This window comes from Amblyomma mixtum, chromosome 2 (genome assembly GCF_055824585.1).
Source record: "Amblyomma mixtum isolate Tamu chromosome 2, ASM5582458v1, whole genome shotgun sequence".
In the NCBI taxonomy this organism is placed as follows: Eukaryota; Metazoa; Arthropoda; class Arachnida; order Ixodida; family Ixodidae; genus Amblyomma; species Amblyomma mixtum.
The window spans coordinates 82,338,223-82,482,049 of NC_143013.1; the positions used below are offsets into that span (position 1 = coordinate 82,338,223).

The following is a 143,827-nucleotide window of genomic DNA, read 5'->3' on the forward strand; positions in this document are numbered from 1 at the left end:
TCCCTTAAGTATATTTTCTCTCAATATATTTTTCGATTTATTAAACGCAGTGTCACTGCCGCAGCTAGGTTTTTACAGCTCGGAGTTACAGCGTAGCAAATCCACAAATATCCGCCTATACTACGAAGAGTTAGAGTACTTGTTGCTAGAATAAAACTTCATACCTCCATGAACTCGAGGGTTCCTTTTCATTTTTGCATGCCGAGTTCTCTCGACATTAATGCGTCGTGTATCCTATAAGTGAACAAAATTTCCGCAGTAAAAATAATTCTTGACGAAGCCCAATTTTCGGAGCAGAACCAATTGATTCCAAACTAACGAACGCACGAATAGTCAAGGCACCTTGCGCCTGAAAAACACCTTGAAAAACATACAAATAGCAGATCCGCAGTGTCGGAAGACTGGAACCTGCGAAGAAGAGTTTAACAAAGGGGTCCAAGCAGAATCGGAAGTAGGACGTTGTAATTAACCCTTTGACCTTGTCAGTCATTTGCCGTCACGCACAAAGAGATAATCCTCAGTGCTGACAACACAATGGCAGCTGTAAGGCTGTATGGTACGAAGCGTGCTTCTCTAATCGTGAGAAAATGTCCGTGAGTGAACGTGCGTGTGTGCATGCGTGTGTGTATGCGCGTGTGCATGTATACGTGGGCACGCTAGTTGAGACAGAACTCGATCTCTCAAGGGATCAATTTGAGATAATTTCAAAATGCAAAGCCAACTGCTAAAATACACATTGGCGATCACGCCACATTATGTAACAATTCTGCGTCAGCAGTATTGAGTTACAAGTATTGACTCTTGAGAAGTTAGTGGCAGAAGTGAGTGGCGGGTTCTGTGCAGTGAAGTAGGACAAAGGTGGGCGGATAGTTGGCGGAGACATTCTGTACGGTGGAGGTGGGTGAATGAAGCTTCTGAAGGGTTGTGTTGGGTTGTTCTGTGGCGGGTGGAGGATTCTGGAGGGTTAAGATGGGTGCACGGCAAAGCTGGGGGTATAGTGGGCGAAAGCCTACTGGAGGGCGGCGGTATCACACCAGCAGACGTATAGATTTTGCGAAAGTAGGGTAATAATGTTGCAGCGTCAAAAGAAGGAAAAAAAACAGCCCATGAAGTTCTGGGTGCAAATTTTTTTAAGTAAGCCGGATTTTTTTTTTTTTTTTGTGGGGGGGGGGGGGGATTATAAACCTTGGACAGGGTGCTAATAGTTGAAGCAGAATATCCGAAAGTGTATAAACTCGCCTTAGTTTAAAAATGTTATTGAAATGAAGGAAGAATTTCGGGGTACCAGTTCAGCGAAAAAATGAAACCCTGCGGAGCAAGCTCCTCCGTAAAGCAAAGCTGCACCACTCTATCGGCTTCATGCTCTACAGAGAAGCTAGCTTGCGAGAGTTATGTCCAGTGACGCTGCTCTCAAAATTCCCTTGGCGCCATTCGAGAAGGGAGATGACGCATGCTCGATGGGCCGAGAATTCTTTCCCACTCGGCTGCCTGTTTACATCCTCGCCGCTCTCATCTCTGTATAGACAACAAAATGTACAGCGACGCGCACACAACGTTCCCAAGAGAAGAGATGAAAAGACAGGGATTGACCCAAAGCAAAAACAGAAGAAGCACAGCCCGTGAACCTATATTTGGGGCAGGCGGGCGAGGTCAGAGTAGATGGAAGGTGAGCCTGCATATATACATCTCTCACTCTCTCCCACCCAGACGGCGACTTTGTGATTCGCGTGAGGAGAAACCTGTGCCCTGCGCCCGCCTCGAAGAAACGAAAAGTTGAGCGCTTCCACGGATCCACTGGTGGCATAGCTCCTCTGACGTTTTTCTCTTTTTTTCTTTTTTCCTTCCTTTTTCTTCGACGAGGTGGAGGAGGAAAATCTCGACTAAAGAAAACGATAGCACCAAGATGCAACGCAGGGTATGTGTAGAGGGAGAGGAGGGGGGGGGGGGGGGGGGAAGGCGAGGTGGGACAGGGGGGCAGGGGGGGGGGGGGTGCAATATATACCGCCGGCCCTCTCAGCTTTCTTGTTTTGTCTGCCTCTCGTAACTTTCTCGAACGCCGCCGTCACCTGTTTTCTTCGTTCGCTCTCGCCGCGTACTTTCGCCGAACGCAGAACGCTGCAGCGTCGGTGGGCGTTCTGCGTTCACTCTCGCGAGCTTCGAGCATGCTGCGCGGAGGTCAGAAGACCTCGCCCCGTAGCTCCCTTTCCCTCTTTCTTGTTTAATCTTCTTCGGCGCGACATCGTTGGCCAGTCGTAAATAACAGGGAGGGGGTGCATATCTTCTTCCCCACCTCCGCTTCTTTGTTTCATCTTTCTCGGGTGGACCCACCTGAATCCCTCGCGTTGTCTTCCCTCGGTGACTTAGTTTTACTTTCTTCCCGTCGTATCCGGTCATCCAGAGCTCGCCGAGTTTGAAGAAGCACTTAGCAGACTTAATCTGCTTGTGTGAACTAGTTTTTCGCCTTACTATTTTTCTTTGCTTACGTTTCACGGGTCATAACACCGTTGCTTGGTTATGTTTTCTTTTTTTTTCTACGTGCTACTGCCCGCTCACTAATCTTAAGCCCGAGCGTTTTGTTACCTGTGTGTCTCACTGGCCTCCCTGCCGACGCAGGGCTTGCATTTTCTGGTACCGTGAACTGCTGGGTGGCAGTCGTGCTTTGCGGCTGGCAATTATACCTAGGCATTATATCATCCCTCCCAGCAGGTTTATTAAGGAAAATGTCACCGGTTCTCACGTAGTCAATTAGTATTCGACCGTGGTGTTCGGTTCTATTGGCTTTGGGACGAGGCTTTCAGATACGGCACGTATACGCGATGCTTTCGTATGCGTTTTTTTTTTTACATGACTGGGTTTCTATGTTATGAATCATTAGTCTCCTGAGGCCCTGCTAAAGACAACCGTTAAGAGAACGTGCGAGCTGACCAAGTCTGCCTGCAGTGCACAAGTTCTCGGTCGTCCTTTGTGATTACGAAAGTGAAGGCACTCTGAAATTAAGCCGCGCAGTTGAAGAAAGCTCTTGTTTTGAAGCGGTCCGCCGGCTGATTCGTGACGATTAAATGCTCAGACGAAAAGGTACGTTTTTTAAAGCGATACACACGGACCTAATCTATATTGGTATAAATTGCATGTACAGTCTCTGTAAAAGGTAATGAGTCTTTCCAATCCCTGTAGTGGGACTCTTGCAGCATCTCTGAAAGTCCTAATGTTTAGAGGGGAGAGGACCAGAGTTCATCTTACCTTAAAAATATTTAGAACACTGGGGATGCATAACGAGGCACATGGCATGGCACAGAAGCAAGCCCCCCTGGACTATAAACTTCTGAAAAAGGGTGTACAAACAGCTCGCATCAACCACTTGCTGCTACTTGTCTCGGCTTGGCTGTCACTGAAATAAAACAAGACATTGTTAGGCAATATTTACAAGAGATGCGTGGAGTGCTTTCTCTGCAAACACTTACTTTCTCTTCAGAAATATCAGGTATTCGCCCGACCTCTACTTTCATGGTGGGAAAATGAACACAGAGATTCCCATATTCCTATATTGCCCGAAACCTAATGAATCACCCGTGATTGAAGCGGATATTGATAGTTCGCCCTATGCTCGAGCGCTTGTTCGGAGGCACCGAACATCTCTTCATTGACAAATATTTCAGTCAAGCCTGTACTAGTGTTGAGTACGCGTTCAACTGGAGCGTTTGTCACTGAAGATTTGTTCCCGTGTTTCGCCAGTGCCCTCAAGCACTTGTTCAGTCACGATCATGGTTATAGGGCTAGACAGCACGGGGAGACAATTCGGAAAGTGCATAATACCATTTACACTCTACAAAGGGTCGCACTTTCATGTGAGTTACTCCTCCAAAATTGGGAATCGGTAATTTAAAGAGAAAAAATCCACAACGAGCAACTGCTTTTAACTTTTGTTCGCATCTTGCAAGGCACACTGCAAGAGGAGCTGCCAGACGACGGCAGGTGCCTGCTCCTGTCATTATGCTTCCCTTCTAGCATGCATCGTTATGCAGCTGTGTGCGAATTAAGCCAGGGTTCAGACGTCTGTGCTCGGAGCGAACGGCAACGGCCGACAACGAAGTAATGCCGACGGGACGGCTAAGTGGTCACTTCAACTCCTCTGCTGGTGGATTTTCAATTTTGATAAAGGAGTAATTACTCATTAGCATCCACCCTCGTGCAGCCGTACGACTACAAAGTAGTTGAAGAAAAATTCGGTCTTGTCCGGGGTTCGAACCCAGGACCACAGTCTCAACGTAGCAGACGTTCTGCCAAGTCAGTTAACCACGATGGCTAACCTATATATAGCAGGGCGAGGCGCGCAGTGTGCCGGTCATTGCTGCAAATGTTCTACTGTAAGCTACAGTAATTTGAATGACATGGCTAGGACGGAATAGGAGGTCATTTACGTGGGTAGGTACGGGTTCTCCACACTTTTATTTTTGCCTTTTCTTTTAATTTCGTGTTGGAGGGTCCCATACAAGGAAAACAAGGGTAACGAAGAGCCAGGCCCGAGCAGTGGGGATATCGATAGCGAGGAAGAACCTTAACGGTAACGGCCACCAGGGGCCAGATATTTCGCGAGACTCTATGCGACAAGAAGGTAATACCCCTGTCACACGGGCACTTTCGATCCTCATTGAACTCTATCTGCATCGAGATTTTCGAGCACGCTCGAAACCTCCGGTGCTACACGGGCATTTTCAATGCTCCTTGAGAAGTTTCCTTCATGTGTGTTAGGTGGCGCCAAATGTTCCTCCAATAGCCAGAACATGGTGATGTCCGGCAACACTGTGCAGTCGGGTCCAGCGGCAACCAAATCCGTAGCCAGACGTGTGGCGCACCTCTGCTGCTGTGCGATGGAACCCGAGGGTCTGCAACGCCTCCGCGATTTCTGCGCAGACTGCAGCGTTTCTCTTCTGGCGCCGCAAATCATGTAGGCGATCTTGCCAGCAGTCGATGAGAGCGGCTGTCTCACGCTCTCTCCACAGTTTGCGTGTCGACGAGCAGGAGGACGCCATCTTTGTTTACACTGACGGCGGAGCTTGGAGCGTGGATGGCGTGGTGTCGAGATTATTGATAAATATGTTTGCATATAACCCGCCGTAGTGCCTGAATGTTCTGTCTTGCATTTAAATTAATTACAACAATTGTGGTTTTGTTTTGATAACTAGTATTTATTTTTATAGCTTCGTGAGAGCGAGAGTGCTTTCGATTGTGCTTGGAACCTCAAGCACTCTTGAGGAGTCGGCATTGAGTGAAGCAAGATCGAGCTCGATTGCGCTTGAAAGTGGCCATGTAACAACCGTCTATCTGCATTGAGTTCGATCAGCATTGACTCAATGAGGATCGAAAGTGCCCGTGTGACAGGAGTGTAAGATTCTTCAGAATATAGCTCAAAAATTGAACTTAAAATGCCGCTTTCGTGCAAATGCCGCACCACTCCGAAGTCGCAAAAAAAAAGTGCTGCCCTTAGTCGACTGTTTACGGTAGTGCACAAATTATCCGCTCGAACTAAAAAATCAAGTTGATTTCCACACACCGTAATTTCAATGGCGTAGCGCAATTACTATAAACTCACGTACGAAGGAGAACAATTGCTTGTGAAAGTTGTTCCTTGCGGTATATATTGTACGGAGTGCAGAACGCCACAGTTCCTGGGGTAACCATTGGCGTGAATCAAATCAGAGATTTCTGCACACATTCATTTAAATAAAACCTACGGCAAGAATGCCAAGACACATGAACGAAGGCGTACAGACGGAGAGAATCTTTTTTCACGAGACGCTTTTTGCCAATATGCCGTGTTACCGCCGATCAGTGCATCTAATCGCGCCTTGCCGTTCGGCAACAATGAATTCGACGTACGACACACACGGCAAGAACAAGATACAAGCAACAAACCTCGGCCTTCAGGGTTACCACCCCAGCCGACCACCAGACATTCCAATCTGGACCCATGAGCCCCAATACCAGGCCTTGTTGGCATTTATAGCCGACACCTTCCTGCACATGTATCAACAACCCTTTTATGCCGAAGGTCATATTTGCCCCCCCCCCCTCCCCCCACCCTAAATATTTGACCAACACAGTTCCCACTTCGAGTTATTGATCAATTCGCTCTCGCCCTACCATACGCTTGCCGTCCCAGTTAGCTCAATTGGTACAGCGACTGCTCCGGTGAAGCGGTGGTCCCGGGTTCGAACCCCGGATTAGGACGAATTTTTCTTTAACTGCGAAGTTTCTGAGAAAGCTGTATAGCATTCCTTTGTAGCCGTATGGCTGCGCTTGGGTGGATGTCAATGAGTAATTACTCCCTTATTACAAAAGAACAAAAAAGGACATTAGAAAACTCCGAGGCGTTTAGCCTTCGTTCGGTCTGAATAAAGTACGAACGATAGTAATAGCCGATAGCCCTTTGTTGACATACTGCTCTGAGAACTTTCGAGTGGCTCCAGTTAACCTTTAATTTCGGATGCACGAAGCTGAGAAACAGTTCTCAGAGCCTTCAGCACTTCTGCTTCACTGGAGGACGTGTCCGACAGCGAATTGTCGAACTCGTACTCTAGCCTTCCGCGCCAAAGGCACCTAAAGCCTCATTCGCTGGTCGCGTTCAACGCATCCTATTCGGCCGGACAGAAGGTCAAGGTCATCCGAGGTGACGTCTCGTTCTCTGTTCCCTGCTTTTCCCGTCTTCGCCGCCGCAGCTCCGCCGTGCCGTACGTCACGCACACGGGCGACCGCAGACCAGCCTGTTTATGGCTGCTCGTAGATAACGAATCCGCTGCGGGTCTAATGGAATCCTCCGGCAAACAGAAGTAAAAACACAAAGACGAAAAAGAAAGTCCAGTCACTGAGGCTGCGAACTCCTGACGCTCTCGTGCTCGATGCGTTGTTCGCTGCGATGATTTCTCACGTATACATCGCCCATATCAAAAGCAAAGACTATATGACTGCTGCTGACATCACATTATAAGAGTGTAGCCGCTTCGCGAAGCTTCAGGAAAGATATACTGTCAATACTGTTGATTCGTTCGTGTTCATTGCACTTAATATTTACGACTACGCATTTTTTTTTAGTAAAACAGGAAGTTAACCTACTTGAGAAACTCGTCCCACGTCAGAGTGGTTGCTACGGCTCCTCGTGCAAGTGCAGTAAATTTCAAAAGCGGCTGCTCCGTCGACTGCCAGCCGCAACATCTCGTTAGGGGCCTCGCCAGTGGTTTGTTGCGAAGGGTCTTGCAACTGATCCATCGACAACTGATTGTCTGTGCTACATGATGAAAGTTGTTGAGTATCAACTCTTTCCGTTGGCCAGACGCCCTCTTACGCCTGCTCACAAATCCTGATAAAGCAGGGCACACGACTGCAACGCCACCAGCGGAAGCGAAACATTCACCCATGTCTACGCATTCCAAACCTGCCTCCACTATTGGCGAATGGCTGTAGTAGCTGCCAACGGATGCAAAACGCGTTACTTTGACCCACGGTGCTTCGACCTCACGGTATCTCACAGTAGCATCTTGAAAGTTAAAGCAGATGCGAAATGTTCGAGTGAGATCAATGAAACGTGATTCCGATGACAACTGATGACAACATCGTTGTCATCGCTGTTGTAATTTCGCCGATAGCGATCTGCATTCGTCTTTGTCCTTTCCGCTTCCTGCTCACCAGATATTTCGATTTTCCGAAAGTCTGTGATCGTCTGGTTGCCTATGATAGCCAGCGCCGATCGTGCACAAGCGCGCGCGCACGCCCAGATTCTTATCTGGCCTTCGATAGACACTCTCATCGAGGCTGCACTGCGAACGATAAGCTCCAAGGGAAGTTTCTAGGCTTGGCCTTCGGGGATTTAACAGAGTGTTTCTTTACAGAAGGGCTAAATGGAGAGAAGGGGGGGAGGGGGGGGGGGGGGTCTCTTCGATTACTGTTTCTCGGACGAACTTCTATTCACAAACATCGTTCTATTCACAAACAAAGTCGTCGCGCGTTATCATAATCCTTCCAGAACGAAATCTACTCTAATCGAAATCTAGCGACGGAAAACACGCCTTACTCGCGCATAAAACAAGCAGTGATGCACGAGTGAATAAATCACGAAAAGTACAAATGTGAAACAGAACATTGCGTAATCATTGTAATCTTGTACCCTGTTTGTAGAAATTCTAAAATATACCCTCGCGTTAAGCAATGCTTCTTCATACAGGTGGCGCAATTATACAGGTTCCAAGCAGTCGGTCACGGACGATCCGCATCGTGTATATCGTTCCGATCCCTCTAAAGGCACATCAAATGCTTTCTTACACACTGAGTGCAGCACAGCTTTGAAGCAGCGTCACCGCACTGATGCATTTGTATATTGGGAGAAGTAAAGGCGCAAAATTTTCGCACGCGCGAGGAACACCTCAACTGCATCATGAAAGGAGGTAGGGTGGAGTGGAGGAAGGAAGACAGAAGAGAAAAAGAGAGACAGAGAGATAGTGGAGGGCTCCGGATTCATTTCGACCACCTATGGGATTTTTTAACGTGCTCTGGCACTGCATACCACGAGAGCGCCTTTTGCAATTCGCCGCCGTCAAAATACGACCTCCGAGGCCGCCGGGATTCACACCCGCGACCAAGGTTGCTGGATTATTCCACGTAATACAGTAACGCTGCCCATGGCCTCTTCGTGCTCGGAAGTCGAATGTTACGACATGGCAGTGCGGCTGTATCGACTGGTATAGCGACTATGAGCTCCTGGCCGGACTGAATGACATGGTTGTCCGTGGTCATCTGGTGGCGCTGTGGTCGAGTGTTGTACCTGGTACGTTTTTTTTTTTAACAGCGTGCCCTAGCGGCTGTAGTTCTTTGAAGCAAGCAGCAGCTAACTTTGCAGGGGTCTTGTAACCTGCCTTCCGTCTTTGTGTTGCTCGCAATTTGCTTGCAGTGCTGCGTTCGTTACCGACCAACGGCAACTAAATACAGAACGTTTCGCACAGTGTGAAATGCGCAGTTGGCTCCTTGATGCGTCTGCAGATAAGAGCGGCGTGGTCGTAGATCTTGGGGCCGCTCGTGCAACGAGACAAGTGGCTGTCTTCCCACACCACTGACCGCGGAGCGCGAGCGCGGGTCATTACGTAAACGCGTCTTTCAAAAGAACGACGTCACGCTTTGACCGACTGACGGGGCGATCCGGTGACCCAAATTGCCTCCCGGCCGCTAACCGTGAGCTGGAACAATAATGGATTATTGTACCGGGGTAGTTTAGTAATGTTTTGGTGCTTTCTTTTTTGCGGCGTTGCTGTATAGTTAAGTCTGCGTGACATATAAGAAAAGAACAGTTATATCTATGAATACCTGACCGCGTCGCGCTCTCCTTGAACACATACGAGAAGTACGCCTTTGGAGTTCTATAAGCCACAGAACCAGCTAGATCTAAGGATTGTCACGTCTAAATTCACATAGCTTATTTTGTACACCTGACATACATGTTTAGCGTAAGCATATCGTGATATTAGGAGAAAATTTTTAGTTCTCAATTTAGTTGTCGTCCTATACGTGTAATGATTCTGAAGTGGCCGCTGCCTCAGATAATCGACTTTCAAATTTCAAGCAAACGAGTAAACGATACAATAGGCAAAAGGCGACCGCTACACGACGAGCCCTGCAAAACAATAACCGACGCCCGAACGCAAGCTTGGAAAACAAATGAGTTATTGATAGCCCGAAATATAAAAGCCGGATTCCATTTTTGTGCTCATTTCAATCCTAAAGAAATGAAAATATCACTCGTAGTCATAGAAAAACTAACCTAAAATACGACTTCGAACCGGTAGACTATTTTTTTTTATGATTCGCTCTCAGGCCAACTGGTTTTTGATGATAGTCTAATGATTTAGGCGCGTCATGAATCCGGCGGCTTAAATACGGCTGCGCTTTATAAAGCGGGATTAAATTATTGTAAGAAAGAATTTGGAATACACATGCGCAATTGTAGCAGAATCAGAACGAAAGCACAAAAGCACAATGTTTTTTTTTTTTTTTCATTGTGCAAAGCGAAATATATATGTGTAATCGCGAGCAAGACGTCGCCACGGTTCCGACGCATACGTCGATGACGTTTCACATCAGAAACTCACTTTTCGTGAGTCGTTCGCAAAGTTCGCTGATAACCGAATCATGTGTGATTTTACGATGCGTGATGAAAAGCGGCCATCTTATAAGTTGAAATTTAGAATTAAAAGCGGTATTAGAGCTATACCTTGCACATCCTAGACAACTTGAACATGAACAAGACGTGTTCGGGGATTTCCGTTCGACATCGATGGGCACAGGGTCCCGCTCATTGCGTGGCTCATCACCGCGCTAAAAACCATGCGCTTAAGCCACAAATCTTCCTACTTAGCTTTCAAGGTATACCTTGATGTGTACATGGATGGTGGCTGCGAGCTACGTAACTATCCATATTTCCGCTGTTTATGCATACATTTTTAAAACGCATGATTTGCGAGTGGCTTTTATGATATTCTGTGCATGGTTAGCACATAATTCAGTATTGTTGAACAATGTGCATAGCTGTGTTGCTGTTGTGTGTCTTACCACTGTTTTCTTTTTCTTGCAGTCGTCTGTTAAAGTGGTTCCGGTGCGATATAGTGCACTTGGCTTAAGGTCATGCAGACGGTCACCTCAACCTTTCTAATGGGTCCCGATGTCATCGAACAACATCGAGGGCCTCAATCTTGAAGGGTCAATGTTTTAATGTTTTAATCCTCATCATCATCATGATTACATAGTAATGTATTTTTCCCGGTGAACGGCCTCTTCGGTGTCCTTCCAAAAGGCGGACACTGCGCCGAGATGCGTCGGCGTAGAAGCGTCTTTTTTTTTTTTTCTCGAACGTTCTCGACGTCTGCTCCGTTGCTTTCCCCCTTGCAATAGCGTTTTGTTTTTTTTCCTTTTCCGGCTCACCGTCTTCTTCCCGCCACTGGCCGGTGACGTCACAGTACGGTCGGCGCAACTGAAGAAGCATCGAGGATGACCTCCCAGACGGCGCGAGGAGGGGGCGCCGAAAGTAGGTTAGGGCTGTTTTTGCGAAAGCACATTCCTGGCGTTGCGCAAGCAGCTCCTGTTCTTATAGTTATTTCTTCATTTGCTCCCGCGCCTCCTGCTTCCTCGCTGGCCGGAACCATATTTCCTCCACCCAGCCATTCCTCTCCTCTCTCGTGCCATCGTCCCTTTCCCCGAACATTCGCGAACACTTTCATGACGTCAGATCAAGGCGGGGGAAAGGGGGGTGGGGGGATTGCGCGAAGAAGAGCAAGTGGAAAGCCCCGAAACGTTGCTCTGCGGTTTCTTGTCCTGATAGCTGAGAGGCTTTACGTTCCGGGACAGCATTTATTCAGAGATCAGCCATGACTCCACTAGTCACCTATCAACAATTTTATCACTCCGGTTTGAGCTTAACCGAGAGAAGACCTGAATTGTGCAACACACGGGTAATGCGGTTGAACTGTCTGATGTTTCGGAGTCAGCCGTATGAACAGAGGCCTAGATCTAGTCTTCCTCAAAAAGAAAAGAAACAGTTGCTCCCTCGATGTCTGTGCCCATGTGTCTATTGCATATGGTGCGTCCCTCAGATCAGATGTGTACAGGCGCGGCCATAAGTAAACGGAGCACGCTATTGCGTTCGAAGTGCAATCACGCTTTCTCCATTGGTAATGAAGAAGCGTTGTTTGTCTACAAGAAAGCCCACCAACCTCCTCTACCAGCATGCGCGCACCACTGCTGGAAATTTCAATTAGGTGACGCGTGAAAAATATTCGAAGACAGTTGCGTGCTCCGTTTACTTTTGTCCGCGCCTGTACATTAGGTGTTGCGAGGGTTGTGCAATGATGGAAAATACAAATCCTGAATAAACTGTGTCCTGTCTATTCCTCAATATTACACCGCTGCAGTTTTCCCTTAATGTCTTGACTCTGATCCCAGGAACGACCCAGGGAAGATCTCGGCTATTTAGTTATCATCGACGGATGACGTACTGGTCAGACGGATTCAGCATATTGAAAATTATCTGCGCAATAAGCCGGAAACTGTTTGCACTTGTTGCCCTTGCACAAACCCAGCGTGAAAACAGGACGACTGGACCGGCCATAATTAAAGCACCAATTCAGATGCATTTCTTTTTGGACTCTTGTGTGCGCCTGTCTGCAAGCAAGAGGCAACCCAAGCAGCACAGGCCATTGGTCCAATATTGGAAACGTATTCTAATTAGCACTAATTAGCAAACTTAGATCAACTTTAGGTAACGGCCCTATTATCTACTGGATCGAGGACTACTTAACTAACCGATCTCAATATGTTGTAGTTAACAATGAAATTTCTTCTACTGCGCTCGTTACGTCGGAAGTACCCCAAGGGTGCGTCCTTGCTCCACTTTTATTTCTTATCTTCATTAATGATCTGCCCTCTAACATACAAGTTAAAATTAAACTTTTTGCCGATGATTGCATCCTTTACAACGAAATTAACTCTATAAATGACCACGATGATTTCAACAGCGCCCTTCATGAAGTGGTAATATGGTGTCACAAATGGCAAATGAAACTGAACATTAAAGAAACAGCTTTCTTATATGTAACCCGTAAAAAACAAAGGTCCGAATATGTGTACAGCATCAATAACATACCGCTCACCCGAGTTCACGAACACAAATACCTTGGATTAATCATTTCACATGATCTAAGATGGGAATCACATATTAACAGTATAGTATCATCTGCTTTAAAACGATTGTTCTTCCTTAGAAGACGGCTTCGAGAAGCGCCACCGGAGACCAAGCTGTTAGCATATAACACATTTATACGATCAGTTCTCGAATATGGAAACACGATTTGGTTTCCCTACACACAACAGCTCATTAACAAACTAGATGGAGTGCAGAGAAAGGCAATTAGATTTATCTTTAACAAATACAGGACCAGTGATTCACCATCCCAACTACTAAATCAAGCATATATTCTTACTTTACAGAAACGCGCCAGACTAGCACGACTAAAATTATTGTTCCAATTAGTTCATAACACGTTAAACATAGATACTTCGTTATATATATCTGTAGATGAATCCAGACCATCCCGGCATAAGCACCCATTAACCCTTAGAGAGTACGCATTCCGAACCGACTGTTTCAGATATTCATTTTTCCCGCTTGCCATAAAAGAATGAAATAGTTTGAACCCCTCTATCGCTACTAATACATCTTTGCAGAAATTTGTAACTCTGGTAGAAGAACAGTTGCGCGATAATTAAATAGATAATTAAATCATAATTATACAAGTACAACAGACCACTCGTAACACTACATATAACAGCATCTGTATGAACATATTACTTAAAATGTATAAAATTGCACCCTTTTATGTTAAAAATGCTCTTTAGTTATGTGTTTTATTTTCTGTTATCTGTGTTTTTTTGCCATATTCATGTAATTACTTGCAAATAACAGTGTTTTTAATGTATATCATTCCATTTGTATTCGATTTGTACCCTACTATGTGCCCATCCTGTAAAAATCATAATGGGATTGACAGTATCTGAAATAAATAAGTATTGGACCAGAAGGGACCCGAGTGAGGCTATTCATTGATGTGGTATATTGTATATTGTGCTATTTGGACTGTCAACAGTCCAAATAGCACAATATACACTCTAAAGAATGCGTGCTTTGGCTGTTCTGAGTAAACAACACAAGAAGCGGCGGCGCGCGTAATCGAACCTGGATGTCATTGCCGAAACATGTCTTGCACATTGTTGAGGGTTTGGCTAATGGAATGAGGCTGCTGGAGTGTGGCCAGCTTTAGCACATGTGACCGCAGTAACGAGGGCTCATGGACTTACCTTCAAGACGAGTCGCACACACCTACAGTGACTAACGGTCGTCCGTACCTCTTCCCGGATGCTGAACTATTTAATGGGACAACACTAGAAACAATCCCCGCACATTTGCATACCTCCCATGGCGGTCACTGCGGTCTGGTTGTTCTATCAAGTCTACATGAAGACACTAAAGGTCATTGATAGGGTATGCTTTTGTAACAGCCGCGTCTATTTGACATTCATGCCTGACACGCCAAGTTTTTATAACAAGCCAACTCAAGGTCGTCGCATTTGCGCCAATACTCCAAAGACCCTCACAGACGAAAGTTTAAACAACGCAGTATAAGCGAAATATCTTACCTTAATCCCCATCTATGCACTCAGCAGAGTCAACACGGGATAGATATGCGCAGTCTAATAGAGGATATTCAAAATTCCGCAAGTGCGCTTTCCCGCATAACTATGTTGCCAAAAACAAGATGGCCGATTTCGCTATAAAGAAACTACGTGGGCTACAGGACAGGCGTTAAAGGTGTGGGTAGAATGTAAGAAACGTATTTTGGAAGAATCGAACAATAAACTAGTCTTTCTTGCTTTGTTTCAGCTGGAAACGCATGGTCAGCCGTATTGTTTTGGGCAACATTGTTATGCGGGAAAGCGCACTTGCGGAATTTTGAACATCCCCTATTAAGCGTGTGCGAAAGCACCATCAAATACCAAGCAATGCGCCCTGCGTGGAATTAAACTTTCTCGTCAGAGTCACGTTCCACAAAACTTATGACGGCAGGCGTACAGTTTTAGCGGGCCGAACGGGGCTCCTGTGTTTAACGACAGTGGGGTTCGAGTGCAGCGGTAACGTATCCGGTGGCCGGCCAGGCGCTTAAAAGAAAGAGACGCTTATTTTATTTATTTTATATTTTGCCGCTACCGGTAGCGGAGAGAACGGGGAGTGGGAGAGAGGATAATGGAAGCCGGTGGACGTGTCGGGCGGTGTCCGCCGGCGAAATGCAGGGCAGAGCGTCGGGCACGCTTTTAATGGCCCCGGTGCCAGGCCGTTCCTCCTACGAGGAGTGTGCGTCTTTATTCTTGTGACGTCACAGCGGGCTTGTCTCTCCCTGCTCCCCACATTTTCTCTCTCCGCTAAGAGGGTGTGTGAGTACGTAACGTTAGGTACGCTTTGCGTAACGGTTTGTCGGGAGCAGGTTTGTACGGATTATCGCCGAGCACCAATCCCCCTCTTTTGGTTTTCTGTGCTACACCTCCCATGGTGCAATTCGACGAATGCCTACTGGAAGTCATTTTTAACTTCGTAGCGAAAGTTTTGGCTACTCGAATGGCGAATAGGTGGCCTTGAACTGAACTGGAGTATATTGTCGCATAGCGAGTTTTCGAGTTTTTCGAGCCTCGAGTTTTTCGAGCCAATTGCTGGAGCCGGGAGCCGACGAGAAGAGTGCCTTCTTGGTGCCATCGGTTTTCGTAGAGTTGCGGCCCTCTTGATGCAAGGAAGACACAGCTCCCCTGTGGAGCGGTCCCGCGTGCGTCCCCCACTTCCTTTCGCTAGGCGCGGTCGGATCACGTTACAGAGTCGGTGCTTTGCTGTGGATTCCCGACCGCTTTCTGGCGCCGTTACCCGGGTCTTGCCGCGGGGGGGCTCTCTGGCCCGCGCTCCGCGGTATGCATTTGGGCAGTTGTGTCCGTCGTCGCCTGGTTCGCTCGCAACACATATACACAAATGCGCGCGCATTCCGTCCCTACTCGTAAAAGGTTGCGAGCTGGCGCACACTGGGTGTTTTTGAGTATTTTAGTCTGAGCGATGGCTCTGTTGGCCTAATGCAAATTGCAAAGAAAGAACCGTCTTCATGCGCTTCCTGAACCGTGTTCCTGAACCGTGTTCTTGAACCGTGTTCCTGAACTGTAGTCGCGGGCGATTTCTCCGCCAGGGCACAAAGCATGAGCATACAGTGCCGTCGTTAAATAGGCAGATGAGAATTGGTATTAATCATGCTCTGTGGGAGCTAGTAGCGTAGTAATGCATGTCCTTGAAAAAAAAAATATAGGAGATTATAGAGCGGCCTGAAGAAAACCCGGTGAACAGACTACGCTACTAAATCAATTTGTCTCCTTTATACTGACTGAAAAACAACGAATCTCTATTAAAGCTGATCCGTGCTAAGCCTGAAGTTATGCCTAAAATAGTCAGAGTAAGGAAAAAGTTAATTTTAAACTTTGGGGTTTAACGTTTCGAAGCGACGTATAGGCTATATGAAGCAAGCCATAGTGGAGGGTTTCGGAAAAAAAATTAGACCACCTTGGGTTCTTTAACATGCACGCAGACATCACACATGTCACGATTTTTTTTTTGTCTATTTCGCCTCCATTGAAATACGGCCGCCGCGGCAGGCGGGGGGGGGGGGGGGGTCGATCCTGCGTACCTTGCGATTGGCAGCTGAACAGCAAAGCCACTGAGCCACCGCACCGAGCCGAAGAAAATGAAGCGAAACCGCGGAAATTTGCTCATGAGTTATCAGGACCACAGCTAATTGCCGTGGAACATAAGCAGAATAGAGAAGCAAGTTTCAAGACATGTAAATGGCGGCTGTATGCTTCCGCTGCATACACAGCGCCTGCGGTCTATCGCTTGGTGACGTAATTACAACGTCAGGACGTTCTGGTCCCATTTACGCGTCACCTCACTACTAGAAACAGTAAGGATATGAAGACCGGCTCACACATCAGCCTTATTTCCAGAATCACCGCAGTAATCATGTAGCCGTAATATTCACCTCTAGCTCACAGCATCTTCCAATACTACATGTCGCCCTAGGTTGAGAAAGGCACACACAAGAAAACACATCAATGCCTTCGCAATCTTCAAGCCTGCGGGGCCGTCGGCGCTACCACAACGAACCGAAAAAATGTGTACCACTTGAAGTCTTCCTTCTGCGGTCACCTTCCTTACACGTATTTATCACCAGTTTTGAACGGCTTCTATAAAGCAGCGATCACGATGCTTCTCTGTACCCTCCAGCGCAGGCAACCAATGCTGTTTACAGCCCTGCAAGGCGTCATTCAATCGTGAGGCGCTCACTGCCGGACACTAACCTTCCAGACACTCCGAACAGCGAATTCTGCTATTCGAGACCGCATTCTATGACGTCATTTCAGCGTTTTACGGGGTCGAAAAAAAAACACAAAACGCTTTCAGCAAGGCGTATGCGAAGCTGTCTCGTATAACACCACACTCGTGCTCTAAGCGTTTCAGCATTAAAAAAACGTGCCGAACTGGAAGATTTGTCATATCGCCGTAAACTTGCTCGCTTAACCCTTTTCCATAAGCTTTATCACCACCCATCCCTTCGCAGTGATTTGTTTCAGTCACCTGATGCTATCTTTCCCCGCCGTGATCATTCTTTCAAAGTTAAACTCGTAAACTGTCATTCATCGTCTTATGCCAATTCATTCATTCCCCGTACTATCACTGATTGGAATAGTTTGCCATCAGTCATCGCCACAGAAACTGACAATAAAAAATTTCAAGAGCTTCTTCGCTGTGACGGAAATGTGTAAAAGTTTGCTGTGTTTGTTAGTGTTCATTTTTTCTTTGTGTGATGCTTTATGTTTTAATTAACGTTTTTTGTTACACTTATTTGTTAAAATGTATCGCGATTACTTATGATTGTACCCCCCCCCCCCCCGTGTAATACCCTTTTCAGGAGGGCCTTTAGAGTTAACTTGAATAAATAAATAAATAAATAAATAAATAAATAAATAAATAAATAAATAAATAAATAAATAAATTAATAAATAAATAAATAAATAAGAAGTCCTGTGCAGTCAGCGGTTGCTTGTCTCTGCTCGGATGTGAGTGGACAACTTGTAAGTGGCAACAGAGGCTTCCGATCAGCGAGAAACGAGGGTTTCTGGTACCCGTTTGCATCTCTCGCTTAGGCTAATCTTTTGTTTGTATTTTTCCTCTTGTTGTATGGCCTTTCTAAAGACCATCCCACGGACCCTTGCTTTGTTTTCTCTTCTGCTTCAGTTTCATCAGATAGAGGCGGCCCACTTCGGGTTGAGCTGCTCTGCCGTCGCCCAAGCTCGAGGACTCATCGATGTTTCTCGAATCGTGGTCCGAACCGGTTCGACGTTTTCTTCCTCCTGGCCATTGTTCGTGATGCTCGCCCTCCCGGTCGTGTGTGCCAGCTCTACGTGAGCACGCGCCGTGGTCGGCCGGCTGCCAGACGAAGCGATCGCATTTCGCCGCGCAGGATGAAGATGATGATAATGATGATAAAATTTCAGAATGCTATCGGTACCGCGCCCACTCTTACGTCTCACTAAAACCGAGCAGCGCAGAGCCAGCTGAACGGTGTGCTGACGTGGTCACTAGAGTACAGAATCAGGAATTGTCGACTGTCAGGGGACGGAGAGTTTTGTTACCCTTACATCCTAGCAGCACCCTTCCTACCCTTACCCAGCTTTTTCAGCATCATTTCGTATCGTTTTTAATGCAATAGCGTTAACGGCCCCGCTGCCGAGAAAGTCAGGCGTCGGTGTTGTCGGCGTTGTGGGCGAAAAATCACGAGCATGCCTCTGGCAGGTGGTGCCCAGAGAGCAACCTATAGGAGGAAGGTGGGCCACCCAGGTCATGTGACCTTGCGGCGTCATCACAGCCTGCCCACCGGGTAGTGAGAAAACTGCCCACCGTGACAGGTGACAGTTAAATTAATGATTGGTCGCTCGGGAAGAGCAACCTACGCCGCACAAGGCCCACCGTTGGCAGCACCTGCCATCGCACGACAGTGGCGCATCGCTTAACCGCTGCACCACTGCGCCAGGAGGGGTGTGAGGACTCCCAGGAGGAATCGATGAATGTAAAATAGAGAACAACCTTCTACATGTATGGGAATTAACACATTACGCTATCGCGTCATGCCCTTAAAGGGACACTGAGGAGAGCTCTATTAATATTTTTTTTTATAGCAAAATCCGATAGTTCGGCATTTCATGGCTTTGTTGCCACTTGGCCGGCAGCGAAAGATGCCTTTATTTCTAAGAAATTTGGATTCGAAGTTGAAAAAGTTTTTCCCGCCGCTCTGATTCAAACTTGCGATTCTCCTATGATGACACAGGACTAAGTGACGTGAAACATGACGTGCACATGACGTAACGCAGACTCCGTGATTTCTGGCCGCCAACAGTGCGGCCCAGCAACAGCCGAAAAGAAAGCTACCGCCGCGGCCGCACGTTGAAGGCATCTATCGGCTATTGCGGCCGTCGCTTCGTTTACGTTTGCACCGGCGTTTTGCCAGAGTTACAATGGTTCCCGTTCTCGAAGTCGTCAACGAAGTTCTCGCAAATAGACACCTTTAGCATACCGTGTACCTTGTTACCGTTCGCGGAATACCGGGAGCCCGCATACCGCTGTGAGCAGGCGCTGATTGGTCCCAGCGCTGCAGGAGCGCGCGTAGCTGTCGGGTACGTGGCGCCATCTGGCGACGTCAAGAAGATTTGCGCATGCATTTGCTGCGCCTCAGTGATTCGTGGCTTCTCGTGTCCTAGTGTTGCTAGAACTATTGGTCCTAGCAACACTGTTTTGTCCTATGACGTCATGAAGCTTGTACTTGCGAGTTTGGCCTGTGGCGGCGATACCTGTATTTTGGTTCTTGCTCTTTTCTACGTTACAAGAGCTTTGTTGTCAGTATGAATGGCGTTTTTGTAATCAGGAGCTGGTATTCTGTCGATGCAAGCCAATTTCAATTTCTCCTCAGTGTCCCTTTAAGGCGGAACTTATGTGTATACCCTCCATTTTTTTCACCATTTTCTATACTACATCTTCCTTACTGTCGACTTCTATACGTCTTCTATACGTTTTTTGTAGTGGCTGCCCTTTCATACAGCCGAGACAGTTAGCGACGTCTCAGACCTGTGGCACATATTGGCTGCGTCACACAAAGGCACGCGTAGACCGCTTGCTTCGAAAGTGCTTGCAGAACTCTGGACTTAAAACCGAGCCCCCGCCAGATTCTAGCTTTTGGGACGAGGCCAATCTCTCCTTGTGCATGAGCCTGTAGGAGTCCGGGGCCTCCCGTTGACCGCACCATCGACTGTCCGTAGTCCATGCTCTTCATCTAGTCTACTAAGAATATAGAAATCACAGTCCGCTAATTAGAAGTAGCAAGTGTGCTTATCCCAAACTGCAGTATCCCCAAGCAGAACCAAAGAAACGTTTATAATGGACTTAAAGACGAGTTTTGAGGCAATGTGCTGACTGTTCTTGCGAGCAGAGTGGATGAGCTTGAGCGTGGACGCTGCTGTTGAACTCATTATACTTTTAGGCTCGCTCTTCTGATTGCCTGATGTCAGCTGCAGCTTCCCCGTCAGCACTGTACGTTTTTAGTAAGCCATCATACCCCCCCCCCCCCCCCCTCCACTATTCTGTTTGCCTCGCCTAGTTCGCTCACATCGAGATGAGTCCACGCCCCTACTGCACAATCTTTACGCGCCAGACGCAGGCGCTCTCCTCCCGTTTCCGTCACGCTTGGCAGCCTAACAGGTTTTGCTTCCTTCATTTTTTCTTTGTAGCGAAACAAGACAATTCTCTAGTACTGCCGTCAGCGGTGGGTATTCTATTGCTGATATCTGAGGCTGTATCGCGCTCCTTCGCTGATATTTTGATACAGCCAGGCCCGAACTATGCGGGAATGGGCCGCACCGAACAAGATACGTATAAGAAAGAAAGAAAGAAAGAAAAAAGCACAACTGCCATTCTCTGATGTTATCATCGATAGTCTATTCTTCAGACACCGTTATTATTTATTGCCTTACATCGCCTGTTGTTTATCTGTCCGGACCCTCCCTACCAGAATGGCATAGTTACAAGCAGACCGCATGCATACCGCATTTGATATATGAAACGCCTGAAAGCTATCAAGGTCTCTTACGGTACCATTGAATATCTAAAGGTGAGGTTAGGTGACACGTGACACCCATGTAGCAAAGTAACCTGCAAGAAAGAGAAACTAATGTCATACATAGATCTGTAGTTAACCTCGATAATAATGGATTCCCGATGCCTCCCCCCGCTCACTTCTTAAAGCATGAAAGTTCATGTTTTTCTAAATTAATATGGTTTAAAACCGACCAAGATACGAGCACCAAATGGAGGAAATGCATTCACAATTTTTTTTCAGTTCATTAACTTCAGACGGAAAAGTCTGTAACAATCATTTGAATTTCCTCTACCATCAATTTCTTTAATTCGTTCCCAGATGGTTTTATTATGCGAAAAATTCTTTGTCGTGCCATCTCTGAAGTTGCCGCACGTCACGGCATGCTGTCCTTTTTGGGCTCATACTTACAGCTTACGTGACGTCAAGTTGTCAACGTGTCCGCACAGTGAGTTGAGCTCTTCCGCGCAACTTCAGAGCTGCACAGAAAAGCTAGCTTCACAGCTTTGCTAGCCAATAATTTCAGAATAGCAAATACCTGAAATTCGGTTACAAATAATTACATTCCTCATCACTTGCATTTCTGCTTACTCACAGAATGGTTTCGAATAAACTTTAATGATCTGCAATGAGATCAATATGGCTTCCGTTTGGCCTTCACGACGGTGCTGTAGACGCAGTAATATATGCAAGCAGCTCGCAAAGTACTGCCTGTGTACAGAAATACAAGAGGGTGGTTCACCTCTCCATGTATTTTAGCTTTAAGATGACACTCCTCTTTCTACCCAACGCCTGTGGAAATCGCTGAACAACGCCTACAGTCACTCCCCTGTCTTGATTGGTAACTAATGAAAAAGCAGGATTTCATCGAGTCTTTCGTGGATGTCGGTCACGTAGAGAAGGCGGCGCCACAACGTTGTCATCCGAGGTTCGTACCACGGAATTAAAACTTGGAACTGACACGTTTCAATACTATCCACTTTCTCTCTCTTCATCACTGCACTAACTTCAACCGAACTCTGCTCGGACACGTTTTCCTTTCTTCTGTTTGGTCTTCTGTGCGTTTCACAGGTCTGTAAGGGGCCGCTTGAGAGTTCTAACTGCATCCTAACTTTTCGTTCCATGCACTGATACGATCTTTACACTGTTCGGTTAAGAATCTACCGAAGCACGCCTGGTTTTCCATACTCGTTCTATCGCCCTCATGCCTCTCTGCGGAGCTCACCCTGACCTCGTGAGCCGCTAGCGCCCTCTCGTGCGAGCGGCGCCACTACGTGCAGTAATCCACTTCCGCCTCCAGTCACGCTCGGCGCATTCGTAATGTTCGAATGCTCGCCTGCGCTTCATTTCGTAACACACCTTACCTCCTCCACTAATCATCTCTCCTGTTCCTCTGTGTATCCTAGTCCCCCTTCCCTATCCCGCCCGGCTGGCCTGAACAGTGCAAGCATCGGCCGACAAAAGCATCGTTCACTCAGCGTCGGCCACCATTGCGCTGACCAAGGGTAGGCTTCACCGCACACATTCTCTCACGCCGGGCCAGTCACGTGACTCAACGGCGGCCCCACCGACAGCGCCGCCGACAGCTTGCCGGAACCAGCTCGATTCCATTCCCTTCCCCCTCCATAACGGTCACTCGTCGGCCGGCGGCGTCGCTTCCTATATATCGGTGCGCCAGAAGTGCCGCTTTCATTGCTTTCTGTTTTACCTCGGGGCGGCCGTCTTGTTATTCGAGCGGGATGCGCGCTCTCTATAAACATGGTCAGAGGGAAGCGAGTTTGTCCGCTTCGCCGGTCGGCCGACTCCACGCCCCTGTCACAGTCGGCGAATCCCTCGCTAAGAAAGAGTAAAACAAGAGCAGGAAACGACGGGGAGGGAGAGAGGCTGGCAGGCAGCCGTAGTTGACCAAATGCCAGCCTTCATTAGCCGCTGCGAAGCGAGCTGCATGGCTTGGCGGTGGTGTTTGAAATGGCCCCTCACTGCCTTCAGTATTTCGGTCTGTCCATTCCCGTCTTGAGTTTCTACGGTGGGCCATGTGTTGTGCCGTTATGATCTGAAACCGAAGCGATGTGTTTTCGTTATTTCTGTGAGACCGGAGTCAAGATTGGATGTTCCGGTGGTGGATTCGCATACCTGCGCCGTTCTGCGACGAATGAAAAACTAAAGCCTTTCTTGCTTTGAGGCAGTAGATCAAGTGCAGCTGCAATAGAATTAGACGCGAAGGCAAACTGGCGACCAATTCGTTCCCGTTGAGAGTTAAGATTTCAAGCCAAGTTCCTTTCGGTGAAAGCACTCTTCGCTAGCATAGTTTTCGATGTAGATAGCAGACAAAATTATTTTATTTGGATTCACGTCATTTTATTCGGCGAAATCAACTAGTTTGACAGCGTGTTGAAGAACACAAGAGTGTATACAATGACACTATATGACAGAACATGCGGTTCAGTTACGGATTATATACAGTGCAAAAGGCATCCATGGTTCACACTTAAGAGGATGTTACAAGCTGCTTCTCGCGCATATATTACGGCTATATCAGCGTTGCGGCTGTTAAATTTGTAACTTTACCGGTATAGTTACTGCTCATCTTTTTCTTTATTACGCAGTTCGGCTTGGGTTAACGCTTTACATGAAAAATTAACTACATCTCGCGCCTTCTTTCGCTAGTACTTCTTTTTTTTTTTTTTGCAGTCGCATTAGTCAAAGCACAGGCGCGCGCGCTTCTGTCTTGAAACGCACCGCCGCCGCCATCGCCGCGGCAAGGCCGGCCCGAGGAGTTGCAGGGGCGGGCGAATGACCTCAGGTAACCGAGCTTGCCCTTGGCAGTGAATGGGACGCCTCCGCCGGAGGCACCGCTGGTCGGGCCGGCCGAGCAGGTGGAGAGGAGGGCTCACCCACCACCACAGCGCCTCTCCCCTCCGCGTGCCGCTTCCTCCTCGCCCTTTTCCCCCTTCCTGCTTCGCCTCGTTATTATGCCCACCGTTGAAAGGAAGTGCACGCGCTCTCTCGTCGGAACTGGGTTAGCTTACTACTGTGCCGACTGACGACGCCCGTTTCGCTCTTCCTCATCCTCCTCATCCTTATCTAGTGCGGTGGCGACCAACAGAGGGCGAGAGACGCGCAGTGGTTAACGAAAACGGTTAACGGCGCAGGCTTTATTCTAATTCCTCTTTATAGTTCCGGTCGTCGTTGCCTGCGCTGGCATCAGGACGAGCAATGGGTATACACTTCGCAGGAACTGGGTAGGTATCATGCGGCGGTTCTTATTCTTACATCCTCTGATATACTTATTGTAACACTAACACAAGGTGGCTGACCCGGCTACAGTGGTAGCTGAGGCACGACCTTGGCTGAATGAGTAACGAAGGACATGTTTACTGATTTACATCCGCCTTGCGGAATCAGCGGAGTGAACCGCTTGTGTTGCAACGAACTCGCTAGCCAACACTTCCTTACGAACACTGCGGCGTTTTCAAGAACTTCTGCGTACTTCAGTAGACTCAACATCTCTGTTGCGCGAAGGCGCATTTCAGTGTGTGACACCCGAGCTGTGATAAGTGAACCGGTTGGCAAAGGCAGCACAGTCGTGCTTCTTGTTGCTTTGTAGCTCCATATCTTGTGCGCGCTCTGCAACATACAGCTCTAGTATGAACGGCAGTTTCCTCACCATTCAGATCCTACGTCATAAAGGTAATATACCACGCCCGTATAGAATACTCGCTCGTTAATAACGGCTTAAATACTGCTCCTATTTCGCCAAATGGCGCTGCGAATTTGTTGTTCGAAGCGGTTAAGAACTCGGTGGGGTGGGGTTGCGTTGCAATGACACAGTTTCAGTCCGGCCTCTCTCTGCACTGTTCACTGGCGCAATGTGGGCGCAACGAGTGATGTCATCACGCGTTTCAGTCTGTGAGATCACGCGTAGTGGTGTTGCGCAATGCTCACGCCACTCGCAGACAACATGCTTCGGATGACATGACAGAAGCACGGCTTTATAGTCTGGGTCACTGTGTCATATGAAAGAGCTTAACATAAAAAAGTGAATTATAGGACAAGATGAACCCTATATATTTTTAGCGTACTAGAAGCCGCATCGGGAAATTCCCAAGGCTTTTCTTTTAAACGGCATCTTAAAGGTTCCGGGACCAGCCCGGGAGACCGGGGTGATCTCCCAGTGCCTAAAATAGAAACAGAAAAAGGTCAGATCGTCATCCCTGCTGTCAAACATCGACCCTGCGCATCATCGTCATCAATATCAAAGTGGCTTGTTTATAATAAGTGGTTGCTACAAAACAACTACGCTCATAAAATGTTGTTTAATAAAATGAAGAGACGAAACGTTCCAGCGCGGTGTCACTTATAGCCGAAACTCGTTATAACGAAACGGTTTATGAGGAGATAATGGATATAACGAAGGAATGACGACTCCCCTTTGAGGCTCGGCAAATACGGGCAATAACGAAGCTACGGCTACAACGAAGTAATCGTCAGGGCCCTTCAACTTTGTTATAACAAAGTTCAACTGCAGTCGATTTCTTTTTTCAGTTAGAAGTTAATGGTTTTAAGAAAAAAAATAACTGCTCTACCAAGGGTTTTGAGTGTTTCAGTCACTCGTAGATTAAGTAGTTACGAAGTACAGCCATCTCCTGCAATGTATGTGGGATTTGAATTACAATCAAGGTTTCATGCAGTACATGCGTTTTATGTGGAGTTTTATAATGGCTTCTCCCGCCAGACCCTTTCTCACACGCCCCAGCGTTGAAGATCAGCCCGGGATTGCATTCAGACGTACCTCATAAGCTAGGCGTAATATATTTATTGTTAATCGTCACCAAAGCCTTTTGATTATCAATTAACTACAATTCAGGCATTAAAAAAATATTCTGACAGAACAGACCGTACAGTTAACTACGGCAGCCACGCATACCTTTAAAGCGCGGAGAAGCAAACGGTATGAGAAGAAAGACTGCATTTTCATTCATTTGGCTCCTAATAAAATTATGGATTTGCTATGGCATATTTGATGCACACATCATCTGAGGGAACTTACACCATGCTGTCAGTTCCCGCAATGAGGCGAACATAATGTGCATATCGAATTCGTATTCGATGTGCAGGTTAGTTCATATTTAATTCATTTTGCTCTGAAGTTCATATCGAAAACGTAACTGGCGCACAGTTCGCAGGATGGACATATCAAACCTATACTGAATGCCATATCTGAGCACCCATGACTGCTTTACTCGAAAATTTTGCTGAAAAAAATAAACGAAAAGAAAAAAATAGAAATCACGAAAGCCTCAGAGGCCACCAGCCTGACCGGGTCACACACATTTCAAAGAGAGAGAGAGATAAGGTGCGGGCTTGGTCGGACAATGACCGCACACGTTATTCCTTTCTCCAGAGGTCGTTCGCTCTAAAAGCCCTTGAACAAAAGTGGTCAGGGGTTCTCCAAAGCGCACGCTTTCCAAAGAAGTCAACAGTGAATACCGCACAGTGCAGCACAAACTGGAAAACTCAGAGCCCAGGTGTAACATAAAACAAGAAAACACCAACGGGAGAACCGCAACCATATACAAATGATCGCGCTCACCGACGCTACACAGGGCAAAAGCGCCACTCCGCCTTCGCAGAACAAACAACACCTCAACCCTTCCCTCCCTGTACCTGACATCCGTGAAGAAACTTGGCACTTCTGCTGCCGTTTTGCTAAGCAGAACCTGCGGATGTAAGAGAGAAGGGGGGGGGGATGGGGGGAGGGGTCGTAGCCGTGGAGGCAAAGAAAGAAGTGGAGGGATTGGGGGGGGGGGACCGAGTTCTTTTCTTCACGACCTTTCACCCCAAGCTACACAATCGCGAATTTCGTTCCTAGCCGTCAACCCCGGACCCGAACATTGTGAAAGCCAGCCATGCTCGCGATCCGCGGAAGGGTTAAAATCCCGTACAGAAAGGGTTATCCTTTTTCTTTCAGTTCCCGTTCGTGTTTTACCCAAAGTTCTGTTCTCGACCTATGCCTGTGGTAGCACGCATGCGCAGTGGGCATGGTGGGTTCACGTAGAGCACCGAATGCAACAAATAAATAAAAGTGAGACGACTGCTCGGTCCCCGGAGAAAACATGTTCACCCCTTTTTTTACCTTTCACCATTGTACGGGAGCAGCGGTTGTTTTGGGAAGAAAGGAACGCATGACGGCTGGCTCCCCCCGAGGGAGAAAGAAAGGGGAAATGGAAAGGGGGGGGGGGGAGAGGGGGCAGGAGCAGTCGCGCGTTTCTGCGTGTGCCGAAAGGGTTTGCGGAGAGATCGTTGTCGCATTTTATTCGCTCACTGGCGCGCTCGTGCTCCAAGCGCTTCTCAACTCGGCCACGTCGCCGGGTTCCGGGGGCCACCGCTGAGTGGTGTTATTTCTGTAAACACCCCGCTTCACCCTTTCAACCCACGTTTTTTTTCGAGCCGCGGCTTGCCAGCGTAGTAGGAAAGGAAAAAGAAAAGAAACCGTGGGTAGTTGTGTAGCTTTGTAGAATGCCGTAAAAAATGGGATCCACTTTCAGCGAGGACAGAACCGCTCAGGGTAGCATCTGTTCGCTCCTGTCCTCGACTTTTCGAGGGAAAAAGAAGAATTCCGTGACTCAGTGAAGGAGTACCGCGCGCTTAACAGCTCTCCTACTCTTTCGACAATGGGGTCGCTATCGAAAGCGGAGCATATGGCCGGTAATTTGTTTCTGCGATAGTAGATGATAGCAGGAGACGAGAGCGCGAACCCTGTGAGAAGAGGCGACCGTTGTTGGGTGGCTTCGGTGTCAGTAGACCTGGTTCTCTTTTCTTAACAGGGGCGCCGCGCACATGAGGAATCGCAGAAAAGGAGCATCTCGATGAAATATGTCGACGGCGCGATAACAAGGATACGCCTACTCTACTCCCACCGTACTCCGTACACGGCGTACCTTTTCTCCACGAAAAAATCCTTTCGCGTTCTTTTATGGCGAGCCACCCACAACGTTTGAGCCCACCTTTGGGTGCGGCAGGTCGTGAGGAGCTGCAGCTGGCCACCTGTTGCCTGTACAGTAGAATTTGTCCTTCGGTATCCATGAAGCCTTAGTTTTTTGGGCAAAAAAAAGCACATTTTGAAATTTTTTTGAGTGCCATCAAATCATCGAAGACACTGACTCAGCGTGGATGTGGTTGATCTCTTGGGACTGAGGAAAAAGTAATCATTATCAAAATACCCTAACTACGAACGCTGCAGGACAAAGGCCTCATATTCCTCATATTCCAATTAACTCTGTCTAGTGCCAGTTGCGAACATCTTATCCCCGCAAAATTCTTAATCTCATCCGCCCACCTGATCCTATGGCACCTCTTGCTACGCTTGCCCTCGATTGGAATCCACTTCGTTACTTTAAGGGAATCACTGGTTATCTATGTTCTCCACAGTACATGCTCTCCTCATATCTGTTTCGTATTGTTGGTCTCAGCTAGGATATTATTCAATCACCTTTCTTCCCTGACCTATTCCGCTGCCATCCTGTCTCCTAACGTTAGCGCAAACATTTTCCTTTCAGTACCTCACTGCTCTGTCCTAGACTTGAAATTTAATGGGGAAATATAGAAAGCTACAAAGCTATGGCCTCGTTATTGTCTGTGCACTTCACATCCCCATCATCGCCATAAACCGAGCCAAGGGCGTCCGCAGAACTTTTTCCAGGGGGGTGCACCCGATGTCTGGGGATGAGGGAGGCGGTAGGTTTGTAGTTGTTTTCTGGTAGGGCATAAATAATATCCGTAATTCCAAGGGGGGGCAACCGCCCCCCCTTGCCCCCCCTTCCGGACGCCCATGAACCGAGCTTATTCCATGGTTGGTTCAGTTTAATTCATGAAAGCTCCGATTTTCGATTAAGTTTTCCTAGTGTCCACACTTACCAAGCAAGTATCCAAAGAAGGGCACAAGGCCCCCCCCCCCCCCCCCCTTTCCTCTCGAAATTAAACGCACCCCAAACTCCTTCCCTTCGGTGCAAGTAAGTACCTTCGGGACCTGTCGAAAAAAATTCCTGGATTCCTGGCTACGTGCCGGACTCTGACACATTAATATTGTCAGTGGACAACGAAGAAGAAGACAGTGCTGAGCTCGTGCACGGAGCGCGAAGAGGACGAAGTGTGATCTGTGCGCCGTTGGCCGGCAGTGATTCGATTGAGCTGCTGTGAGCTGCTGTCAGCATCCCTCAATGACTACTTCTTGTGTGCCTACATTTACGTAACATCTCTTGGTGGAGGTGCGGGGTAGAAAGAATCAGGATAGCGGCGGTAGGTAGATGACGGACGGCTTCGGCAGTGTCGGGAGATGTGACCAACTCGGGAGCAGTTAAAACAGATGGGCCTGTCGTCAGGTGTTCTCCACTCATCCGGGTTGCGGCTGCGGCGAGTGTGGTACGGATGTCGGGCACCGAGCACGGGAGACACATTGCGAGCATCTGGGCAACTAATGGAGCATACAGGTCGGATCCCGAGATTGGCGAATTCTTGTCGGACAACAGCCTGTATAAGGGATACTGCAGGGGCACTGTCCGCTACCGATAATTGGGAAATTGTGGGAGACACTGCCTCTAGTTCTCGGCGTACAAGTCGTGTCAGGCTGTCGGATGTTGGCAGGGAGCACGGTTGGGATGAGTCTACGCAGGACGACGTTGCCGCCGTGTTCGGCAACCGCGTGAACTGAGGGGAAATACGGCGGCTTTTCGCTTGTTCAAAGCGGCGGCATTCTTTTAAGATGGCGTCAACCGTTCCACAGTCCTTGTACACCAGCAAGTTAAAGGCGTCGTCTGCAATTCCTTTGAGAACGTGACCTACTTTGTCACTCTCTGACATGGCGGAATCAACTTTCATGCAGAGGGCTAAAATGTCCTGAATATAAGACACATATGACTCTGTTGAGGATTGTGCGCGGCATGCAAGCCCCTTCTTCGCAGCCAGCTGACGTCCGAATGGCTTACCGAACAATTCGGTGAGCTTCTGCTTGCACAGGTCCCAACTGGTCAGTTCTTCCTCGTGTGTCTCGAACCAGACCCTTGCAGTGCCCGTCAAGTAGAAAATGACGTTGGCCAACTTCATCGTGGGATCCCACCGGTTGTGTGTGCTCACACGCTCGTACAGCGAGAGCCAGTCTTCAACGTCCACGCCATCGGTACCGCAGAATTTGCCCGGGAGTTGTGTCAGTGGACAACGAAGAAGACAGTGCTGGGTTCGTGCACGGAGCGCGAAGAGGACGAAGTGTGATCTGTGCGCCGTTGGCCGGCAGTGGTTCGATTGAGCTGCTGTGAGCTGCTGTCAGCATCCCTCAGTGACTACTTCTTGTGTGCCTACATTTACGTAACAATATATTGAAGTGGCTGTTGTCATCTGTGTTTTTTAGCCTATCTTGTTCGCGTTTATTTCTTCCTCTCAGCAGCACCTAAAATATTCTATACTTGCGATTGCTTCGATATGATACTGTTGCTGCCAGCTACATAATAAACATTGTCCCACTAAAATAACCATGCAGTGTTTTGGATGCTCAGAAGTCATATGTGGCGCCAGCTGATCAAAGGTCGAATTCTTGCAACTGCACGTTCTTGAGGGCTATTCGCCACTGCCCAATGCCTTTGCTTTGGTGTAGATAGCGCTTATGAACAGTGAGAGTGCGAGTAAAAGCCGTATAAGAACAGCCATTAGCATGTGAACAAGTTCCTGCATTCAGTCCTTGATTGGGTACGAGGTGAGCAGTAGCTTTCGCAGCGTACGTTGTACACCTTCAATGAAACAGTGCTGACATCCAACTATACTACTCCTGCTGGACATACAAGTGACCCTTCTTTTCCTTGATTCCTTGACAGGGTCCCTCTCTGGACGACAGGTTGGACAACATGATTACAGATGGCATATCCTGATCGGTCGGCTATAGCAAACTCATTGATCAGGAGGGAACTGCGTAATCCTGGCGCTGTTAACGCATTTACTCTTCTGTTACGACTAACATACATTACAATTTCTACTATGACAGCCTTTCTGATACCACCGTTGTAGAAGAAAAGTTCAATAAGCGATGTATAAGGCTGACACAGAGCACCTGAAAACATCTCCCTGAGCAGAGCCACAACAATCGTGCCGCGCAGCAACAATAAATGAGAACGGTATAGGCCACCCAAATCAAAAATTTTTCTCCCTTCCCCAAAACAAAGTTATTTGTTTTGGGGAAGGGAGAAAAATTTCTAAGGTATTTGTTTGGGCTAGTCGGTACATTGTTAAAACTGAAGGCACAGCGCACGGAAGACAGGACTAAGGAAGGGACAAACACAGCGCTGTGTTTGTCCCTTCCTTAGTCCTGTCTTCCGTGCGCTGTGCCTTCAGTTTTAAAAATTTCTAAATACTTTCTACTTGGTCCTGTGCACCTTAGTCCACAACAGCTGCTACCAATTTCCTCACCGATTGTTTAACTTTAGACGCAGTGCTAAATTCCCTTCGTCTAAAATGTCTATACGCACACGGTTTTCGTGTTCTGCCCCTTGTTTCCTTCCGCCAAAATGAAACTTGATGGATCGCGCCTTAGAGGGCAGGGCTTCTTTGTGGAAGAGAAACTGCCTTTAGAGGAGGGTCCCCCGTAAAGCAGGCTTCGCAGCACGACACACAGGGGCACCGCACTCTCTCGGGCACGCGACAGTCGAACGCGAGACACGCGCAGTGACAGATTGGCCCGGCGGAGGCGACATAGTGCCCGCTCATACCGGCTTCTTGCTCCCTCATTCAAGGTCCCCGCGACCATTGTGATGCAAACGGTGTGACCTAATACCGCGCCACCGTCACCGCTCAGTGAACAGAAAAGCCAGACCACCTCTCCTCCCCCAATTCACGCTCCCCGCCCGGCAAATCTCCGTCCCACTCGCCAATTTTTCTCTTTCTTATTTTTTGTTGATCCCGCTTTTAAAATCCTGCCATGAATACAAAACGGTGCCCGAGTGACGGCGACTGCGTCGCTGAGATTCTCTGTCAGATTTCCAGCCCCCCCCCCCCCCCCCCCCCCCCCGTCTTCTTTGCATGTGTGAGGTGACGGTCGGGCGTGCGCCACTTTCGGAGCTTATGTAAGTTGGCGCGTCGTCTCCGCTGTGTGGGACCTATTTTCGAGTCTCAGGTCTCTAGCCCTCTTTCTTCTTTCGCGCGCGGTCCTATTCATTGAGTCACCAGCCTTGCATCCCATAGTTACCAGGGGCTTTACCGTTTCCTCCCCCCCCCCTCTCCCCCCAATCTTCCCCAAGGCTTCTTCCACCCAGCAAAGTGACAAGGAGGTGCGGAGAGGGGCACAAGGCCAGCCGTTACGTAAAGAGCACGTGCCAGCTCGGCACGCGCAAACACTCGGCCGACCAAAGGAGTTCTGCTCGCTCTGCCTTCTTCCGGTAGCTTCCGGGTCACGAGGAGCAGCTTTTGAGGCAACGCGCGCGCGCGCCAAAACATCCGGCGAAGAGGGAGAGGAGGAAGCAGAGAATGGGCGCGAAAGGCAGGCTGGCAGGGAGGAAGAAGAAGAAAGGCTGTTGCGTGGCTCCGTCGCCGTTGTGTGCGCAAGCGTGCGTTACTGGGCTGCCTGCCCTTGAAGGTAGAAAGAAGGAAAAGAACCGAACCGAACCGTGGTGCGCGCCCCACTTGCGCTCGGGGTTTCCTGTTCGCGCCGTCTTGAACTTCAAGACTGGCGCGCGCGCGCTCCGCGGAGGAGCAACGACCGGCATTGACCTCGTGTCCTGGCGCCGCGCTGCGGTAAAGCGCGCGCTCGTGCGTTTGTACGCAGCGAAGCCCGCCGCCGCGCTTACTTCTTTCTCGGCGAACCATCTGCCTCTTCGCCTTGTGTTTGCTGCTGCGTCGGCTCCGAAGACATCTTTTGGCACGAGAATAAGACGCGCACAAACATCCGCGAGTGCATACATACACACGAACTGTTCTTGCGGTCATGGTCCGAACTAAAAACACACAAAGACAAAAGAAAAAGCGCGTCAAATTTTGAAGGGAATCATTCTAAATAGAGAGGGCGCGCTCAGTTCGTGTAACGGGGCTTGTCAATCGAGTTGCTCTCCGCGACCTCCTCCGCGTCGTGTATTTATGCGTCGGTCGGTGCAGATTGCGGCTCGCATGCAAGCTGCTGCTGCTCCTGCTGCTGCCGACGCCTTCGCGACTGTCTTTTTCTCGGTTTGATGCGCCTGCCCCGCGGTTTTCTTTGACCTGCCTGTGGCCTCCATGCGTTCGTGCAAGAAAGAGGCCGGGACATGCGTGAAGGCGAGAGACGCGGAGCGAATGGTGGAGGTGGGCGGCCGCGCCCATGTGACAGTGAGGTGATTGATTTCTGTGGCTTCGAGGCACTGAGGGGAAGATGCATCGGCAATCTGTCGGAAGCGCGTCTGCCTGTTGAAGTACGGCGCTGGGCAGTCCAAATACATGTGGGGCTGTTTGTTTGGTCGCTGTCTTTTCTGGCGGCTGTTTCGTTTTGTTTTTCTTTGCAGTGGCACGATCAAGATTAATTACACATCTGGTTGCTACGCGGGCATCATCGTGTAAGGCTCTGTTTTTCTGTTCTTTTTATTATCTACGTGTCAAACACATATCGTGAGAGCAGGGGGTCAATACATGTTAAGCTATCATATGAAACTTCCTCCTCGCCAGAGTCTGAACGAAGCGTTTGACAGATATTTTCTTGGGCCCGGAAAATTTTCGGGACGGTAACCGCCACCCCTTGCCTCCCCTTGGCGCCGTCACTGCACAGCTTAGACGACTTCTACCGTACAGTCGTCAAAGTGAGCCGGTACTAGAACTCAAGCCGCGCCCTGACCTTTGCCTTCAAATTCTGCCCGTGATAAAGTGCAAAATGGTCGACGACGTTGATGACCTATAGCCTTCGCCCGGCAGTATTAGCAGGGAAAGCACCATCTCGTCGACATCCACCGGGGCACGCCGAAGAGTGGCCTGAGGAGTGGTACCACAAGCGTCGGATTTGCATGATGAGCAGAGAGGCTATTCGATATTTGATGGAATTTGGCGGCGGTAGTTGAGTCACCTTTGCGGTGTATATAGGTGGAAGCGTTTGTGACGGAGAGCGCCGAACTTTTGTTCTTGAAGGCGTTGTCTTACAGGCAGGAGCAGCAAAGGACGTCGATGCCGAACGCACATATCTTCCCTTCGGACAAGTCAGTGCGCAGAACCCCCAAGTGCGACTTTTTTCGTCACCGTGAGCACGTCGCTGGCGAACCAGAGCCGGTTTACTCAAGGTAATAGACTATAGTAATAGTGGTTTTTGAGGAATGGAAATGCTTCATTAAGTGTCTCTCTTCTCTATGGATACCTCAACTGCGCCGTGAGGGGAGGGAGAAAGGTCGCAGAGAAAGAAAGAAAGAAAGAAAGAAAGAAAGAAAGAAAGAAAGAAAGAAAGAAAGAAAGAAAGAAAGAAAGAAAGAAAGAAAGAGGTGTCGCAGCGGAGGATTCCAGAATAATTTTGATCACTTTAAGTTCCCTGACAGGCACACGCGTGCCTTTTCCGTTTCGACACCTGAACGGGGCCTTCAAGGAAGGGGTGAGGAGGTGTGATAAGGGGAGGAAAGTACAGGCACATACCACACATAATTCAAGGCAAGAGTCAACGCGCTTCAGCTCGGTGCGGCGGGACCTGTACGCATACAACTTCCCTAATTTAGCATGAGCAATACCTGCCAGGTGCGTTTGCACTCAGAGCTCCTAATTCATGCCCGTACATAGAGTACTTGACTTGCAACGTCCGCAGTAAACTACCGGGAGTTAATACTCGCATTGCAGTGTTGCGGTGGGAGCGAAGATGCTTAATATTTTGCGCTTCTCAAAGTCACAGGGTCTTCAAGGGTAGGTGGGAGAGATGGGCATCATGCACACTTCACAGAAGACCAAGCGCTGGTGTCATTACTGCCTGCGGATAAATAAACACAAGAGAAGCTTCAAACTGCGTCAATAAAAAAAAATACCTGAGCCAAAACCCAGCGATACGCTCGCAGTTTTTTTTTTTATGCAAAAAGCACGAGGAAAATTAACAAACCACTGTATGTACGACGCGCTCACGCAGAGTTCCTCTATAAAACATCAGACTTTGTATAAGTTCAGCTACTCTTCTATTAATAGACTCTTCTATATTACACCTCTATCTTATAAAACTGCAGCTAAACAGTCACTGTCAGCCAGTCGAGCGCTGTCCTGGGGTATCGGATCAATTTCGGTTGTCTAGGAGTTTCAGGAACTTTGGAATCAAAACGCACATCCTTTCTCTTCTTCTTTCTCTCTTAGTTCCTTGTAAAGCCGCGTACGTATAGCTTAAAAGCGGCTCAAAAACCGTCACCTTTGTTTAAGTTCGGGACCATAACGCCAATACGATGCAAGACAATAAGGCGTCACTTGCTTTAACATTCGTAAATTTCAAGACGACATGGTCCTCGGATTGCATAATGCGAAGGGTGGGGTCATGGACCTCAGGCATGTTTAACGTGAAAGCCAACGGCCAACGCCTCGCAAAGAGAGAGGGGAAACGGATGGAAGCCGTCCAGCTCCAAACCCAAAATGTTCAAGCACTTTTCACACCTTTGACGGAGCCTCTCGAGGTCTTCAGTGCAGGAAAAAAGGACCTCAAGAGTCGCCACCATCGCCTTCGTAAGCACCTCTCGAAGATATGCTGTACGCAAAGGCTACTTCACAGAAAAAGAGTACATAAGTGCTCAGAGAGTGTGCACAAACATGAACAGCGAAGTGATGTCGAAGTCACTCTCCACCTCTTTGAGTCGTGTACGCGACCACACGTCGCGGTGGGGGCGTCTAGATCGCGCTCCCGCTCTAAGGGCTTCCCGAAGTGCGGCGATAAAATGGATGTTTCCTGCTCTTCGAAACCGCTGCGGGAAGGTTGAAGGGTTCTCGCGAGATGCCGACGAGATTTTTGGGAGTGCCTCCTGCGGACGTCTTGTCAACGGGCATATCCGCCGCTTTTGAATTCGTGCACTAGAAGCCGGTGGCTCCCGCAGCTTCCTGACAAGGCAAAGCATGCAGCCACCCCCTTTTCCTTTCCGTCTACGGCATGGACAAAAAAAAAACGTTGTGTACGGTCAGTTGTTCTCATGATGTTTGTCGGTGAAAACTGCGCATAAAAAATGCGTGAAGTGACGAAGGCCAACGACCCCCCAAAATGCAGGGAAATAAAAAAAGGAGTTGTGAGCGGACGCGGGAGGCGCTGTGAATTTTTCCAGGTGCTGAATGAGCTACATATATACTGCGATGCTTTCTATAGAGATCTGACACGATATACAGTCCGATAAAACCTGTTCAAGGTGCGCTGGTTTTGATCACTTTGGATCGTCATAGCAGATCGAGATGTGAATAATTACGCCTGGCATGCAGACTTTTGAAAAACGGGGATCTTCAAGGAGGCACACAATAGCGGGACCCCACACCATTTTTTTTTGCCTTTGCGGGTGGGGGGGATCGAAGGAGATATATTACAGTTTCTTTTCATTTCATCCATGGTTGTTATTTTTGTCTAATTTTATTACGTTTCGCATTTCAATCATTCATTTAATTGTTTATTTTTATTTGTGAAATGTGTGTAGGTCTTTCCTCACACTATTTCAGAATGGTCGGAAACGTCTGAAACCACGCACAAACCGCACAAAATGACATACATTTTGAGGGAACAAGAGTTCGAAGGTTATGAATTCAGGAAAGTAAAAAAGCTTATTCACATACTCGGACAGTGCTTCAAACAATACAGCACAAATGCGAAAAATGTTCATACCGCTGGGGCTTACACAGTTACGCACGTGTTCATTTACCTGCATCTAATATTTATATGTATACTACACGTAGGTGGCTCACGCAAACATACGTATACATCAACTTCAAGTACCACTGAATGTGAATATTTAAGCTTCGTCGTAGGTCACCAGGGCGCTGTGAAAGAAGGGCTGTGGAGGAAGGGCTGCCAAGAGACGCTGAAAAGTTGCTGTTCGGCCGTTCTGAAGACGAAACGGGGTGCGGACGCAGTTACGCCACTCTTTGCACATGCTAGAAGGGGCGTGTCAGCCTTCTCTGCTTATCTTATTACGCACCTATTTGCCTCAAGGCTCTGAAAGAGCACCCCCCCCCCCCCCCCTTCCGCTCCAAGAGCTGCTGACGCGGATAATAATAAAACAAATATGACGGCCGATTTAGTGTGGTTATGCCTAATGCGAATTAGGTGCGCTAGAACTTCGGTTTTCATCACAGTTTCGATTCGAGGCTCGGTTTTCAAGGTCAAGCCGGCTTCAGAAAAAGTGGGCAGGTTGCTCACAACCTGGTGGCCAGATGGGCCAACCTGCCAGCGTCAAGCAAGCTTCAGACAAACACCGGCAGAGTAGGTGAGTGGGGGCGTGCTAGTGCACTGATACAAATAACAAGTACAGGACCCCTTGGTCCAGCACTGCACGCAACTCTTCTGGTTTTCCCTGCAGAACCTGCAAGATGCTTTCGGGATCTGGCCCTCGTCATGCAGAAAAGTCGGCAAGGGCACAAACTGTGCTGAAAACCTATTCGATTCAAATCCGCCAGGAGTACGCCTAAATGTCCATTATACCACTTACCGAGAAATCTGGCTCTCCAACAGCGTCAGTATAAACTTAAAGCTTTCCAGTTAGATCAACTCTCATTCCGGGCTAGTGAAATCGCCGTCGGGTCTCAGTGCATGTTTGTTCGATCAAGAGCGGCAAAAAAAAAAAAATCTTGACGATATCTTGGAGTCAAAGCATGTAAGGCAGGATCCACAGGTTTGTTGCTGAATTTGAGACTTTTAGGCGGTTTTGAAATTCGTAATGTCCGAAGTTCTGTCCCCAGCAGCCCTTCTTGCACTTTTTTTTTTTGTACGCAATCAACCTGTATACAAGAGACCGACACGTGCGGTAGCCATGAAACAACTGACGTTTATTGCCCGCTCACCGGAAGTGCCCGAGCACGTTGCCAGACTGGCTGGCGTGCACCGTACAGTTTTAGCGGTCACCGATACATCCTCTTTTCTTTAAACATTTAGAAGGTGACTACAGAGTAAGTCCTTCACAATAGGGAACGGGTGATATGCAGGACGGGGCGCCTTAATTCTGGTAGGCCAACCGGCGGGGAGGCCTTCTGAGTCTTGAGGACCGTCTTAGTTCTGCAGCAACCACTCTAGTCGGTCCAGAGGATGTAGTGTGTTCTGTAGCAGTCTCTGCTGCTCCCCCTCGAGGTTGCACCGCTGGCTGCTCTCCTGTTTGTTGCTTGGGCGACACGCTTGGTGCGGTTGAACCCAACACTCCAGCTGGTCTAGGGGGTGTGAGAGGAACGAACTCTGCGGAACCCCTTTCTCCTGCTGCTGGCGAGGATGCTGTAGGCGGTCTTAGTAGTCTAGGTTGTGTACACAGCTCCCTTGCTGGGGCTGTTGATCTTGCACTCGATAACGGAGTGTCAACTCGCATGAGGGCCTGTTGGGGTCTTGTCGCGCTCTGCAACACTGGGCGACTTTCCACGTCTCCAGCGCTGCGTCCTGTAGGATGAAGCTGTTGTGATGTTGGGTTGTAAATCTCTCTCGTTTTTCGCAAGTCTTGACGGTTCCTTCTAAATTCGCTTCCATCCTCTGTTATTACTCTGTATGATCGGGGGGCCACAAGATCTAAAACTATGGCTTTTGTGCCCCACTTGCTTCCGCACCTAATCCGAACGCTGTCTCCAGGCTGTAATGGCGGGAGCTGCTGTCCTTTGTTCGTATCCTGCTTATGTTTTCGAGGTTTTGAGAGCTGCTGAGCTGAATCCGAGCAAGGGTCCGGGAGCGGCGTTCTGCTGTCGCGACCCATGAGATACTTGGATGGTGAGACACCGTCTTCCAGCGGAGACGCACGATAGTTGAGGAGGCCAAGCCAAAACTCCTCCTTTGATGATCCTGCCTTCTTGAGTAGCCTCTTGATTATTTGTACGCCTTTCTCCGCGAGTCCATTCGATTTCGGATAATAAGGGCTGGAAATGATGTGTTCAAAGTCAAACATCACTGCAAAGTCTTTAAATTCCTTGGCTGTGAATTGGGGACCTCCATCAGTGCAGACTTCGTGGGGGATGCCATAACGTGCAAATATCCGAGATAGTTTGTTTATGACCTCAGTAGTTGTGGTGCCGTTCAACTCCTCCACCTCCGGATAGTTAGAGTAGGCATCGTACACAACAAGGTAATGCTTCCCAGCATGCTCGCACAAGTCAGCTCCCACCCTGTACCATGGGCGACTGGGCGTATCCCGTAACAGCAGAGGTTCAGCAGGCTGTTTGTAAGCATGTATCTGACAGGTCGGACACCGCTCAGCCATTTCTCTTATTTCGGCTGCCATCCTGGGCCAGTACATGAGGCTGCGTGCTCGTGATGTGCATTTCGCTATGCCCAGATGCCCTCGATGCAACCGACAAAGCATTTCCTTTCGAAGCTCGGAAGGAATGACAACTTTGGTACCTTTCAACAACACACCTTCCACCACTGACAGTTCACTGGTGTGCGTTTTCCACTCCCCGTTCAAAGACTGTGACGCCTGCAGTTTTGCCATGATTTGCTGCAGCTCCGGGTCCCTAGCCGTGGCATCTTTCAATTTGTCCATTGTTCTCTTGCTCACCCGGTCCTCCAAGACACTTATGGCGTGTACTTCCAAGTCATCTGATAAGTTATCTGACAAGCGTTTCCCTTGCATCCTGGATAGAGTGTGAGCAATAACCAGTTTCTTCCCAGGAACAAATTGCAACAGGTAGTCGTATTTCAGCAATCGCAGGAAGAGCCTTTGAAGTCGAGGCGGGATGTCTCCGAGTCCTTTCTTCGAGATAGATATCAATGGACTGTGATCGGTCTCTATAGTGATTCTTCGGCCCAAGACAAACTCATTAAACTTCTCACAGCCAAACACTATTCCAAGGGCTTCCTTTTCAATCTGTGCGTATCTGCGCTCGGTCTCTGTCAGGACCCTTGACGCATAGCCCACAGGCCGCCAGTCGCTACCATGCTGCTGGGAAAGGGCTGCACCCAATGCAAAGGCGGATGCGTCAGTGGACAGCTTTGTAGGTAAAGATGGATCAAATATAGCAAGTACAGGAGCTTGCGTGAGCATTTCGTTTAGACGGGCCCACTCGATGTCGTGCGCTCTAGTCCATTCAAAGACAGAGTCCTCCCGCAACAGACCACGAAGTGATTCTGTCTGACTTGCTAAGTTCGGCAAGTACTTGCTGAAATAGTTAACTGCTCCAAGTAGCTTCTGGACTTCCTTTTTCGTAGCTGGCTTCTGGCAATGGGCTAGGCACTCTACCAGTTCTGGGTTTGGTTTGATGCCTTGTTCACTTATTCTGTCTCCAAGGAAGTCGATCTGTTTCACTCCGAACCTACATTTGTCCCAATTAAGAGTTAAGCCAGCAGCACTGGCCGTTTCCAAGGCTCTGTACAGTCTTTCCTGGTGCTCTTCCCATGAGGCACCCCAAACCAAAATGTCATCGATGTAGATGCGTACCCCTGGTAGTCCGTCGAAAATCTCTGTCATTGTCCTTTGAAATATCTCTGGAGCCGATGAAATACCAAAAGGCAGCCTTAGGAACCGGTAACGACCAAATGGACTGCTAAATGTGCAAATTCTCGAGGACATGTCATCAAGCGGGATTTGGTGGAATCCACTATTGGCGTCAAGCGTGCTGAAATATTTCGCTCCTGCCAGTTCACTTTCGATCTCTTCCCTGCGCGGAAGCTGAAAGTGTTCCCTCTTCAAAGCCTCGTTCACTTTTTTGGGGTCCATGCAAACGCGAAGTTGGCCGTTCTTCTTTCGAGCAATAACAAGTGGGCTTACCCAGTCAGATGGCTCTCGCACCTTGGCAATGATGCCTGCAGCCTCCAGGCGATCAAGCTCCTCTTTCAGCCGCGATCGAATTGCGTGAGGTACCCGCCGCGCTGGCTCGACGACTGGACGGGCGCCATCTTGAAGAGTCATGCTGTATTCCCGCTTCAGTTTTCCGATGCCCGTGAACAACTTGGGATACTGCCGGCGAACGCACTCGGACAAAGCCTCATCTTTTTTTACTGCTCTGATTCTGTTGACAAGACCAAACTGCTCACAAGCCTGCAGTCCCAAGATCGCCTGACGGCCCTTCTTCACAACAAAGAATTCCACTAGTCGAGTGTCGGCGCCAATCCGAACCGGGAGGCATACCTTTCCCATGTGCACGATTTCATTCCCGCCGTAGCTGCGTAGTACAGCCCTGGCTGGCTCTGGCTGCTGCTTGGTTCCCAGGGCTTCAAACAAGCCGCGCGGCAGCAGGTTGGCCTGCGCGCCGGTGTCGACTTTCAGCCGCACTTCCCGTCCCGAAATACGAGTCGCTACCTCCCAGTCGCGCGCATCAGCAGCGCTCGCTTTCTTGCATGCTGTAGATACGTGCAGCACGGTAAAGCCGTCGTCGTCGTCCGGCCGCTCGGCAACCTCGTTAACATCCGCTGCTCTTGCTTTGCAGCAAACTGCGAAATGATTCTGCCTTCCGCACCTAGCACATTTTTTCCCATATGCTGGACACTCGCGAGGCCTATGCGAGCGGTTGCAGTAGCCGCATTTCTTTTCTTGGTGTCTCCCTTTGCCGTAACCCAGCGCGTCGTTCCTGTGCTGCTGATGCTTGTTTTTCTCTTCACCCACTGCGTCGACGCTTTTGTCTTCACTCCATACTTTGCTTTGTGCGGCAGCGATTTCCTCAGCCTTTGCCCACTCGACTGCTGCGGTGAGTATCAAGTCCTTTTTGGCTAGAAGCTTTTCCCTCAGCGTCTTACTAGATGTGCCGTACACTATTTGGTCACGCAGCATCGATTCCCGAAGGGTGTCAAAATTGCAGGTCTTCGATTTCAGTTGCAGGTCTCGATAGAAGTGCTCGAACGGCTCACCTTCGGCTTGCGTGCGGTTCCGGAACACGTAGCGCTCGAACGTCTCATTGTTCTGCGGTATGCAGTAGGCTTCAAAAGCTTGCACTAGCTTGTCGTAGTCCTTCTTGTCTTCAGCGGTAAGATCGAAGGTGTTGTACACATCTATTGCCTCCTGACCGGCGAGGTGAAGCAAAATGGCGGCTTTCTGGGCGTTGCTGCGTTGTCTTCCTGGCTCTGTTGACTCAGTGGCGATGAAGTAGATCTCTACCCGTTGCTTGAATCGAGTCCAGTTGTCCGCCACATTATCCCCGAAACGTAACGGCTCTGGAGGCGGAAGCTCTGTCATTTTTTGGCGCGGGAACTGGTCACTTCTGACACCATGTATACAAGAGACCGACACGTGCGGTAGCCATGAAACAACTGACGTTTATTGCCCGCTCACCGGAAGTGCCCGAGCACGTTGCCAGACTGGCTGGCGTGCACCGTACAGTTTTAGCGGTCACCGATACAAACCTATATAACCTCTGCCGTTTCTTTTGCCGCCGTTTGGTATTCCTGCCTTTCGGGATTTCCCCACCGACTTGGTTGCACATGTATGGACCGTGCTGCAATAAGGCAAACCAAGAGCCAACATAGCGGTTAACCTTTTCAAACATTATACCGAGTATTTGAGCAAGCGGTTAAAAATAGGACGAAAATATTTTCAGGAACAATCAGTCGCGGCGTAGGTCAGTAATTTACAACACTGATAACTATCTAGACATTGCCTAAATTTTACTATCTTTTTCATTAGCACAGTTTAGTGGTTTGGTGGCTATGGCCAATGGCGAGTTCGTAGCCGTAGGCACACAGCAAGATGCTTGTGCGCAGGAATTTCAATGCAAACGCTCCTTCTGCTGATAGCATGTTGCGATGCTAACGGCGCCGACATTCACTTTATGTTGCTTCGCTGCCTTTTAAAAACGACGGCCCTGTAGTTGAAGATGACTGTCCCCTTTCTTGCGCTAAGGGACGAAGCGACTAAGGAACGAAAATTTCACGCGGTTTTACGTCCAACAAATCCCTCTTCCACCCTAGCCCACTGCGGTAGCTGAGTGGTTAGGGCTAAGGCTCTTGGCTACAGAACACGAGGGCCCAGATTCAATCCCGGTCGCGGCAGGATTCCGTGGGATGCGCAGCATTCGTCGGACTAATAGCAAAGTGTGTAAACGGTTATGGAGGGACGGGGCTGTTGGGCGTTGTCGCGGGTTGATAAACGCTAGCGCCCTCGTTACGCCAGTTTGTTGTTGACTTGCGAGCTGAAGTAAGGCGTCCGGCGGAACGCCCTACAACTCTGTTCGGAGATATAGGATAACGGCTGGACAGTGGGGCAATGAGCTTACCTTTTGGAGTGACGCTTCCGCACTTGTGTTTCTCGAGCTAATGCCAGGCCGGCCCGCTGACCTTGAACTTTTTTGGTGGAAAAAATTTGGGCTGAAGCGTTTCTACCACAAAAAAATTTCTCACTTGGAGGAGGTGGTTGTTTCCCTCCTGCTCCGCCCCTAATGTACGTACAGGTACTGCGAGTTAAAAAATGGGTCCGACACGACGGGTAACAAAGTGGGAAAGCACTGGAAAGCAAGCAAGCGTTGCTTACGCAAGTAGAACAAGAGCTCACGAGAATATTTCTTTTAAAGCGAGCGACAATGAGGAAAATTCTATAGATTTTTTTTTTCTGAGTAAAAATCGATTCTGTGGATCTTTCTGGGTACGCTTATGTTTTTCCGGCAGTAAAAGATGCATTTATTGCTTAGAAAATTGCGTTTAAAAATTTCCCGCTAACCGATTAAAATTCGTGATGTCTACACTCAGAATGTCTCCGTGATCCACGTTTTGAAGTGAATAGCGGTGGAGGGTACTTTCTTGGATCCGCGTTAAAAATGTCGACACACCGTAGTTCACTTGCGAAATCGGCCGATGGTGGCGACACCTGTATTTAATTTTATGACCTTCTCTGGTTCATAAAAGCTCCGTTTGCAGTGAAAGTAGCGCCCTTTGTCATTAGAATGCGGTAATCTATCCGGATCATGAGAGGGAAGTAACTATAAGAATAAGAATGGGGCGGAACACATCTGACAGGTTCTCTATGATCATTAATGGCAGTTTACCAGTATCCCTCAAGAGAAAAGTATACAACAGCTGTATTTTACCGGTACTCACCTATGGGGCAGGAATGTGGAAGCTAACGAAAAGGGTTCAGCTTAAGTTAAGAACAACGCAGTGAGCTATGGAAAGGAAAATTATAGGTACGCGTGTAACGCTAAGAGATAGGAAAAGGGCAGAGTGGGTGAGAGAACAAACGTGGATTAACGATATCCTAGTCGAAATCAGGAAGAAATGGGCTGGACTAAATTCCGAGGGAAGGCAAGTGTAGCAGGGTCGGCAGAAAGTTAGGTGAGCGGGTGAGTCTGCGGGGATAGGCTGGCCGTAGCTGCCATAGGACAGGGTGTAATTGGTGAGATATAGTTTAGTTTAGTTTATGAGGTTTAACGTCCCAAAGCGACTAAGGCTATGAGAGACGCCGTAGTGGAGGGCTCCGGAAATTTCGACCACCTGGGGTTCTTTAGCGTGCACTGACATCGCACAGCACACGGGCCTCTAGAATTTCTCCTCCAAAGAAATTCTAGCCGCCGGGGCCGGGATCGAACCCGCGTCTTTCGGGTCAGCAGCCGAGCACCATAACCACTGGGCCACCGCGGCGGCAATTGGTGATATATGAGCGAGGTCTTTGCCCCGCAGTGGGCGTAGTCAGGCTGATGATGATGATGAATCTATCGATGCCGGCCAACTTCCAATTTGTCCTCAGAATTGGCGAGGAGGGTTGGGCTGGAGCCACCTCCAACAGGAGCAATATTGGGAGGGCGACCGTCCCCGCGTTTCCCCGCGTGAAGCCCACCGCCTCCTCGTTCAATTGTGCTACAGTGTTCTAGAAGTCTTTGCCTTCTAGAACACTCTGTTTGTGCCTAGCGTTAAGGGGGTGGGTGATGGCTACGGCGAAAGAAAAGGCGTAATGACCATCTTCCTCTCGGTGAAACTCATCTGCGCCGGGAGGGAATAGGTAAAGGAAGGAGTGAATGAAGGAAGAGAGAAATAGTCACCGTAGTGCAGCAGGAGGAGGAAGTTATTTATGCAATGAGGGCATTAATTGTGACCAATGCCCAATGACCAATGAGACCCCATTGTTTCTTGCTTACCGTCGGGCCCTTTCGACCAGGCTGATCTGCCTCTCCGATTCTGAGCTTCTCAGGGCTCCGAATTAATTTCCATCATCTGGGGTTCTTTAATGCGCACCGACATCACACAGCACACAGACGTCTCGTGCATTTCACCTCCGTAAAAAAAAAAAAAGAAAGGTATCTCAGTCACGCCTAGCGTTAAAGGGACAGACTAAGGACCTAATCGACCATATTTTTTTTGTGGCAATCGAAACTAGCTGCCCAAATAAGCGTGTTCCCGGTTGTGCGGCTGCGAAGCACTACAAAACAATTTAAAAGGGAATTTTTCGATATGGGAATGTTGCTTACTGTGGTAGTCGGCGTCTGCAAACCCTGCCATCACAGAAGTGACGCCTGCTCGCCACCTAGGAAACAAGACGCATATGCTTCCTTAAAATTTTACTTCAAAGCACTAGGTTGGTTTTCAAAACTATTCATAAAATGAGACTGGCAGCACATATTATAAATAACAAACATCCGCAACCATTTTGAATAGCGTGTCTTGATGCGCGCGCTACCGCATAACTGCGCATAACCACGTCGTCTGCTACGGTGTCCGCCATGTTTGTGCCCACTCCTCTCGACGCGCTTCGCCCACGTGCGTTGGAGCTGAATGCGTGCAGAAATGTTTTGCTAGCACAGAACAAACATAAATATAAAAACGCAGCTGCTGATGAATGAAGTATTGTTTTTACTGAAGTAAAATGGGTGCATTTTTAGGCTAGCGAACAATCCCAGTAATAACTCTTGCGGTTGCACATACAAATATAATGCTGTGGTGCGGTATTTTGCGCCGTATCTGCGATAAAAGCATAATTCACGCTACTTTTCATGTGAGGTGGCCACTTTTACCGTAGCGTGAAGCGTTTTTGGCGTTTTCTTTGCCAACACAGAAGACCTTTACGTAAAGTGCGGGCCTGAGTGTCAACAAAAAAAGAACCCCGAGGGAACACGAGGGATAACCAACCGTCTGTAGAGCATGCTAAAGTGCGCGTGTCGCATCGACGGGATACCTGTTAATTTTCAAGCACTGCGAAGCGTAAACGGGTAACATATTGAACAGAATGCGCTCTGTTGCGAGTTGTAAACGAGCTCTATCGCACTAATGTATTAATTTTTAGAGGAATACGGGACCAACTGAGAAAAGGCAAAATAAACGACAAACTATGGCGACATATGTACAGGAGTTATAAAATCCCCAATTCACTGCAAGCTGACCCCAGCACGTTTTAATTGCTTCCATGGCCATCAACTTCTTTTCCCTTCAGGTTGGCATTGGTGTATCTGCAGCCTGCATGGTTAGAAAGGCCGTCTGTGCTCAGCCACTGCCTCCCATCCGCACGGTTATCATAGGAAGTGTCCTCGAGATGGGCCTATATTTTAAAACTGTAGGCACTCAGTTAGGAAAAATAAAGAAATGAGATCAGCCCCTCTCACATTACATTTAATGTACACAAGTTGTACATATGTTGAGGCACCCTAATTTTTAAGACGTAGCAGCGCCATTGTCAGCATTGTGGTAGTCTGTCTTTTGAAATGATCTCGGAAGATGACGCAGCAGGTTTAAAATGTGCGAGAAAATAGTTTAGTTTATTAGCGTCCCAAAGCAACTATGAGGGACGCCGTAGTGAAGGGCTCCGGAAATTTCGACCACCTGGGGTTCTTTAACGTGTACTGACATCGCACAGCACACAGGCTTCTCGAATTTCGCCTTCATCAAAATTCAGCCGCCGCGGCCGGGATCGAACCGCGTCTTTCGGGTCAGCAGCCGAGCGCCGTAACCACTCAGCCACCGCGGCGGGGAAATGTGCGAGAAGAGGTGTACGAAAAAAAAACTAAGAACACCTTAAGTTTTTCCAACAAAACCAGCCATCTGGAAGCTCTGCATTGTGCTATTCATAGTGTATTGGTCACACCTCGCTAAAGCAAACAGGTAAAAAATCGCAGAAAGTTCGATATAAATAACCGAAATTCGTAATACAAAACTTCGTCGCAAACGCACGCAACAGCAGCACAATTTAGTCAGTGAAGGGGCGGTAACTCAGGACATTCCTACTACGTAAATGGAAATACCTTTCCCCAGGTTCTAGCGACGTGCCGAAGGTGCCGGTCGTTTCACCACCTCCGTGACAGCCGGCCTGAGGGCAGTATGGTTACTGCAAGGCTACATCCGTCCTCACCGCTGCTCCCAAGGCGCTGTCGACGGGCACAAGAGGCATGAACATGTGCTGACTGCATAACTATCAACCCTCCACGCCGCTGTATCTTCCGTGGCGCTGTTGGAGAGGGCGCGATATACAAGCGCGAACCTTGGCGGGAACGCCTGCTGCGCCACCACCACCACCTATCACTTGCGTACTGCGGCGAAGCCTGCCATCCGTACGGGCAACGCTTAGCACTTTGGAGTTCGATATATCCGTTCCGCGGGCAAGAGCGTTCGATATACAAAGTTGAAATTGCATGTGTTAAAAATGTAACTAAATGTTTGATATAGCCAACAATTCACAACAGTAGTGTTCGTTATATCGAGGTTTGGCTCTCCTTCTCCAGGCCAACTACCAGAAGAGCTAGGCACAGAGACATTTGAACACAACGCGGCGCTACAGTCGGCTCTGGCCACTTTCACTGCCAATTTATAATGGGTCTGTGCTTTTTAGCGCCGCTTTATGAAATGACCTACGATAATATATTTTTGTGCTCACTTCCGACGGTAGATTGGTCATTTAAGAGGAGGCAGTTATGAGAGGAAATGCGCACGCCTTCCAGCAGTGGCCTTGTTCAGCGTCACAGACAGCCATATTTCAGAACCTTAACTGTTTACTCTGTTATAGGTGTCTTAATTTGAAAATATTGACATAATGCACTTTTGTGCATTTCTGATACTGAAATTAAGGAGACAATAAAAAGTCACACAAGAGCATTAGCAGGTTGACAGGTTTTATTACAGAGAAATAACGCTAATGTGGAATGACTGCAGGAGTGATCACGTAAACTTGCAATTGGAGAAGTCCATTTCTGGATGCTGCTCCATAAACCTAGAAAAAATGAAGATCGGAAAAAATATTTAGTCACTGTGAAATCTCTACAAACCAAGTTTGCACACTAGAAAAGACTGCGTTTGAACAAGTTAGTTCAAGGTAAATAAAAACAAAACAGGTACAAAAGCACAAAAGACAAAGAAAAATACAGTTGGACTGATTTCAGAGTTTTACAACACCACTCCTGCCACAGATACGGCCAGTAGGTGAGCACTGAGCAGCAACCACAGCTCGGAATGCTTAGCTTGTTAAGGGCAAGTTCACACTTGTCCAAAAATCTGGCGAGCAGCCGCTTCGCTCGCCGGAAAAACTATGACCTGTTCTCATCTGTTGAAGCCCGGGAAAGGCAGAACCACCGCGCCACTGCTGTTTCTTGCTTTTCCATACCATGTCGCCGCTCCCAGCGTACACAAATATAGTGTGAAAAGAGCATAAATCTACGCTGTCTACATATCATAAGCATATGCTAGCAGAGACGCAACAATAAACTCAGCCTAGCGGTGGCATCTGGTTGTCAGGACGGGAACCATAACTGTCAACCAATTCAATGTTCCTCTTAAGCCTAAAGCGGTAGAATCGTCAATCTAAGTAAAAAAATTAAGAAAATTTATGACTTCTATGCTTTCTTATAGGTGAGGTGAGATGAGGCGAAAGGCCGGTGCCCCATTATGGCCAGTGAATGCTCCGAAAAAGGCAGCAACAACGAAAATTCAGCCCGAAGCGAGAGTCCGGCTACAAAGGGCGCTGCCATGTTTGTCGCTGTGGAATTTTTCCGGCAGGCGGAAATCTGTCTCGACCAAATGGCCTTGCCATTTTTGATGCTGCTCAAGAGTCAAGATGGCTGCAAGGTCTACAGAGGCCTGTCGCTGTGACGACAAGGAAGATATTTCTGCCAAGCTTTGTACTCTTTGTTTGTTCATGTTCAAAACCACCAGTACATGGCTTCATCACTTTTAGATGTGAATGCAGCCAGGTATATCTCAGATGATCACAGCCATGTACAACTGCCTGTACATTGTTCGAGACTGTCACAGTTACTTTTGACGTGTTATCTTCAAAGTTCTTTGACAACTGTAAACTGAGCGTGGTCGACAGCAGCAGTTTTCTGTTCTTCAATGAGTGCTGAGCACGTTGGTAGCCATTGCTGCTGCTGCCGAGTTGTGTTCTTTGTGGGTGCAAGTCAGCCGAATAAAGAGTTTGTTTCAGTGATGCCTCTCTCTGTTCATCTGTTGTCCCTGGCACTGACAGAGATGAGCTGTCAAGACGGCGACAAAGCATAATAAGGAAGCAGATATGAACGTTGCTACAGGCTTCAGCTTGAATTGTGCTTTTTCCATTTTTGGAAACATGAAAATTGAGCATGCATCAGAAAAGGAGGCGTGTCAGAATCGGGTCAGCTGCGGTATATTCCAAGCTCCAATAAGTCCGCTCTAGATATTTCGAGTGGCGAGAAACAAAAACTCTCCCCTTAATCAATATTGTACAGGCATAACAAAGGGCACTTCACAGTTCAAAGACTGTTGCTAACACTCAAAACGGCATGGGTGCTTCCGAACATTGCACGTGCAAGCAAGAAATTATAAAGCTTTAAACAGTGACAGCTGCACAGGAGACTCTCCCTCAGGGGTGAACGGCACAGACATCATGGCATACTGCAATTACATAAACTGCTGCATTATTTGCTGACCAATACGAACATTACCCAAGCAGGCTTAGCTGATGGCAGCCTCAGACTGGCGCTCTTAAGAAATGAAAGAAGGGGCCAAATAAAGCTACCTCTGTGCTTCTGTTCTAAGCCTTGAAGAAAGGCAAGAAGTCAACTTTTCCCTTTCCTGTTTTGCAACTTCCCACTGCGTACAGTAGACTCCCTTTAAAGGGACACTGAGAACACAAACAAGTTGACCTCTTTCAATAGGATACTGCTTTCTAATAACAAGAGAGAACACTCTCGCAGAAAACTGAGCTTTTGTAAGCTAGAAGAGACCAAGAAACGAAATACAGGTGTCCTCATCACCAGCTGATTTTGCAAGTGAAATGTAAGTGTCAACATTGTTTTTCTGCGCATTTACTTAATATTAACTTCAAAATAGCGGCAACCCATTCTTTTTAGTAAGGATGCCATGAGTTATAACAGACTAGCAGGAAAATTTTAAAAACCAATTTTCTTGCTAAAGCTAAAGCTCATTAATTCAAACTTCATTAATTTGAACTTCTCGATAATTAAAATTGCATTTGTCTATCCGTGCTCCACTGGAGTCTATGTAAAACAGGTTACTCCATGGGTAACTCTAACATGGGTTACTCCACCGATGATTTGAACTACGCCCTGCGGCACCTAACCTAAGTGGCCAAGCAACGCAAGGCTGCACCACCTTTTTAGAGGAGATGGGCAGACGGTAAATACGGCATGCAAGGTCTGGAGCCGGATAAACATGGGGGGGGGCTCTCTCCTCATGTTAGCCCATGTTTCTAGATTACCTAAGTTAATCTAAAAACATCTGTGTTAGCAGCGGCACGGCGGCAGAAACTAGCTGCATGACCGAGATTTATACCCGGCTGTTGCTTGAACTGAATTTCTTACTATTAAAGGTGCACTGAAGAGGAATCTGAACTCGTATTTTACCGCCGGAACTTGATCTACATGTTCCGAACGTTCTTAGAAACTTCGAATTTGCCCTGTGCGGCCGATTTCCCTAATTTAAAGGCCTACTTGACCGAAACTTTACTTCGGCTAATTTTGCGCTCGATATAGTGTGCTTGTTATTAACAATATTTATATTTAATATCAGGGCTGTGAAGCGTCTAGAATTTTAGTTAGAAGCGTTCAAAAACCTCTGTAGCAGACGACGCAGACCCCTAGCGGTGTGCTGAACAACTAACAAACCTGACCGGAAATGACGCACATTTGAGACACCGGCATCGCCGGCTCGCCAGTTTCAGGCGTTCTGAAGTGAGTGCGCGCGCCTTGTAAGCTCTTCTTCTGGCGCGTTTCTGGCTGTTTTCACCCCGAAGCTCGATGGTATCCGAGAAAAATAAACTGCTGGCATCATGTAGACGAAGTGCATCGCCGCGGAAGGGATTACGAGGAATGCGGAAAGTACCATGTATACCTCTCGTCCACTGCCCTTCACCCCCGATCTCGAAAGCTGGTGTCAGCTGTCTGGAGCTCAGGTTTTAACGCGAATTCCCCTCTCTTCTTCAAAAAAGATAATGGTGGGTGACTGACGCTTCTGCCTCGCGCTAACCCCTTTTGTGGGTTGGGCTTTGTCAATAGACCTGTCCCGGTCTACATCATGCATCACAGCACCTACGTCTTTCTGGCCCGATAGGCAAAGCATGCCATGAACCGAAGGCTTCGAGGCGTCTCTAATCGGGAGAATAAAGAGGAGGGGGGAACCGCTTGTCACAAGCTAGCTAAGCCGGTCCAGAAGTTAAAGTGGACAGCTTTGCTCATCGAGCAACGCCCTTTTGACGGCACGTTATTTACACCAGGCAGAGGTCTAAGGAGAGGTCTGGTTCGTCTGAAAAGGAATCAACATATGCACACCCGTTTATTGCAGGTACAGCTCTGCCCAATGCGCAATAATGCCGTCGTGCGCCGAGTGTATCTGCTGCCTCGAAGATTTGCAGGCTGGCCTGAGAATCCTGGAAGGCCACACAAGCGTTACTGAAAACGTTGACTTTCTTACTGCCTCACGTCATTCACACTTGAGGTCGATTACAGGAAACTTCAGCGTTACCATTCGAGACGCGTCTCCAAGACCCCAGAGAACTGCACGCATGTTATTTGAATGATAATCTTTTCAAAGAATTCTGATTTTATTCAGTAGGGTAAGGGTGCGGGCTAGTTGGTGATCCATAACATATAAATATCAAATTTATATGTTTGGTTAGAGACACCTACGGTAATTTGTGCGGTGGGCGTATACGGCCGATTGGGGTTCGGCAACCACGTCGTTCTGCCCAGTTGTGTGGTTTGAAAAGATTAGAAAAACTTTCCCTCCCTGCAGTACATGGGATTTAAGTGGTTCTAGGTAAATACTGTAATGAACGCAACGCATAAGTTTTTGTTCATTTGAATCGACATGTATTTCGCAACGCGCAGTGGCTTGCCCGACCGAGGCGCGCAAAGATAAACCAGCCCACCATCGGCACCGCACTGATGCCACGGTCCTCGAAGAGAAAAATATATATTTATTTTGCAACAAAAATTTTGCTTCTGGCATATTCTTTCGCTTAACGCAGCACTTAATTCTCTCCAGCTCTCTTTTTACACATCCATCTGTTTTTATTGATTTAACTGGCGTTCACAGCACCTGTTCCAAATTTCTGTGCACAGGCAGGAATACCTTTCGACGGGGGAGAAAAATGAGAAGGAAAAGGAGAAGGCAGGTCATTTTTTTTTTATCAAGACAACAAAAACCATATTGCACGCACAGCAGAGCGCACATGTGCTGTTGGCACGCGCGTGCCCGCTCAAAAAAGCCGACTTTATAATACAAGCACTTCTACTTAGCCTCCATTTGAATATGCTTCCTTCCTCCGCTATATCCGAACTTTGCACAAGCTGTAATCGAATACTGCCAGGCAAACAGCGCTCAAAAGCATTGCGGCGCGATCATCTGAGGTTGAGCCAGGACTTTTCTAGTCTACTACAGCAAATAAAACACGTTTAAAACTTTTTCTAGGGCGTTTCATCCGTTTCAAGATGTGTGTTTTCACATATAATCAGTATTTATCGCACAAAGTGCTGCACGCGCTACCGCTACCAGCGCTTTGCTCGAGCCGCAACGAGCAGACTCTCCGAACCCGTCCGGAGTAGTCTCAAACATGCGTCACTTCCGGCGGGCGGCAATGGCGCCCGTTTTTCCAGTTTCGGTATTGAAAACTCCGATTTTTGCATGCCTTTTTCACCGTAACTGCTTGAAACTGGAGCGTAATGTTTTGTGGGTAGCATAATACGGGGGTGTACTATGAAAAAACAACCTTTTTACGGTTTGAAAAATTTCGGTCAAGTAGGCCTTTAAGTCTTTTTTTTTTAATTCCCCGCAGACGGTGGGAGAAGTCAGCCAACCTTTCAACCAGTCCTGTGGTGGCTTGCTGCTCTGCCATAGGCGGGGTGATACGAAGTGATCGGCGAAAGCAAAGTCCACATGTATTTTTATTTCTGTGGGCCTAATTTGCAGCTAGGTAGTCTCTGACTAGATCTACTTATTCACAGAAAGCTAAAGAACAAAATAAAAGCGAAAGCAAAGCGCCACGCGACTGCCTGAAAGGCACTCCATGCGTTGGTTGACTCCTCCCATCGTTTGCGGGGAATTAAAAAAAAAAAGGTGGGAGCTGGACATTAATCCGATTTAAATTAGGAAAATCGGCTGCACAGGGCAATGATTAGAAATTTCTAAGAACGCTCGGAACGTGTAGATCGAGTTCCCGTGCCAAAAAGATGAGTTCAGGTTCTTCTTCAGTGCACCTTTAATATAGAGAAATTCCATGGTTGCTTGTAGCTGTTGATCTCGAAGGCGTCGGTGCTCATATTGCTCCGTTTGCTTTCGCTGTTGAGTGATGGGTGCCACGACCGGCGGCGAGATACAGAAATTCAGGCGTGTTACAGTGTCTCCAGCACTCCAAATCCGAAACCCCGTGGTGTGCATTAAACTGCGATGTGCGCGAAATGAACGAAATGAAGCTTTTGCTGATGTCTGCTGTACGTATCTGTCTCGGTTATCCAGTACCCTTCGCATCACATTCAATGCGAATGGTTGCAGCCATTGCGATCGACCTACATGGTGTGCCACAGTTGTGATTCAGAAATACTGTGTCTGTCTGCGGCGTTTATCATGGCAAAACGCTTCAGCAGAAGATTTAAACCATGTGCAAAATTGACACTGGTGTGTTACTGAAACTGTATTTCCAAAAAGCACGCTCACTGCTTTGGCAGTTTGCGACTCAGGGTCGGAAGGCTGGAAAATTGGGCAACGCATTATGTGCAACCGCCCTGGCGACTTGCGCTTTTCGAGCTAAACGCTTGCATAGCCCCCGCAACTTGCCAGTGTGAATTTGCATGTCGCAGCAGTTGAGGTAGTTGCGAGACGGTCCCGCACTGCCCGATTTTCCAGCCTTGCGGCCATGCTCACAGGCAGTCGGCTGCATGCAATTTGAGATTCCGGTACGGCCATACGTTGCGCAATTTCGGATGCACTGAACACTGCCTGCCTCCTCTTCTTCCGTTTTTAAGGCCAAGAAGAGGTCTTCTGACAAGTTCAGGCTTTAGAACAGAAGGGGTTGGCTGTTGCTTCCCGGGAAAAAAATAGCAGGCGATGACAGGATATTATATAACAATAAAATAGGCTAATCTCATTACCCGACTGTTTCAAGACTGTGGTGTACCACGTATTCTGTGCACGTTCGTTGGTTCAAACTTCGGTTAATTCGAACTGCGTTGGCATCCCAATGAAGTTTGAATTAATGAGCTCTTACTGTGCATACACCCTCCTTTGCTATTGTACAAACGTCAACATAGCCAAAAAAAGCTGGAGAATCATTTTTTACCGAGGACAATAATTGGATGGCATGGTTCTCAGTGTCCCTTTAAGACAAACTTGAAGCAACCATGAGAATTGGTTTGTCTTATCCGAAGTGCCCTCAGAAAGGATGCTATATGAGAACGAATAAAATTACGCAGATGTGAAAACATAACTGTGAAGAGGGCATTTATTTAATGCACTATGTACGAAGTGAGCTAGAAGAAGTGAGGGCATGAAACGAGCTCACATCATTCCCCTTAACTCTTCCTTTATCGTGGGGAAAATGACCGTTTTTCTAGGTTTCAGTAATGTTTTTTCTGTAAAAAATACTCCATTAAAAATTTAAAGCAATACAAGAGACCAAAGCTCAATGTTCTTTTTAAGCATATAAGATCGAATAACGAATTGTGCATTCCAAAAGAAAATTTTATTTGCCAAAAACAAGATTTTAGGGAATAAAATTGAACAAACGTGTAAAGACATGCTTGTATCTAAAAAAAAGTAAAGAATTTTCCAAAATATGGTAAATGTTTTAGTATTCAGCGCTATCTGTGAAAAAAATCTTGACTTTTGTACTGAATAGTATCCTTGCTACAAAACAACAACTAGAACCCCTTTAGTTGGGCATCAAAGTGTGGCCGCCTACGCACCACGCTGTTTCCGCCGTCACCGATGTCAGAATTGAATCCCGATGAAAAGGTGGCATCTTAAGACTCCCTGCTGCTCGGGTTGCCGATAAAATCATCGCATACAAAGCGGAGTCCTGAGATTTTAGACGTTTTAGAGTGCGCGTTGCGCGTACAGAGGCTGTCAAGTGATTGATGCTACCACATTCAAATAATGCCGCCCTGCAGGAAAGAAAGAACTACATTGAAAAATGAAATTTTATTTATCTAATTACCGGCAAGGTGACTCAGCGTGCCCGCAAGCACAGTGCAAGGCTCAGATGTCGAGTGGCGAAGCCATTGCTAGCGGGCAATGAGCGCGGTATCGCGTTGTCTTTGCAGCGTGCTAAAAAATGCTGCCTCGCAAGAAAAAAGAAAACTACACCGGAAGTGAAACTTCAGTTTTTTTTTATAAGCCAGACACACAGTGTGCCCATACGCAATGCAATGTGGAAAGTTCTGAAATCGGTGCGCGAAGTCATCATCAGCAAGCTAACGATGCTCAATTGGCGGGTAAGCAACAAGTTAAAATTGCCCTGGCCTGTGCATTTTTTTTTTCCTGCTCTCTCTCTCTTCCTCACTTCTACAGAAACCTCTATGTATTTGTATCATTGTTCTTTGCTTTCCTTTAGCTCTGAACAAACCAGAGTTGCTCAGCTGGCTAGCCGTGTGATGTAGGCTCTTAAATCCCACGATGATCTCCCTCCACCCCCTCTGTCTCTAACCTTAATCCTTCGGCAAAGCAGCCATTAACAACTCCACGAGCAGGTGCCCCACGCGCCTTTCCATTTGCCGCACGTGCGGTGGTACCCATTCTTCCCTGCATGCGCAATGATGCTTCCCCGCAAGAAGAGATTTTTTGTTCTACATTGCATTCTATGGGAAGCAAACCAATTGTTATGTACTGTCTGTCTGAACCATGACTTTGTCCTAATGGAAGTCTGCTGTATTTTGTCCATGTTCTTAATGTTTTCTCAATGAACTCAATTCCAACATAGCAGCTTGATGCTCAACAAGAATATCGGTTATCATTCCTGATACACCACCGAGCTAAGCCTCACTGGTTTTATCAACTTATGCAGCCAAGTACCACTGCTACCCACAATTGATTAAACCAGTCTTGAAAGTAGCAGTGCAAAATGTGTAAAACACAGGACAATAAACCTAGAAGTTTGTATTTTTCTTAACAGATTACTTCTGCCGGCTGAGTGTTCCTATGTTCTCCAGTTCTCATTCTCCTGCTATTTCTGGAATCTGAACGATGGTTCTCCTGCAATCACTGATGGTGGAAGGCCACCACAACCCATTACAAGTTCCCCTGGTCAGCCAATTTCTGTAACAGCTGGCAAAAAGTGTTCGCACACTCTCAGGAACTCACTTTTTGAGGACATCCTGCTTCTTTTGCTCATCAGACGTAGGCAGGCCCATTTCCCGCTGCCTCTGGTCGTACATCATCTTCTCCACCATGCCTCGGGTCTCACCATCTAGGTCCGACAGCTGCAAGAGGCAGAAGGAACTCATTCAGTAATCCAAGGTGCAGATAAGAAACAAACAAAACACATGAACAGAAAATAAACGTGCTGTGATGCAAAATCCCATACTGCTTCAAACAAGCTTTACCACAACATAAGCAGCAGATCAGTTCGATATTTCCCAAATATAGCTACCACTGCCTCGGCTACCACAAATTCACACGAGTCCGATCTGCACGAATAGCCACTGCAGCTTTTAAAGATGGTTTTGGTTTTGTTTTATGGGGTTTAACGTCCCAAAGCGACTAAGGCTATGAGAGACGCCGTAGTGAAGGGCTCCGGAAATTTCAACCACCTGGGGTTCTTTAATGTGCACTGACATCGTACAGTACACGGGCCTCTAGAATTTCGCCTTCATAGAAATTCAACCGCCGCGGCCGGGATCGAACCCGCGTCTTTTGGGTCAGCAGCCGAGCACCGTAACCACTGAGCTACCGCGGCGGGGCAGCTTTTAAAGAGGCCTCAGCAAACGAAGAACTTCAAAATTTACCAACCTTGGATGGCTCGGGGTTCACTTTCTTGGTGTTCATTTCAGGGTCTGTCGTCACCAGACGATTCCACCATTCCATCTTGTTCACCTGGAGCCAAACGAACAAAAGCATAAAGTCAGACTGCGCAAGAACTGGCTACTGTGCAGACTTCGCACCTGGCTCCTGTCTGCACTCAAGCATACATGCGTACAAAGAGTAAACATAAAAAAAAAACTGTATGACATTCAACAGGCTAAAAATGTTTTTGAACGTTTAGCATAAGGTTGCACGTGTGAACTCATCTGCATTGGTTGCTTTCCTTTCAATGTGGTGTCTTTTTCAGTAGAAGTAAAGATTTTGAGATACAGTCGCCAGCCGATTTTTTGGACCCGGCGGGTCCCGGAAAATGGTCCAAATAATCGAACAGTCCGAAAAACCCGTGCACTTCAAATAAGTAACTTTTCTGCAAAATCTAGCTTTCAAAATCGCAAAATTCGCCGCCAGCCATGTTGTGCTTACAAGCGATAATATTAGACTGCCCATGAGCCTCAGTCATGCTTTCATCATTCATCATGTCCGCACCACCTCGCGTCATGACACGGCCGCAGGTCTGCCACGAACGAATTCACGTGCCGCGCGAAGTAAGAACAGTCAGTTTCCACGGGCAGTGATGTCCGCGAAGACTGAGAGGTAAGTCATGGGAAGACGCGAGTGCCTCTGAATGCACCCCCCGCCCCGCACCGCGGATGGCGTCATACAAGCCGCTGCAGACTAGGGAGCCAACATGCCAAAACACGCCGACCCTTTATGGCGGATGCTGCAGCTGTCTTGTCACATTTTCAACGTGATCACATGCTCTTTGTAGGCAATCTCGACGGCAATGATGGAGAACAGCCAAACTCATCCAAGTTAGCCTGTCCAAATCCCGTCCCCACCCGCTGACTCAGTTCAAATCCAAGATGGTGCCTTTCAAGGTGGCAAAGAACAGGTGGGTTATGACAGTGATGCCCGCTCGCGTCTAAATTAGGCCGAAAAAATGAACTTCCAGCTCAAAAACAATCTCCGCAGTATTGTTGGAATCTATTAGCCTGAAAAATCAAACTTTTGGATTCTACAGAGTCCGAAGTATTGGCCGTGAAAATGTACTGGTTCCAACGAGGCGTGTGACAGTTTCTCAGCAAAGCCCAAAATATTGTGCAAGTTCGAATCATTGCAGTCTGAAAAATTGGTCGCCTATTGCATAGAGATCCATTACTCCTATGAACGTTGTCTAAAGCCCATGCCAAGTAGGCATGTTGGACGTATGAGACGTCCAGTCACAAAGAGGTGAAATATTTCGATGAACGGAGTTACCGAAATTTTCAGTGTACTGATCACACATTGGAAGAATTTAAGCCTTCTCTCTAGTGTTACTCCACAGAGGAAATTTCCTTAAGCGAAATGGGCACTAAAATTATAAAAGGTTTGGTTTCGGTTTCATGGGGGGTTGAACGTCCCAAAGCGACTTAGGCTATGAGGGTGCCGAAGTATGAGGGTGCCGAAGGGTGCTCCGGAAATTTCGACCACCTGGGGTTCTTTAACGCGCACTGACATCACACAGAACATGGGCCTCTAGAATTCCACCTTCATCGAAATTCGACTGCCGTGGCAGCATTCTTTATTATATATATAATAAAAATTATTATAAATAATAAGAATTATAAATTATAAAATTATAAAAATTATAATTTATAAAATTATTACAAATTATAAGCGGCTCCATGAACATCGGAAGAACATGGAACGGAAAGGCGATGGGAATTTGGTTGTTCATTGTCAAGAGTGTAAATGTGTACCTTCCTATAACGAGACAAAGATAGTAAGCAGGAACCGAGACCAAACGGCGCGTGAAATAATTGAAGCCATGAGCATAGCGGACAGTGGGGTTGCATACGTGAGTAGCACGTCCCTTTCACCACTATCAAAGGAAAGGGCATTTTTGCAAAAGGGAAGGTAGGACTGGACATGTGACGAGACATATCATCCGGGTGTTACCATCTTCCATTTTTATCAGCTGCTGGTGTGTATAAAGAGCAGTGTTTCCCGAATAAAAATTCAGTTGTAAGTCCAGCGCTGTGTGTGTGTGTATCTTTCAGTCCGTGTCTTTCAAGCGCAGGTATATTTCAATTATAAAAGGAGCACTCTGCAAAAGAATCCCTATTGAAGAAGAGCATCCCAGTTTTCGGCATGAAACTGTGCTGATAAGGTGGCTGCGTTTATCTGAGCAATGAAGGGGGCTAGAGGCTTAGAGGTCTGCGTGTCCCCTCCATAGGTTTGCCTTGTTGCATTGGGAACAGATTTGCCTAGCGTTGCATAAATTCACCACGCTATGAAGCTGGAAGCAGAGATGATGCGTGTTGTCAATCAGTGTGATGCCGAAATAGTGGAAAGCGGCAGCGAGAGTGGTACACTGCAAGTGACTAGACATTTATTCCACTGACCCCCATCGGTAGGCTGGGAGTCCTCCACGAGTAGCGTGCCTTTCTGGCTGCTTATCTCTGCCACTTTGACTCTCGTCCCCTAACAGAATCTAAGAATCTCGGGCCTTGGACAAAACCTCCCTCACAAAGGAAAGCGGTGAAAGCACTTCTGAGGTTCTTAAAGGACTCAGGGTTGTGCTCCCTTCTATAAGCTTTAAGTGTGTGCTCTCTGTCCCCTTGTCGAATAGAGCAGCGCGTTTTATTGTGCGCAACTATGATCGTGCTTCCAGTGTCACAGAAATAAAATATAGTTTATCGTTAACCGCTCTTGCTCTGCGCAGAAAAGTGTCCCGTCTGTGTCTGTCTTTTAAAACTTACAGCATGAACTCTACTCTCAAATATGCATTGATCACAACACCAACATATGTTTCATCCCACATCGATCACTCACGGAAAGTTGGCGTTCCTCGTTGCCGGACAACATCCTGCATAAATTCCTTTATTCCAAAAACATCGTCGGAGTGGAACCACCTACCACCACATATTGTAGCTGCAAAGGACGTTGATGAGTTTAGGACACTGTTGTCATTACAATATGGTTTACCATAGCCTCAGTTGGTTCACTTCGTTTTGTATATTGTATATTTAGCCCTGCTCCTTCTTTTTTTCGCATGCACTTTGTTCTGTTAATAGCCTTCTGCCATCGTACCCGTTCAATGTTTCTACGAAGGGTGATGTTCTAGTTCATATCTTTGTGTTTACATGAAATGTTTTTTGACTGTTTTTGTGAATTTATTCGTTTTGGTGCTGGTATTCCTAATTGTTGTATTGTTTCGCTTTTTTGAATCATGTATTTTCTTGCAGCTAGTTTTTTTTTGCAATCATGCGTATCATTTTTTGTAGGCATGCCTATGTATGCGTTAACCCCCTTTTTGTAACAGTTTCATTTTATATCTATGTACCACTCCCCTCAATAATGCCCTGTGGGCCATGAGGGTATCAGAAATAAATAAATAAATAAATAGATAAAAAAATAAGTAAATAGCAGTCGATGGACACTTGGAAAACTCATTTTGTTGCCGCATTTTTTCCCTTTTTTTTCCTCTTTGTTCCCCTCCCCAGATGTTCCACTCCACGATCTTTTTTTCTGGTGGCCATCCCCATAGTACGGAAGTGATGCTGACAGCAACGATGATCCCCTGCTGTCATGTACGTAAAACGCCACAAAAGACAAATCCCTATGACGGTGCTAATATTAATAACCCCGCATCTAAATCACAACTAACCATTCAGGAAAGACACAGAATGGTAATGCCTCAGAAACAGGTGCCCACCTATCGGTGTTTCACCACAGTGATGATCCCGTAATACAACAGACGACAACCTGGAAAATACTGTTGACTCTAGGTAATTTGAACTCCAAGTGGATTGATTATTTGTTCGAATAAGGTGGAGTTCAATTAAAGGGTCCCTTTTTGAACCGGCAGTCAAACTAAGTGAGTGCAAATTAACACGAGTCCATTGCCTCAGCAGGCACCATGGAACTGGCCCATTAACTGAGATGACAACCAGTGAAGCCTGACCAGACATCCTGACAACCATCCAGTAGATTCAGTGACAGCCCTTCCCAAAGATGCCCTCATGTTCTCCTGCCATCAGTGCTCACCTTCTCCATAGTGACTAGGATTGTTGAAGAATCCTCAAGGATCCAGCAGCATTCTTCCACCTTGATGTCATTGCAGAGCTCACCATCGATGATAGGAGGGAAGCCCTTGAGGCCAACTTTGAGGTGCTGCAAGAAAAAAAAAAAACAAACAAACATAGCATTAGAAATATGTCAGTGGGAGAAATCAAAACTGTGTCCTTTTACACAAACTCTGCCACTATTCAAAGCTGTGGTAGTCAGAAGCCCATTGTACACATGAAAATACCTGGCTATGGGACCCGAGAAATTTGGCATAACATTTCCAACTGGAATTTTTGGTTTGGTTCATGAGGTTTAACGTCCCAAAAAGACTCAGGCTATGAGAGACGCCGTAGTGGAGGGCTCCGGATAATTTCGACCACCTGGGGTTCTTTAATGTGCACTGACATCGCACAGAACACGGGCCTCTAGAATTTCTCCTCCAAAGAAATTCAACCGCCGCGGCCGGGATTGAACCCGCGTCTTTCGGGTCAGCAGTCGAGCACCATAACCACTGAGCCACCGCGGCGGCTTTTGGAATTTTTTAATAAGCACATCTTGACTTCCAGAGGCAGACAGTGTCTGCAAGCCCTGACATTACAGGCATGATGATCGCACACTGTGTGGCAATAATGAGTGCAACATTAAGTGAGATGCATAGCTTTATTAAAACTAATTAAGAGCACTAAGGTAATCTAAAAAAAGTTATCAATGAAATAAAAATGGGGACATCTATCAGAGACAGCAGCAATCATTTCTTGCCAGTAGCAGAGCTGTGAATGGTAGTACCAATGTCAGCACAGTGGCAGTCAGCTTTCTCAAAACATTTCACGAGATGATAAATGGGGAACCCAGGCATTCAGAGGCAAGGGTCTTAAAACTGACCTTTTTATTTGTGGCTAGAACCTCATGAAATTTTACACACAGATGCGTTTCACTCTTCTGATTCCAAAAATGTAGTCATAATTGAGCTGGTGGTCTTAGATCAATAGTTATCTTGAATTCTAGAGTGTAATTTGGTAATTTCTTACGCAGCTTTAATGAACTTTCTCATGGCATTTTGCTGCTTTTAAGTACATGAATTGATAGCCAGAGAGTTCCTATACCCAATGACATTCTTACTTTTTTTTGTTTAGGCCATGTATAAATAGCAGTTTACAATTAGCTTAATGTGTTGCAGTGTCAAATACTGTGACCTTTTACTCTCGACGTAGTATATGAGAATGACATGCCTTTCAAGAAAAACGAAGAATGTCACCGGGTATGGGAACTCTCTGGCTATCAATTACATTCCTAATTACCTACCTAATTACATTCTAGACTTTGTAAGACTTAAGACCACCAGCTCAGTTATGATTACATATTTGGAATCAGGAGAGAAAAATGCATCTGTGTACAAAATTTCACGAGATTCTAGTTATAAATAAAAAAAGTTCGTTTTAAGACCCTCGTCCCCCCTTAAAGCACAATTACAGCAATTTTTTCCCCAGAGGGAGCGATCCAGTGCCATGTTGCACTCCCAGCCCATCGTCAGAAACACCACCTTCCAGAAATCATAAGGGCATGAGATGCAGTAACACATCCTACAATTTCCCCACGCCACTATAGCATCTCACTGCTTCCACAGGTCTCACTCCCATTATGGCAGCAGCCATTTCGCAGCCGCAACGAATTGCAAATTACAACTACACCTGCATTCTTCAAGAAGTGATTATGTTTGCCTTACAAGTGCCCCAGGGCCACCTTCACTCTGTAAAATTAACCCTCTGAAGGTTTTTGCCGTATATGTACGGCGGCGGTTTTCTGTCCCGCAAGGTCTTTGCCGTACGGGTACGGTTTCGATCTTCCGTTTGAAATTTTGCGCAAAAAGAAAAATGCGTGCCCACTGGGGGGTGCTGCCACCTCTTAGGACTTACAAGAAGTGTTTGAATTTTGTGCTGCCTTCTTACGGAGATAAGCAGAACTTATGTCTAGCTTTAGTGTGGCGGCACAGACTGCGGCAACACCCCTTTTGTAGTTTTGGTTTCGCCGCGTGATCGCAACGGAGTCGCGCGAAATTTGAGTTTTCTTTTTGTCAGCACTATCTTGCAAGGGCTGCCAAAGTTGATTTCTATCTTTATTGGCGCTGCTCTTCGCTTGCTTATCACCGTTGCTCGCGAGGTATTCTCGCCCTCTGTGGCAATGCGCCTACGCGGTTTCGATTCCGCCGCGGGATCGCAACGGAGTCGCGCGAAACGTGTTTTCTCTTTGTGGGCACTGTTTTGCAGAGGCGGCGAAAGTTGATTTCTATCTTTATTGGTGCTGCTCTTAGCTTGCTTATCACCGTTGCTATTCTATTCTATTGAACATTTTCCAGTTGTGATGCTGTCACCAAAGTACTGTTCCTAATTTTTTTTTTACTATTTATTCTTTATTATATACATTTTGTAGATTCAAGATCCGCAATAAAGTAATTTGACCACATGGGAAAGTTTTCTTCAAAATAATTCGACCCTCAAAGGGTTAAACCCGAAGTAGAGAAAGAAAGGAGGAGAGGCAGAGAGGTTAATAAGCCAACAATGTTGGTGAAATGTTTAGGAGAATCCCGCAAGGTGGAGTAGATTTGTAATAAGGGAGTAATTACTCATTGACATCCACCCGAGCGCAGCCATACGGCTACTCCACCTTGTGGGATTCCACTAAACATTTGACCAACACAGCTCCCACTTCGAGTTATCGATCAATTCGCTCTCGCCCTGCCATAAGCTTGCCGTCCCGGTTAGCTCAATTGGTAGAGCGACTGCTTCGGTGAAGCGGTGGTCCCGGGTTCGAACCCCGAACCAGGACGAATTTTTCTTTAACTACGAAGTTTCTGAGAAAGCTGTTTAGCTTTCCTTTGTAGCCGTATGGCTGTGCTCGGGTGGACGTCAATGAGTAATTACTCCCTTCTTACAAGCCAACAATGTCCGGTTGGCTACCTTACACATGGGGGGAGGTGGATAAGAGAAGCGAAAGAGAGGGAAAGCTGAGTTCAATGCGTTAAATGAACGGAATGTGTTGTCCTTTGCAGTCTATAAAAAGTGACGATGTCGTCCAAAGTGCGTCCACAGACAACTCCATCCAAATTTAGTTTTTAGTAAAAAAAAACCGGTTCAATATATATGGCTCTTTCTGGCTGTGCTGGCATTTGTCCGGCAGCAAAAGACGCATCTATTGCTGAGAAAACTGCATTTTAAAGGGACAGTGAGGAGAGCACTATCAATATTTTTTTTATAGCAAAACCCGATAGTTCGGCATGTCATGGCTTTGTTGCCACTTGGCCGGCAGCGAAAGATGCATTTATTTCTAAGAAATTTGCATTCGAAGTTGAAAAAGTTTTTCCCACCGCTCTGATTCAAACTTGGGATTCTCCTATGACGACACAGAACTAAGTGACGTGAAACGACGTGCAGATGACGTAACACAGACTCCGTGATTTCTGGTGTCCAGCGTCGAGCAGTGCGGCCTAGCAGCAGCCGAAAAGAAAGCTACCGCCGGCCGCACGTTGAAGGCATCTATCGGCTATTGCGGCCGTTGCTACAGTCGCTTCGCTTACGTTTGCACTGCCGTTTTGCCAGCGTTACGATGGATTTCTTTCTCGAAGCCGTCAACGAAGTTCTCGCAAATAGACACCTTTAGCATACCGTGTACCTTGTTACCGCTAGCGGAACACCGGGAGCCCGCCCAACGCCGGTGAACAGGCGCTGATTGGTCCTGATGCTGCAGGCGCGCGCGTAGCTGCCGGGTACGTGGCGCCATCTGGCGACGTCAAGATTTGCGCATGCATTGGCTGCGCTTCAGTCATTCGTGGCTTCTCGTGTACTAGTGTTAGAACCATTGGTTCTAGCAACACTGCTTTGTCCTATGACGTCATCACGCTTGTACTTGTGAGTTTGGCCTGTGGCGGCGATACCTGTATTTTGGTTCTTGCTCTTTTCTACGTTACAAGAGTTTTGTTGTCAGTTCGAGTGGCGTTTTTGTAATCAGGGGCTGGTATTCTACCGATACAAGCCAACTTCAATTTCTCCTCAGTGTCCCTTTAAAAATCTCCCGCCCCCTTATTTAAATGCACAGCAGCTACATCAAAAAAGAATCCGCAATTGTCAGTGACCGACTTTCTAAGCACCTGCATTTGTGACACCTGCATTTGAATTTTTGACCTTTTCTAGCTTATAAAGGCTCTGCTTTCAGTGACAGTAGAGTCTTTGTCGTTAGAGTGCAGTTATCCATTTATACAAGCCAACCTTATTTTGCCCTCAGGGTCCTTTTAAGCTTGAGGCTCTGAAGTACTCAAAGCACCTTGACAGTGCTCTTAGCTAACGAAAGTTGAGGCCATCGGCCTACAATCCTGGCCTTCACTAAGGGATGCGAATCCAAATGGCGCAGTGCTACCTACCTCCAGAGATACTTGTTAGTTGCGAAAGGGGTGGAAAAATATATACGTAATCATTTCCTCCCACTCAAGTGATTACAGGCTGTAGATTCAACCATCCCAATTAGATATGAACAACAATTTGTAAATACTTGAAACACTCAAGATAAATTGAAGAGGCCAGGACTTGGCAAGGGAGATATAAAACACATCAAATGCACTCCCACATTTAAACTGAAACAGCAGCAGGCATGCAGGTAAAACAAAACAAGGAACAATACTTCACCTAAAATTTGGTAACTTACTTTTTTTTCGAAGTCAATGACAACGTCTCTTGCCTTGATCTTCAGATTTCTCGGTATGGGTACCCTGAGCTGACAGAGTGCAAAAGTACATTAAACAGGTGACCATCAAGCAGAACTCACGCTGTATTAGGCAAATTCGAAAGCGGATGTGCTAGGGCACACTGTATGACAGTAATGGCACACACACTTGTAGAGAGAGAGAAAAGTCCACACACACACACACACGCACACACACACACACACACACACTGGCTGGCTGGCTGGCACTCACATCGCGGTTAGTAGACGCACATAAAACTCATAAAACTGGTGTCTGCAACACAAACACCGACACATGTCATTAACCATGTAGGTTGTGCGCATGCAGGCAGTCACAGACGAGTATCCAGGCCTGTTTCACACAAAAAGTTGAGCACGGACTTTATCACACGCCACCAATCAGAACATCTCGTCCTGGCGCCCAGAAGAGTTTCCTCAGAGAGAGGGCGAGAGTCCAGTTGTTTCACGGTCGCCTCCAATGCACACACTTGTAATCGTGCCAAGCTTCCTATACACCTGAACCCCTCTATAGTAAAGTAGCTTGGACTAGCAAAAATCTTTACTCTACCAAGGTCTTTACTATATCAGTTGTTGGCGATGGCATAGCTCTGACTATGCTCTCTGGCTGCTTGCTAAGCACAAAGTGTTTGTTAATAAAACAAACACTCAGAAATACTTAAGATCCTGCTCTTATTCTTCCTTTATGTTATAATTGTTTATAATCCGTTATCACATGTTATCCCGTTTTCGACATCGCTTAAGTCTTCTGGAAGTACCGCATTTACACGAATACGACAGGGCTTAAAAACTAGAGCTTGATTCCATGTGAAAACCAAAGCTTTCCATGATCATGGCATCGTCTATTTAAGAGGCAGTAGTTAAGAAACAAGTGCGTTACAGTCAAACGCAGCAAAACCGTCTACGCAGTGCTGCCACTCCTCTGCTTCTTGCCACTGTCTTCCCCGGGCTTCATGCACCGTGCTACGAATGCACGCCCTGTTCTTCCTTTTCTACTCTTCACTGCACTTTTACTAGCTTTCCTTCCTCAGCGCGCGCCACACGCTTTGCCTCAGGGTCTTCAAAAAGTTGGCTTCTCCTCGCGGCTCTCCAGCTTGGTGGTGAAGCCACCTCAAAGAGCGCATTCGGTATCTGCCTTGAGATCCCAGACTCCGCGTGTGCCGCGATGTCGTCATTCCGCGGGAGGTAGACCGCCACAGCCAGACGCTCTTTACTATAGCCGTTTCTTGGAAAAAATATTTACTATAACCGAAAAAAAGAAATACACAGCCATATATAGAAGGCAGAATGGGACCACAGCTTCACTTTACTATAGTAAGATACAAGTTAAAGAAACAGCCGTTGCTAACACTGGGCCGCTGTCCACGGCGTCCTGTATTACTCCGCTGGTCAATCGCAACAGTAAACGAAATTTGCTTTTTTAATGTTTGACATATCAAGCAATCTATGCATCAAAATTAAAGAACTCATAATTTTTTTCCTGTGATAAGCTTCTTGTTTAGGTAACAAGAAACGTTTAAGCAGCGGACAACTTTTTCATCGTGGAGGAATTCTGTGCGCAGAGGCTGAATGTGGGCGGAGCTTCACTGCAGACTTAATTTGTATCCGACTATATATTCGAGTTTTTATTATTTAAGAGTTTACTATAGCAGGGCTCTAACGCACCAACATGGTCTTGAAATGTAGCTGACCCTGGCTACATTCATAAATTGTAGAGGTAACAAGGTGTGCAACATGACATAGCCATAATGAAAAAAAAAAAAGAAAATGCAGAGCAGTGCAAAACAATTCACAAAATGCCAGCCTATACTGTCACCAAGACTAAGCATGCTTACAGTGAGTGGCTTAACATCATCTCGCGCATTGCAAAACGACTCCGCTGCTTGACATCGCAAAACGTCGCCTATACAAAATGCTGTGAGAGATCCAAAGCTCCCTCCCCGGCTCAACTGCCAAGCTGTGGTGTTCCCACACCACAGGACCGCCGGTTCAATGAGTTTCCCAAAACTGTTTCAGCAAGACTGTATTGGCTCCAGAAACAGGTAGAACCTCGTATTTTGCTGCAATTTGTTCCAGTTGAATACGCCCTGCTAAACTTGCTAAGCGCAACCTTCCTACAATTCATGTCCGCAAAACAGTGAGCATGAAAACTGATGGCTATAGGGTACAAAGCCCATGCTTACCTCAATCTCTGAGAGTGTCTGGGTCCACCTGTAGTTCTCCAGGTCGCAGCCGTTGCCAGCGTTGGGTTTTAGTTTCCCTTTGTCCTTCTCGTCTTCTTCATCGTCATCTTCCTGAGAAGGATGAACAGCCCAGGATAGCACACAACCGGTCAACAGTGATTTCAAAGAGCAGAACGTGCTTTCAAAGCAGAATCCATGAAATGTTCTCTAAACGACCTCAATAAATGACCACACACAACTAATGCAAGTAAGATTCAGCTCTAGTTGTAGCAAGAAATAAAGCAAATGACATTAGCCAGAAGGCTGCGCTGCCTACATTTATGCAAATGCAGGGTAACATTCCTTTTGAGGCACTGTAAAAAACAAGGCAAGAGTCAAAACTCGCGACCAAACCTGTGGCCTACCAAAGTGAACGGCATGTGGCTAGCAGGACTACCCTAACCATCCAAATATGCAGCGATTCACTCACACAATCCCCCAACAGGCTATTGTGCTAAAGGGTGGAGAATTTAAAATGTGTTCGGCAAGCTGGCCCCCATATTCTGATTTCCTCGGCATTAATCTTTGGCAGCATGCACCGATTAGCTGAAGAAGCAGAAACAGTCAAGGACTTCAGCTACGACACCAAGCCTTCCTGGACCAGCTGTCAAGGGGGCGATGTAAGTTTATTATCAGAGTTTAACAAAAAAGAAGGAAACTTTTACTCGCATATTATTTTTTCAGTGAGCCAAGACCAGCTATGCGCCGGTTCAGGCACTAATTGGTGCACCGCTGGTCTTTTTTGTTTTCTTTTTCGAAGACATCTAACTAGTCCGATGGAAATGTGCATTCCTCTCGCTTCCGTCCGCGTGGTCCTGTGTGTTGATAATGCACGCCTATCCCGTGCTGCTTGCTGTGTTAGTAAAGCTTCCTTACATGAACATAACCGCTTCTGAAGAGGCTCTACCATCATTGCACCAGCGAGGAAGGGCACGAAATGCCTTACTGTTTTGAAGCAGTCCTGCTCTGATATCCCCGAAAATGGGCATGCAGTTCACCATGACAGAATTCCGAAAAACAGTCACTGCTACGCAGTTTTCACTGAAAAGCAGACAACCAGTTTTTTTTTTTTTTACAGCTATTTGAACTTTGGATAATTCGGACCTTTTTCCAGTTCCTTAAGGTCTTAATGTGGTTTAACACTACTGCAAAACCAGCACATTATTAGACACTTTTAGTTGCTGCGTACGTAGCGACATTGCGTACGCAACGCTCACTACGTTCCGTACGCTGTAAAGGACACCCCCGTCGCACTTATAGTTGGCCGTCAGCCGCGTAGCGCGTTGTGTTGTGTCGCCATCTAGTGACAAACACTGAAAGCACTGTAGCGCTCGGCTGAACATTCTTCAGTTTCTGACAATAAGAATAGTATATTACTGTTTTTAATAGAGGAAAAAATGTATAATGTTTAATGAAGTGCAAAAGTAGGCACATGACTAAAAAAATTATTCGGTAGGTGCGGTTGCTATGATGATAAACGTACACAACGTTAGTTAGGCTTAAAAGGTCAAAAATCGCCTCATTATCTGAAAAACAAGGGGCATTTGTCCCTAATATTTTGGCGTGTGTGTGAGAGTAGACAAAATAAAAGCTAACAGCACAGTTTAGAGCGAGCCATCGCATTGAAGAAAGCAGCGGCGAAGTTAAATCGGTCCGGAGCGGGCGATATGGTCGCCGCCATGTTCTCTACGCAGCACGTAGCGTCCCGCGTTGCGTACGCTACGCTGTGCTTTACAGCGGGCGGGCGTCCGCAACGCACGGCTAGATACGTTGCGTTCTGCGCATGCGCATTCGTTACCCGCGGTGTCGTTGCGTACGCAAGCTCACTGCGTACGTCCAACTAAAAGTGTCTATTGATGACATTTTTTCAACCACACTAAAGCAAACATATCACTGCATTTCACCAAAATTTTACGCTGTGCTAAAGCTTTTAGCTTTAGCATGCTTTAGCACAATATACTATTCCAAATCCAAAATACCTGTATGCATAGATATGCATACAAACCAAATCGCATTGGTTTTGGATCATATTAAGATGCACTCCTGATATTTCAAACAAATATCGCTGGCTCCAAGAAGCTTGAATTAATCAGTCTACAGTATTATGTCTACTTTTTCACAACGCAGTATTCATATGCAGTCAATGCCTCCATTGTTTTTTTGTTCCCTGAAAATTTCAAACCTAACTAACATCTCACTATACCATCAATAAAACTCAATGAAAATTTTAAACCTAACTGTTCTCGCTACACCATCAATAAAATTTTGGAACAGTTAAATATGTGTAATTTATTCACTTTCCTCTTTCACTACCTTTTGGAACTTTGCCGAATTTTCACTTTGTTAAATTTCCTTCGATATTTTGAAACCGATTTCATGTTATTACCGTAAAAAAAAAAAAGAAAGCTGAAGGAACAAGGCTGTAGTCTGCCATCGGAGGCAAGCACCACTTTTTTCACCACAAACAAATGGTACGGCAAAAGGTTTAAGATACGCAATGGATTTGAAGAACTTCATATTAAAGAACAACCCTACAAAGAAAGAAACACAAAAGAAAGCCACTCATAGTATATCAGAACAGGGGCATTGCATCACACCTCCGAACCACAAAGTCCGCACAGTCAATCGATGCTCACCCATCAGCAGTTTTCGAGCTGGGCAATTAAGAATCCTGAAAAACATCTGCTTTACATATTTGACTTCACGAAAAGCTTGCCGACCCATGACAAGACGCTGAAGTGTCAAAGAAAGATAATAAAATAGAGCTATTTTCTTGTGATGTGCCACCTCTGCATAATTTACAATTACCTTTTTCTCATCTTTGCTTTCCTTCTCCTTTTGTGCAGCCTTCTTTGCCTTCTCTTCCTTTTCCTGAAAATAAATGGAGGAAAGAACAGCGCAGACAGATGAGGACACCAGGAATTAAATGCTTCAGCGCTGTTGTCGAGGTTCTTAAAGGGGCTGCGAAACACTGCCTGGGGGAATACCGGCTATACTTTAGGTGGGTTCTTTATGTCACACAGATGCTGACTTAAAAAGAATTACAGGAATCGATGCACAGGAACGGAAGTTATTCAGTGGAGAAATTTCAAAATACAAGCAAACAAAACGCTGCCCTCAACTTGATTTTGGCGGGGCTTCCCACTCCTATTTCGCTCTCCCAATGACGGCACCTGGCGCAACCAATCAAAACAGCCAGCCAGAGCACGTCGCGGAAGTTTGTACTCCATGGTTGCCTGCTCTCTGTAACTCGTTCTTGCTGAGACTGGCAGCGTCGTTTCCATGCCAGAGCGCCCCTGGTGGTGTATTTTTGTTTTACCTGCTTTGCAGGGCTTTTATCTAAGACGAACAAGTTGTTTTTGTTGATCTAATATAAAACGCAGACAGGTGAAAAATGTGTCTCTATTTATTCACACAATTTGCAGTATATTTACTGTTTGTACAATCATCAAGCTCGCGCCAGGTGATGTCATATCCGCTGATAAAAACCCGCCACTGTGTGGTGACACCATCAGAGCCATGAAGTTGTTTTTGGGAGGACATTAAAATATTAAAAAACGGAATGTATGTGGTATTACCGACACTAATAGCACCATTATGACTCACTGTATGCAATCAACAGGCAAAACAGTTAACTAAGATTGTGTTTCTGGGCCCCTTTAAAGGAGTATTGACACTGACTTTATGGGTTTTTTTTCATTTTTATTTCTAAACATGGCGTATGGAGTTAGTAGCGTCAAAGCACGACGTATTACTCATCAATGCACCTCACATACTGAATACACAGGCGACAACATTTTGAAGTCACACAAGGGGTGAAAGATTGTTCATGCAGAGGTCTAAAGGGTAGCCTCTTTGAATATGCAGCTGTTTTAACTAATAGTATCTTTGGCTAGTTGCTTCAGAGCGCTCTGACATCTGACATGCAACTGACATCTGACATGCAACTGAACATTCGGCTGGCTCTTTCAGAGTGCTTGCTGCTTGCTCATCGCACCTTGAGGCGCTCCAACTTTCTTCGAAGAGCGATTGATGGGCTTTGGGTCATGTGGCTACTTCCAACCAATCCTGCCATGAGGCCGGCACGGCAGCGATATACAATGCAGCGTCTACTAGTGGTGGGCGGCTAGTGACTCTGTAATAATGCATTGATGTTCTTGCACTAGAGTTCTGCACAAGCTCCAATCTAACGAAGTTCATCGCTGTGTACTGGTGCGCCTGATCCATTTCTTTGCTGTGCGTAGCAGCACAGATCACTGCGCTAACAAGGTTGACTGCACCACTGGCATTTGCAAGTATGGAAAAGGCTTAGCATGAGGAGGCCTTCTGCAGTCTTTGCACCTGCAGTTTTGATGAGAGAACTTTGCGGCTCCAATACTGCGACTGAAAATGTAGCAAAGGTGTTCGATAGTCCGTACAGTGCAAAAGATATGCATGTGCACAGTGAAAGGGCAATGCTTTTGTGGCTTACATTGGCAGTGTCAGCTGGCAAACTGACTGAGTTACGATCACTGACCAAGCTCAAAAGTCATGTTCTGGCGGCGATCAAACAGCTCTTTGTCAAATAGTGCTCTGATGATGAAATACGAATGTGCTCTGACAGAAACGTACAGAACTCTGTGCTCTGACAGAATGTGCTCTGACAGAAACAAAATGCGCTGAATGTTGCTACTAGTCACTGTCAAAGAAAAGGCTTTTGCATTTTGTTTCCGTCATGTGACCGCTCTCGGAGCACCTTGCATATTCGCCTTGACGATGCCTCCTCTGACTCCGACTCACAGCTCGCCCTGATCTGTGCACTCTAAGTTAGAGGCTCACAGCGACCAGCTGAAGATACCATATGCAAACATGAATTAGGGTCCTCTGTATTGCATAGCTTCTAAGCAGCATTTCTGATTGTAACTGCCAAGATTCGTGACCACAGTAAGACAGCACTAGTGGGGAAACAGCAATGCAGTTTGTCTATTGGGTTCAAACAATGTCTTGCAAATGTCCGCATATGTTTCTTCACCACTCTTACTCTCACAATCAGAGCAAACTCCGCAATGTTGAGCAAGGTGACAATGCTGTACACAGCCGAATGCTTTCCCACTAAGCCAGTCACATGTGCATCGATGATGTGGTCCAGGAGTGGTCTACTTATAAGACTTCTTTCATACATCACGAGCTGCCGCAGCAGCTCAGCGGTTAAGGCACTTGGTTGCCGAGTCCGAAGACATGGGTTTTACATCGGCCACGTAGGCCGCGTTTCGATGGAGGTGAAATAAAAGGGCACTGCGCAATGTCAGTGCGTGTTAATGAACCCAAGATGGTCAAAATTAATTACAGGTCTGTTTGTAGTGGTAAAAGCTTTCAAAGCAAAAATTTCAAATATGCCCTTCTTCAGGGAGCCTAAAGACACATGAAGAATGTAAAATTGCATTTTCTCCTAAAAGACAGCTATGGTGTAAGGAAAAAAATTGCAAATTGTGAGATTTAACATCCCAAATCGACATATGGGCTATGGTGGACACTGTAGCGTAGGGATCGGGATTAATTTAGACCACTTGGTGTTCTTTAACATGCGCCGACATATGCACAGCACACGGTGCCTTTTGTGTTTGGCCTCCATCGAAACGAGACCGCCCCGGCCGGGATCAAACCCACAACTTTCGGGCCAGCAGCCAAGCACTATAACCACTGAGCCATGGTGGCAGCGTGAACAGCTAACAACCACAACGTGCAGTCACATGGTGTTGACTTGTGATGTCGCTTGTGTCATGACATCCCGTGCAATAACACAGCGGTGTATTGGCCAACGTGACATAAGTGGCTAGTGCTGCGAAAATGCCAGTGTGCCATTGTGGCATAAGAGACAAGCACAAAGCAGAGACCAGTCATAGAATTGATGAGCTGCACACCTCTGTATTTTGGCTGTGCATGCGCAGTCTTCAGCTAGCTCAAGCCCAGAAACCAAAGTTGGATCTGTCTCGCTCTCCAGCATGCCAGTTGCACACTCTAGACCACGGCTGGTGCAGAAGCCCATCTTGTTCCCAAAAAATGAAGCTAAGCAGATTAAACTACCGTATTTTCCGGTGTATAAGACACACCCCTGTATAAGACGCACATGCCATATATGCAGGCTGACATTGAAAAAGTTGGTATATAAGAGGCACTCGTGTATAAGACGCACCCCAATTTAGCCAGTTAGGCTAGTGAGGCTTAATTAAACATGCTTGCGTGACCATCACAAAATTCCCCGTACCGATGAGAAATTCTTAAGCAACGCTAAGTGATCGAAAAAGGCAACACTCACGCCATACCCGCCCACGTTTTAGAAAAAAGAAAGAACGAAAGAGCTCTACCATATGTCCAAATAACATTTTATTTCTACTTAAAACCTTCGAAAGTCTTCATCTTCGAATGTGCTATCAAAAAGTTCGCCCGTTTCTGGAGGCAACGCGGCTGACACATTCTCTTCTCACTACATACATGGAGCAAAGAAAGTTGTAAAGGGTGGCTAAAAAAGAACGCCGGCTTGTCTTGGCTTGTCCAGACAATGGTGAGAAGCGTGTTTGTCGCCATCTTTTGGCATTTCACATTACTTTTGCTTGGGGCCTCGGAAACGGTGCGCGTGTTTGTGATCCAGGAAGTCGTCATCCCCGTCGTTTCATGATAAAGATTACTTAAAAAAGTGGTGCATGGCGGTCCATGAATTGAAGTATTAACCGCGTCACTTACAACCGCGTCATTGGTAGTGATATTTTTTCGGTGGAAAAAACTTGAACAAGAGCCTGAGTAATTTCTGAACTTGCAAAAAAAGGAAAAATTAGCATATAAGACGCACCCTTGCATAGGACGCATCAGCAAAATTTTTGAAATAAAGCCGCGTCTTATACACCGGAAAATACGGTAAATATTCACTCCAGCAACAAAATTACTTGTGCCACACTAAAATCCTCACAACGTAAAGAGGAGATGGTTACACCTTACGCCTCCTCTTAGCTTTCTGCTCCCCAAATTAGCACTTGACAAAGTGCTGGTATGGGAGATGCGCAGTGCAGGGGAAAAAAAAAATATCTCCACTTGAACTGCACTGTACAATAGCCATCTTGAGGGCCATCACTTTCAATGCACGCCCCTGAGGGAAACAGCAGAAGTGGAGTTGGCTTTGTGAGGGCATATTAGCTGTACGCAGGAGCATAATAGCTGACAATGTCAATTTGATGCCCTATTATTACCGCAACCAACTACACCAACGATGGCCAAAGAACAGAACAGTCTCCTACAAGTATATCTTTAAGCAATGAAGCAATCGTTTTACTTCAAATCATGAATGCTTCCACCCTGTGGCCCTGTCAACAAGAACTGACGCTCAGTATACTACAACAGCCTGTTTGACTCGGCCATAATGTAATGCCTCATTCAAGGCTTGACGCACACAACCGAATGAGCTGTGTGCACCCTGTTTGATGAGACATGCCACTAGAAAAGTAACAAATGCTCTTCAAAGCAATGATGCACCGTGTGCATATATTATGACACAAAAATCTCCGCCTCCCCCGTAACAGAGAGTAGAGTAAGCATGAAATGCAGGACGATGCAGAAGTGTACGCGGACACGACGAGACGCAGGCCTGACAAGAATGTATATGCAGCGCGTTCGAAACTGCCTAAAGTGCATAGAGGCGAAAGCTTTTTCCGCAACACTTTGCCTATGTAACACTGGTGGGTGACGTCACACATAATTCATCACGAAGTAATGACAAATTACTAATTAGTGACTAACTGCTGGTTAATGACTAAATACTAATTAACTGCTAATTAATGACGCATAAGTTTCGCCTTTAGGAGTGGAACGCGACAGCGTGTTGTAGCGCTGCCAGGCAGTCCACGGAACGCCACCACCAGTTCGGTGCGATGCCTTGCCCTTTGAACGCGACACTTTTTGAGCAAAGGAAATTACGCATTAATTCTCTGTCATCTCGGTGGACACCCGAACCGCACCGTACAGGAACGGAGGAACGCCACCACTTGTTCGGCGCGAAGCTACCGGCGCTTGTATGCCGGTCCTGCAGGAGGGCTTAGAGGGTCTCGTTAAATCTCGTACGGTGCCCGGATGCTCTCGTTTCAGCTCCCGGATGTGTGGAATTCAGTGCCCGGATGAGTGGAATTCAGTGCCCGGATGTTGGCTCTCAGTCTCGGCGTGACGTCACCACACTGCTGACAACGGGAGCTAAAAGCATTTCATGCTTAAAAACAAGAGTGAAAGCAATCGCTCGAGAATGTGGACATGCTCTAACCTCTCCCACTTCTTTTTTTCACTGCTGGTGCATGACAGCAGTACGTACCCTGTCAAGTTCTTTTTGAAGTGCTTCGGCCTCGGCGTCTGTGAGCTCCTGGACCTTGCATTCCTGCTCCTCCTTGGCCTTGTTGAGCTTGGCCTTGCGTCGTTCCTCGGCTTCTCTCAACTTCTTTTCCTTTTGTGCCTTTTCTGCTAGCGCCACCGACTCGTACTTGGAGAACTTTTCGAGTATAAGCTGGAAAATATAAAATAAACTATTACAGTGACCAACTGAAGGGTTTTACAAGCGTGATAGCAGAACCATCAATAACAAGATGAACTGTTGACCGTAGTTCTCAGAAAGTACCATCCAACACATCAAGCATATCTATGTTGCCAAAACCTTCACATACTAAACTTTAGATGATGGTTTCCAATGGACAGGTTCTTTGCAGAATAGAGCAGCAAAAAACAAAACTGAAAAACTTTCAAAGCATAAATTAACTGAAAAAAACACAACTACTATTCAAAGAATGCAAAGAAAAAAGAAAAGGCAGCGGTGACTGGCCTCTCATATATATTGCGATATTTACTCCTGGAGAAATCCCATTTGAACCATGTATTTTTTAGGCTTTTCTTTTTTTCTGAATCAAATGGGGCTAGCATGGTTTTCCCAAGTAAAATTTCTTGCTTGAGGTGGATGATTACCCCGTAACCTCCCCCTTTTAAATCTGCCTCAGTAAATGGTGGGCGCAACTCTTGCCAAAACAGTGACAGCCATCATGCCCACCATCTAAAGTGCACGTGAAAGAAGAAAATTGAATGAAACATTTTATTATGCAGCAGATGACTTTCCCTAGTTCACTGCGGCAAGGCCCGACAGCTTCTCCAAACTTTGAAATTAGGGCCAGACAAAGCACCATAAAAGCGGCATGTTAAATACACCCAAATCAATCGCAGCTAGTATGCATAAATGGTTTGGCTCGTGGTTTATGGGGGTTTAACGTCCAAATCGACTCAGGCTATGAGGGACGCCAAAGTGAAGGGCTCCAGAAATTTCGACCACCTGGGATTCTTTAATGTGCACTGACATTGCACAGCACAGGGGCGTCTAGAATTTCGTTTCCATCAAAATTTGACAGCCGTGGCTGGGATCGAACCCGCGTCTTTCGGGTCAGCAGCCAAGCGTCACAGCCACTGGGCCACATACTCGGCGGCTGTGTGTAAATGGAAAAAAGTGTCAAGGGTGGCTTTGATCATAACCTTAACCTAAGAAAAGTGTATTTCTTTCCTCAGATCAGACACATACATTTTCATCAATGCTTCGTTCTGATCAGTCTGAAGTGTGAGGGACACACATATTCTGATAGTGGTTATGTGCATTCTGCGCTTAATGCACCGAGTATTCAATTTTGTAAAAAATCATGCTTTATTTGCACAATGTTCAGACAGTTGTTTCAACGGATCATTTTTTTCGGTTCCCAAGTTGATAACAATGTGAGACAATAGTTTTAAATCCATGCGAGGCACTTATCGAACTATTCTTTGTCCTGTACTTTGTTAGTAACATAGAATTGTAAACCAGAAATTAGACCTAATAGATCATAAGATAGCATGCGATAGTTGCTTCACTTCACTGAATTAATGCGGCCAGAAATGGCAAGGGCTGCATTCCGAGAAAATGTCACAACATCCATGGCAGCCAACGTAAACGGTTGAAACTGAGCCAAGCTTCAAGAGCAGAATTTGCCAATTGCCACTGCAGCGAAATGAAGCAGCACAGCCCCAAAAGAGAGCAAGGTGCAACAAATGAGGTTATCCAAACAAGTGTTGCGGCTTCCACACTGCGGTATACTCCGCATTCAGCTGGCGAGGCTACACAGAGTAGTCCTGCATATATTATTTCTGCACTTGAACTAAGAAGTGACGGACTCAGTCTGCACAGCCTGATCTCACTGGTCAAACGCCATGCTAGGATGAAGCAGCTGAAAGCTAAGAATGCAAAGTCCGCTTTTCAAAAGAAACAAGTACTTATGCCCAATAATACTGCGCTGGCTCCCTTGCAACCTCCTTTTGGTCTGACAAACCATAGTGCCATGTATGGCGATGAGATGACATTGAATCGACAGCTGTTCCGATCTGACAAAAAGACAAGCTTGAACAGCCAAAAATATAAAATTATCGTCTCGATTATAACTCCAAGCGGAAGTAAAAATAAAGTTGCCCACCTTTTTCGCGGAGCCTGGGCCACCGCCAATGTAGAAATCAGTTTTTCTTGCGAGGAAACTGAAGATGGTGTCCAGTAGCTAGGTGACAAGACGTAGCACATCATTAGTTGAGAAAGGGCACAGACACGCTGCATTTGGGCGGCCTGAAGGCGCTACTACATCGGTATTCCCAAAACCCTGAGGCATTAAAGCTCACAAAAGTGACAGAACGGACAGGAGATGACAAACACTAGCTCATGCGTGTGTATCCCTTCCTGTCGCTCCTGTTTGAGCGCTTTCATGCCTCCGGATATTCATCACCAACTACCCCAGCCCATTCTATTCAAGTGTGGCTCAGAAGAACAAACTAATTCCTTTCCCACGCCTGTACGTAGCGTGATAAAAGTACGGAATTTTCTAGAACCAACATGCACAAAAAAGCGCCTTCGGAATGCATTTCACGCAACTTTTAACCACACGACAGTTAGTTTAGCTCACATAGGTTCAACGAAACATAAGCGGCTTTGATGACCGCGTTGCAGGCAATACTGACGGAAGGATTTTGAAGCTATCGCGACCGTGCTCGTGCAGAGCGCACTGACTGGTTCATGCGGGCGTGTTTACGTCGTTAGGCCTAGTGACAACTACGGGGTGGACACCGGCTCCACAGCATCAGTTTGAGTCAGCTCACCTCCTGCACGCCGCCTTCATGCTGCTGCGCCAAGGCCAGCAGCATACCGTCAAATTTCTCGACATCAGATTCAGGCATTGTAGCTACTACGCGACAGAGTCGAGCAAATTATCAAGCCGAGCGGCCGTGCGAGTACAGACGACCAACGCACGGATTTACCGTTTACCGGCGTTGCCGGGCAATGTGCGTTGTGAGCGTTGCGAGTGTCATAGCCATCATCATTTGAGCTGTTATTCCAGAAAAATCTTTAACAGAAAAGTTTAGGTAACCACAGCTCAAAATGATATTAAATACTGTTTTACTACTCTTCAGAGCACACCGTTTATATTTTTATTTTGCCAACAATTATTCTTAGTTTTGATTTCGTTTTCGATTCGGTGGATTTCCGTTTAACCTACAGAAGCGATACATGGGTAAATGCATGGGCTGTGGGCATAGAGTTTCTATGGCTGTGGGGGATGCCGCGATTGCGAATGAATTGGGTATCCTGGGGTTCTGTAACGTACTACACTGGGCCTCTTCGATTTACCGCGCTCGGGCAGCCCGCGGGCTACCAGAAAGTTCGCCTCTGACAGGAAAACGCGTCATGGTCACATTGGCTGGCGGCCACCGGAACAAGCCAGCCGAAAATCGCACAGCACACGGGCGCCTCTACGCGCCTCTTGCGTTGCCTGCATTGAAGCGCGGCGTCCGCGGCTGGGTTTGAATGGTTTGAACCATAGAGGTTTGAACCTAGATCATTCAGCTCAGTAGCCGGACGCCCCACAACCAGCTGAGCACCGCGGCAGGTGCGAGTTATTTTATGCCGATTAGCATTGTACTATGTTTCCATCACCATACCATTACGACCAATCGGATACCATGCTAAAATTCTCTGCTATCGCAGTTGGTGAAGCAGTGATGAATACTAACTTCTCTTCACTGCTCTGCGTGAAAGCATAACCAAAGGTATTCAGATAGCCATACTATGCATTTTGCACCGAATAGCACGGTATGCTATGTTGCTGGACAAGTTGGTTGGCAAGCCAGCTATGGTTATCTGAATGCCTTTCGTCATAGCGATGAGGAGTTAGTGTTCATCACTGCTTCACTGACTGGGACGAAAAAGCAATTTTGACGTCTGCGGTATGGTACCATAATGATCGTAATGGCAAGTTGATGGTAACATCGGGAGCATCACGTGGCAGAGACCGAGTGACGACGGTGGTGGAATATATGATCTCCTCTACTCTGAAAGAACCCTGCTGTAAATAGTATTGTATTCATCACGATGTCTGTATAATGTTTGCTGCACTAACTCAGCATGTGATAACGTCACCCATCATTCTACAGCTGAAATAAAACAAGAATGCCTGCACCAAGCAGGAGAGAAGGAGCAAAAGACCAGCCAACCCAGACTCCGGGGCACGACTCCCTTTATTCGAGTTGGCGCGCTCCGCGTACTACGTCGTTAGCCGATGACGTGAGGAGGTGTCGCCATCGGTGGAACTCTCCAAGTCATGTCGTGCGTGTCATACCGACAGTGTCTTTCTTTCTAGTTCGCGATCGGGATTATCTCTCGGTGTTGTGCATCGGACCAGGCGAAGAAGCGGCTAGTGGATCGGACCGAGCGCTCACGCTAGGCCCGACGCCCTTAATCATTGCCATTTGCCGTCGCGTCTCGTTCTTTGGCTTGTCGGCATATAACATTATCATCATAACAAAAATTATGTGACGGAAACGAAAAGCCCAGCTCACACATCTGCACTCTAATTTCACTCGCTATGTGGTGGGAAGCTCAAGCACAAATAAAAATTACGGGAAGATCAGACATCGTAAGCGATAATTCTGCGAAAGCAGTTGCATACCCTCAATGATTAGTTTCATGTTTTTACCCTAAGCTGAGGCTTTACACACGCCACAGAATTTACCTAGAGGTGAAAGTTGGACGAAGTGGGTAGAGGGTAGAGTTGGGTGGGTTGGTGACGAGCCCCACACGGGGAGGGTATGGTGGGTGGTGCTTTGGGTAGCAGCTGACTTTCCCATTGGGTCTTTGAATTCGATCTGGTCGTCGCTTTTTCGTGCTGCTGCTTGGTGGTGGGTGGCACATCTGGGGGGTCGAGTTGGGTGGATGAATGTAAGGTGGCGCTTCAGGAGGGTAAAGCTTGTAGTGGGTTTAAGGTGGGGTGGTGGATCTAGGGTGGTAGTGGGTTGGCGGGCAGCCCTCTGGTTACGGTGCGCGGTAGGGGAGGGGGGTTGCTGGTGGGTGCTGCTTCTGGAGAATGGTGGTGTAGGGTGCCAGTTGGTGTCAGTTCGTGGTGTCAGTTCTTTCTTGTCTCTTGTGTGTTGCGCTGTGTAAATCCGCTTCTAGGGTGGAGGCTTCAGTTCGTCAGATATCAGATTTCCGGAGGAGGGTAAGGAATGATGGCACTATGGCAGTAAAAAAATAAAAATTTCCTATCCCTGAAATAGCAGACTATCCTTGAGAAAACTGAAAGAGTTCTGGCAGACACGATCACTTTTATTCAGGTCATTAGGCGTACTTTTTTCTGCCGCCGCGTGCTTGACAATTCCTTTTTTTTTTATTTATAGATACTGCGATCTTGTACAGATCATAGCAGGGTGGGACAAAACAAAATACAAGCATATAAACACACACAAATTCACAACATTTACAGGCACTTTTCAAACAGAAGTAAAGAATTTTGATTAACAGTCTCGCTATTAAGTTTATTCGAATCAGTAATTGTCCTCGGAAAAAAAGAATATTTAAAGCAGTTATTTCGCGCGTTCAAAGGGGTGATTGTTAGTGCATGCCTTTGTCTCGTGTTATAACCTGAGGAGTAAGAAAAATAATTAGAGGTATCAACTTTATAATGTCCTTTTATAAGCTGGAAAAAAAAACTTTAGTCGACAAACACGATTGCGCTCAGTGACGGGGGGTAACCCACTTCGCCTCACGAGCTCACTTACAGATGCACGGCCATATGAGTTAAAAACAAATCTAACCACTTTATGCTGTATTCGCTTTGTGCGGTGTGCTGCAGAAAACAGCGCTCGATCCTTCGCAAACTGGTGTATCATAATTAATGCAATGTAGTTAGATTACTGCACTGAAAGCATGCGTTCTTGCCAGGCGTCAAATATTTTATAAGTGTAATCCTTTCTCCGGGGGGTCACCTCTAATATGTACATTTCAGAAAATTAAGAAAGGCTCCGAGAGCCATACTTTTGCGTCCGTTATATAAGGGTGAAGAGATAGATCGCAGGCGCCTTGCTACCGAAAGTCAACTACAATAAGCCCTGTAGTGCCTCTGAAACCGAAGGCTACGAAATGCTTCCGCATACATTCGCGTGCCCCTACAGATAATCCTGCTCCCGGCAGTAAAATAGTATTAAGAGCAATATTCGGAGGGGGTCTTGCGAGTCAACCCACCAGCCATTGCTGTCGGTATGAGCGGACCTCACCACTCGGCTCTTCGGCCCTACTCAACAGTGTTTACATGAGCCCGGTAACATGTCTTTTACCCGACAGGCGAGCTCAACGAAACTCTGTAAAACTAAGACAACTGCGCCAGTGGTACGAGGAAACAAGAAGACAGCCAACAAGTACCCGCGCATACGTCGTCTGGTTATGGATCACCAACTGGTTCGTATAAGTCCAGGGTTTTTGGAAATTAGTTTTAATTAAGAGGCAACTGTGGAATATTTAAGGTACTGTTGGGATATTGGAGGTATAATGGTCCATTCTTCAGACACGGAGCAAAATATTTCATTTAAAATTCGTTCATTGCTAACATCGAGTAGTTAGGACGTTTGTAGAAAAGCAACGAGGAAAGTTTTCTACGACAGCATTATCCAAGCCTGCCGCCTACAGGTCCGCGAAATATTACTGATTGTTAGAGCGGAATCTCGTGATTTTTGAAAAAATGTCATTTTTAAACAATCTCTCATTGAAAATGCTCTTGTCCAATATTTCTGGGTATGACCTAATACAGCGAGCATTCTTTTACACCGCAAGTGAAACGTAGGACGTGATTGAATGGGGAAAATGGTAGCTAGCCGTTAACAAAACTAAAGCACTTAATAATTAGGACTAGCAAGGAATACTGACAACGGTTTAAAAGCATAGACTCGTATGGTTTGTTGGCATCTTCAAAAGTGATTGGCAGCCATGACTCGCAGTAGCTAAAAACTTGTTAGAATCCATGCTGATACCATATGTTGTTTTAACGGTATAAGTGCAACTTGGCCAAGCGGCACTCTGGCTAACTCGTCTTTGTTCTGCACGTGGAGTGTCAAATACAGTGGCGTAGCCAGGAATATTTTTCGGGGTGCAATCGCCACAACTTTAGCATGTGGTAAAAGTTGTGGCGATTATCATTTTCTTTAGTCCGCGTTGTTACTTGGTTATATTATTATGTCTCCTGTTCGGCTACTGTTAAGGCAGAAGCCTACAGCGCCCGTAGGCTAATTCCCCCCCCCCCCTACCGTGTCCGTCTGAAGTCGGGAGGGGTTAGGAATGGCGACAGCGGGTCGCGCGATTCGGATGCCGTCCAAGGATGCGGGAAAGACCGCGACCGCCTTGTCGGGGACCAAGGGGCCGACGACCCCTTGAAAGGATCCCTTGACAAACATAGAAGTGGGAGTTGGGGACAATAAGGTCGACGACTCCTTAAACCCCCGACTGTCTAGCTAAGCAGTGGCGCCTCCAGAGTCGGGCCCTGGCGTGCACTGGGCTCCGCCTACTTGTATGCGCAGTGCCACTGCAGCAGTATAGGGAAGCGCACCTGAAGTTTGCTGCCACTGCACCAGCGCCACTTCTCCCCTGCCGGTCATTTTGGCGTTTCCGTCCGGGCACGTCGCGGGCGGAGCGCATTGAGCCAGCAGCCTGTCGACTGGTATGCGCGTGCTGCTCGCGCAGCTGTCTCTCTCTCTTTCATTGTGAGCACGCGCCGTCCTGCTCGCGGGCGCACAAAAGTGGTGTTGCCGCTCGCTGTGAGTCATGGCTGGAATTCCGCGACGTTCTAAGAGTGGAGAAACTTGTTGTGTCAGGGGCTGTCACAGTAGTTCTCTGAACATCAACGGCCAAGGACTGCCCGTGGAATTCTAAAGATTTCCTGGACATGTCCTACATTCTTGGGGGAAAAAATTTAATATTGGAAAATTGTAACGTACAGTAACGGAAATATTGAAGGTAATGGTCCACCCTTTCTATATGCAGCAAAATCTTAAATATTTTTCATCGCTCGTATCGAGCAGTTGACGATAGGAAAAACGTTAAAACGAAAACAAAATGCAAGCCTATCGATGGGAGATTGCTATAGTGAAATCTTCCACTATATGAAAAAAAAATGCGTTCATACACTTTTTCCTATTAAAAAGTGTTTTTGTCCGGTGTATGAAATGGATGAGAACGAGAAACGGCAGGCCTCGATAACTGCTATGGGCAGGGTGAAGTAAGCTTTTGCCTGTTGCTAAACACGTTTGGCATGTTGCACGCGTAATATTATTGCTGAGCAGTTTTTGTTGTAATTCACTAAGCATGCAGTGTTTAGTAAAGCTCGCGCTAACGAAACTCATTTCTTTTGCCATTTTTTATTTTGGAGACTGACAACAGCTAGCGGCATTATGCAGACGCGTGTGAGGCAAGGTCAGTGATCGCCTCAATGTTCTGACTTGTGACGCCTGGCTCAATTTTCGAAGTTGCTTTACATGTAAAAAATTTCTAAAAACAAAAATAATCAAAATGTTTGCTTGCACATGAATGAGCGTTTGCATATGAGCGATGGCTCTGCAAATAAATTGGGGATGCGCGTGCGCTGTAATCGGCATTAAAATAAATATACCAACCGCTTATCTCCGTTGTAGCGATTGACCAAACTAGAGCATTTTTTCTCTTTGCCGTATATAGCAAGAAGCTGGTAGGCGCATTTCGTGAGTGTTTTCGTTTTTCTCCTCAGCCTCGCGTGTCGCCTTAAGGCCACTTTATTTTAAGTTAAAATAAAAATTATTTCCATTATTTTTCAGCGAAACACGTAACAAATTCCTTATTATTTGGCCAACAAACCTGCATGCATCTAACTGCTCAGCCACCCAACGAAATTAAGCATCTTGCGAAGATGGCTGCGCCAAAAAAAATGGTATTTACCTCGAATTCCACGTCTTAAATGACCTCGTCATTTACTTGCGATACACATTTCGCCGTTACGGTACCGACTTTTTCGTCAACAATCTGCTTCACGTAGTGGGCCTGATCCACTAGCAGTTCATTTTTCAAGTTTGCGCAGCGAAAAAAAAAATTCACTGTCCACTATCTGAGAGCGTACTGCAGCGACAGAAACAAATGCGAACAGCGCAGTGCCTAGGCGCTCCGCTGTTGGAATTTATTTTCGTCACGCTTATACTTGGCTCGCAACACAAATACGCTGGAGACATCCGTGATACAATAATGTACCACTCTAGCGTCTTTTTGTTACTACCGAGATAAAAACGCATTGAAGATAAATTCCGACTGCGCAGCGCGTGGGCGCCGTGCAGTCCGCATTTTTTTCTAGCGCCCCTGTACATTTTGCTAATCCTCTGAAGCTCGTCAGCGTTCAAGCACGAGGGAAAAAGCTCGCGACTGCACAAAGAGATTTGCAGGCTGGCCAACACGTGCAAAGTACGTGCAGAACTGGCTTTTTTTCGGGAGAAAGCGCGCTGCTCGCGCAGCTACTCAATGGGAGGGAGACCGGTTTGCCCGGACAATAGTGCGGAGTCGGCCGGAGAGGGCGCTTTTCAGTGGCGTCCGCAGCGCCCCCCTGCGAAGCTGCGGTCCCCTATTGGTTGGAATTGGGCGAGAGCCGGTTTATTAAAGCTCCGCCCAATTATCGAGGGGATAAAAACCGCTGCAAACAAAGAGCGGAGGGGAGCGCGCCGAGTCCCAGTCTCGGCCGCTTTTCGACGGCCTTTTTTTTTTGACAGCCTTTCTTTAAACCGCCTTTTCTTTAAGTGTTTGTATTTCGGTCTCGTCTTGATTAAATCAGTTTTGTCTGAAGAAGTCTGGAGTGGCTGCCCCAACCGGCAACGTGTCGCCGGACGAGCGGACAAAGTACCGCTGACCAACGTACGATCGGACCAACCGGCCATTCCATTGCGACTTCTTTTCTTATTTAACTGGTGCCGTGACCAGGATAGTCCGAGCGGCTTTCTGCGAGCGGTTGGAGGTACTACCTTCCGGAAGCCTGACGGGGCAATACCTTTGTGAAGAGTCCCGTGGACCAAGGTCCAAGTGAGGCGATACCCTTGCGCGAGGCCCGGAGACAAGACTCCACGACAGTGCCAAGGAGTGAGCGAAGAGAGACCGACGGAGCGAAGCGCTGCGACTTCGGCGGCACCTGCGATTGCCGACCTCGTCTACCGGGAGGACGTGATGAGCCTACTGCGAGCTGTGGATGCCGGCCACTCATCTGCGCCTATGGACGCAACCTGCCGCTGCTGCGCTTCAAGTGCCATGATCGACAGCCCGATAATAGAGTGAGTTTCTCCAGTCTCACCTCACTTTCCCCGGGTGTGCTTGAGCCGCAGGGTTAGAATTAACCAAGGCAGAATGGCAACATTTGGTTGGCGGAGTGGATATGGCTGTGGGTACAGGTATGGCCAGGAGCGAGCGCAGATGTCTGAGGCAGAGCAAGCCAGGGAAAAGGAAAGAAGTGACGCGTATATTGAGGACCTCAAGCGTCAGTTAGCGATAGCCGAAGAGAAGCTACGCAAGGAGAGGAAAAGAATGGAAGAGGAGGAACGCTCACGGAGAGCGGCTAGAGTACTGCGGGAGACAGCACAGTTGCCGTCCTACCGCATCGTATGGGACGCTGATGAAACGCAAATCGAGGCAGTGAAAAAAGACGACAGGGCCAGCGGCATTCAGTCGGTTCTTTTCGAGGACAGGAAAGAGGTAGCACAGGTTCCGGCAAACAATACAGCTAGCATTGGCGTTGAGGAGCCGCAAATTGTGGAGTCAACCACGGTTGTTGACCCAGACCAGCAGTTCTTAATTCCCAAGGTGGAGGTGAGCTCCACGGATGTGACTGCGGAAAATTCGACCTGTAATCAGACTGTGCAGGTCGAGTGCTGCGAGGCAGCACTCGACTGTGCAGGTCGAGTGCTGCGAGGCAGCCGAGCGTGTCATTAGCGATGCTAATGGCACTGATGAGAACGACGACATGGAATCATCGGCCAGCCGGGTTGCCCAGTGCTACCTTTTGCTGCCAGCTGAAGCGGCAGTATGCAAAGCAGGGTTTGACGGAAGCGGCATGGGTGGTCAAACAGCATGCGCAGCACTCATACCGACGTCAGAGAAGCCGGAAGAACAGCTGGGCAAGCCAGGCTGTTCCGACCCAGGAAACTCAGACTCGTCTGGCATCGCGAAAAGTTTGGTGCTAGATAACTGGAATCAGAGCACGGGCGACGGAGAATTCGTTCCATGCCCTCAGGGAGGCGAAGGTACACCTCCGCTGATAGGTTGGTACCGCGACCCATGCCGCGATCACCTTGCGGTTTTGCGCAACAGGTGGATCACAAACCGAGATGTCGCTGATGGCGAACTGGTGGAGCTGGCCGTGCCACTTTTTAAGAGGCCCTTTGTGAACGAGAGCTTAGAGGCTTTCGCGGAGACCTGCGCCCCATATGCGCGCACGGGCGGCGGCTCCGCCGATGCAGAAAATGAGCTACGCAACTGGAAAGGACGAATGCGACGACTGTGCACGCTGCAACAGGTAATGTTCACTTTCATGCGAACAGGTCACGTGTTCGATCCTGGTGGATAGCGACAAACACCTAATAGCCACAGCCTTAATCCACTCTGCCACTGTCAGGTTGCAATAAGAGTAAAGTATGGCTCGAGCACACAATGGGCAGTAGGTGAGAGTGGGGAGACCTGAACAGTGTACAGCTGAGACTCTGAAAATGACTGGACTGGCCCATGCGGGTGTTATGATTGTGTTCTGCGTGAACTGTTTTCCTTGCTGAGGACATAATCCACGTCTGACGAGAGTGCCGTGTTATATGGCCTTTCTTGCCCTCGTTGGGATCATGTTGCGGTGTATGTGCAACTTAATGAAAACTATGTAGCAATATGTATTCTTCATCTTTGAATTGACATGTTCTTGCATGTATGATTCTGTCACGATTTTACCAGAGGGTTCCATCTGTGCTTCTCTGCTTGTACTTGAAATTTGTTAACTGAGAATTGTGTTTGCATCTGCATGCAGACAGCGTCCTGAGCATGTTTTCTCTTGGAATTGTTAGTAGGACGCAGAAGCGCTCCTTTTTTTTATGTTGTTGGTGCAGCCCCCGGTTGACGGTGCTGTCCCTTGTGCCGTGGTGTTTTTTTTATGTTATTGACGGCCGGATCTTCTGTACTTTTGCGCGCTTTGGTATGTTGTGTGTACGGCGAGCGTCCACCCAACATTCTTGGTGGGGAGGTGTTAAGGCAGAAGCCTACAGCGCCCGTAGGCTAATTCCCCCCCCCCCCCCCTACCGTGTCCGTCTGAAGTCGGGAGGGGTTAGGAATGGCGACAGCGGGTCGCGCGATTCGGATGCCGTCCAAGGATGCGGGAAAGACCGCGACCGCCTTGTCGGGGACCAAGGGGCCGACGACCCCTTGAAAGGATCCCTTGACAAACATAGAAGTGGGAGTTGGGGACAATAAGGTCGACGACTCCTTAAACCCCCGACTGTCTAGCTAAGCAGTGGCGCCTCCAGAGTCGGGCCCTGGCGTGCACTGGGCTCCGCCTACTTGTATGCGCAGTGCCACTGCAGCAGTATTGGTTGGAATTGGGCGAGAGCCGGTTTATTAAAGCTCCGCCCAATTATCGAGGGGATAAAAACCGCTGCAAACAAAGAGCGGAGGGGAGCGCGCCGAGTCCCAGTCTCGGCCGCTTTTCGACGGCCTTTTTTTTTTGACAGCCTTTCTTTAAACCGCCTTTTCTTTAAGTGTTTGTATTTCGGTCTCGTCTTGATTAAATCAGTTTTGTCTGAAGAAGTCTGGAGTGGCTGCCCCAACCGGCAACGTGTCGCCGGACGAGCGGACAAAGTACCGCTGACCAACGTACGATCGGACCAACCGGCCATTCCATTGCGACTTCTTTTCTTATTTAACTGCTACTCAAGTTTTTTGTTTGCTCTGCGAAGGAGATGCTTTTGCTTGATAAGAAGTCGGTTTAGCAAACCACGAAATCTTGAGCCGATTTCCCAGAATCAGGATTTGCTAAAACCGGCTTCTATGTCATGAAAAGCGTCTATGTCACAGAGCAGAATAATTTAATAACACTGACTCGCGGAATAAATATCGTTTGGTTTATGGGGTTTAACGTCCCAAAGCGACTAAGGCTATGAGAGACGCCGTAGTGGAGGGCTCCGGAAATTTCGACCACCTGGGGTTCTTTAACGTGCACTGCCATCGCACAGTACACGGGCCTCTAAAATTTCTCCTCCAAAGAAATTCAACCGCCGCGGCCGAGATCGAACCCACGTCTTTTGGGTCAGCAGCCGAGCACCATAACCACTGAGCCATCGCGGCGGAACAATAAATATCGCCAAGTAGTTGGCTGAACGTGCGCTAAAGGAAGCAGCACATATTTTTTTTTCACTGACAGCTTTCCCTCCTTTCTAATAACTGTGACTTGAACGTTGCGGAACCCAGTTACGGAGTAAATATAAATTACAGTATTATTACACAATAGTAGTTGGATTCCCTCTCTTGATCTCGTAGAGGGAAATTTAGTTAATGATTGGATTCCCTCTCGATCTCGTCTGGGAAATTTAGTTAATGATGATTGTTGTAGGATGCTTGACGTCTTGCAGATTCGAATTGCTCAATCACATTGCAAGAGGACACTTCTGGAGAGGTTAAACTTTTTATAACAATTAAAAGCACAAAGGAAGATACAAGCAAGGAGAAAACATATTTACAATTGACTGGCTCGCAGTTCTAGGTGACGAAACCAGCCCTCGGTCCTGCCGAAGCAGCTGGTTTTAAAACCAATGTCCCCGCCCTCGGTGGGAGAATAACCAATCAAGTACTATACAAACATCCACCCAATAACTTATTGGGGAAAGGAAAATACCACAAATCAGCAGTTGGGGAAAGAATAACACAACCAATGAATGATTGGGGAAAGAAGCTAACTCATCGCGACACTGTACACATATGCACACTTTCCACCATCACGATTTCGGATAATTATGCTTTCCCGCTGCGAGCTTCGCGAACACTCGCTTTCCCAAGGTCCGGTTGCCGCCAAGTTCGAGGAACGCCATTTCAACTCATCTGTTTCTCGTCGTCGCTCCTCATGCCTGCAGCTAGCGTGACAATAGGTCAAAGCATGCCGCTGCAGACATGGTACAAAGAGCCACGCACTGTGACGCGGGTCAGCCTCGCCGTACACACGTGCACACAGGATGCCGCCTAACGACTCCGTCCATAAGAGGAGTTTGAAGTCTCCTGTAATCCCCCGCCATTCAGCGCCTCCGTTCTCCCGCTGGGTTCACTGACCCCTTTCAAAACACGGCACCGCGAACTTCACTCCTCCCAACCAAGAATGTCACACAGACACTTGTTGTCAGTGGGACATTAAAGTTCAGCCACGGTGTCCAACAACAAAAGTACATACGCACGCACACACACGTACGTCGGCTGTCCGGTCAGTCCACCAACACGCACACATGCGCCGGCTGTCCGGTCAGTACACCAGCACGCACACATGCGCGCACACAGCGGATATTTCAACCCGCACACACAAGGCCGGAAACCAATCTGCACATTCCAGAGTTCACCATGTCAGATCGGTGCCCAAACTGGCAGAAATAAATTCTAGCCACCTACATCTCGAAACAACACTTGTTTCTTTTGAGCCTTGCCCAGAAGACTGGACCCAACTTCCGAATTATCCGGGAAAACACCGGTTCTAAAGGCTGCCGCCACCGTCGGAGCAATAGAGCTCACCTGCTCCCCGCGGGCTACGAAGATTGCTGCTGCCCTCGCGTCTGCATTCTCCACTTCTTTCAATTTTACAGTTCGCTCAGGCCTCTCATCGGCTACTTCGCATGCAGTTTTGCAACGAGATTCAAGTAGCCCTAGCTCTTCGTACAACTGCCCACCGACGTTCACTTCAAAGAAAATCATGCCTTCGAGCCTTCTTTTCTCATAATTGACTCCACCAGCTTGCTTGCGCACTTCTGGCAATGCAGCACACTGTCTCTCCTCCATACTGATAGCCACGGGGACAGATGCATTATACCAATCCTGCAGTACCTTATCAGCTTCGAAAACCATTGCAGTGATCAAACGCGCATTTCTCTCATCCTCGGCATCAAATGCAGGCTCATCTTTCTTGGTTAGCCTATGATCATCTGCAATAACATTGGCAGCTTTCGGATCTGCCTCAAGCTCCACCGGAGCCTCAGGTTTGTCTTGAACAGACTCATGCGAAGTTTTAAAATCTTCTTCAAAATATGCGCTCTCATTTGCTACATATAGCTGCTCCCTGTCTGGCTGTTCTCGCAGCGAGTGTGTCTCAGGTGTTGCCAACTTCCCTACACCTTCAGCTATAGTATCTGCGGTCACTGCGCAGAGTGTCCGCTCCGGCTGGCTACCCACCTCATCTTTGGCAGCTAGCTTACACTTGCCTGCGAAGGGTGTTCTCGTTATCCGCGCCTGCTCTACCTCTTCGTCGAGCGTTGCAGCTGCCCCAGAGTTTGCGCCAACCTGTTCACAAACAATGCACTCATGTGCCTTCTGGGTCTGCTCTATCTTAGTTTGCTCTGACAGGCAGAGCTTCACAGGCGTGAACAACGCCCCTATGCCCTCAGCCATCTCTTCTGGCACGGCACACCCGATTGGGCCCTGCTGCCTAACCGCTATTTCGGTCCCTGAGGCGACACAGGTTTTAGAACGCTTACCTTTGGTACGCAAATCGCCGCATGCCTGGTCCTCTGTCTTATCTGATTGACTGGCCTTCTCAACAATCATCTCCGAGTGGGAACACAGCCTCTCAGGCACCAGCATTTCCACATGGGCTACTAGTTTGCACACCTCTCTCCTTACAACCGGAACACTTTGTTCTCGCTTCGAATTCGGGCAGTTAATCATTAGATGCCCAAATTTCATGCAGTCAAGGCATTGAATTGCAGCAAATTGGATCGCGCTAGCAATGTTCGGTCCCTGCTTTAATTTCGATTGCATCTGCGCAAGCTTTAACTTTTCTTGCTCAATGAGAAGTTTCAGCTTCTCAATCTCCAGCAGCTGCTCTGCCTTCTGCTCAACCTCAACGCGTCGCATAATGCCCTCCCGATTATACCGTACGGCAGCCATCTCCCTTTTCCGTGCTATCGTTTATAGCACGAAAACACTACACCGACATGGTGAATTCGGAGGAAGCAGAAAGGTCTACCTCGCAGGTTGCTTTCCTCTGCCACGGCAATCTCGTCGCCCTGAGTGACGACAGCGGGCTCCTTGATGCGGATGAGTTGAGTTGAGCCCCGGCTCTCACAGCAGCTCGCTGACTTGTCCTGTCTCGTTTGACTTGCTGGTCGCCTGGTTCTTCTCTTGAACCTCAACGCGGACGCCTGGTTCCTTCCGCAGCTCACGGATTTGGCACCTCCACGACACGTCGGTCGCCTGGCTCCTTCAGCTTCTCGCTGACTTGAGCCTCCTACGTCCCGTTGACAATGACCAGCAGTCTCATGAAGCTTTCAGCGTCGCTCTATGACGCTGACGTTCCTCCTTTAGGACGTACCGCTCTGCAGCTTGTCCACCGACTTGATCCTCCGCCCCTCCGTCAGATACCTCGAGCAGGAAGACGTAGCAAATCCTGTCGGCTGCGCCAGTTGGATTCCCTCTCTTGATCTCGTAGAGGGAAATTTAGTTAATGATTGGATTCCTTCTCGATCTCGTCTGGGAAATTTAGTTAATGATGATTGTTGTAGGATGCTTGACGTCTTGCAGATTCGAATTGCTCAATCACATTGCAAGAGGACACTTCTGGAGAGGTTAAACTTTTTATAACAATTAAAAGCACAAAGGAAGATACAAGCAAGGAGAAAACATATTTACAATTGACTGGCTCGCAGTTCTAGGTGACGAAACCAGCCCTCGGTCCTGCCGAAGCAGCTGGTTTTAAAACCAATGTCCCCGCCCTCGGTGGGAGAATAACCAATCAAGTACTATACAAACATCCACCCAATAACTTATTGGGGAAAGGAAAATACCACAAATCAGCAGTTGGGGAAAGAATAACACAACCAATGAATGATTGGGGAAAGAAGCTAACTCATCGCGACACTGTACACATATGCACACTTTCCACCATCACGATTTCGGATAATTATGCTTTCCCGCTGCGAGCTTCGCGAACACTCGCTTTCCCAAGGTCCGGTTGCCGCCAAGTTCGAGGAACGCCATTTCAACTCATCTGTTTCTCGTCGTCGCTCCTCATGCCTGCAGCTAGCGTGACAATAGGTCAAAGCATGCCGCTGCAGACATGGTACAAAGAGCCACGCACTGTGACGCGGGTCAGCCTCGCCGTACACACGTGCACACAGGATGCCGCCTAACGACTCCGTCCATAAGGGGAGTTTGAAGTCTCCTGTAATCCCCCGCCATTCAGCGCCTCCGTTCTCCCGCTGGGTTCACTGACCCCTTTCAAAACACGGCACCGCGAACTTCACTCCTCCCAACCAAGAATGTCACACAGACACTTGTTGTCAGTGGGACATTAAAGTTCAGCCACGGTGTCCAACAACAAAAGTACATACGCACGCACACACACGTACGTCGGCTGTCCGGTCAGTCCACCAACACGCACACATGCGCCGGCTGTCCGGTCAGTACACCAGCACGCACACATGCGCGCACACAGCGGATATTTCAACCCGCACACACAAGGCCGGAAACCAATCTGCACATTCCAGAGTTCACCATGTCAGATCGGTGCCCAAACTGGCAGAAATAAATTCTAGCCACCTACATCTCGAAACAACACTTGTTTCTTTTGAGCCTTGCCCAGAAGACTGGACCCAACTTCCGAATTATCCGGGAAAACACCGGTTCTAAAGGCTGCCGCCACCGTCGGAGCAATAGAGCTCACCTGCTCCCCGCGGGCTACGAAGATTGCTGCTGCCCTCGCGTCTGCATTCTCCACTTCTTTCAATTTTACAGTTCGCTCAGGCCTCTCATCGGCTACTTCGCATGCAGTTTTGCAACGAGATTCAAGTAGCCCTAGCTCTTCGTACAACTGCCCACCGACGTTCACTTCAAAGAAAATCATGCCTTCGAGCCTTCTTTTCTCATAATTGACTCCACCAGCTTGCTTGCGCACTTCTGGCAATGCAGCACACTGTCTCTCCTCCATACTGATAGCCACGGGGACAGATGCATTATCCCAATCCTGCAGTACCTTATCAGCTTCGAAAACCATTGCAGTGATCAAACGCGCATTTCTCTCATCCTCGGCATCAAATGCAGGCTCATCTTTCTTGGTTAGCCTATGATCATCTGCAATAACATTGGCAGCTTTCGGATCTGCCTCAAGCTCCACCGGAGCCTCAGGTTTGTCTTGAACAGACTCATGCGAAGTTTTAAAATCTTCTTCAAAATATGCGCTCTCATTTGCTACATATAGCTGCTCCCTGTCTGGCTGTTCTCGCAGCGAGTGTGTCTCAGGTGTTGCCAACTTCCCTACACCTTCAGCTATAGTATCTGCGGTCACTGCGCAGAGTGTCCGCTCCGGCTGGCTACCCACCTCATCTTTGGCAGCTAGCTTACACTTGCCTGCGAAGGGTGTTCTCGTTATCCGCGCCTGCTCTACCTCTTCGTCGAGCGTTGCAGCTGCCCCAGAGTTTGCGCCAACCTGTTCACAAACAATGCACTCATGTGCCTTCTGGGTCTGCTCTATCTTAGTTTGCTCTGACAGGCAGAGCTTCACAGGCGTGAACAACGCCCCTATGCCCTCAGCCATCTCTTCTGGCACGGCACACCCGATTGGGCCCTGCTGCCTAACCGCTATTTCGGTCCCTGAGGCGACACAGGTTTTAGAACGCTTACCTTTGGTACGCAAATCGCCGCATGCCTGGTCCTCTGTCTTATCTGATTGACTGGCCTTCTCAACAATCATCTCCGAGTGGGAACACAGCCTCTCAGGCACCAGCATTTCCACATGGGCTACTAGTTTGCACACCTCTCTCCTTACAACCGGAACACTTTGTTCTCGCTTCGAATTCGGGCAGTTAATCATTAGATGCCCAAATTTCATGCAGTCAAGGCATTGAATTGCAGCAAATTGGATCGCGCTAGCAATGTTCGGTCCCTGCTTTAATTTCGATTGCATCTGCGCAAGCTTTAACTTTTCTTGCTCAATGAGAAGTTTCAGCTTCTCAATCTCCAGCAGCTGCTCTGCCTTCTGCTCAACCTCAACGCGTCGCATAATGCCCTCCCGATTATACCGTACGGCAGCCATCTCCCTTTTCCGTGCTATCGTTTATAGCACGAAAACACTACACCGACATGGTGAATTCGGAGGAAGCAGAAAGGTCTACCTCGCAGGTTGCTTTCCTCTGCCACGGCAATCTCGTCGCCCTGAGTGACGACAGCGGGCTCCTTGATGCGGATGAGTTGAGTTGAGCCCCGGCTCTCACAGCAGCTCGCTGACTTGTCCTGTCTCGTTTGACTTGCTGGTCGCCTGGTTCTTCTCTTGAACCTCAACGCGGACGCCTGGTTCCTTCCGCAGCTCACGGATTTGGCACCTCCACGACACGTCGGTCGCCTGGCTCCTTCAGCTTCTCGCTGACTTGAGCCTCCTACGTCCCGTTGACAATGACCAGCAGTCTCATGAAGCTTTCAGCGTCGCTCTATGACGCTGACGTTCCTCCTTTAGGACGTACCGCTCTGCAGCTTGTCCACCGACTTGATCCTCCGCCCCTCCGTCAGATACCTCGAGCATGAAGACGTAGCAAATCCTGTCGGCTGCGCCAGTAGGATTCCCTCTATTGATCTCGTAGAGGGAAATTTAGTTAATGATTGGATTCCCTCTCGATCTCGTCTGGGAAATTTAGTTAATGATGATTGTTGTAGGATGCTTGACGTCTTGCAGATTCGAATTGCTCAATCACATTGCAAGAGGACACTTCTGGAGAGGTTAAACTTTTTATAACAATTAAAAGCACAAAGGAAGATACAAGCAAGGAGAAAACATATTTACAATTGACTGGCTCGCAGTTCTAGGTGACGAAACCAGCCCTCGGTCCTGCCGAAGCAGCTGGTTTTAAAACCAATGTCCCCGCCCTCGGTGGGAGAATAACCAATCAAGTACTATACAAACATCCACCCAATAACTTATTGGGGAAAGGAAAATACCACAAATCAGCAGTTGGGGAAAGAATAACACAACCAATGAATGATTGGGGAAAGAAGCTAACTCATCGCGACACTGTACACATATGCACACTTTCCACCATCACGATTTCGGATAATTATGCTTTCCCGCTGCGAGCTTCGCGAACACTCGCTTTCCCAAGGTCCGGTTGCCGCCAAGTTCGAGGAACGCCATTTCAACTCATCTGTTTCTCGTCGTCGCTCCTCATGCCTGCAGCTAGCGTGACAATAGGTCAAAGCATGCCGCTGCAGACATGGTACAAAGAGCCACGCACTGTGACGCGGGCCAGCCTCGCCGTACACACGTGCACACAGGATGCCGCCTAACGACTCCGTCCATAAGGGGAGTTTGAAGTCTCCTGTAATCCCCCGCCATTCAGCGCCTCCGTTCTCCCGCTGGGTTCACTGACCCCTTTCAAAACACGGCACCGCGAACTTCACTATAGTCATGACACTTGCTTTTCAGTCTTCGGGTGCAGAACTCTTTCACATCCTCCCACACGCTGTTATTGCAGAACAGTTTGATTACTGTTGTCGTTGTCGTTAGAAAAACTTTATTAAATCAAGTGTTAATAGGCATCGCTGCTAATCTTTTTTCAAAAAAGATAAGAAGGTGAGACTAAATAAGCGCTGGAACGGCGTGTCCGGACAAACCCCAGAAGGTGTCCAGCGTCTTATTGGTGAAACGGAAGTTTTCTAGAAGAACGAAATGCTGGGAGAGTTGGTGGGGGTTGTAGTGGATAGCGCAAGGAACGAAGACGGCTTCGTGCCTGTGTGGAAGTTTCCTTGTGGAATGCTTCATTTACAGAAAGAATGTGGTTGCTGTTCCTTTGGGAGATCACAAAGAACTCGCCGGAGAACACCATTCAGGCTTACGCATTTCGTCTGTAGTGTCGAAGAGGCAGTTCCGTCAGACGACTGCGATTGCGTCTTCGTGTCCAGCACGTTGTTAATGTGCGCAAGGAAGAGGCTGCTCTAATTGCAAATTACGAGAGAGTTCACAGCGGAAAGATTGAAGTTTTCATGGCCTGAGTGACAAACAGCAAAATTACCTGAGTATGAGACAAAAGCCTGCATAATGATCTTTCGCCAGCGCTGAACTTGGGAGGATCCTCCCCAACAATCAACAATTTAAAGTTGTTTATTAAATTTCATCTGAGGTGTAGAGGGCTAGCATGCGCCATGTGTGTTTATTCCCCCCTCACCCCTCCTTTCTTCGCGGCTAAGGGAAGTGAGCTTCGCCTTTGAGCGGGCCCCAAGGAGATCAGTGGATGCGCGCAGTCTCATTAGGAGCGCCCATCTTTCTGTCTCCTGTGCCGCCGCTTTCTCCTGTGCCGGAGCGGCCGGCTCTGTCAAGCCGCGCATTGTCCCCTTTCGGGGAAGGACGCGTGTTTCTCGCCGGGACCGCTTCGCGCCCGTGTAGAAAGAGCCATAAAAATGTCAGCACCACCACTGCATCGTACGCCGACGGCTCAAAGCGTCTTGACAAACACTACTTGCGGCCCAATTTAGATACTAACGCTTCGTCGGAGGTTCGACATCTTTTCTTTTGAAAAGAGAACACTGCTAGACGAAGCGGGGCCGGGCGCGTCCGGATGAATGGGGGTTGTGGGCGACAGTGCTGCTGGCTGGCGTCCGGTATGGCCCCTAGGCTCGACAACTCGGTCTCAAGAAACGGGAGCGCGCAGGAGACGCCACCGGACAGAACGAGCACAGCCACATGCTTAATTAGGGAAAGTGACGGCCACTTGAATTATGACGCCGCCCGGACCCCGGAGGACGGCTGCTGGCTCGGCAGTCCATTGTGATCCGACTCGTATAGGAACGTGGCTTGGCGCCCTCGGGTGTTGTCGACGACGGTGCAGCTGGCTGGTGGTCGGTGATGGCGCCGAAGCTGTAAACTTGAAACATCAGCAGTTCTCAAGAAACAGGCGCGTGCAGAAGACGCCACCGGACAGAACGGACGCAGCCACCTGCTTAATTAGGGAAAGTGACGGCCAGTTGAGTTATGACGCCGCCGGGACCCCGGGGGGCGGCTGCTGGCTCGGCAGTCCATTGTGATCCGACTCGTATAGGAACGTGGCTTGGCGCCCTCGGGTGTTGTCGACGACGGTGCAACTGGCTGGTGGTCGGTGATGGCGCCGAAGCTGTAAACTTGAAACATCAGCAGTTCACAAGAAACGGGCGCGCGCAGAAGACGCCACCGGACAGAACGGACGCAGCCACCTGCTTAATTAGGGAAAGTGACGGCCAGTTGAGTTATGACGCCGCCAGGACCCCGGGGGGGGGGGGGGGGGGGCGGCTGCTGGGTCGGCAGTCCAGGGCAATCGGACTGGCATGGGTCGCGGTTCGGTGTTCCCGGTTGTTGTGCGCGACAGTTGTGGCCCGCGTTTGGGTCCCATAATTGCCCTAATTCTGAGAACCGTCAAGGCCACGGGTTCTGGGGAGACCAGCGCCCGTGGAGGTGTCTTGCTATGTTGTTTCTATGTGTTTTGATTTTTCTTCCTTAGGGGAGAGAGTTGGTCTAATATAGTGGAAGTGTTTTGCTATGTGTGTTTAAGTATTTTGCTTTTCTTTCCATAGGGGAGAGAGTTTGTCTAATACAGTGGAAGTGCGAGGCGTGGCACGTAACCCCGGGAGCCAATCCGTTTGTCCATTCTCGGAATGTACGGTGTTTTAAAAATGATGTCCTTTTTACACTATGTATATTTGAGAGAGGGTTATGTGCCTTACGGAAGTTGGAGGGCGGGCCACACGGCTAATAACCAATCGTATTAAGAGTTGGACACGATTGGATGCTGAAGAATGTGGGCCGGGCCCATGTGTCTTTAAAACTGGGTCCCGAAGCCCGTAAAAGGGGTTCTGGGCTACGGGAAGTTGTAACGCATCTTCGGCTATGCCGAGTAGGGGCCTCCCCTAAATGTTAGCCAGTTCCATGTTTTGGTTCTCACTGCTCAACTTGTTGTATATATGTAAACTATTGTACATAAAGATTCAGTTTATATCCCCTGCAAGTTCTCGGTTGTTGCCAAGTATTGTCTAGCTAAACCTTCAGCCTTCAAGACATCAAAAGCCGTCTCCGACGGGGCACCCGTCGTGCAAAAGAAGGAAGGAAGAGAAAAGAACCTTTTCGCTTTGTAGGCGAAACTTTACTTGAGGGAACAATGTTGAAATGTTCTTCTAAGCCCCTGGTAACTTTCACATTTATAAGTCGGACACTAATGGAGTGAGTTGTTCCACTTGAAAAAATGTAGTCATGGATAGTTTTCATTTTTACAGAAAACGATTACACAAAAGGAATCAATGCTACATTTATTCCCGGCGAACTCACAATTTGTGCTAATAAAGCTTTGATTACCGAGACGGAGCTGTCACACGCCATTATAATATTTTCGTCATGGCTCCGTATCCCCATAAGCTGACGGCGGAACGCCGCTGGTCACGCATACTTGATTGAAGTAGCACAGAAGCGCCTTTCTTTCGCCAAGAAAGAGGTTTGCAGCATTTGATTGTTAATGCCATTGTGATTAGGTGCGCACCGACGTCGCAAGCCGCTAAGGCTTTTCAGCAATTCTCCGTTGTTATCTCTAGATGTTACTTCCGTTTGTTATTCTAGATGCGGATTTCACGGCTCAGTGGTTAGAATAATTACGATTTTCTTTTTGCAGGCGCCACGCTTTACGACTCACGTGGACACGTGCCAGTCACCCGTGGAAGACAAAGAAGCTGTCCAACGTCGCTCGGGACGAAGCTGCCATGAGGTCTCTGCCGAGAGCATCGCAAACCGGGATGAGGAGCCGTCAGCATCCGGCACTGCAGGTGCGTCGAACAGGGGCCGAAGTAGACTCTTAGAGTGCGGAGAGCATATTCACGGGTCCCTGGGTAGCCAGGACATTTACAGCACGCGCCACTTGACGAGCAACTGGCTGGTACAGATGGCCCCCACGTGACTTTAAGGGCGCCTGGATAATACAACGGGCACAGCTTGCAGAGTGCATTCAGTCTAATTGCCATAAGTGTTCTCGTTGTGCTTGCTCTGTACAGTGGCTCCCATGTGCACCACGACAGTAGAGGATCGAGTTAGCATCCGAGCAACCTACGTTGAGAGCGTTGACGTTGAATCGGTGTATCGAGTCGAGCGAGTCATGTTACGCAGCTGCGGTCGAAGAGGAGCGCTTATTTAATTAAAAGGGTTCTGAAACACCTTCAGAGTAGAGCACGTCAACTTGTTCAATCATTGTACTTTGTTGTTATGAGCACCTCAGCCAAATAACACTTCTACACGCACCAGAGAACCCACAACCGCGCGCGAAAGTTGGCGAGCCCTTTCCGGCGACTTTTTAATGCTCGCGCCTTGTTCCTTCGCATCGCTCCTGCGTACACCTGTTCAGAGCTGGCTATTGGTTAGGTTATTTCAGACGTCTGGCAGCTACCATGGCCGCAGCCAATAAGTGACGTAGCTCCGGCGGCTCAGGAAGCTCCGCCCCCGGAGGTGGGGCCAGCGGAAGAGCGCCGACCTTTCACCACGTAAAAAATGACTGAGGAGAGGGAAAGGCGTGCACAGACTCTAAAATTCAAATTTTGACTACAGATATCTGCGAAGCGCTAAAAAAAAAGCTACTGCTGGAAGACATTCGTGAAGCGGTTTCTTTAACATCACAGACATTCCGCAACTTTTTTAAATCTTGTTTCGCCTCGTCCTCGACGCCTACCCGCGCGAAGCGATTTTAGCGCAGCTTGCCTGGAAGTCTATTTATTCAGCGGGCCGCCGCGGTGGCTAATTGGTTATGGCGCTCGGCTACGTTAAAGAACCTCAAGTGGTCGAAATGTCCGGAGCCCTTCACTACGGCGTCCCTCATAGCCTGAGTCGCTTTGGGACGTTAAACCCCCATAAACCATATAGCCCTGCCGCCTGCCCGTCTTCAGCTGGCTTATATGGCTTAAAAACGGACTAGCTCAACATGACTTACTCAAGGTCATTTAAATGTCAGCAATGGCCCGACAGGTTACGCCAAGATAAATTCACGGTTTTCTGACGCGCAAGGAAGCGAGGTCATTATATTAAACGGAGAAAAAGTAAGTGTTTATCGTATGGGCATCTCGCCGCTCAGAGACTGTTCGCGGGAATTAGTTTTATTCTAATGTCATGTAAGAAATTCTAATTCTAATTTTATTCTAATGTCATGTAATATTCTAATGTCATGTAAGCATGGTGCGAATGAACGAGAAAATGGACATGTTTAGCACGCGAGTACAGAAAATGGAAATGTATCTGAACAATACGGTAGTACCGGCGATGGAGAGGATGAGTTCACAACACATCGCAACGCAAAGCCCACCTCGCGACGGTCTCACTGCAAGCGAAGGGGGCTACAACGGTCAACATAGCAGTGCCAAATAAGACACGCAATCTCCGCGTCTGGCAATGGAACTGCAGGGGGATCGCCTCAAAAAGGGCGGTCCTGCTACAAGAAACACTCACAACCGAATTGTCCCTTACAGGCTATAAGGCCGAAGCCCACAGAAACGAGCAAGGCAGAGGCGTCGCTTTACTGATTGGAAAGAAGATCCCATACATTCGGCATGACATCCGCCACACAGCCTGCTATCTAGAACACCTCACGATCGAGATCATACCGAACGACCACGTAGGGAACAAGCAAAGCATCTTCCTCACAAATCTGTACAGCAGCCCTAAGGATACGAGGCAAGGGTTCAGAGGCATTCTGGGCAAGATTGCCCACATCGCCAAAGATAGTCCGCTGATTTTAGGTGGAGATTTCAACGCCCCACACCAGGCTTGGGGCTACGCGTATCCCTCTAGCAAGGGAGATCGTCTTCTCACGACAGCCTCCGATCTCGACTTCACGCTGATCACAGACCCGGAAATTCCAACGAGATGTGGCACTTCCACATGCCGAGACACCACACCGGACCTCACTTTCGTCCGGGGCCTCGAGAAATGCGCTTGGCACAATTCGGGCATCGACCTTGGCAGTGACCACTATATTATCCGAATTGATGCAGAGATACCAGGAAAGAGGCAAAGGGAGTACAAGCTAATCGATTGGGACAAATTTCGTGCAGTACGGACGCAGCGATCCAAGTCATCCGGAGAAACCACAAAGCAAACGATAACGAGCTGGACCAAGCAGCTCAAAGACGACATCGTAGCCTCAGAGCGAACGATTACCACGGACGTTAAGGTAGAGAGAATGGACAGTCGATTAGCGAATCTTCTCGAAGCCAAACATTCCATTCTAGCCAGGTGGAAGGGGCAACGTTTCAACAGAAGACTACGAAGGAAACTTGCCGCTCTCAACAAGACCATTGAAGAATACTGCGTGGATCTCTCCCGACAACAATGGGACGAAGTCTGTAACTCCCTCAACGGCCAAATACGCAGAGGGAGTGGGTGGGGGCTCATAAAACACCTCCTCTACGAACACGGAACAAAGTCCAAAAATATGCAACGGACCAGGCTCAGTAAATTAGTACACTGCGCGAAGCAAACCACTACTGCCGAAGTCCTTGTGGAAGACCTTGCCAAACGGTACTTACCGCTTAAATCGGGGCTACCCAGTACCTTAGAAAGGAAGAACTATGACGGTGCCCCAAACTCGCAGCTTGATACGGACTTCACAGAAAGCGAAGTACACTTTGCAATTCACGAACTCAACAGTAACTCTGCAGCAGGCCCTGATGGTATCACAAATCGGGCTCTCCGAAATTTAGAGGACAGCTCGGTCACGTTCCTAACGCAACAAATCAACGAAGCCTGGAAAACTGGCCATCTTCCTGCCGAATGGAAACATGCAAACACGGTCCTCATCCCAAAACCAGGCAAGCCGCTGGGCCTACAAAACCTAAGGCCCATCTCATTAACGTCCTGCCTAGGAAAGCTAGCCGAACACGTCATACTTAATAGACTATCGGAATACGTAGAAGAAAAGGAGTACTTCCCCTCCAATATGATAGGCAGGCCGGGTCTCTCAACGCAAGATGCTATGCTACGAATCAAGAAAAGTCTGTTGGATCGCCCCACACGAGACACCAAGGCGCTGCTGGGACTAGACGTGGAACAAGCTTTTGACAACATCCAACATCAAACCATTCTCAAAGCCATATCTGACCACAATCTCGGAACACGCTTCTACCGCTACGTCAAGGCATTTCTGGAGGATCGAACGGCCACTCTCCGGATAGGCGAGCACGTCTCGGAGAGCTTTGAACTGGGCGATAAGGGAACACCACAAGGCTCAGTACTTTCACCATTCTTATTTAACTTGGCGATGACAAAGCTTTCTCGCGCACTGGGTGAAATTGCTGGTGTGGAGCACACCATATACGCAGACGATGTCACCATCTGGAGCACCGGTGGGAGCGATGCGGAATTGGAAGCTCGCATGCAAGAAGCCATCACGGTTACCGAGGCCCATCTCGCCCCAATGGGACTTCGCTGCTCTTCCAGAAAATCGGAGCTGCTCATTTACCACCCCCCAAGACCAGGGCGCCCGTCCAACGACTGGCGCAGACACCCCACTCCATGCATAGAGTTACACGACAGGGATGGAAATCGCATACCTGCGGTTGACAAAATACGAATTCTAGGACTAATCATCGAAAGTAACGGGTCCAACTCGGCAATGTTGGACAGCATCACGATCAAGATTGCAAACACGATCCGGATGTTTCGGCGCATCATGAATAGGCACAGGGGATTGAGCGAGAACAACGCCATTAGAATGGTCCACGCTTTTGTGCTCTGTCACATCATATACGTGGCTGCGATGCTCAACTTGAAAAAAGTACATCGGAAAAGGCTCGAAGTACACATACGTCGAGCTTTCAAGACAGCGTTGGGGCTTCCCGATAATGCCTCCACTGATCTTCTCTTACAGCTAGGAGTGCACAATACCCTTGCCGAAATCATCGAGGCACAGCACACGGCACAGATCGCACGCCTATCAAGCACTAAAGCGGGCAGAGAGATTCTCGTCAAGCTCGGCCTGAACACCATAGCAGAAAGGGACAACGTCCTGCAGTTACCTAAAGTCGTGCGAGAAGCAATTAAAGTGTTCCCCTTCCCAAGAAACGTACACCCGATCCACAATCAAGGAAGAAGACTCGCCTGCGCCAAAGCCCTCGCTGCGGACGCGGCAAGGTTTCCAGACCAGACAGCTTTCGTGGATGCAGCGTACATACCGGGAAAGCATGCCTACTCGGTAGCAGTAGTCGACGGACACGGGCGAACGCGTAACTCACTCACACTTTTCACGAAGAAACCAGAGGTAGCTGAACAAGCAGCGATAGCACTAGCTCTCAAAGACTCGAGCATCACAACTGTGTACAGCGACTCTAGAGCAGCCACTCGAGCTTTCGCCAAGGGCGGAATAGACAAGACGACGCTACGAATCTTAGGCGGAAGTAACATCACCGATCACTCCATCGTATGGTTCCCGGCACACATGGGCAGCTTAGGGGGTGGCCTGCGGAATCTCAACCAGATCGCACACGAGGCGGCGCGAGGGCTCATCGGCCGCGTCCCTCCGGTTTCCCCCGCTACTCCACATATCGAGTTCAGGGATCAATTATTAACGTACAACGAGCTCACTAAACACTTTTATCTAGGCAGACGAGCGTTTCCCCTCCCGGATAAGAAATTAACCCGCAGCCAGTCGGTCACGTTACGCTTGCTCCAAACGAACGCGTACCCCAACCCCTGGCGCATGAAGCACATCGACCCAGACTACGACGGACAACATGTGTGTGACCAGTGCAGTGAACGTGTAGATCTGACCCATATGCTGTGTGGTTGTGCATCAAGTGACGCCTACGCCCAGAACAAGGAACATTGGGACAAAGTACTAAAGAGTGCTTCACTTCACGACCAGCTTCGGGCTGTCCAGGAGGCCCGCGCGGCGGCGGAGAGCTTCGGGCTCTCTGTGCCTACGTGGGAGCTGCCCTCTACACCTGGCGCCTAGCCGAGTGTCCTTCAGGACCCCTACTTTGGGAAATAAAGTTTTACCACCACCACCATGTAAGAAACCCACTTTTTAAGGCGGAAACCTTTAATGACTCATCGTTATAAGCAGGACTTGTCGATAGAAATGTCACGCTTTTCAATTGGTCGAAACGGTCGTGACGTCACAGTGCGCGAATTTCAAACGGGGCCAATTTTACCTTGGCAAGTAACCATGCAACCAATTAAAGGGATCGTATAGTGATGCTCCAAGTAAGTGGGAATGAGTTTAGTTAATTGCTTACTCACCCAATTGGCCTAATTAACCTTTATAATCGGGCCAGACAAATAAACAAAACCGAGTAGAAAATTGTTCGAGTTCGGGAATCGAACCCCGGTCTTCGGAGTGCGAGACGAGCATGCTACCCACTCTGCCACGCCAGCTCGATGGTTTGCAATCACTCCCATCTTCCTCCCTTCCCGTTACGGTGAGGTTCAGGTGTCCACCGCGGTATGCGAGACAGATACATTTCCTTTCCTCAAAAACCAGTTTAGCGATAAGCAAGGCGTATTGACGGGTGTCCACCGAGATATGCGAGACAGTTACTGCGTAATTTCCTTTCCTCAAATACAAATTTTCTTCATTACGGCCCCTTTTTCTTCTTTCACTCCCACTTCCTCCCTTCCTGTAAGGTGCAGTTCAGGTGTCCACCGAGATTGCAGAGAATTACTGCTCGACCTCCTTTCCTCAAAAAGCGTTGCGTTCAAAGGGCAAGGCATCGCGCCGAACGGGTGGTGGCGTTCCGTGGACGCCCTGGCAGCGCTGCAACATGCTCTCGCGTTCCACTCCTAAAGTCGAAGCTGAAGCGCAATTAAATACCAGTTAATTAGTATTTAGCCATTAATCAGTAATTAACCATTGATTAGTAATGTGACATTGCTCAGTAATTAGTCATTAATTGTGTGTGACGTCACTAGTGCCACAGAGGCAGTCAAAGTGGCGCGGAAAACGCTTTCGCCTCTACGCAAAGTGCCCCTCAATTTTTTCGCCTCATTCTTTTCGCAACTAGAGGACCAAGGAATTTTAATCCCAGTTGCATGAAACTAGCAGCGTATTCAGCACCGTGGACTTCAAAAACAATTCATATGATTACAAGCTGATGGGCTGATAAAACTCCATGTATATTTGGTGGATCAGGAGTGGAGTCTTCTACACACCTGTATGGCCTACGCACAGGGGAGTATGGTTGCGTCATTGACGTTAATGTTGACCTGTATATTATGGGATTAGCTCTTGCACATATCAGTAGCAGGAAACAGGGAGTTTACATATAATGGCAACATCAAAAGTAAACCAAAAAGATTGCATTAGAAAGTTCCATTAGCCGGATTTGACCTGAAATTGAATGCCTACGGCGTAGCGAAACGACCCACTAATCTTCGCCTATGGCGTCTACGCGTCCCTTACGTGACGACGAATTCTCCGGTTTGATCACGGCCGTAAAGGGCAGTATTAATATAAAAGGCCAACAACGGAAACTTAGCGTTTTGAGATTTCGTTCACGCGATAATATCGATTTTGACTTTCGTGAGGTAGCCTCGGCCGAAGTGTGCCGCCTCAGTCCGCACGTGTTGCACTTCAAAACGCACGATAGCCCGTTTTTTGTTCATTAGTGGTGTTTTTGTCTTATATCGCTCGTTCGGCGGCTTCGCGCCAAAGATGAAAACGCAAGTATTGTGCGCGCAGTAACTGGTCCTGGCAATCGTTGCTTGTCATGATTTCTTTTTAATGAACCATGAGGCATATTAACACTGAATGCATCATGTCACTCTAGGGTAAGGCAATACTACAATTTGTTTTGCTCATTATTTTGAGCCGTGCTTCGCATATAACCTCATCTCGAAATATAGCAACATGTTATTCCTGTTTGCAAATTCCGAAACACAGCGCGGAAAAAATTAGAACCATATACAGGGCACGAAAACCCAGCTCTTTAAGAGAGCACACTTTCAATTGCTTTGCTAGTGGAAAAGGACTCCAAGCCCTCGCGGTGTGTACAGTTTAAGTGTCTCTTAAAGTTCTCATTTTTCCCTGCAGTTTTTTCAGGTTCTGAGCTTATATATGCATGAATTCTTTAAAACGCACAAATGTACCGATAGCGACCTCTTGTGACGAAAGTCAATCAGAAAGGTTTTAGTTGGGACAGTCAATGGACGATTGAGCCACAACGCGGATAGGTAAGGACGACGCAAATCATTTTGTAGTTATCTTGTTGTTGTTGTTGTTGTTGTGACTGAGAGAAGGATGAAGAGGAAATTGCACGGGCCTGCTACTGGCTCGAGCCAAGCCACCACCGCTGCCACGTGCAGATAGAGGAGAGCTAAAAGATCAGAGGAAAGAGAAAAAGGAAAGAAAAGACGCGCGTCGCAGCAACAACTGCGTCCGCCGGAGCGGACGCTGCTCAAAAAGAAGCGGCCGAAGCCGCGCTCGCCGAAGCGAGAACAGATTTGTAGTTATCTTGCAGGATGCGAGCTACACTTTGTGCCACATTTTCAAGCTCCATGCGAAACTAAAAGAAAAAAACAAAAAATTCTCCTGTTGCATAGTTGCAGAAGAGGTAAATAGCTGTTCGCCTTGGGAGCACAAGACGCGAATGCAGTAAAAGTTTTAGTTATTCCACATGACTGGAAGATTACAACCGTGTCGAGAAATTTCAGTTCCTGTTTCACTTAAGGCCGTTTTCTTTGATCGTGTGAACCGAAAGTTTCGCATACTTCATAACGTAAAGATTTGTAAGATTACTTTTCTGCTGCCAGACACGCTGCTTCTTTCTTGAAAACTAAGCTTTCTTCGACCAAAACGAAAGCTCTCGAGTCGTAAATATGCTCGATTTTGATCCGGCATAATGTGCGAATCTGGCCATCGTTTTCACACAGGTGCAGTCGCCACCCACCTGCGGAGAAACGTCCCCTTCCGGTCTTGGTTCAAAAGTCTGGTTGCTTCTCGGCGCTCTCTGTGCTGCCGTACTTCTCGCTGTGGTACTCACATCTTTCGTCTTAATGATGACCCGACGACCACGGGGCGCAGGGGCCCAAGTCCAAAACCTCCTGATCACCTGTCGAAGCGGCGGCTGCTTCGAGTACGAAGGACTCCTGCGAGGCACGCTCAACACCTCGATCGACCCGTGCCAAGACTTCAAGGCGTTCGTCACGTCACGCTGGCTGCCGACCCGGTACCGGGATATCGACACGCGCTGGTCCATGCAGTGGAACGTCAAGTACCGGTGGGCGCAAATGCTGGCGGATGAAATTCGTCTGCATCGCTTCAAGGTTCCCGCTATGAACATCGTCGCCGCGTCCTACGGAGCCTGTGTGAATCGGGACGGGGAAGACGCAGAATACACGCGGAAGGTCTTTAAGCAGCTGCTACGTAATCTCAGCATTCCATGGCCCGAAGTGTCGGTGGATCCTGTGGACAAGCTGGACGTCCTCTTCAACCTTTTCATCAGATGGGATATACCACTCTGGTTCAGCGCAAAGATGCTCCCTGAAAAGACGGCCGCAGGCGAGAAGATCATCTGGATTGGCCACAGCGCGTACATCGACTTTTGGACAACCTTGTACAGAGAGATGGAGACCGAATCTAAAATTCACAAACATGTCCAGCAATACATAAATCATTTCTCGTTTCCCTTGACACCGGAGGACGCATCCGCGCCGAAGATAAACTATTATGAGATATTCAATATTACGAGAAATATCGTATACGCGCTCGAGCTCTTGTGTGGCAGAAGCGCACGAGAGTACACGATCGAAGCCCTGGCGAAAGAAGTGCGCATCAATACAAGTCGCTGGATTTCTTTGATGAACAAGTACTTCCACCCAAATGAAAGCTTCTCACCAGCAGACAAGGTATTTATCGAACCGGACAGTATCACTTACGTCGCAAGCCACCTGAACCAGGTCTATAACTCCAGCGTCATTCGAAGCCACCTGGGTTGGTGGGTTCTCCAGATTTTTGCCCCGTTAGCGGATAACTTATTCTTTATCAGCAAGTACGGAACCAAAGCCGCTGCCGACAGTCTACGACCATTGTTTTGTCAAGTTCAAACGGAACACTCTTTCAAACTACTCGTCCTAGCCAACCACGTAGCCTTAAACTTTCCGCCAAACATTCGGGAGGACGTGGATCAGCTATTGAACGGCTTACGAGAAACAGCGGCTGCGTACTACGAAGCATCCAATGTGTCCAAAGATGCGAATATCGCGCGCAAGCTCAGACAAATGAAGATCAACTTGTGGCCAAGACCCGAGTATCTGTCCAAAGAGGTGCTCGCCCGCATTTACGCCCAACACGGAACGGAAGAGGGCACCACACTCCAACACTGGATAGCAGAACGAAAAGCGAACGCTGAGCACATAGGCAGCGACATCTACTTCGAATCCACGAGATTACCCCACTCGTTTTCCGACAAACCTTTTGTATACGATAGCCTCATTAATACCATGACCGTCTCGATGATAGGGGCGCATGCGCCATTCTATTACACGGATGGCATCGAGGCGGCGAATTATGGCGGTCTGGGTGCGGCTTTCCTCAAAACTGTGCTTCAGGGCATAAATTATGAGCTGAGCAAAGAAGAAATCCGTTACAACTCACGCGAAGACGGCAAAGAGGTTGCACAAATCAGCATTGGTTGCAGGGACAGAAGAAATGTAAGCAGGAAAAGCATTTCACACGTTTTGCGCTTATTTGAAGCGAGAAAGACGAAAGACAAGCCGTCGAACATTTGGAATTATCCTGCTGAAGCGTTCTTCTTCATCAGTTACTGTCACACCCAGAGCCGACTTGATTTCGCGTTCGACTGCAATGACGAACTGCGCGGAGTCCAGAGTTTTGTGGACGCCTTCCGATGTTCACGTGGTTCAGGCATGAACCCTTGAGTGAGAAGTGAAAGTGAGTGTCTGAGTGCGCGAGGACGGTTGACGGTCGCGATTACCTGCTCGCGGAAATCTCATTTAGTTTCCTTGCATAGAAAACAGATACAGAAAAGTGGGCTGCGCTTGTGTAGTGTCTGTGCCGCATAGGCCAGAGTATACGTATATCGCCAACGGAGCACAATGAAAAGGGGTGGGGCAAGGGCTTTTAAATTATCGAGATAAATAGCAACGACGCTCATTTTGCTGTTACTGCGGAAATGCGTGCTCATGAATGCTTGCCTAAACATTTCGTAAGTTTTCTTTTTAGTATGTTACTCTTGCTGCAACGCTCTCCCGTATGTTTGTGAGCAGTGGTGACCTTTGGCGCATTTATACGGAAGCAGCGTGTCGGCTTGCAGTGGGACATAATTAGTGTAGTCAGTGTTTGGGCTATTGCCATGGTGTTGAGCGATATTAAGGGTCTAATTGGGGCTAGATGGTGTCATAATCATTGATCAAAAAGCTGGTTGTCTCCTTGTTATATCCCGAAGGATTTCCAATAGCTATATGGCCTTAATGAGGGGCCTTAAAATTGTTTGGATGGCATTTGTTAGGTATACTTTTTAGTCATGCATGACAATTTGCCGCTATCGCTCAAGGGTAAAGAGCAAAATAACTATATTTTAGTGGTACTCAGCTGTGGGGATAAAACCTGAGGCTAACGAAAGCTGGAAAGAAAAAATGATAGGTTTAACGTTGAGACAGGAAGAGAGTGGGCCAGGGGACAAACTAGAGTTAGACATCCCAATCGAAAGCAAGAAGAAATGTGCATGGGGGCCGGCCATGTAATGCGAAGCTAAGGTAACTGATGTTCGTTAAGGGTAACGGACTGGATTCCAAGTGAAGGCTAGCGTTAGGTGGGGGGACGAGATTAGGAAGTTAGTGGGGATAAGGTGGCCGCAATTGGCACAGGACCGAGCGGCTCTGTTGATGTTGCTTTTTGGTCCAGTACCGAGAGGTCTACTGGCAACTCGGCATTACCATTACGCCCTCCACACGATATGTCCTTGCGGTCGTTCTGTCGCAGAAATGAGACACCTGATCAGGAGATAACAGAGAATTCTTAGACAAATCTTCCCCGAGTGTGCTGCTGAAATTGTACTGAAACGAGAGTGAGTGCTTCTTGAACCCGCCGAGTTCTCTAAAAAATTCAGGGGGCACTTTGACTGTCTAAAGTGGGTAGAGGCGGAAGCGTTCTCCGCACCACCTTCGCTGTTTCTGTGGCACTGGTGGCTTCACATATATTTGAGTACTAATTACTAAGTGATGGCAAATCACTAATTAATTCTTAATTACTGATTAATGCCTGAATACTAATTAACTGCTAATTAATTTAGGAGTGGAACGCGACAGCGCGTTGTAGCGCTGCCAGGGAGTCCACGGAACGCCACCACCCGTTCGGCGCGATGCCTTGCCCTTTGAACGCAACGCTTTTTGAGGAAAGGAAATGGCGCAGTAATTCTCTGTCATCTCGGTGGACACCTGAACCGCACCGTAGAGGAAGGGAGGTGGGAGTGAAAGTAGATAAAGAGGAGCCGTAATGAAGAAAATGAAAATTGTATTTGAGGAAAGGAAATTACGCAGTAACTGTCTCACATATATTGGTGGACACCCGTCAAAATTCAGGGGGGCACTTTTTTTACCTAAAGTGTGGTCACTGATGTGTGGTTAAGATGTTAAACTTCGCCCCCAAGAGTGGAACGCGACAGCGTCTTGCAACGCTGCCAAGGAGTTCATAGAACGCCATCGCCCATTCGGTTCTACGCCTCGCTCGTCGGTAAATTGGTTTTTGAGGAAAGGAAATGTATCTGTCTCTCATTTATCGGTGGACACCTAAACCTCGCCGGAGGGGAATGGAGGAGGATGAGAGTGAGTGAAGACACCGTATTCACTAGACGCGCCTTTGTTCATTCCAAACCATCGAGCTGGCATGGCGGAGATTACATATAATCTGTCAAAACAGGCAATAAAGACAAAAAAGCTGGCATGGCGGAGTGGATAGCGCGCTCGTCTCTCACGCCAAAGACCGGGGTTCGATTCCTGAGCTCGACCAATTTCTTAATCGCTTTTATTTATTTATATGGCCTGACTAGTAAAGCTAATTAGGCTAATTGGGTAATTAAGCAATTAACTAAGCTCAGTCCCACTTACTTGGAGCATCACTGTACGATCCCTTCAATTGGTTGTATGGTTACTAGCCAAAGTGCTATTGGCCCCGTTTGAAATTCGCGCACTGTGACGTCACGACCGTTTCCACCAATTGAAAAGCGTGAAATTTTCTGTCGACAACTGCTGCTTACAACGATGAGACATTAAAGGCTTCCGCCTTAATATCCGGACACACAGCCTGCCTTTCCAAAATCGTTCAAATTTTCGCAAAATTACATCCCCGATTCCTCCCACGCCCCCATCTTACCAAAACGATTGACTGCCTTACGTTCAGCGCTAGTCCGACTCGTTTTCATGTATCATGGAGATGCCAGGTTGAGCCGTAACATTTAGAGACACCGGACACGTCATCAGAGCAGTGAGAGGCACAACTGACCAGCCCTGCAGTTTGGAGAGCCAGTAAGCGCTCATTTAACTAGCGCCAAGGCCACTGGGTCCTACTCCTACCCTCCAGCTCAGTCAAAATCTTTTGATGATGATGATGATGTCCTCATGGCCTCTAAACGTTTTTCCTCTTCCTCCTCCTCCTCCTACCCTCTGTTATTTCAGAGCAAGACCTGACGATAGAACCACTCGAACTAGCACCTACTATTCATGGCTATTTCTGCAGGGAGAAATGCAAAGGGATGGCGAAAAGCAAAGGTAAAATGATAGCGCTTTACTGAAAGATGCAGATGGCTCCCATATTCCACGCGCAACGTTCAAGAAAGGTCCATGGCCTACGTTGCTGAGTGCAACATTACGTTGAACTGAAGAACGCCGCGGTGGCTCAGTGGTTGTGGTGCTCAGCTGCTGACCTGGAGGACGCGGGTTGGATCCCGGCCACGGCGGTCGCATTTCGATGGAGACGAAAGGCTAGAAGCCCGTGTACTGTGCGATGCCAGTGCAAGTAAAGAACCTGCTTTAAAGTTAAGAAAGTAACTGCTTTGAATTATCTGGAGCCCTCTACTATGGCGTCCCTTATACGATTTGGCACGTTAGACCCCATAAAAGAAAGAAAAGGAAAGTTAATTAAAAAAATTAAAGACGTGACCGACAAAAGAGGACACATTCGTTTTCTCTTATCTGCACAAGGTGGCGCGCAACATACGTCGCTGAGCACCACTGCGTAGATGTGGATCTTTCAACCCCGGCAGAGATTTGCGGTTTTACTCACGAATTTCGCCCGGGGAAAAAAGGAACTGTGCAATCAAACATAACAACCTGTACATGAAATTCACAATGGAGGTTTTTAGAGCATCTCTTTAAACTGAGATGTGTAAAAAGAGTCGGCGATTCCTCTGCGCGAGGACGCACAGACAGCGACTCGTGCCAGGTCTTTGGAATAAAGTCTTTTATCTCACATGGTGTCACGGCAGAGGGGTCAGGTGGCGTCGTGACAGAGGGTCAGGGGGTCTTCGGGTCAGGAATCAAGAGGCCGCCTCGGCAGTCAGGACCCCTTAAATAGAGCCCCCCCCCCCCCCCCCCCCCCCCTCACGTAGCGTGGTTCCCCCTGCCCCACTCGAGAGAGGAAAGGTGGTCGAGGGTACCCACGGGGAGCGGTGAGGGACTCAAGTGAGCGGCCCGCGCACGGGCCCTACAGCAGTAACATCGAGATGTCCGGATTCCTCAGCTAAATACCAGATAGATCGTGGAATAATTTTCTGTTTCAAACATGCACGTTCAGGCGAAGTTTAAAAATAATTGGCTTTAGTACTGTAGACAAAATCTGTCAACATAAAAATGCCGGGCGACATCGTGCACAGTTTACTGTTTTAATGAGTTAGCTTTATGACTTAAAAAAAAAAGACCGGCACCGTCTGGAAGTCGTTGAAGCAACGAGCGTTAGCTGTTTGGTTTACTAGAATTGATATGAATGAGATGAGAGATGTTCTGTTTTCTAGTTGCTGCCACAGATGGCGCTGTGATCTCAGGGTGGTAGCAGACCCCACGAAATCTCGAAACGTCATGAGTAGAGCTAACGCTCTTAAAAATCTACCTGTCACATAAATGATTCTAAATTCAGTTGACAGAGTGAACTCACTGTTAGGCGCACCACTCTCTCAGTAAAACATGCGAGTTCGCGGTGTACACTTTTGTTTAAAGCGCCTTAAATGATAATATATGAGTTGCACATGAAGGTGCAGTTCATCGAGGTCATACAAATGCTGAGCAATTGGAAAGCCTTCGGGGATATAGAAGGAAACAGCCAGGTTTCCTATTAATGCGTAATATAAAGGAGAGTACCCGCAATCAGTTCCTGAAAAAAATATAGTTCTAAAGCACAGCAGTGCTCAGTAAACCTACGAGAATTGTCATGTAGAATTATACTATATCAAAGATTTGTTTTTCGTATGAACGTGTTACAGGTCTGTGCTCGCAAACATACCGCGAAGCTTCGCAGCAGGAGTCTCGCGCTGAAGAGCAAATTTAGGAAATGATTAGGCAAGCATTTATGAGCACAGTTTTACGCAATAACAGCCCAATGGGAGCCGTTGGTATTTCCAGGATCCGAAAGACCTTACGCTACAGCTTTTCATTGCTCACAATTAGTAGCGAGGTGCTGGAAGTAGTAAGGGAATGCGCCTACTTAAGGCAGGTAGTGGCTGATGATCCGGATCATGAGAGGGAAATAACTAGAATTAAGAAGGGGGTGGAGCGCATATGGCAGGTTCTCTCAGATCATGAATGACAGTTTACCGCTATCCCTCAAAAGAAAAGTATACAACAGTTATATCTTACCGGTACTCACCTATGGTACAGAAACGTGGAGGCTAACGACAAGGGTTCAGCTGGACAACGCAGCGAGCCATGGAAAGAAAAAGGAGAGAGCGTTAAGAGGTCGGAAGCGCGGGCGGAGTGGCTGACGGAACGCGGATTAAGGACATGCTAGCCGGAATCAATAGAAATAAATGGACTTGGGCAGGGCATGTAATGAGAAGGCAAGATAACCGCTGGTCCTTAAGGGTAACGGAGTGGATTGCATGAGAAGACAAGCGTAGAAGGGGGCGGCAGAAAGTTAGGTGGGCGGATGAGATTAAGATGGTGGCCGGAGTTGGCGAATGACAGGGTTAATTGGAGAGACATAGGAGAGGCATTTGCCCTGCAGTGAGCGTAGTCAGGCTGATGATGATGATGATGACATACTCTAGAACAAACGACACAACACTACACAAGCAGAACCAACTTTTCAGCATATGATATTTTTTATGCAAACAAGCAAATGGGATTGGTGCGATAAGGCGAAAGCGACCGTCAACCGTTCTAACGTTCACTCGGGTACACTCGCTCAGTTCTCCCTCAAGGGTTCATGCCGGAACCACGTGGACAGTGGAAGGCGCCCACAAAACTCTGGACTCCGCGCAGTTCGTCGTTGCAGTCGAACGCGAAATCAAGGCGGCTCTGGGTGTGACAGTAACTGATGAAGAAGAACGCTTCGGCAGGATAACTCCAAACGTTCGAGGGCTTGTCTTCCGTCTTCCTCGCTTCAAATAAGCGCAAAACATGTGAAAGACTTTTCCTGCTCACGCTTCTGCTGCCTTTGCAGCCAACCGTTGTGTGTCCCGACCCTTCGTCATCTTCACGTGAGTTGTAACGGAGATCTTCTTCGATGCGCAGCTCGTAGTTAATGCCCTGAAGCACAGTCTTCAGGAAAGCCGCACCCAGACCGCCATAACTCGCCGCCTCGATGCCACCAGTGTAATAGAAGGGCGCGTGCGCACCCAGCATCGAGATGGTCATGGTATTCAGGAGGCTATCGTATACAAAAGGCTTATCGGAAAACGAGTGTGGTAATCTCGTGGATTCGAAGTAGGCGTCGGTGCCGATGAATTTGGCGCTCGCTTTCCGCTCTGCGATCCAGTGTTCTAGTGTGGTGCCCTCTAGCATTCCGTGTTGGGCGTAGATGCGGGCGAGCACCTCTTTGGACAGGTACTCGGGTCTTGGCCACAAGTTGATCTTCATTTGTCTGAGCTTGCGCGCGATATTCACTTCTTTGGACACATTGGATGCTTCGTAGTATGCAGCCGCTGTTTCTCGTACGGCGTTCAGGAGTTGATCCACGTCACTCCGAACGCTTGGTGGAAAGTTTAAGGCTACGTGGTTGGCTAGGACGAGTAATTTGAAAGAGTGTTCCATTTGGACTTGACAAAACAATGGTCGAAGAGTGTCAGCCGCTGTTTTGGTGCCGTACTTGGTGATGAAGAACAGGTTATCCGCTAACGGGGCAAAAATCTGGAGTGCCCACCAGCCCAGGTGGCTTCGAATGACACTGGAATTATAGATGTGGTTTAAGGTGTGCGCGACGTAATTGATACTGTCCGGCTCTGCAAATACCTTGTCCGCTGGCGAGAAACTTTCATTAGGGTGGAAGTACTTGTTCATCAATGAAATCCAGCGACTTGTGTTGATACGTAGTGATTTCGCTAGGTCTTCGATCGTGTACTCTCGTGGACTGCTGGCACACAAAAGCTTGAGCGCGTATGCAATACTTCTGGTAATATTGAAAATCTCATAATAGTTTATCTTCGGCGCGGATTCGTCCTGCGGTGTCAGCGCAAACGAGAAATATTTGACGAATTGCTGAACATAGGTGTGAATTTTAGATTCTGTATCCATCTCTCTGTACAAAGTGGTCCAAAAGTCTATGTAAGAGCTGCGCCCGATCTTAGTGATCTTGTCGCCTGCGGCCGTCTTCTCAGGGAGCACCGTTATGCTGAACCAGAGTGGTACATTCCAGTTAACGAAAAGGTTGAAGAGGACGTCCAGCTTGTCCACAGGATCCACCGGCACTTCGGGCCAGGGGATGCTGAGATTACGTAGCAGCTGCTTGAAGACCTTTCGCGTGTATTCTGCGTCTTCACCTTCCCGATTCACACATGCCCCGTAGGAAGTGGCGACGATGTTCATAGCGGTCAACTTGAAGTGGTGCAGACGTATTTCGTCCGCCAGCATTTGTGCCCATCGGTACTTGACGTTCCACTGCATGGACCAGCGCGTTGTGATATCGCGGGACCGGGTCGGCAGCCAGCGTGACGTCACGAACGCCTTGAAGTCTTGGCACGGGTCGATCGAGGTGTTGAGCGTGTCTCGCAGGAGTGCTTCGTACTCGAAGCAGTCGGCGCTTCGGCACGTGATCAGGAGCTGGTGTGCTTGGGCCTCAGCGTCACGTGGTCGGCGGGCAACCAATGAGAGGACAGAAATGAGTACCACAACGAGCAATACAGCGCCACCCACAGCGCCGAGAAGCAACCATACTTTCGGATCCAGACCTGAAGGGGGCGCGTCTCCACAGGTGGCTGTTGTCAGCGTCTGCGTGAAAACAATGGAGGCATAGAGAATCGGCATTTGTGTACGCAGGACCAGAACAGAAGCAAATTTGCAGTTCGTGGGGCTTCGTTTTTCAAAGACAAAACTTGGTTTAGAAGAACGAAGCACCTGTCTGGCAGGGGAAATGAGGTAATACCTCTTACAAAATTTCACATTATGAGGTATACGAAACGTTCTCTTTAGAGTATAGCGATATGCGAATAGTATCTTTTTTTTTTTTTTCAAAACCGAATCTGATACAAATAGCGTAGAGAATACGAATAGTGTAGCTTTCTTGTCGAATTGAACATGAGTAGTTTTGTTAAAAAACGAATCAAGCACGAATTAGATAGGGATAGAGCTAAATGGAATACGTCTCGAATATTTCTGTATAAAACGAATAATCGTGCACAACCGCGAAGCGAAAGTGGCGGCCATCCATTACAGCGCTAAAACTTAACGGCGATAGCTATAGGCTTTGAAAGGCAAGAACATTGATCACCATTACGGCTTAAGTAACACGAAGTCAATGGGTTAACTCTATGATGGTCTTGGTAGTGGAAAATTGCCTTTTGATACTCCTGGCAGCAAACAATTTAGGGCCACATCTAAGTAGTTTAGAGTAGCGAGAACCATGAGCCATGGCCTCTGTGATCGGGTATCATGGCAGGGTTTGCTGAAAAGGACAGAACCCTTCTGAATCACCCAAACTTGTAGGCCATGTGTCAGCACGATGGCCACCGCTACTCGAATGTACCGCGTCTCGACGCTGGGCCCTCGAATACCAATCGCCGCTTGTTTTAGAGGGTTAGATCTGATACACGCATTACTCAAGGTCGCGTTAGTACGAAACAAGTTCATTCAAGTGGGACCAGTGGGTGGCACCATTGGTACACAAATTGCGGGAAGCTAATTGACAAAGAATTTTCGGAGTGGCATCAAACGATTCAGCGCCTTACAGAGCATAAGAGTACTAGTCGAATGAAAGCGTAGCCTATCATAAAGATTTGCATTGACGACCTTTATTTCCCTAAACCGTGACTTCTTGAAACTTCAAACGTATTCGAAGTGGTGTCAAACGATTTGTCTTCTTGCGCTGCATACGTTGGCATAAAAAGTATATATCCGGATATAACGACAACTTTGTACCGGATATAGCGGAGATGGTTAAAGACGCACTACTCGTTCAATATTCCTAATGCAAGATATTCATACGCTGCCTCACCGTTTTGCTCTTTTTTTGAAACAGTCGAAGAAAATTATGGCGTTGTGGCTTATCACAACTTCGTGCCAATAACCTAAACACTTGATAATACATTCGATTCGTTTCGAATAATTGTGGTCATGCATTATTAGATTTGTAAAAAAAAAATCGAAGAGGAGAGTATTGGAGTCGCTTTTTAGAAAACTTTGGCTATTCGCACAAGCTAACTTGAGAGGCAAAAAGGAAATACCTTTAAATGAATCAGGGTATCTTGCGAAGGCAAGATAACCGCTGATTCAAGTTAACCGTTGGTCCTTAAGGGCAACGGAGTGGATTCCAAGAGAAGGCAAGCGTACCAGGGTACGGCAGAAAGTTAGGTGGGCGGATTAAGAAGTTCGCGGGGATACGGTGGCCGGAGCTGGCAAAGGAAAGGGTTAATAGGATTTGGAGAGACATGAAAGAGCCTTTGCCCTGCTGTGGGCGTAGTCAGGCTGATGATGATGATGAATCAGGAAGTGAAATTACTCTACATGCGGCTAATTTTGATATGTTGGATACTGCAAACCTTTCATAGATTCACGCCTTATGGCCCCAGAAAGAATAAATAATAAGCTCTTCAGCCGCTCCTGAAGCAGGGGAAAGCCTTTAAAATTTTCTTACTCTTGCATGGAACATGCCGTTTTGGCGTAAAAACGAAGTTCACGTTCTCTAAGATGGTTGCGAAATTTGATTCATTTTCTTAACTCTCCACGTCCTGACCCAATCGTCCATTCATTGCCTTAAAAATCTTTTGATTCATTCTTGCCACAAGAATTTCGTTTGTAAAAAAAGCAGCACATTCAAGTATTTAAAAGTATTCGTTTTTAGAGAATAAGCGAACGTAAACATACGTTCAACGGAGCCATTAAAAAGGTGCCTTAAAATATAGAGACCATAGTTTTTAAACGACGTTCTGCTTGAAAACTGCGAAAAACTGCACGGGAAGAACGAGAACTTAAAGGAGACAATCAAACCATACGCACCGCGGAGACTTCGAGCCCTTTTCTACTGGCGAAGGACTGGATATGTACGCTGTGTAAGGGACCGGATGTCATGTTGAAAAACAGGAAGAAAAACTTGAGGGGAGACTTAAGCTCCGCCTTAAGGGTTATGATGCAATAGATTTAGTGCGTTAATTCCCATAATGGAGAAGAATTGGTCGTTCTCTATACTTAACATAGATCCCTGGGAGTACTCGTACCAATCCTGGCGCTGTGTAAGGGACCGGATGTCATGTTGAAAAACAGGAAGAAAAACTTGAGGGGAGACTTAAGCTCCGCCTTAAGGGTTATGATGCAATAGATTTAGTGCGTTAATTCCCATAATGGAGAATTGGTCGTTCTCTATACTTAACATAGATCCCTGGGAGTACTCGTACCAATCCTGGCGCTGTGTAAGGGACCGGATGTCATGTTGAAAAACAGGAAGAAAAACTTGAGGGGAGACTTAAGCTCCGCCTTAAGGGTTATGATGCAATAGATTTAGTGCGTTAATTCCCATAATGGAGAATTGGTCGTTCTCTATACTTAACATAGATCCCTGGGAGTACTCGTACCAATCCTGGCACAGTGGCAGTGGCGCATCGCTTAACCGCTGCTGCCCCTGGTGGGGCCTGTGAGACCCAGGTTGCTCTTCTCGAGCAACCTCTCGCGACCAATCATTAATTTAACTACCACCTGCCACGGGGGTCACACAATCACACAATCCGGTGTGCAGGTTGTGATGACGTCACAAGGTTACGTGACCTAGGCGGCCCACCTGCCTGCTGAGTTGCTTCTCAGAGGATTTTTCATGAATTTTTGCTCACGGCCATTGAAGCCGGATTTTCCGCGGCACGAGCCGCTTAACCCTATCGGCGTTAAAATGTTGCTAGATTACAAGGTGAGGTGAAGATGAAATTATGTGCAGAACATTCCTCAAAAGAATGACTAAAACAAACTGCAGTGTTACATTATTCTGAAGTGACATGATGAATTCAGGCTTAAGATGCCCCATGGTTCATGAAAAAAGAAATCGTGATAGGTGACGTTCGCTGTGATCAATTACTTCTCGCTCGATACTTCTTTTTTCCTTATGACATGAAGCTGCCGAATGAAATACAATAACGCAACATCATTACTGAATTAAAAAGGGGGTATTGTATGTTTTTAAGGGTAAAATATACAGCTATGTTCTCACTGAGGCGCCACACTGTGGACGAGGTTGCCTCACCAAAGTCGATATAATCATATTTACGTGCATAAACTATCAAAACTCTCAAACTTCAGTAGTAGACCTCCATCAAAATCCTGCCCCTTGCGGTCGGGATCAAGCCGCAGAAGGCGTAGTCATCAAGCGAACGCGTAGGCGCCATAGGCGGAGACAGCCGGGACGCATCACTACGTCGTGGACTTTCAGTATCAGGTGAAATCGCTCTACTGCATCTTAGTTTACAATCGCTTTACAATGCAGTCTTTCGGTTTACTTTTAATGTTACCATGATTTGAAAACTCCCCATTTCCAGCTCCCGGTGTGTGCAGGAGCTAATCGCGTAAAATGCAGGTCAAAATTTCCCGACGCCGAAGGGCTTGCGGTTGGAGCGGAATTAGAGGCACCTCTGAAGGTCCAAAGTTCGAGGAAGTGGTGACGAAGGGGAAAGGTGAGAAAGGTAGTACTCCTAACTTTGCAAATATATGAAGCTTTATTAGCTCACCAGCTCGCAATCATAGAATGCGAGCTGGACCACCATGGACGGTGCGGAATACGCTGCAAGTTTCATGGAGCATGAATTTAAATTATGTGCCCCCTTGTTGCGAAAACAACGGTGCAAAAAAATTGCTTTCTTATATGACTTGATTAAAATGACACATGGCCTTTCGATACATTTTATGTTTCCTCCATTTATTTTAATGATGGCGTGTCTCTGTGCATCAGAAAAAATGTTTAGGAGAAACCCCCAAGGTAGACTAGATTTGTAATAAGGGAGTAACTGCCCATTGGCATCCACCCAAGCGCAGCCATACTGCTACAAAGGAAAGCTATACAGCTTTCACATAAACTTCAAAGTTAAAGAAAAAATAGTGCGAGGTTTCTGCGGAAGCTGTATAGATTTACTTTGTAGCCGTATGGCTGCGCTCGGGTGGATGCCAGAGAGTAACTACTCCCTCATTACTAGTCTTAGCTTAGTCTAGGGGGTGATTACCGACGTTTAAAGGACTCCCACTAAGCCATGTCGAGCTTGTCCGTCGTTCTGAGAACCAACCGACTGGCGCATATATATAACGACTCTGAAGGCGACGGGGCTAATAGAGTTAACCCGCCTGCAGGAAGTCCGTTGACTGAATAGATTTCCAGGCAAGCTGCACTTAATTCTCTTCACACTGGCAGGATACATGGACGAGGAGGAACAAAAGCCTATTAAATAATCACTGGTGCGAGTGGCTCAACTGGGTATACACTGATGCAAGGTGAACGCTCTGTATAGGGTAGGCTGATCACGTACCTTACTTGGGCTAACCGGATCAGCTGCCGTCGCTGTGGACATGGTGACCATTATATATGAGCAAAGAAGCACAACGAGAATACTTGAGTTCCTTACGGAAGCTTTGTCTGTTGTAGCGTCATGGCCCGTTCAATGGGGTAGTGATTTTGGCAGCCCTAATCGCTGTGCGTCGGTGCCCACCGTTGGCGTGAGCCATCAGTGAGACAGTGAGACGACTCCTGTGCGTCATCGGTGGCGTGACAAACGGTTCGAAGTGTCTGACAAGTGTCCTTATTGGGGTGCTGCGCCAGACCAGTGTGACGAAAAACACTTGCTGTGGACTTTCCCGGCTACAGCTTCTGTGAGACGACGCTTCCTAAAGAAGGTATATAGGCCTGCGATGGGGCGTTGCAGGCGACTATCGCAAGTGGACTCATGGTAATCGCTTTATCGTGAACTTTTGCCACTTTTCAAGCGAGGCTGGTTTACACTCCTTATAACTTCCTTTCCCTTTTACATTATGCCTAATGGCAAACACCTCGAAAAAAAAAAAACAGCAACCTGACATGTATGCTTTTCGTAGGCTCTCCGAAAAAAATCTGCGCGGTCCCAAGGCTCCATCGCGCGATCCATTTGTGGCTGCTCAGCATGAATACACGACGTTACCCACCGGCGACCTGCGACGCAATGAATGCGTTAAGGTCACGTGGGGGCCGTCTCTACCAGCCATTTACTCATGAAATAACGCCTTCAGCAAATCTCGTGGCCACCCGGATACCCGTGAACCTCACGCTGTGAGCCCATACTTCGGCGGCCCCTGTTCGACGCACCTGCAATGCCGTATGCTGATGGCTCCTAATCCCGGTTTGCGACGCTCTCGGCAGGGGCTTCATGGCAGCTTCGTCCCGATGGTGAACAGCGGGCCGGCTTCTTCTTCTTCTTTGTTCGCGGGTTCGATCCCGGCCGCGGCGGCTGAATTTCTTGAAGGAGAAATTCTAGAGGCCCGTGTGCTGTGCGATGTCAGTGCAAGTTAAAGAACCCCAGGTGGTCGAAATTTCCGGAGACCTTCACTGCGGCGTCTCTCATAGCCTCAGTCGCTTTGGGACGTTAAACCCCAATAAACCAACCAACCAACCATCTTCTTCTTTGTCTTCCACGGGTGACTGGCACGTGTCCACGTGAGTCGTAAAAAAGCGTGGCACCAGCGAAAAAGAAAAGTGATTATTCTACCCGTCGAGTCACTCTGAAATCTGCATCTACAAGTAACAGCACTGCTCAAGAAAATGAGGAGGAGTAATAAACATTATTTACTCGAAGAAGAACTATTTTACTTCTCCTACCCATGCCCTTCCTTTCCGCGTGAATACAACATGATTTTCATTGGCGTTCACCATCATACCTTGCTCAATCCGTCCCGTGGGTATGTGCTATGTCGGCATTCCCCCGTGGGTATGTGCCAGCCTCGCCAGTTGCCTCTGTACGCAAACCTTTTGTGAACCATTCTTCTTTTACAGGCTACGCGAAGTACGATGCCGTCTGCTGGATGCATCTCTCGCAGGATATGGGAGAGATACAGCAAAGCCATCAGACCTATAAAACCTTAACACATGTGCCGAAGAACCGTGTGGCGGCGAAAACAGCACCGATAGCCGTGCGTACACTTTGGGCCGTGCTTCCACGGCTGCCAGCGGGAATACAACTTCCAGGTGCACAGCGGCGACGGTGACGTAGTGCGAAGGTGCAACTGCTTGTGAAATTGGCCTACAGTGGACGACTCCGTGATGAATTCTGTGACTTTCCTTGCGTACGAGCCCGGCCCAAAGTTGCGCCTTCCAATCCCGCATCAAGAAACTGACTCTCTTCTCTTGCGGCATTTCGGGGTCAGCTCGACGGAAGACATGTACATGTCTTGCGTGTACACGCTGACAGGCTTGTTCACATGATGTATCCTCGATTGCAGAAGTACCTCTGCTCTTTTCTTGCGGATGGTGCAAGTGAATGCTTTCAGAAGGTCATGATTTTCTTGTCCATATGCGTACTTCTCCTTGCAGGGCAAAAAGCCATCTTAATTTTGCTGAATCGACTCATGTGTTGAATGCAGCCACGCAGTCTAACAGGCCAACCCACATTTAAACATCATCTTTAGGGAGTTCTTGAAAGGTTGTCGGCTGCCAGAGCTGCTGAGTCACGAGCGAAGATGGCTGGGCGGCAGACTCTAAGTGTAGAGACGTCACAAGCTAGCAGTCCAGCCCCTCCACCAGATGTCAGGTATTGGTAACAGCAAGCAGTCCGCAAGGAAAACTGGTAGACTTGCGTCGAGCTCGAAAACTTGTAATTGGGCAATCTTGTATTCGCAAACAGAAACAGATAGCTTTGCGCTCGGTGGTCTCCGGAGATTAGAATGCCGGTTCTTATCAGACGCGAGGAACTTTCGAGGTTAAGTGCGGAAAGAACCCCGATCATTGTGGAAACGCGCACGATTACGAGCTTTCCACACAAACCTGGTCGCGCTTTGCGTTGCAAGAAAAAGGTTGACGCCTCGTGCCGATGGCGAGGAACAGAGACCATAACCAAAGAACAAATAAAACAGCGTTTCACAGCAATATTAATAAGTCAAACCCTAACTAGAGAGAAGTTTGCCAATGCCTTCTTAACAATGCAGGCAAAGTTCAGCCAGCACCAGCGAAATCATGCAAGGCTCCACGGGAGATGCAGCAAGTTATCATGGGAAGGAAGCTTCACGTCGTTAAAGTACCATCACAGATACTTTCTGCTTGGCTACCTGCAAAAGATGCGCGGGAGAAAACAATTGCTAATCAGTATTTCAAGCTGCACGTAGTTTGATTTCTTTTCCTGTTCGCAAAACTTAAGAATGGGACAAAAATGAGGCACACGCAACACATCAAAAACACTCTGCTGTAGGTTGCTTTTATTTCACTTGAGCTCAGCTTGATGGGAAGATGCGACGTTAGCATCGACACCCGACGAGGTTTCATGCGTGGTTAGTTGAAACCGGGTACGCCTAAGCCCGTCTGACCGCACTCCAGCCTGGTTGGGCGATTAGTTCGCGCCGTCGAGCGACATGAGCAGCCGTCCCTACCGCAAAGATCTCCTGGCTGCTTCCCACCGCACTGAATGCAAAGAGAGAGAGAGAGAGAGAGAAAAAAAAGAAGAGGTTATACTATGAAAGACGGCTGCGTAAGCCAGCACTATATTTTGTGCACTACGATTAGCGAAAAGATTAGGGGGACACTTACGAGTATTTATAGTTACCTGTGACAATGGGATAGCAGAGCGCCTCCGTGCGACTGTTACTCTACTGCTAACGTGCCACATCATACATACAGGCAATGCACACATATATGGGCGCCTTCTGAGCTTGAAGGGGCCTTTCGACAGCGTGAGGTGGCCCTGCTAGCCTCCGCGCCAACGGTGTGTTTGTCACGTCCGCAGATGGCAAAGCGCAGCTGCCAACTGCTGCCTCGCCCGCCGCGAGCCACCGGTGATAAAGTGGTGCGTGACGTAACGCCCCTTTTAGCCAATGGGAATTAAGTGACAGAGGACGGATTTTCTTTGCGGTGAAGCTTCTACTGCTATCGAACACACTTAAACACGGAGATAAAAAAAAAACAAAAAACTCACATATACAGCTAGTGAAATCAAGGCGCATGCGGCAGTGGGTATAGCGACGACTTTGTGTGTCAATATGCTCATGCACACACAGTTGCTTACTTTCTGGAGCATATGTTCTTTTTGGTGCGAAAGCGCTACATCACTAGCAAAGATGAAAAATCCGGGGTATGTGTGAAGCCTGAACCTTTGACAGAGCGCCAGCGGCGGAGGCCTTGCCCAGCTGCTCCATCAAAGCGCAGAGCCTCTCCTTCAAAACTTTAAAAAATGTCCACTTACAAAGCCCGAGCACCTCCCACGCCATCCGAAGGGAAACCCTTCTGGAACAACCCTGAAATTAACAGAACCACGAAATATATTTAGCGCCCCTTTGAATTTGTTCAACTTTTTTTTAAAGGGACACTGAGGAGAAATTGAAGTTGGCTTGTATCGACAGAATACCAGCTCCTGATTACAAAAACCTCACTCATACTGACAACAGCGCTCTTGTAACGTAGAAAAGAGCAAGAACCAAAATACAGGTATCGCCACCACAGGCCAAATTCGCAAGTACAAGCGTGATGACGTCATAGGACAAAACAGTGTTGCTAGAACCAATGGTTCTAGTAACACAGGGACACGAGAAGCCAGAAATCACTCAGGCGCAGCCAATGCATGAGCAAATCTCCTTGACGTCGCCAGATGGCGCCACGTACCCGGCAGCTACGCGCGCGCCAGCAGAATCGGGACCAATGAGCGCCTACTCACCAGCGGTAGGCGGGCTCCCGGTACTGCGCTGACGGTAACAAGGTACATGATATGCTAAAGGTGTCTATTTGCGAGAACTTTGTTGACGACTTCGAGAACGAGATCCATCGTAACGCTGGCAAAACGCCGGTGCAAACGTAAACGAAGCGACGGTAGCGACAGCCGCAATAGCGGATGCCTTCAACGTGCGGCCGGCGGTAGCTTTCTTTTCGGCTGCTGCTAGGCCGCTCTGCTGGCCGTCAGAAATCACGGAGTCTGCGTTACGTCATGTTCACGTCACTTAGTCCTGTGTCGTCATAAGAGAATCCCTAGTTTGAATCAGAACGGCGGGAAAAACTTTTCAACTTCGAATCCAAATTTCTTAGAAATAAATGCATCTTTCGCTGCCGACCAAGTGGCAACAAAGCATGAAATGCCGAACTATCGGATTTTGCTATAAAAAAATATTAATAGAGCTCTCCTCACTGTCCCTTTAACAGCGAAGCTTGCACGAAATAAGCTCCCGAACTTACATATGAACTGACTGCATAAGCGTAACGGAGAGACAGGAACTATCGCAACGCTAGGTCCGCCATTGACATGGCTCTTATGACTCGTAGGAACCAATAGGTGACATTCGCTGTAAATGCCCCCGCACCGCGTAACCAATTACCATTATAATTACCCCGTATGTGAACGAATAAAATTAATCAAATTAACTAGATGAGCGCGGCTGAATAAAACAAATACTGCACTTCCTTGAGATCACCCTGCTCCGCATAAACTGCCCTGTTTCAGATAATTTGAGTCTGCTTATGGTAGGTAACGGAGTAGGTACCGGCCCCTGTGGACTACCTACTACTTTTCATGCAGTCATTTCAAGTGTCAGACACGAAATTTTCCTTTATAGATAAGCGGCCACCATTGCAATTGTCAGAGTAATGGCTACGTCTGCAGCAAAAGGAGAAAAAAAAAAGGTTTTTGAAAACTACAACGCTTTTTAACCGGAAATGGTACAGGTATATACTTCGCTCCCATGAGGGTTAAATTCATACACGCGTCACAACCATTCTTTGCCGACACAAAAAATGCGCGCATGATTCGGCTGGAAATCGAGGTTTACCCAGGAATCACGCGACAGCAGCCAGAAGAGCTGTCCTTAACGAGGTGTTTTGCCCGCTATGCCCCGTCAGCGCCGTGCTAGAGAAGGTAAAGATCCGGCACTTACATTTCTTCTGCCATCCACATCAACCCTAGCATCGAATGACTTGAAACTTTATATGTAAAGGGCGTTTTACCTAAAACTTTACACAATTTTAAAAATAGGCTTTTTGAGTTAGAAGGGTGCTTTTATTTTCGGCATAGCAATGAAAATGGTGTAATACCTCTCAAAACATTGAGACGTGCTAACTATCAGGCTGGTTAACTAATATTGAATGGTTAACTTGTTAACTATTACTTCTAGTCTCCTTAATTATTGAGCCGGACGTGTAGCCCACCGAAAGTAACATCCATATCAGTTTATCAAATTTAGAAACTACGTTTACCCTCGACACTGTGGCTCAACATATTTCGGCAACAACGGGCCAAAATACGTGTGCTTTCGAGAAGCTTGCAGGCAAAAGCAACCTCTCCTGTGCACGCGTCGAAATAGCCAAAAGTTGTTGGGCCACAGTGCCTAGCGTAACCGCATTTTCGAAATTCTAAAAACTTATATGGATACTACTTGCGCTGTGCTACACGCCTGTCAACAAATAAGGGCCCTAACACTAATAGTTAGAACTTTAACTATTCAATATTAGTTAACCAGCCTGCTAGTTACCACGTCTTAGCCGTATTCCGATGTACTACACCGCTGACAATGCTATGCCGATTCTAACTCAGAAAGCATATTTTAAAAAATTGTGTAAATTCTTAGGTGAAACACTCGACGCACGCGCACGCACGCACGCGTGCGCTGTTGCATTAAAACTTCTTTACTTATATGCTACCGTGGTGCAAATGTTTGGGTCGTCTGTTTTTCAAAGCTATCAACAACTTCTGTATTGAAACTCTCTATTGAAGCTTCGGAAGAAATTTTATTTTTCTTTGCCTGGTCAAGTGGGTTGTGGGACGCAACTTATTCTGGACATTGGGTTTCGTTGCCGATAAGCCCTATATTGCTTTCGCATCGATAAGACACTGGCGCCGCTGACGTAGACATTCGCCTAGCGATGGGGTAGGAGGGAGGGAAGGAAGAAGGGGCTGTGTTTACTATGTACACCACATTCAAAAGCGTAAAGCAGCGAGAGAGAAAGGCTGCATTGCACTTGCGAGGCGCAGCGCGGAGGGCGTGAGACATCTTGCAGCTGCGTCACGACGCAGCACGGATGAAGAGCGTTCACAGCTGCAATGCAGAGGGATGGAGAAGGATAAGGCGCGCCGCTGGGCAGAGCAGAAGGGCACAGCTTTGCAGCTATGGCTGCGTTTTCGCTTTACGCGACATAACCTAAAAGTTTCTTTTTTTTTTAATTTCAAGTCTGCGCTTTGCCTTAGGAGAATCCGAAGACGAAAACACGAGCTCCTTTATAAATATGGATCTACCACGCACGCAAATCGGCTGTCACGAATCTGTAACTTGGCATTACGTAATAGGTCGCCCGCGAGCCAAATCAGTAATTATCTCCTTGGTATTAATTCACCTTCGCGGGCGCTGAGTGTAGCGACGGGTTGCTTGCTTCATCCTTGCACCTGGCGTACCTATAGTTAAACTCCAGGGTGTCTATACCTTGCAGCTCACTTCTTTCGACAGCTAGGTGCAGTCACAATCTTTTCACAGTCTTGCAGCCGTATATGGCTGCAAAATTGTGAAACCATTGTCGTCGCAAATGTTGTTCCTGTGCCATATAGTCAACTGGTCCAGAGTTAATTGGGTGCCCAATGTCAACATCAGAGCGGACGAGAGGAATAATTTGCCTCTAGTATTCAATGAACGACTGCTTTGTCGGAATGTTTAAATATTGCGTCACCCTTCGCGAACTGAGAGCTAAACATTGGAACTAAGGGAAGCAAATCAAACTGTTGGCGGGTTCTAGCAGATTCAATAATGCAAGCTGGCGGTAAATTATTCGCCTAATATTCACAAAGCTTTTCATTGAACTCTTCATTTAGAAAAAAAAAATATGATGATTGCCCGATGTACTTGTGCTGTTAACTAATCGGGAGGATATCATTAGTCTACTGAGGCAGTTCTGCAGATGTAAGACATGCAGATATGCAACTTTTTTTTTTTTTTCAGAAAAACTTCAGTCAAGTTCCGCAGACTTCCCAAAGAAAACACTGACTGTATTCACAACATTCCCTTTATATTATCGATTCGATTTCTTCGCACATCAACGTAAAGACTTCGGAATACATAAACGAGTATTGCGTGCACTAACATCTGCAAGTGACATGCACGCTGTAGACGGTACAAAGGACGTGCCGTTGTAAATTATCTTCATTTCATTTCATTTATTTTACCCTCAGGGCTTTTGCATTACAGAGGGGGTGGGACAGTGAAAAGAAACAATACATAGATCAAAAACAGGGCCATGCACATGAACAATATTGAAAGATGCTAGAGACAGAGGACGAAAACATTGAGAACAAAAGTACAGGAGTAAAAAAATAAAAGGATTACAAAAAAGAAACCTTATATAGTCTATATATGGGTAAACAACATATCAGAATTGGTCTGATTGTAACAGTGCGAGTAATTTTAAAACGCGCAGTGTCGCTAACACAGGTGGCTGTGGGTGAATGATTATTCCAGACACGACATGTTTTAAGGAGGAAGGAATTAGAGCAGGTCACTGTGCGGCAGTGTGGAACAGCTACTTTTTGATTGTGGTCAATGCGAGGCGAGATGAAAGATGGTGCCTTTACACAGATGGCTTTCAGGCAAGGATAAATTTTATGGAAGAGGCAAATGCGTGAAAGCTTACGGCGAGTGGAGAGTAAGGGGAGTTTAAGATTAGATTTCATTTTTGTTACACTGGCAGTGCGATGGTAGTTTCCAACGATGAAACGGACGCTTCGATTCTGCACGGCCTCGAGTTCATTTGTCAATGTGATGGTGTCAGGATCCCAAATTGAACATGCGTACTCTAGTTGCGGACGAATGAGTGTAGTGTATAATAGCATTTTCAATGAAGGTGGAGAGGATGAAAAATTCCTGCGGACGTACCCTAGCATGCGGTCGTCCATCAGCATGAAACAGTATACCGCAGTATTCAGGGACAACAGTAATGGTATTTGTTGCTGCATACGCTACGCCTTCAGGGTAGAGGCGGGGGGAGGGGGGATGCGAGGGTAAGCGCAGTATGCTATATGGGTGTGAGGATCTGTGAGATTGCAGGTCTTATTTTAAACAAACACAAAAGTACAAACAATAAACGAGGCGGCCTTTATCGGAAAGGAAACCAATTTCATTATGAGCGAGAAAAAAGGAAAGGAACAAGAGAGCAAGGCAGCAACACACGGGAAAAACACACGGGGGAACAGAACAAAGTGCTTACGAAAAATACAGGAAAAAGAAAGTCAAAGAGGAAAGTCACACTACTTGTCTCTTATTCGAGCAACGAGCGGGGAGGACTGGCTGGGTGTCGGGCAGTCAAGGAGTCTCTTGGCGTTCCAGTGGCGATGCACTGTTGCCGGCGTTTCTCCGTTGGCCTTCAACGCTACCGCAGCGTCAGCGTCCGTGGGCTCCCGGCACGGTTCCCAGGTCTGGTATCCCGGAAAAGCCACGTAGGCACCAGAGGCGGCCTGTGTGGAGCAGCTGACGGATGGACGGAGAAGAGTGGCGCCTGGGCCTGGTGGTTGAGGTCTCGACGATGGATGTCCAGGTCTGGTGGCCCGGACGTCTGCGGCTGAGGCCCAAGCCCGGAACTCGGGGAGCCAGCAGAACTCGTCCACGTCCGTCGCCCACCGCGCTCTTCTCTTCTCTGCCACGTAATCCTCTTCGACCTGTCCCGCGTTCCCCTCCGCACGCGCTCCTCGTGCTTTGTCTTCTTCTCCTCACGAACGCCGCTGGGTGGCGCTATCTCCTTACAGAAGGCCCCCTCTTCGGAAGTTTTTTCCAAGGGAAAGAACTCAACTTCAGGAGAGCGACACCAGACGCGTTCGACGATCGCAACACAGAACATCGCACCACAGCGCGCACACTACACACCGCACACAATACGACTGTCGTCAATGTTCGAAGCGTTCACGGACATTCGCACACACAGCACAGAGAGCACATGGAAAGTCAACGTAAAGCGTCCATAGAGGGCGAAGAAACACGGAAAGCATAAAAAGTAACTAGCCGACACCCAAAAACAAACATGAACAAACACAGACAATGCCAACAAGAACGGGTGTGGGCTACATTCTTCCGTTTTCCATTCTTCACATCAAACCACTTCACCGTCGCGAGAACTCTTTCAACTAGTACTTCCGTTTTCCTTTGTGAAACCGGTTTCTCCAAACCGACCTCGGTCTCCACCATGGTTTTAAATATCCCCATCCTACGATGTTATACACTCTGTGTCGGCCGTTGTCCGCCGGCACCGATGGAACAACGGCGTCATTTACTTTGTTCTCCCTTTCCTTTGACACAGTCGGTTGACACTTAGCACACGATCTGACATAATTCTTAATGTCAGCCTGTACACCGGGCCAGTAAAACTCACTGAGCACCCTTGCTATTGTTTTCCGTATTCCTTGATGGCCGGATAATGCACTCTTATGCGCCAACTTAAGGACTTGCGTGCGTAAGCCCTTCGGTACCACCGCTTGCTCAACGACTCGGCCGGGACACACTTGGTATATCCGGAAGAGAACACCTTCATCTGTATCAAAAGAGTGGGCGGTCTGTCCCTTGCCACAAAATATTTGCCCCAACTTCCTGCGACACACCTCTAAAGTCGGGTCTTCTTCCTGTTTCAGGCGAAACTCCGGCCGTGACAAGTGGAGTGTGTTCAGAGTGGGGCTTTTACTACTTTCTGAAACCTTTGCTGTCACCGTAAGGGAAGGAACATCGACCGCACCCGTAATGGCAAGGGAAACAGCCTGATCAGTTAGAACTGGCGGGTCAACCGAGAATGGAGGTTTAGCGCCAGGGACATTGCCTATTATGATGTCGTACAGGGGTGTAGACAAGCACCGCGCGATGGCCTTACCCGAAAAGTATGGTGAGGAAATCACCACCTCCGCTTCCGGAACTTCTACACGGGTCCCATTGGCCAAGAATAATGTAGCATGTTTCCCTGTAAGTGCCGCTGTCGGTACAAGGGACTCACGCACAACAATGCCGGTGCTGCCCGTATCCCGTAATACCGAACCAGGCTGGCCGAACACCTCACCGTGCCCCACGGGCATAGCAGTTTCCACCGGGTTGGAAGGACAGACCATCTCCCCCAACTGGCCCTCTACGCGCGTTACCACTGCAGTGCTATCGGGATGTGAATATCGAGGTGTCATGCAACAGGCGGACTCCTCACGGTCTCCTGGCCTCTTAGCTTTGCACGACTGGGCATCATGTCCTACCTCGCGGCCCCAGGTGCAATACGATTGCTTCGGCTTCGTCCGACAATCCGCCGCCTTGTGCCCAGTCTTCTCGCAAAGAAAACACCGCAGGCGAGATTGTGAACCTGAAACCTCGTCCTTGGCTTTATTCATCGTATGCTCCCCCTGTTCTTTGAAGAACAACAAGTTATTTTGCCGCTGTGCTTCGAGAAAATGATCGGCAGCCTCCGCCAGCTTGGAAACTGTCTTGCCCTCCCGCTCACGTAAGAAACGGGCTAAACGAGAATGACAGTTGTTCAGAAATTGTTCGCTCACGACCATCTCGCGAACCACCTCAAAAGTGCGGCCTTCTCCCCGCATCTCGACCCAACGGTTAAAGAAACTAAACAACCGGGCAGCATATTGCGAGGCCGTTTCTCCATCCTGGGGCTTGCTCTGGCGAAACTTCTCTCGATACCCTTCCGCGGTGAACCTAAACCTCTGAAGCAAGGCAAGCTTCGCTTTATCATAATCCACGGAATCCTCAGGCGAGAGCCGACCGAAGACCCTAAGTGCTTCGCCGCCAAGGCACAAGCTCAACGCCGTTGCCCACTTTTCTTTTGGCCAACCCTGCCCTGTGGCCACATGCTCAAACCTCTGTAAGTAGGCATCGAGGTCATCCCGCGCTTCATTGAACTGTGGTATGAGGCTGTGCGGGTTAATGGAGCTGGTCGATGAGACGCTACGCTCTCCACGGTCACTCGGAGGATTTGCGCCACCCTCCATGAGCCTTCTTTGCAGCTGCAAGTTCCGCGCCTCTAACTCCAAACGTTCCTTCGCAGCCTCACGCTCTGTCTCTAAATTCCGTGCCTCTAAATCCAATTTCTGCTTCGTAGCCTCACGCTCTAACTCTAATTTCTGCTTCGTAGCTTCACGCTCAGCAGCTCTCTCTTCCCGCACCTTACGAAGCTCGTCCTCCACCCACGCTCGTAACTCCGCGCCGCACAAGCCCATGCGCTCGCCTAAAGCAACCAACTCTGACGCGCTCATACTGTTCCTAAATTAACACAACAGGCAAAGAAATAAACCGACCTCGTCCTGTCGTAGTGGACGCCAAATTTGTGAGGATCTGTGAGATTGCACGTCTTATTTTAAACAAACACAAAAGTACAAACAATAAACGAGGCGGCTTTTATCGGAAAGGAAACCAATTTCAATATGAGCGAGAAAAAAGGAAAGGAACAAGAGAGCAAGGCAGCAACACACGGGAAAAACACACGGGGGAACAGAACAAAGTGCTTACGAAAAATACAGGAAAAAGAAAGTCAAAGAGGGAAGTCACACTACTTGTCTCTTATTCGAGCAACGAGCGGGGAGGACTGGCTGAGTGTCGGGCAGTCAAGGAGTCTCTTGGCGTTCCAGTGGCGATGCACTGTTGCCGGCGTTTCTCCGTTGGCCTTCAACGCTACCGCAGCGTCAGCGTCCGTGGGCTCCCGGCACGGTTCCCAGGTCTGGTATCCCGGAAAAGCCACGTAGGCACCAGAGGCGGCCTGTGTGGAGCAGCTGACGGATGGACGGAGAAGAGTGGCGCCTGGGCCTGGTGGTTGAGGTCTCGACGATGGATGTCCCGGTCTGGTGGCCCGGACGTCTGCGGCTGAGGCCCAAGCCCGGAACTCGGGGAGCCAGCAGAACTCGTCCACGTCCGTCGCCCACCGCGCTGGTTGGTTGGTTGGTTGGCCTCAAGTAGAATGGCACATACCCACTACGGGGGAGTGGCCAAGACACAGGCGGTGAACTGTTTGAATGATTAAGAGTTTTAGAGGTAAAGGAGTATTAATAGGGTATAGGCTGACAGATTGGACGACGCAACGAAAGGGGACCTGTTAGCAGGGAGATCGAAGATGGGAGGACGGCATTATGTGCAAATTTGAATGCAACATATGGAATGGTTCAATTTTGTATTGACTGAAAGAGAGACAGAACTCTTCTCTTCTCTGCCACGTAATCCTCTTCGACCTGTCCCGCGTTCCCCTCCGCACGCGCTCCTCGTGCTTTGTCTTCTTCTCCTCACGAACGCCGCTGGGTGGCGCTATCTCCTTACAATGGGCAAACTTTCCTGCCGTACTCACACATGAAATCATGGGGCCGTATAATCTGAGTTGGCGTACATAGACATGTACTCGTGACGACATGTACATGTACAGAGTACATGTACTCGTGATGACCGTACATGTACTCGCCATGTAGATAATTTGGGGGATTTTCCTTCATCAGCACAGCTTCTTCAGAAAAAGCCATGTCGATAAGTACGCCAAGCCAATTCAGATTATATGGCATGATGATTTTATGCACCGGTACGGCAGGAAAGGCAAACTGCGCTCCGCTCCCCCCCCCCCCCCCCCCCCCCCCCCCACCGGCCTCTACCCCCAAGGCCTGTGCATATGCAACAACAAATAGCATTACTGTTGTCACCGAATACTGTGGCACACTGCTTCATGATGGTGGAATACAACTTACAACCACAAAAAATCGTTTACTTACTCAGCGATCAGACAGAATACCGTTAAAACGAGAAGACAGACAACTGCCGCCTTCATCTCGACTATTTGCGCGGTGTTTCTGGAATGTAGAGACATGCTCTGAAATGAACCTCCTTTTATTCTGGGATGCTTTGTCGGTATGTTCAAAGCGGCGCAAAAGTTCATCGGACGAAAAGTACATTTACTTGACATTTGCGCATATTAGTATGCAAATCAATGCAGGCGGTTTATTAGAATTTCGGACTTGTACGCAGTTCTTTATTAAAACAAAAATCAACGTCGCACTGTTTAACACGTTGATGGAAAAGCTGACCTTTTCAAATATTGCAACCACAAATCATGTAGGCCTATAGGACGTACGAGCCGCCGCCGTCGCTCATTGGTTGCGGCTCTCGGCTGCTGACCCGAAAGACGCGGGTTAGATCCCGGCCACGGAGGTCGAATTTCAATGAAGGCGAAATTCTAGATGTCCAAATTACTGCGCGATGTCAGTGCACGTTAAAAAACCTCAGGTGGTCGAAATTTCTGCAGCCCTTCACTACGGCGTCCCGCATAGCCTGAGTCACTTTGGGTCCTTAAACACCCATAAACCCAAAACATGTATACGATGGATGGTCTGAGAAATGCAAGCTTTTTAAAACATTGAAGAACCTTTATTATGTGAATTGTGTGAATTGTGATTAAGTGAATTATTCATTATGTGAATTTGCATGTGGTGTGAGCGGCTTGTGGGCGGTTGCAAATTTCATGGTTCATCATCCTAACCTGGGGCAGCCTGCAAGGCCTAAAAGGCAAAGAAAGCCTCTCCTGTAATTAAAAAACGCTTTATTCATACTTATCTGCTGCTATGCTTAATGCGGTCTCATACCGCTTGCGTTTCGCTGTTATAGAAATTCGACAGATTTTGGAAGTACGAAATCTAGCTATTCGTGATTGCCAGGAATGAATGATGTGGATGTAACTTACATCAGCTAAAGTAATGAAGATGCATTCGCCTCGAGAGTGTTGAAGTGGTTACCGGTAGGCGCCTTTTTGTAATATTTATGCTCACTGACATTATCTGTCTAACGTATTCATGATGACTCAGCATGCGGAATATATTTTCTTACCGAGGCACATTTCACTAACGGCACACATGTGTCCTCTCAAGCACCTATGTCGCGGGTCGTATTCAGGGTGTACTCAAAAATATTCCAAATTACAACTGAACTCCAAGTCGAAAAACCTTGTTGGGTTGAAAGAAGCCGCAAAGTCAGCAGTGAAAAAAGACGTCTTTCTGTCCAGGACTCGTTGGGACTCCGGGATTTGGGGCTCCCGGTACTGCTGGATTCCGGGATTCTGGGTCTCGTGAACGTACTCTATGAATGGGGGGAACACGGGCAACTAGCCCGGCTGTGGTCGCACGGCAGACTGCTGCACACAGACGGGTGCAAACATTTTATGGCAGCCTTTTAGATAATTATTTTCCTCCTCTTAATCACCCGTGAACATCTACACGTCCACTGGATGGCCCGTATTCACCTCATTTGACTTGGGAGTTAGGCCCCGGTAACCTTCGTTAGGCTATTGAACCAGATACTTAGGGCAGTGGTCACTGCCCTATCTTAATCTTCCTGACATTTTCCCGTCCACGGAAGAAGCGCCGCAGAGTACGCTTAGCATCATGGGATTCCATACGCACAGACAATCTGTTATCTAGATCCAGGCCTTCTTCAGCTTTGTCTACTCTTTCGGCTGTTATCTCGAATCACACGTGTTCCAGTACTGTATATGAGGACCAGCCAAACCCGGACGTACAGGCGCGGCCATAAGTAAACGGAGCACGCTATTGCGTTCGAAGTGCAATCCCGCTTTCTCCATTGGTAATGAAGAAGCGTTATTTGTCTACCAACCTCCTTTACCAGCATGCGCGCACCACTGCTGGAAATTTCAATTAGGTGACGTGTGAAAAATATTCGAACACAGTTGCGTGCTCCGTTTACTTTTGTCCGCGCCTGTACATCTGCTCAATCTCTGGGCGCTCTTCTTCGACCTTCGAATTGTTGTTCCTCTCCTCACCCAGATGACCAACCGGCTCTCGCCGGCCTTCATCGAGCTACCGCACGTCCCTTATAAAAATGGTCTGCAGACAGTCTATAAACTTCTTATAGACTCTGTTGCCTTCGTATAAATATTTCTATTTTTTTTTCTATTCATAGTCTATAGACTATCTATAGACAAAACTCTGCTAAAAATGTATGGCCATAAATCTATAGGTTGTCTGTAGACTGTCTATAGCATTTGTATTGCCTATAGACTGCCCTTTAAGATTTCTCTATTGAGAGTCCATAGATGGTTTGGTTCGGTTTATTGGGGTTTAACGTCCCAAACCAACTTAGGCTATGAGGGACGCCGTAGTGAAGGTCTCCGGAAATTTCGACCACCTCGGGTTCTTTAACGTGCACTGACATCGCACAGTACACGGGCCTCTAGAATTCCACCTCCATCGAAATTCGGCCTCCGCGGCCGGGATCGAACCCGCGTCTTTCGGGCCAGCAGTCGAGCGCCGTAACCACTCAGCCACCGCGGCGGGGCTGAGAGTCCATAGACTTTATACACAGAAGTCTATGGACAGTCTACAAACTACAAACACTTTTTTAGACAGTTAATAGACTGCCCAAAAAATTTTTATGAGGGGTGCACCACACTACGCAAAGTGACTTGGCAGACAACGTTGGGCTGCATATATTGGGCCCACTTGTCCTTTACGCTGGGCAATCGGCATCTTTGGATGGCGCTTCACGCCATGAAGCGCCCTTGTCAAGTTGCTGACTACACGTAAAGGATTCGACTGGCTTTAAATGTGCCTAAAGATGCACTTGTGCAACAGGAGGCGCGTGAGTTTTTCCCACACCATGGTTGCACCTCTACACCTCCCCCACGCTATACGCTCGGTCTTATTCGCCGCACAGCTGTGCACTTTGGCAGCGCACGTCCTCCATCTTGTGCGCTCTATCCTTAATCTACGGATGGTATCAGCCTCGTTCGCTGGTGTCTCAAGCTTACCCGCGGCGCCCTCTGCGGCGAGCAACCGCAAAAAGCGCCTGTTCTCGTTGCGCCGTCTACTAACGTCTGGCATGGAATAGGGATGCAGCCGTAAGTGCTGTAGGTGAAAGCAGGTCTCTTCCGTGTGTTGTGTCTGAACAATGGCCACAACAATGCTGCCGAAACTTCTGGAGGTGGAATCATCGATTTTCTTTGAAGTACTAGAATAATGAGATGCGAGCACGCTGGATGAGAGCGGTACAGCGCGCAAAGATAGGCAACCGCTTTCAATTCAGCTGCATTAACATATGCACAGTATAGCGCAGAAAGCCCAGTGACATCAAGTGACTCTTCGTGTCCCGTCTGCTGTGTGCGCTGAAATTCCAAAAGCATGCAGAACCAACTCGGCCAAGCCTTAACGCATTCGACAGAGTTTTGTAAAGGTCATATAGCGAGCGAAGCTAGCTCTTTGTCATGAACCTGAAGGTGTCGGCGCAATAAAGCTTCAATTGTTAGACAGCGCCTGTGTCTCGTCTTCCCTTTTTGTGTCGTTCGTGAAGTTTGCGCTGTTTTCTTTGTCTCGGTTTTGAATTTCTCGTAAGGTTTCGAGGCGGTAGTAATTTCCTCTGGAACGCCTTAGGCAAGCTGAGCGGTGCAGATATTTTGACCAAGCTCCGCAATGCTGCCTTTAACGAACTCATTTACGCTTTCAAATCGCCTGATGCCTCAAAACAGCACACGACCCTCGCTTCGCTCTGCTACAGTCGAACTGCGCGCGCCAGACAGAACAGACGGAAAATGCTTCATTTTACCGCCGGTTGCGCTCGATGTAGCGCAGCGGTGGCGCCCTCATCGGTGGCGCACGAGGCCTATACTAAGCACAATTTCATCGCCTCACCCGCAGGCTCGTTATGCTATGCGTGCCAAAAGTTTCTCCCCCGTCTTACATCCATACCCGTGCTTCACGAGTATGCTCAACTTGATATAATTAGTGAACTCATCGATCAGAGTGAGGCAATAGTCGTCACCATCATCAGCAGCCTGCCTACACCTACTGCGGGACAAAATGTTTTCCCATATCTCTCTAATTAACCCTGTTCTGTGCCAGCCGCGGCTACCTTATCCCCGGAAGCATCTTAATATCATTCGCCCACCTGACTTTCTTCCGCACCGTGCTATACGCTTGCCTTCCCTTGGTATCCAGTCCGTTACCCTAAACGACCGTCAGTTAGTTTTCATTCGCATTACATGCTCTGCCCAAGCTCATTCCTTCTTGATTTCGACTGGGATGTCCACTCTGCTCTCTTGTCTCTTAACGTTAAACCTATCAGTTTCCTTTACATAGCTCGCTGTTAACTTAAACTAAACCCTTTTCGTTAGCCTCCATGTTTCTGCCCAGTAAATTTTACGATGATGGTGTGCTCTCTTTCTTCGGAGATACTCAGACCTCTGCATGCACGGTGATTCGGTGGTAATGAAACGGGACGCGATAATGCGTATGAAGAAGAAATATATTTACAAAATTTGCAAGAGTGCAAACTGCTAATTACAGAAACAGTCACACAGACAAATACAAACTGTAACTTACATATAATATTATCGCACGAGGAGAAACGTTTACAGAACCTTACTTTGCGACGAAACGTATAGTTAAAGGGACACTGAGGAGAGCTCTATTAATATTTTTTTTATAGCAAAATCCGATAGTTCGGCATTTCATGGCTATGTTGCCACTTGGCCGGCAGCGAAAGATGCCTTTATTTCGAAGAAATTTGGATTCGAAGTTGAAAAAGTTTTTCCCGCCGCTCTGATGAGGGCGCTGCGAGCCGTCAAGGAGAGTGGACGCGGTTCACGTCGGCTCCGCGAAACGGATGTCCTACTGCCAAACCATCGATCTGCATCGCTCAACACTAGTTGAGGTGTGTCCAGCAGGTTACCAGGCACCCGTAGACACCATTTTCATCCAGGTGGGCCTGCCTTTGGCGATTTTACGGGGTTGTGTCTGTCAATCACATTGGCGCCGCTGCTAAGCCTAAGGCTTGGCGACGTCGCCGGGCCGCTGACGCGGCACTAGGCGCGGCCACCATGAGTCTTGCACGGGGCTACGACCCGGAAAGCATGCAAGTAGTGGAGCTTCAGGCTGCGAAGAAACCAGTCTTCGATGAAGCCACCGAATATGCTATTCGGAAGAAATTAGAAGAGCAAGAGCGAGCGTCCGCGAAGCGCGTGAGCTCGGAACGCCAGGAACGCTTGCGCGGTGGAGACGCTGCTGACGGCCTCGACCCCACTTCGGCGCCAAGCACACCGCTTCAACCGAGGCGTTGGAGACCAGAGGTGGTGCCCAAGTTCGGCACTGAGGACTCTGTTGTCGTCGTGAAACCCAAGGGAACGCTGAACTTGTCAAATTACAAGGGTACCCATCAGATAGGAGAAGCTATATATGCTGCGGCCGGCATCGAACGCAAATCACAAGCGCTTGCAATTTGGCCAGCGTGGGATCAGAACATAGTCACTGTTAGAATCCGAGACGCAGCGCTTATTCGGCAAGTCCTCGCGGTGGAGAGTCTACGGACTGGCGGCCAGTTACAAACGGTGCAGGTCTACCTCAAGATGCCCGAAAATACGTGCCGTGGAGTAATTCAAGTGGCTTCCAAAGTGTCCGAAGCAGATATTGCTCAAGCTATTTACTCGCCAGGCACTCCCGTGGTGGGTGTGAGGAAATTAGGAGAGTCGAACGCGGCGGTGATTACATTCGAGGGACGTAAAGTGCCGTTCAACGTGTTTCACTGGGGAGAGGCTGTGCCCGTCCGTCTCTACCGGAAGACCACACCAGCTTGCACCCGCTGCGGAACAGTGGGACATAGAGCGGACGTTTGCCCTAATCCACGAGATAAGCTCTGCCGGGCCTGTGGAACTATCATCCAAGAAGAGGGGCACGACTGCCAGCCCCGATGCGTAGTCTGTGGAGGCGGACATCTCACGAACTCCGCGGACTGCACCTGGAAATACAGGAATGGTGCCGGAGCCGGGCGGAAGCCTGGCGGAAGAAAATCCAGCAACCACCGTAAATCCAGAGAGGACCGGAAGAATTCAGGGCCTGGGCCGCAATCACAGAAGAAGCGGATGGGGACTCCGTCGCCGGGTCCCGCAGCGAGGACCGCAACGGGGGCGTCCCGGCAGGGGCCTGAAGGAAGCGGTCGTCCAGGTGACAAGAAATCGGGAAAAGCCGGATCGGAGGAGACCACGGGCAGCAAGGTGAGCTGGGCACAAGTTGCCACTTCCCCGCCTCCCACGTTGGCTGTTGAGAAACTTAAGGAGGAAAATAGCAGATTGAAAGAGGAACTAGCGAAGTATAAAAGTCAGGAACTGGGAACATCGGCAGGGGGAGAAAATATGCCAGAAACGCCTGGGGTATCTGCAATGGAGGAGGATGCCTCTCTCCCTCCTACTCAACAGGCACTAACTCCTGTCCCCCAGGGTGAGAAAAAGGAGGAGGGGGAGAGAAACAGTAACGTAGTGGCAACGGAGACCGATAAGGGGGCCGGTGTCGGAGAGAAAGAAGCCAGGATTGAGGCTATTGTGGAGCGATGTTTGCTGAACGACCTTCCGCGTTTGGAAGCTCGCATAACGCAAAATATACAGGCGAGCCTCGAAGGAACTCTACAAATTATTATTGAAAAAAACGTTCAGGCAGCTATTGAGAGGGGCATTCAGGCAGCGGTAGAGCGGGTCTTACAGGGCATCTTAGAGCCCCGTCTGATTAAGCTGCAAGCCTTTGAAATCAGAATCGATCGGAATCTTCAGGAGCTTGCGGAGTGTACGCGGACGAAGGTTCCAAAATTAACTGGCCGCGTGACTAATAGGCAGCTTGCAGCTGATGATTCGCCCAACACCGGGGCGGACGCACCAAGCGCGATTTCCTCTAGTGTTCAACATGGCCCGCCCTCCTAAATTGCAGATTTTGCAGTGGAACTGCCGGGGGTTCAGAAAGAAGAGAGATTCGCTACAGCAATACGTAGATTCGTTGGATAAATTACCAGATATTATTGCACTGCAGGACGTGAATACGGAAGCCAAACTCAGACCATACAGCACGCATCAAAACAGCTCATCCACTTGCATTCTGGTGCATAAGGATTGCACGGCTGTGACAATTGAGCTGGATTTAGTCACTGAGGTGGAACATACATTTATTCAGCTTTTACCGAACGTACGCACTAGCAGAAGTGCGTATGTGTTGAACATACATAGTCGACCGAAGAACAGGGGTGCGTCTTTCGATGAGATTTTCCAAAAGGCCGCGCAATTGGCAAAAAGTGCACCTCTCATCATTGTGGGGGATTTTAACGCATATAGCTTCTTGTGGGGATATAGTAAGGAGGATATTAAGGGCAGGAGACTCGCTGCGG

General features: G+C 47.9%; 6 protein-coding genes across 6 annotated transcripts in view; 3 read left to right on the top strand and 3 right to left on the bottom strand.

The window, feature by feature from the left end:
- Positions 1 to 38,015: 38,015 nt before the first annotated feature.
- LOC149359934 (uncharacterized) lies at positions 38,016 to 42,085 on the bottom strand. The gene is made up of 2 exons (XM_089567758.1): positions 40,685 to 42,085; positions 38,016 to 38,150 (listed from the first exon to the last, which is right to left on the bottom strand). The coding sequence occupies exons 1-2, from the start codon at positions 42,083 to 42,085 to the stop codon at positions 38,016 to 38,018; spliced, it is 1,536 nt and encodes a 511-aa protein (XP_089423884.1).
- Positions 42,086 to 47,913: 5,828 nt separating this feature from the next.
- nudC (nuclear distribution C, dynein complex regulator) lies at positions 47,914 to 79,696 on the bottom strand. The gene is made up of 10 exons (XM_089572042.1): positions 79,503 to 79,696; positions 78,833 to 78,910; positions 76,672 to 76,860; positions 71,151 to 71,213; positions 68,304 to 68,414; positions 66,064 to 66,132; positions 61,351 to 61,476; positions 57,250 to 57,333; positions 56,602 to 56,720; positions 47,914 to 48,028 (listed from the first exon to the last, which is right to left on the bottom strand). Exons 1-10 carry the CDS (start codon positions 79,578 to 79,580, stop codon positions 47,977 to 47,979), a joined length of 969 nt encoding a protein of 322 aa, XP_089428168.1. The 5' UTR covers positions 79,581 to 79,696; the 3' UTR covers positions 47,914 to 47,976.
- A 7,199-nt stretch (positions 79,697 to 86,895) lies between these two features.
- LOC149359936 (uncharacterized) lies at positions 86,896 to 88,493 on the top strand. The gene is made up of 3 exons (XM_089567759.1): positions 86,896 to 86,999; positions 87,117 to 87,585; positions 87,620 to 88,493. Exons 1-3 carry the CDS (start codon positions 86,896 to 86,898, stop codon positions 88,286 to 88,288), a joined length of 1,242 nt encoding a protein of 413 aa, XP_089423885.1. The 3' UTR covers positions 88,289 to 88,493.
- Positions 88,494 to 108,665: 20,172 nt separating this feature from the next.
- LOC149359937 (uncharacterized) lies at positions 108,666 to 110,965 on the top strand. The gene has a single exon (XM_089569163.1). The coding sequence runs from the start codon at positions 108,914 to 108,916 to the stop codon at positions 110,795 to 110,797; it is 1,884 nt and encodes a 627-aa protein (XP_089425289.1). The 5' UTR covers positions 108,666 to 108,913; the 3' UTR covers positions 110,798 to 110,965.
- Positions 110,966 to 116,229: 5,264 nt separating this feature from the next.
- Positions 116,230 to 118,327, bottom strand: LOC149359938 (neprilysin-2-like). Its single transcript, XM_089567760.1, has one exon. It carries the CDS (start codon positions 118,325 to 118,327, stop codon positions 116,282 to 116,284), a length of 2,046 nt encoding a protein of 681 aa, XP_089423886.1. The 3' UTR covers positions 116,230 to 116,281.
- A 23,084-nt stretch (positions 118,328 to 141,411) lies between these two features.
- Positions 141,412 to 143,827, top strand: part of LOC149359939 (uncharacterized) — an 8,388-nt gene continuing 5,972 nt past the window's right edge. Inside the window, exon 1 of the mRNA XM_089567761.1 lies at positions 141,412 to 142,673. Coding sequence (XP_089423887.1) covers positions 141,504 to 142,673 — 1,170 coding nt within the window. The 5' untranslated portion in view covers positions 141,412 to 141,503. The remainder of the gene's footprint in view (positions 142,674 to 143,827) is intronic.

Bases quoted from the DNA above. Each gene is read 5' to 3' on its own strand.
- LOC149359934 (XM_089567758.1), bottom strand. From the start codon at position 42,085: ATGACAGAGCTTCCGCCTCCAGAGCCGTTACGTTTCGGGGATAATGTG. The intron at 38,151-40,684 runs GTAAGCCCACTT...CACACCCCCTAG, and splicing joins TGCGAGAGCCATCTGACTGG to ACCAGCTGGAGTGTTGGGTT.
- nudC (XM_089572042.1), bottom strand. From the start codon at position 79,580: ATGCCTGAATCTGATGTCGAGAAATTTGACGGTATGCTGCTGGCCTTG. The intron at 76,861-78,832 runs GTGGGCAACTTT...TATATTTTCCAG, and splicing joins GCCCAGGCTCCGCGAAAAAG to CTTATACTCGAAAAGTTCTC. The intron at 71,214-76,671 runs GTACGTACTGCT...ATTTATTTTCAG, and splicing joins TTCAAAAAGAACTTGACAGG to GAAAAGGAAGAGAAGGCAAA.
- LOC149359936 (XM_089567759.1), top strand. From the start codon at position 86,896: ATGAGCCTACTGCGAGCTGTGGATGCCGGCCACTCATCTGCGCCTATG. The intron at 87,000-87,116 runs GTGAGTTTCTCC...CTGTGGGTACAG, and splicing joins ATCGACAGCCCGATAATAGA to GTATGGCCAGGAGCGAGCGC. The intron at 87,586-87,619 runs GTCGAGTGCTGC...TCGACTGTGCAG, and splicing joins CCTGTAATCAGACTGTGCAG to GTCGAGTGCTGCGAGGCAGC.
- LOC149359937 (XM_089569163.1), top strand. From the start codon at position 108,914: ATGATGACCCGACGACCACGGGGCGCAGGGGCCCAAGTCCAAAACCTC.
- LOC149359938 (XM_089567760.1), bottom strand. From the start codon at position 118,327: ATGCCGATTCTCTATGCCTCCATTGTTTTCACGCAGACGCTGACAACA.